Source organism: Urocampus carinirostris, chromosome 20 (genome assembly GCF_059441175.1).
Source record: "Urocampus carinirostris isolate Australia breed hairy pipefish chromosome 20, RoL_Ucar_1.0, whole genome shotgun sequence".
Taxonomy (NCBI): domain Eukaryota; kingdom Metazoa; phylum Chordata; class Actinopteri; order Syngnathiformes; family Syngnathidae; genus Urocampus; species Urocampus carinirostris.
In genome coordinates this window covers 28,995,376-29,133,778 of record NC_142368.1, presented here as the reverse complement: position 1 = coordinate 29,133,778, position 138,403 = coordinate 28,995,376, and the positions used below count along the sequence as shown (strand labels likewise).

Here is a 138,403-nt window from a genome sequence, read left to right as displayed (position 1 = left end):
ATATTCGAAATTATTAGTTGCTATGTTGCCTACAGTAACTGTTAGGTAACTCAATGACGGCTAACTCACTACATAAGAACTATACATAAAAAAAAAAAAAAGTACAATTAATATTTTATTACCGGTCTGTGATATCGATAACAAAATAGACTTTATAAGTATGAAAAAAATCAAATATGTCGCAACTGTGTCAAGATAAATATTTTTCCCAAGTTATTTTTGTTAATTTTAAAGATAGTTTTTGAGGAATAAAATAAATAAAATAAAATCATTCTATATTTAGGCCAATACAATTCCAAATTGGTATTCATTTCTGATAGTTCTGCTCATATTCCATATTTTTATTCATGTATTTTTTTAAAAGAAGCAAAATTAAATATTATGGCAGATAGACAACTTTGTATAAGGATCATGCTTTTTAAAAATATATTAAATAAGAACAATCAAGTTTAACATGGTCTCCGTGTGCCCTGCAACTGGCTGGCAACCGGTTCATCAGGGTGTCCCAAAGATAGCTGGAATAGGTTCCAGCAACCCCGTGACCCTAGTGAGTATAAGTCAGACATGGGACCAAGTCACACATGTGCAAGTCTCAAGTAAGTCTCAAGTCTTCACCTTCAAGTCCCAAGTAAGTCCCAAGTATTTTTTTCTTGGGCAAGTCAAGTCACAAGTCAAGTCCCGAGTCTTAGATTGCCAAGTCCAAGTCAAGTCACAAGTCATAAAAACAGCGACTCGAGTCGACTCGAGTCCAAGTCACTAAGTCTCAAGTCCCCATGTCTGGTATAAGTGGCTCAGAAAATGGAGTAATGGATAATTTAACATGTGCAAAATGAATTACTAGCCGTCATTATTAGCAAACAGGCTTATATATTGTGTCTTTAATTTTACATAATAAATAAATGGATTAAATCAAATACATTGAAAAATATTTTTCTTAATACTAGGAAAATTATATAAAAACATTAAGTGAAATAACGGTTGGTTGGTTCGATCCCTTAAAAACTAGGGTCATAGGGGCACTGTTTCATGTGGTGTGTCTTGGGCAAGTTCAGCCTGGTGGCGCCCATCCCTCTCCAGGCCAACATATGTTCCCACTTGGTCTTGAAGCAGAGACTGTTCGCGTGTTGGGCGAATGTGCTAATCCTTGAAATAAAATTAATTGATGGAGCGGATGAATAACAATTTTCATGACGATATTATGCTTTATTAATTCAAGAAAAATAAAAGTTAACTTAAGCAAAAATAATTTGCCATCTGCCATAAAATGCAAATTGGGTTATTTCGTGTATTTTCTTAGCAGAACCCAATCGCGTAACGTTACTCACTGTTTATTGGGGAGAAATGAGCGCGCAATCGATCCGGGGATCAGTGGTCGCGGAAGTAGATTGCTTGGTACGAGGAAGTGGTCAAAATCAAAGAGCTCGGGGCGAGAACAGCACAGGAGCAAAACACAGGCAAAAAAGGAAATTCACAGGGCTTGACAAAACAAGAGCAAAAATACAGGCAAAAACGGGGATTCACAGGGCTTGGCAAACAAGAGCAAAAACAGGGATTCACAGGCTTGGCATATTACAACAGAGTTTAGCAGGAGTTTCGCAGATGTTCCGACCCCAGGCAACTCACAGCAGTGTTCTCGTTTGCCCGCGTCCCTGCGTACTAGACGCATCATTTTTGCTGGGGACGCATAGTGTAAAATCAATGTGCGTCCCCGGGACGGAACTTTTTTGACACAAAATTGTCATTTTTTTCCCCTATTACATTTTTTGTAACAAAGATTTACCGCACTCCAAACTTTTCGTCAGGCAGATCCGCCATTGTTGTTTTGGTCTCGCAGTTCGAGTCTTCATCTGCACACCGATCTCGGCAAACTAGATCTCCTTGCTTCAAGATTACGTCATTGTGGTGGTGGTTGTCGTCGATTTAAGGTGAAAATCAACACAAAATTGGTAATTTCTTTAGTGTCAGTAATAAGTCGAAACATAATGCAGAAAATGATAACAACGGCAATAATTCCGGCAAGAAAAAACGGCGGAGAAATTCTTTGGAAGATTGCTAGGAAAACACGAGTGTTTAAGCGAACGACTCGACAAAAGAAAAAAAACAAAATAATACTCCCAAGCAAGATAAGGACTTTTTCTGGTTACGCTATGAAGAGGATGATAATGGATTGGACCTTTAGAAGGCGTTACAACTGTGGCGTGACAACAAACCACAAAGAATATATGAACTGAAAAATCTGAAGTGATAACTGCTTTGTATTACCAATTAACTGTGATGATTAAAACTGAATGAATATATAGATTTATATTATACATTTGTCGCCAATTTACAATTTCAACCTCGATAACACAAAATTTTGGGGACCCATCGATCTCTTTTGGGACGCATAGATTTTTGAGCATGCGAGTCCCAGTGACCCATCACTTTTCAGAGGTAAAATGAACAATGGTCACAGACAGCGTTTAGGTAGTCAGGAAGCAATCTGTCAACGCGTTTCAGCTGGTGTCCATGGACGGGGCCAATTGGGCACCGTGGCAACCGTGACAGAACCTGGCGCCACACGGCGGGGACCAATTGGGCGCCATGGCAACGGCTCCAGAAGTCCCAACAAAAACAAAATACGTTGCACTCCAGAATGGGCTGATGCCCCCGAGGAGGGTGGCCCCACTTCAGCCTCCGAAGGCATGGCAAAAGCAGGAACAGAGAGAGGCTGGGCCGGCAGACGGACGAGTCGAGCTGGCAGACGGGAGAGTCGGAAGAGTTGGAAGAGTCAGACTGGCGAGCAGAAGGGTTGGACTGGCGAGCAGAAGAGCCGGACTGGCAAGCAGAAGAGTCGGACTGGCGAACAGGAGAGTCGGACTGGCGATCAGAAGAGTCAGGCAAGCAGACAAGCGTTGAAGGCCGGCCGACAGGCGCGGCGTTAAGAGCAAAAAACACAGGCAAAAACGGGGAGTAACAGGCTTGGTATCTCACAACAGAGTTTAGCAGTAGTTTTGCAGACGCTCCGACCCCAGGCGACTCACAGACAGCGTTTAAGTAGTCAGGAAGCAATCTGTCAACGCGTTTCAGCTGGTGCCCATGAGCGGGGCCAATTAGGCGCCGTGGCAACCGTCACAAAACCTGGCACCACACGGCGGGGACCAATTGAGCGCCATGGCAACCGTGACAGTAAGACACTCATAAATAACCAAATAAAGGGAAACTTTTTATATCACCGTATTTTCTGGACTATATCCATCCATTATCTGCACAGCGTATCCTCCGTAGGGTCTTGGGGGTGCTGAAGCCCATCCCAGCTGTCTTGATGCAGTGGGCAGGGGACACCATGAAATGGTTGCCAACTCGTCGCAGAGCACACAAACACAGAAAACCCACTAGGTCATTCACACCTAGGGACAATTAACATGACATGCATGTTTTTGGAATGTGGGAGGAAACCGGAGTGCCCGGAGGAAACCCACGCAAGCACGGGGAGAAGATGCAAACTCCGCACAGTAAGGCTGGTAGCTGAATTTGATCCCACAACCTCAAAACTGTGTTACGGACGCGCTAACCACTTAGCTGCCGTGCCACCCAAGGTGCACGTTAAAACCCTGAATATGCCAGGAATTTGGAAGAGCACATTATAGACTAGGAAAATGGTTAATACAATCGGAAATCCATCATTACATCTAAATCCCTTGACATTTATAAAGGATTCTACTCATTTTTGTTGTAAAACAAGATTTCCTGATGTTTACACTGGAGAATTTACAAACCATTGAATAATTCTGAAAAAAACACCATCCTCACTGCTCAACAGTTTAAGGATATTTTATTGTGTCTATACCAAGCTACATCAACACTTTTTTACAAAATGGCTGACATTTCAACAAAAAACTATTTTGACAAAAATGTCCTGATTAAATTTAGAGAACACTTTCTGGTGCCCCCCACTTAATGGTGCTAATTTAGCACATGGTGCTAATTTCCTTGATTATGTGTCAATTGATTTTTAACTGTCATTCAAACTGCCAGTTCCACTGACTCTGCAAGATGGTGGGCCGTTCTAAAGTGACTGAAAGCCTCTGGTATGAGGTTGTCCGGATGAAAACGAAAGGCATAACCCTATAAACAATAGCAAGACAAGTTTATCGGTCCCAATCTGTGATTTCAAGAATATTGAATCTGACAAAACTACAAACTCTTTCAAGTCGCCTATGAGAGCTGGACATCCACGAAAGACAAGTGCAAAAGAGGACAGGTTGCTGCGGGAGGATGACAATGGGTAATTGTTTCCACACTGTAGCCGGAATTGCTCGCCAGTTCAGTACACATGATAAGTATCTGTTTTTCTGTTTAAAGGGATTTTGACTGAAGGCCTACACTGCAGTGATCAAACTTCTCATTTACAAAAATAAAAAATGAAAAAAATAAAAAAACTAGACTGAGTTTTGCTGAGGAGCATGTTGTGTGGACAGAAAATGTGTCCAGAGTTCACTTCAGTGATTAAAGTAATTTTAATTTATTTGAGTTTGATAAGGATCTCAATTGATAGAAACCTTTGGAAAATCCTAGGTGACAAAGCAAGAAAGACACTACAAACACCAAACTGTGGAGGAGGCTGGAAAAAGAATAGACCAAAATCACCAGGGCAGTGTGAGAGGCTAGTGCTATCCTGTGGTTGCAAATGTGCTGATATCATTCACAACAGGGATCTGTAGTCAAGTCAAGTCAAGTCATTTTTATTTGTATAGCCCTAAATCACGACGAGTCTCAAAGGGCTTCACAGATTGTTACACTATATTACACAAACTATTTTCAACCGACAAGAGGAGTAGGTTATTCGTATGCAATGGAGTAGAAGTGAGTTTTAAGTTTAGATTTAAACATTTCCACTGAGGTTGCAGATCGAATCTCAGGGGGAAGAGCATTCCACAGCACCGGTGCCCGGATGGAGAACGCTCTCGAACCAGCAGAAGACTTCTTTGCTCTCGGGATCATCAGAAGACCAGCACTCTCAGATCGTAGGCTTCGGACCGGGACATAGTGGCAGATCAGATCTGAAAGATAAGAGGGAGCAAGTCCATGTATGATTTTGTATAATACTAAGAGAACTTTGAAGTCACATCTTTGGCTAACTGGGAGCCAATGCAGGTTAGCCAAAATCGGTGTTATGTGATCGTACTTTTTTGTCCTAGTTAAAAGCCTCGCTGCGGCATTTTGTACTAGCTGAAGAGACTTGATTCTGGACTTCGGGAGACCGGAGAGTAGTGCATTGCAGTAATCGAGACGGGAGGTAACAAATGCATGAATTATTGTTTCCGCATCAGACTGAGACAGTATTGAACGGATTTTAGCAATGTTGCGAAGATGGAAGAAGGCAGTTCTAGTAATTTGCTTTACATGCATCTCAAAGGATAGATCAGGGTCAAATATGACACCTAAATTTTTAACTGAGTCACTCTGTGTGATGTGACATTTGTCAATGTTCACAGCAGTTTTTGAGAATAAGTCCCGGCATTTAGAAGGACCAATGACTAACATTTCGGTCTTTTCAGAGTTAAGACGCAAGAAATTGAGTGACATCCACTCTTTTATCTCAGTGAGACAGGCCTCCAAATTTCCACAGTTTAGTGTGGAAGATTCCTCCAACGGAAGATATAGTTGAGTGTCGTCTGCGTAGCAGTGGAAGCTGATATTGTACTTGCGAATAATATCACCTAATGGGATTAGGATTTGAACCACGAGAGGACGGCTCCTGAGAGACCAATCCATTTTTCCAACCGTTCTAGTAGGATATTGTGGCGCACTGTGTCAAAAGCAGCACTAAGATCCAGCAGCAGCAAAAGTGATGAAGCGCCAGAATCCATTGACATTAGGAGATCATTTGTTACCTTGATCAGAGCTGTCTCAGTAGAGTGGTTAGCCCTGAATCCTGATTGCATGGATTCAAAAAGGTTATTCTCCGATATGAAAGCATTCAGATGCTGTGCCACTACTCTTTCGAGTACTTTAGAGAGGAAAGGTAGGTTTGACACAGGTCTGTAATTACTTAATATTTCTGGATCTGTACACTTCTTACTATCTGCTGACTGTTGTAACAGTCTCCATTTAAACTCCATTATTACCCAACACCAGAAGAGTGTCAGAACCAGAACAGATACAGGACCCAATCGCGTGCCGTTCTCACACAAGCCTTTTATTTTACGGAAAATGGGGAGTCATGCACGTTAGGAAGCTGGTCTGGCGTGGAAGGACAGGAAGCCAGGATAAAAAAAAAAAAATGATCAGGATATCGAAAATAAACAGGAGAAACTAGACTGAAACAAAACTGGAACCCGAAATTAAACAGGACAAAAATGAGCGGGAACAATACCGGACAGGAAACAGGAAAACAGGACCAAGTCAGAACCCACGACTTGTGGGTCAGAAGTTCGTTTGACGGGCTGACAAAACAGCGAGAGAGCGCTGACCTTAATATAGAAAGAAATCCAATCCCTCAATGAGCCGCAGCTGGTGTCCCACAGGCGGTGCCAATTGGGCACCATGCAACCGTGACACACACGGGCGGGGCCAATTGGGCACCATGGCAACCGTGACACACTCGGGCGTGGCCAATTGGGCGCATGGCGACCATGACAAAGAGCTCTTTTAGTGTTTGTAAACAAGTGTGACATTGCCTAGCTGGGCACACATTGTTGCGGCGGAATGGCAGAATTCATGTCAGTTTACAGCATCACATCAACACAAAAAGATTGTAGATCGTAGCTAAGAACAGCACAAAAAAGCACAAAATAAGTGCTAGCAGCAAGATAGCAACTTTATTTTAGTCATCGAAGCCAACCCCAAAAAAATCTTTTGATTGCCGCTGGGTTACTTCCCTTGCAGGTACTGGAAAAAAACAAAAATCGGCCTTCAAAGCGCTTGAAAAGTGCTTGAATTTGGTCCAAAAAAGGTGTTCAAACCCTGATAATGAGATCAGTGTTTCCTGTAGCTTTTGTTTTAGTTTTCGTAGAATAATGACCTTATCTAATTGGACTTTATGTATTGTAAAAAAGACCGACCAAGCCTATGTTTTTGTAGAACTATTATAGTCTTTGGCTAGTGTGAGCTTCTTTTTAGAGCTTTCCCACTTGTAGTATTACTAATAACCCTGCAGTGCTCAAGGCTATGATGTACGTAGATATAATCAGATACAATCAGATATGCTAAATTAATCCTAGCGTGTGTGTGATGCACTTCCATTCTGGGAGAAGGTCACGAGTAAATTGGCTTCCCACCTCAGGCGGGATAACAATATTTGCTATTCCTAAAGAGGCCATCTTACACTCCCTCAAAGATGAAGCCTTTTCGGTCCAAATATCCAGCTAACGTTGATGATATCTCTTGTGTTGCAAAACAATCACATTTGTGGTAGTTTTAAAGGCAGTCATCATTTGCTATACAATATTTACTCGTTCCTAGTTAACCACAGCCATGATTCAGCCCTTCCTTTAAAAGGTTTCAAGCATGCACTCCTTAGGCCAGGTCAGGCCCGCCAAGTGTTTTGATCCGGCCCGCAAGACAACGCAAAGCGAAGCGTAATAGGAGCACGAGCTGCAAATTTAAATATGTCCACTCTATGTCGCCAAAGCCAGGCGCCACTCGCAAAGTAAATGTCGCTGTATTTCTCTCTCTCTCGCTCTCTCTCTTTCTTTGATTTTTTTTCTCTCTATTTTTTCATCTCCCTGTCTTTTTCTCTTCTCTCCTTTGTTCCCTCTCACTCTTTCTCCTTTTCTTGGTTTTACCATCTCTCTTTCTCACTCTCATTCCCTCTCTTTTTCTTTTTTGTCACTTACTCTCTCTTTCTGCCTATCTCTTTTTCACCCACTCCTCTGTCTTTTTTTCTATTTCTCTCTCTTTCACTCTTTTTTCTATTTCTCTCTCTCTCTCTTGCGTTTTCTTTTTTCTCACTTTCTCCTACTTTCTCACGCTCACTCTTTTTCATTTTCTCTTTGTCTTTTAACTCTCACTCTTTGTCTCTTTCACCTTTTTCTCACTTCCTCCTTCTCTCTCACTCCTTTTTCTTTCTCTCGTTGTCTCTTTAACTCTATCTCTTTCTCTCTCTCTCTCTCTCTCTCTCTCTTGATCTCTTATTTGCTAATTTTTTTGGTCTTTATTTCTTTCTCTCTTTGTCTCTTTTCCCTTTCTCTCATTCTTTTTCTCTCTTTTTGTGTATGTTTGTTTCTCTGTCTCTCTTTCTCTACTTCTTTCTCTTTCTTTTTTGTCTGTCTTTATCTCTTTGCTCTATCTTTTCTCTTGCTCTCTCCTTTTATCCTTTTCCCTCTAATGTGCTCTCTCTCTCTCTCTCTCTCTCTCTCTCTCTCTGTGTTTCTCTCTCTTTCTGTCTTTTTTCTCTCTTTCTCTTAAAATTACTAGTCTTGCCCCCATGAGATTTTCTTTCTAGCATGTGCCCCCCTCCTAAAATGAATTTGACACCCCTGCCTTAGAGCAAATGAAATGCCAACGTGATTGAATAATATGGAGAAGTCCAGCAAAAATCTGGGTGGAATAGTCTCGTGGTTAGTTCAAAGATATTTATGTAACCAGTTTACCCCTCTAAAAACCTTTGCAACTAGGCATTTTACTATGGCCAATTTTCAGGCACTGTGACAGAGTCGTAAATATTTGACTTCTCTTTCCAAAAGTCAATCAATCAATGTACACACATTCATTGGCTAACAAATGTGTCAATTAACATATGAATCGGTCAGTACTGGCTGATGATGAATAGAGCCAAAGTTATGTGTGTGTTTTTTTTTAAATATTGGTAGCCCCTTAAATAGTATTGCAGGCTAAAGACTTGCATTTGGTTGATAGAAGTGTCAATGGAAAGGTTTACTATCGGCCATATCGGAATTTATCTGACGAGTCTGCTTATTTGTGACATTGTGAAAACACGACTATTCCTTGGGGGTGTCAGAACGTTAAGGGGTTAAACAGTTTTAATTGTTCTTCATAAAGTCTTTCTGGTGTTGAGGATATTCTTTAAAAATGGTCAAACAAAAAAGAAAAACCTGGAGGACCGGACAGGCTACGCTGGGTTAGAAAATTTTGGCCAAGTTTAGGTGTTGTGGTACGGTGACTGTCGATGGCGCCATTTCTGTATGTTACAGCTCAGGAAAGAGACATTATTGTGCATGAGCATCTCTCAACAGAGATTCTAAAATGTAAGACGACTCACCTTGTTGGAAAAATGTGTCTCTTTCTCTCTCCCTTTCTCTCTCCTTTTCTCTTTCTCGCCCTCTTGCTCTCTCTCTCCCTCACTCGCTGGTAGTCTAATTATCCCTAGTTTTGGTACCACTCACTCATCCCTTGCTTTTTACACAATGTAGCTTGAATGGTTGATTGCGAAACTAGTAACTCGAGTGTGACTAATCAACCCATGTTTCACGTGACAATTAAAAGTCTTTGGACGGGTTTCTTGGGCTCAGATGGTGGGATTGGAAGACGGCATACAGCGACAGGCTGTTGGATGCTTGTGTAACAGAGTTGAAATTTGATTGTTTTGAATGTTTTTTTGAATTCTCACAAAATCTGTGTTTTTGTTGTATTACTGTTAATATTCCGGTACCTCATTCAGTTGTTAAGTCATGGGCGTCTGCGACTGTTTTTTTCGTTTGGCACTTTATGGGCTTCAGCGCTTGCCGTAGCTTAAGTGATTTTTGTAAGCGTTGAAGGTAAGCTGTGCCCAATATCAGTTGGATAAAAAAATGCATATTTTGCTAGACATTTGAGCTGCTTTCGAAATTATTTTTGTATATAAAGATATATAAGTTGTTCTAAATGATGTGTATTAAAAAAGCACTAAATAAGAAGTTAATACAGCTTGAAATGAAAATGCAACATGTTTTGATGCAAACACGCCACGAGGTGCGGCCTGTTGAGTGATGACCCGTTCTTTTGTATCTTCAATATTTTAGATAATTGCAGTCGAGAACAGAGACCCCTGACTTTTGTATTGTTTTATTTACTGAATGCAGGTACGTGGGAAAGTTATGTTCATTGTTATTATCGAAGTTTCATTATTAATGTGCTCGCATGTTGTCTGCTTGCCGTTGCTTAAGTGATTTTTGTAAGCGTTGAAGATAATTGCAGTCGAGAACAGAGACCCCTGACTTTTGTATTGTTTTATTTACTGAATGCAGACAATAAACCAGAGATTGTGAAACCTTGTGTCTTGCATGAACGAGGGTCGCTACACTGGTGCCGTGACTACGCAACTGGATCATTTCGATCAGCCTCTGAGCAGATCCCGGCGTTGCTGCATATTCTTCTTGTGTCCACTAGAGGGTACTGTTGTACTGCATTGGCGCTTTGATTTTGTTTTATGTATTTGTGCCACTGTGCATTTGCTATCAATACGTAAATTATTAGTTAATTTCTGGTTTTTATTTTTCTTGTTTTATTTTCTATTCTTTGTATTATCGAAAGTATAATGGCTGAAGGATATAGTAGTCAAAATGACGATTTTCAGGGCTTTTCTATTGGCAGGGGTGTCCATTTTAATGGTTTGAATGCAAACACACTTACTAGTGGGTATGGAAGTAAAAGTGTAGGTGGTCTCCAAGAACATGTTAGTGATGGGAGGGACAGGGGGTGTGGTATGAGCCCAAACTGGTCTCCAAGTGAACAGTTCTTGAGGGAGAGTGCACAGACTTCAACCCAAATGAGTGATAATATTGCCCTGCAACACCTGACTGACATGGTAGGCCGAATTGGAGAGCAGATAGGCAACTCAGTATTGGCTAGTCTGCTCTCTTCTGGTTTCATTGATCGCACACATGCACATGACACACCAATGACTGGAAAAGCAGCGACTGTTATGACTAAAGACGACCCTAGACCACATAACACAACGCAGGAAAACACTACACCGGTAATTGTCCATGTCAAGACTAAACGTGAAATGGTGATTTTCAGGGGAAATGGTTCTGACAAGTGTTCAATTCAAGAATGGATCACCATGACTAAAGCCCAGCTTCGGAAACAGTCCTATACAACAGCTGAGAAAGCAGATGAGATACTAAGCAGGCTTTTAGGGAGGGCAAGAGACGTTGTCAGAGTAGCTCTCAGGAGTGATGAGGCACTTGATGTGAGGCAAGACCCAGATATCATTTATGACATTCTAATACGATACTTTAGTCATTCCTCGTCAACTCTCCCGTTGCAAGATTTTTACACCACGCTACCCACGCCAAAGGAAAATCCAGTTGACTACTGGATCAGACTAAACAAAGCAGCAGACACTGCTGATGAGGGTTTGCGTCGCTTGGGCAGAAAAATGGAAAACCTTGGCGGGGAAGTGGCACAAATGTTTGCAAAGTACTGTCCTGATCCACAGCTATCAAACATTTTCAGATGCAAGCCTGTTAATGAGTGGACCTCTAAGGACGTTCAACTCAGGATAGATGAGTATCAAAGGGAATCAGGGGCGTCAACTAGGTCTTGCAGTGTCCCTCCACTGAAGAATTACCCGACTGCAGTGCTTGACAGTGAATCTCCTTGTTGTTCCTACTCTGGCTCTATAGAGACGGGTCTCCAGTCCATCTGTCCCACCCATGTTAACCCCGATCCATATACACATTTTTCGTGTGTTCGACAGCATGCCCAGCGCCCACAGCATGTCTCACCGCCTGTCCGTGTCCCATCACAGCATGTCCCACCACAGCATGTCTCACCACAGTATGTCCCACAGCCTGCTCAGAAAGATGACAGTGATGTCCTTGGCCGAATGATGAGCATGCTAGAGAGAGTTTTGTCAAGAGTGGAGCCACTGAATCCTGAGCGTATTCAGAGGCGCTTAAGTCCTTTCAACTCTCCTCCATGTAAGGTGTGTGGTGGCGCTGATCACTCCACTTTATATCATTGCAAATTGAATAATCTGTGTTTCAAGTGCCTAGCCCCTGGTCACTCTAAGCAGCATTGCCCCGACAAAGTTTCTCCCCAAATCAGTTCAGTTTCGGGAAACTAGCTGACCTGTATTCAGAGGGAGGCCGTACAGGTCAAAATGAGTTCTCCCACCCATTTGATCTCAATTTCAATTCAGTTTTTAATTCTGACACGTTCACACAATCTCAGTTGCCTAATATTGTTTATCAAAACACACATACTGTAGGGGGCCGCGACAGTTTGTTTTATGTACCAGTTAGAGTGGGGAGCAGTATGACTTTGGGGGGGATGTTGGATAGTGGCTCCATGGCCTGTACCGTGAGTGAGACTGCTCTGCGTAAGATGCTCTCTGTTGGAGCAGTACGTACAGAAGACGAATTTTCCATCAACGTGACACTCATTGGTGTTGGGGGTCGACGAGTGTGCCCAAAGTCAGCTTTCAACATCGAAATGGAAATCAATAATTGTAAAATGATTGTGCCAACAATTGTTGTTGAGGGGCAACCTGATGACCTAATCATTGGAACTAATGTTATCAGAAACATATTGCATGAGTCAAAGAAGTTTGGTGCGTACTGGACAGCAATCTCTGCTCCATCATCCACTAATGCTGAAACTGAGCAATTTCTTTCATTGCTAGCTGGCTTGCATAGATGGAGTGGTGGTGAAATGCCCGAGAAGATAGGCACAGTGCTCTGCAATTCAGCCACATGCCTTGAGCCTGGCCGTGAGTACCTCTTGTGGGGGAAGCTGTCAAAAACTGCTCGAGTATCTCCTGGGAGCGCAGCGATGACAGAACCTACGTCGGCACGATCTGCCCCCAAGGGTCTAATGGTCGCCAGAATCGTCACACCTCTTGGGCAGATGGATGGGTTCCACTGAAAGTCATGAATGTCACAGAATATCCGCTGTTTTTGAGACGCAATGCAAAGCTGGCTGACTTGGTGCCTTGTGTTGCTTTGGAGGATCTAGACCTGGTCAGTGGCCATCAGAGTACTTCCGTTGTGCAATTGCCCCCTGTCTGCTCTGATGTAAGTAATGCTGAGGAGAAGCTACAGTCTATTGGCCTGGGTGAACTAGATGTTGGCTGTTGTGATGCATCGTCTGAGTGTAAAGACAAGTTGTCAGAGCTGATCATTCACTACCAAGACATCTTCTCGCGTAATCACCTTGACTGCGGAAAGGCGAAGGACTTTGTTCACAGAATCCATCTGGTTGACCAAAAGCCGTTCAGACTCCCTTTTAGACGTGTGCCACCGAGTCAGTATCAAAAATTACGCCAAGTTTTGAATGAAATGGAAGAGAAAGAGATCATTCGAAAGTCGACAAGTGAATATGCTTCACCTTTAGTTCTCATCTGGAAGAAGAATGGTGATATGCGTGTGTGCACTGACTTTAGGTGGTTGAACAAGAGGACTCTGAAAGACGCTCATCCTCTGCCACATCAGGCTGATTGCTTAGCAGCACTTGGTGGCAACTCCTTCTTCAGTACAATGGACTTGACGTCTGGGTTTTACAACATGCCTTTACACGAAGATGATAGGAAGTACTCAGCGTTCACTACGCCTATGGGGCTTTATGAGTACAACAGGTTGCCACAGGGGCTCTGTAATAGCCCAGGGAGTTTCATGAGGATGATGACATCCATTTTCGGGGACCAAAACTATTTAAGTCTGCTATGCTACTTGGACGACATTTTAGTTTTTGCCCCTGATGAAAGTTCTGCACTCAGACGTCTTGAAATGGTGTTCAGCAGACTCCGTGCCCACAATCTGAAACTGGCCCCCAGGAAATGTCACTTTTTAAGGAAATCTGTAAAATTCTTGGGGCACATTATTGATGAACATGGAGTGTCAACCGATCCAGAAAAAGTTGAAAGTATAAGCAAAATGACTGTGACGGACTTGATGGAGTCGGATGGAGCGACACCTTCTGTGAAACGTGTACGGTCTTTCTTGGGCATGTTAAATTTTTATCAACACTTCATTCCGGGGTATTCAACACTCGCAAAGCCCTTGTTTTATCTGCTGGCTGGCCAGAAACAGAAGAAAGGCAGAAAGCCCAAATGCACTGTAGTGGGCCGCAAACTGAAATCAGGTGACTGGACTGCTGACCACGACCAGGCATTTACAGACCTCAAAAAGGCCCTTATCCATTCTGTGGTTTTGGCTCATCCAGACTTTAGTCGTCCATTTTTGCTGTCGACTGACGCCTCACTGGATGGCCTTGGAGCCGTTTTGTCCCAGGTACGTGAAGGTGACACAGTGGCTAGGCCAATTGCGTTCGCTAGCAAGTCTTTGACCCGGTCACAGAAGAACTACCCAGCTCACCGTTTGGAATTTCTTGCACTGAAGTGGGCTGTGTGTGAGAAGTTTAGCCATTGGTTGAAAGGCCATGAGTTTACCGTCTGGACTGACAATAATCCACTTACACACATTATGACTAAACCCAAATTGGACTGTTGTGAGCAAAGATGGGTGTCAAAGCTGGCCAGTTACAATTTTGAAATCAAATATGTGCCTGGTCCCAAAAACACGGTTGCTGACGCTCTCAGCCGTGTCCCTTTTTGTCAGAATGTTGGCCACAGACTAGTCAGTGAACCTCTTCATGATCTCACTGCGGAAGCTGCGGTTTTGTCTTATACGACCAGTCAACAGGCTTCTTCACACTATGGCTAGACAAGATGTCACCAGACACCTACAGTGTAATGTTTAGACTATGCGTAACACAGTAGTTCGGGCTCTTGGGGCATGACATTTTTTCCCTTTAAAATTCTTCTGAAATAACTTGGTTTTGGAGAGAATGTTTTGTGCTCATTTATGTCTTGTATATGTCTTGGGTGAATGTGGAATGTGTAAGGCATTCTATAGCCGGTGGCTGGTTCAGAGAATTTTCTCTGGCCACTGCATCCTTAAAGGATACTTCTCAAGTCGGTTCTAATATGTGTGACCCAATGACTACTGTTATATATTGATTTTGATTTTATAACCAAGTGTGAGATTTTGTCCAGAATTCGGTGGAGGTGGGTGTAACAGAGTTGAAATTTGATTGTTTTGAATGTTTTTTTGAATTCTCACAAAATCTGTGTTTTTGTTGTATTACTGTTAATATTCCGGTACCTCATTCAGTTGTTAAGTCATGGGCGTCTGCGACTGTTTTTTTCGTTTGGCACTTTATGGGCTTCAGCGCTTGCCGTAGCTTAAGTGATTTTTGTAAGCGTTGAAGGTAAGCTGTGCCCAATATCAGTTGGATAAAAAAATGCATATTTTGCTAGACATTTGAGCTGCTTTCGAAATTATTTTTGTATATAAAGATATATAAGTTGTTCTAAATGATGTGTATTAAAAAAGCACTAAATAAGAAGTTAATACAGCTTGAAATGAAAATGCAACATGTTTTGATGCAAACACGCCACGAGGTGCGGCCTGTTGAGTGATGACCCGTTCTTTTGTATCTTCAATATTTTAGATAATTGCAGTCGAGAACAGAGACCCCTGACTTTTGTATTGTTTTATTTACTGAATGCAGGTACGTGGGAAAGTTATGTTCATTGTTATTATCGAAGTTTCATTATTAATGTGCTCGCATGTTGTCTGCTTGCCGTTGCTTAAGTGATTTTTGTAAGCGTTGAAGATAATTGCAGTCGAGAACAGAGACCCCTGACTTTTGTATTGTTTTATTTACTGAATGCAGGCAATAAACCAGAGATTGTGAAACCTTGTGTCGTGCATGAACGAGGGTCGCTACACTTGGCAGTGTCCTACTATAGGACCCATCTGTCCCTATTCGAGACAAGACACCAAACGTTACATAAAATCCAAATTCAAGGCTATTCAAGCCTTCTCTGCAGGCATTAAAAGTGACACTAAGTGCTCCTTGTCAAAACCAGGAAGTGATTTTGCTTCTTAGGGGGCATATATACCATATATACCACATAAGTCCATGTAATTAGGTTTCTTTTATATCCACATAACATTTTTCCGTAATAGGTTTTGTCAATTTTATAAACAGGGTTCGTTTGGGTGCTTCAAATTGTCAACCAAATGTGTTATTTCCCATTTAATGCCCCTTTATTCTAATCAGCAAAAACAGCTATTTATTTGAGGGAAAGCCTTAGTAAATAATTTCAAACTATTCCAACAATTAATTTTCCAAACTTCGCTAATTGGTTTAATTGGTAGTTTCTAATCTATTCTCAAATATAATTTTCAACTTGAAACAGTTTTACTCTGAAACAAATGTTTTGTTCCCATCTCTAACATTTAAAGAGATTTTTCTTGTCATGCTCTCTGTCTCCCTCCTGCCGAGGGCCTTTTTAAAATTCAAAGTTCAAAAAGGTCACTGATTTCCCAGAAATGCAAAAAAATGTTCAGTGGTAGTCAGTAGATTTGTGTTCGCTTGCGCTGTTAACCATCTTGCGAAGATTAAAACATAACATGTAACAACAAATCTTTTCTCGATAAGTCTAATGAGGGCTTGCACAAATGTCCACCTCACTAGACTTCAGACTTCATCATCCTACTCTTCTCAGTGGACTCAACGATAACCGAATCACAAGATTCTAAGTCAATTTGATAAAGTCTACACAATTTCCCTTCAAAAATTGTTAATCTATTTTGTTTGTAAATAACAAATTGGGCTGATTGCACTGTTTCAGTCACTGAATTGCTTGTCTATCATCTTCATTAGAATTAACTCACTAATTTAAGTATCGAATAGTAAAATAAAACGCTTTTGATTTCACTATTATTATGATTCGCTATTCTTTTTTAATCATACACATTGCCTTTAGGCATTACTTTGTAAAAAATGTTTCTTCCCTTTTCATCTTTAATTCCCTTTTTAAATCTTAATTTCATGTTTACTTTGAAGTGCTGTGTCTAATCTTGTTCCATGCAATGTATTCCTTAAAAATTTCAATGGAAGATATTTACTTATATGTTCACCATATTAGCATTCTAAAATTCTTGTTGCTAGGTTCTGATTGCACAACTTTAGAAATGTAAATGCTTAGTGTTTTTGTTAACCTAATTAAAATCAATTGTATTTTCCTATTATTTATTTTTCTTCGTAAACGCATTGACGGTTCTGAATCTGGCAAAAATGTAAACTCCTATAATATGGTGTGTTCATTATGTGAAGCAAAACAAACAGGTTAGATGGAGAGCGTATTCAGAATACAAAAATGCAAAAAAAATTGCAAAAATATCCCTTTAAGTCGATTACAAAGGACATAATCACTTTATTTGGTAGAAGCTTTATGCTTATAAACATTTCTCCTTTTTATTTTGTCTCTTAAAATAAAATGAAATTATTCCAACCAGTCCATATTGACTTTATACCAACTTCCTCTATGTAGTTATACAGTGCATCCGTAAAGTTTTCACAGCGCTTCACTTTTTCCACATTTTGTTATGTTACAGCCTCATTCCAAATTGTATTAATTTAATCTCTTATCTCAAAATTCTACACAAAATACTCCATTATGACAATGTGAAAAAGTTTTTTTTTTACTTTTTTTGAATTTATTAAAAATAGAAAACTAAGAAATCACATTTACATAAGTATTCACAGCCTTTGCCATGAAGTTCAAAATTGAGCTCAGGTGCATCTTTTTCACTGATCATCCTTGAGATCTTTCTACAGCTTAATTGGAATCCACCTGCAGTAAATTCAGTTGATTGGACATGATTTGGAAAGGCACACACCTGTCTATATAAGGTCCCACTGTTGAGTGTGCATGTCAGAGCACAAACACCAAGCATGAAGTCAAAAGAACTGTCTGTAGACCTGCGAGACAGGATTGTCTTGAGGCACAAATATGGGGAAGGATACAGAAAAATTTCTGCTGCTTTGAAGGTCCCAATGAGCACAGTGGAAGACATTTGGAACCACCAGGACTCTTCCTAGAGCTGGCCGGCCTTCCAAACTGAGCGATCGGGGAAGAAGGGCCTTAGTCAGGGAGGTGACCAAGAACCCGATGGTCACTCTGTCAGAGCTCCAGCGTTCCTCTGTGGAGAGTGGGGAGCCTTCCAGAAGGACAACCATCTCTGCAGCAATCCACCAATCAGGCCTGTATGGTAGAGTGGCCAGACGAAAGCCACTCCTTAGTAAAAGGAACATGGAAGCCCGTCTGGAATTTGCCAAAAAGCACCTGAATGACTCTCAGACCATGAGAAACCAAATTCTCTGGCCTGATGAGACAAAGATTGAACTCTTTGGTGTGAATGCCAGGCGCCATGTTTGGAGGAAACCAGGCACCGCTCATCACCAGGCCAATACCATCCCTACAGTGAAACATGGTGGTGGCAGCATCATGCTGTGGGGATGTTTTTCAGCAGCAGGAACTGGCAGACTAGTCAAGATAGAAGGAAAAATGAATGCAGCAATATATAGAGATATCCTGGATGAAAGCCTGCTCCAGAGCGCTCTTGACCTCAGGCTGGGGCAAAGGTTCATTTTTCAGCAGGACAACGACCCAAAGCACACAGCCAAGATCTCAAAAGATTAGCTTCAGAACTACTCCGTGAATGTCCTGGAGTGGCCCAGCCAGAGTCCAGACTTGAATCTGATCGAACATCTCTGGAGAGATCTGAAAATGGCTGTGCACAAACGTCTCCCATCCAACCTTATTGAGCTTGGGACTTATTGCAAAGAAGAATGGGCAAAACCACCTAAAGATAGGTGTGCTAAACTTGTGGCATCATATTCAAAAAGACTTGAGGCTGTAATTGCTGCCAAAGGTGGATCAACAAAGTATTAAGCAAAGGCTGTAAATACTTATGTAAATGTGATTTCTTAGTTTTCTATTTTTAATAAAATAAAAAAAAGGAAAAAAAAAACTTTTTCACATTGTCATAATGGAGTATTTTGTGTAGAATTTTGAGATAAGAGATTAAATTAATACAATTTGGAATGAGGCTGTAACATAACAAAATGTGGAAAAAGTGAAGCGCTGTGAATACTTTACGGATGCACTGTAAATCATCAATTGTGGACAATTTGGATCAGTGGGCGGGTTTATCACCATAATTTATCAAGTTTCCTCATATATGTAAATATTTTGTCATTATCATGACTCTAATTTGACTTCAAGTCTGACGTACAGTCTTAAATGTCTTTTGTGTTCCAGTTTTGATGACGGACTGTGACGTGTGCCTCATTGTTCATGTGACGACCACTCGTAATCCACTGCTTGAATGTTGCTTGCCCCATCACAAGATTTTTTTGTAAAATGTGTAAATTTCAAAAAATAAAATGACTCGATTGTCTTGTTAATTTTGTCAGCCGTGTCCCCCATCACAGCAGACAGTTTTTTGTCCATCTTTGTTTAGATGTGCCACCTTCTGGGAGTTCTGTCTGACCTTTAGAGAGTCCATTGACTTTCAAAAATGTCTTCCCGTATTTTTATGTGCAAATTAGAATCCTGATAAATCAATCATGCTTACATATTGCGAGGTACTGGTAAATCAGCTTGGCTATTCAAAAGCCCAAATCTTTGCTCTAGGTTAAATGACTATGTAGAAATTATTTTAGCTTAATCAGTTTTATCCATTTATTTTCCATGTCATTATATTCTTAAATTCTCATGATATGTCTCAAGATCAATTAATCTGCAATTTTCAAATTCATATTATCTTTCTTAGGATCAATTAATATGTTCCTCGTTGTCAAGTCAAGTCATTTTTATTTGTATAGCCCTTAATCACAATAAGTCTCTAAGGGCTTCACAGATTAGTACACTATGTTACACAGACTATTTTTCAGCCGACAAGAAGAGTAGGTTATTATTCATATGCAATGGAGTAGAAGTGAGTTTTAAGTTTAGATTTAAATATGTATTCTGTGTAGCACTATTTAGTTACTCTAAATAACACGCTACAGTGGGCATTCGCACGTCACACTGGGTATTTGTATATTGTATTCATTTGGCTTTATTATTGTACTGTTCTCAGCTCAGGGATGCTGCTGGAAATGTGAATTTCCCTTAGGGGATGAATAAAGTATCTATCTATCTATCTATCTATCTATCTATCTATCTATCTATCTATCTATCTATCTATCTATCTATCTATCTATCTATCTATCTATCTATCTATCTATCTATCTATCTATCTATCTATCTATCTATCTATCTATCTATCTATCTATCTATCTATCTATCTATCTATCTATCTATCTATCTATCTATCTATCTATCTATCTATCTATCTATCTATCTATCTATCTATCTATCTATCTATCTATCTATCTATCTATCTATCTATCTATCTATCTATCTAAACATTTCCACTGAGGTTGCAGATCGGATCTCAGGGGGAAGAGCATTCCACAGCACCGGTGCCCGGATGGAGAACGCTCTAGAACCAGCAGAACACTTCTTTGCTCTCGGGATCACCAGAAGACCGGCACTCTCAGATCGTAGGCTTCGGACCGGGACATAGGGGCAGATCAGATCTGAAAGATAAGAGGGAGCAAGTCCATGTATGATTTTGTACAATACTAAGAGAACCTTGAAGTCACATCTTTGGCTAACTGGGAGCCAGTGCAAGTTAGCCAAAATCGGTGTTATGTGATCGTACTTTTTGGTCCTAGTTAAAAGCCTCGCTGCGGCATTTTGTACTAGCTGAAGAGACTTGATTCTGGGAAGTCTTTCCACAGGATGGGCATATCCTCTTTTTTTAATTTAACCAAAATATATAAATCAACATTTGTTATGTATTTGTTTAAGTTTGTCAATCGTACCACGCTCCAACTCGAAGATTTACGTTATGAGTCATCACGCACACACACACATACACTCTGGCTGCTTCCCTCATGCGTGAGGAGACGAACAAGCCCATCTCACGCATCCCGCTCCTATGCACAATAAGGCAGACTATCCTTTCACTCGAATGTCTAAAACCATGCAAGCGCAAGAAAGACTTACAAACTCTACACAGGGTGGGTTGCAGTCGTTCCTGAACCCGTGACCTCAGAACTGTGCCACGGACGCGCTAACTACTCAGCCGCCTTGTCACCTGCAAATGTTCAACCAAGTGAAATCCTGCCCATAAAAAATCAACAATGCTAAAGCTGAGAGTGCAAATTTGCTATCAAAATCGAAAATGCCCCAAAATGCCAAAATTTAAATTTAGAGTGACACATAATTGTCACTAATGAATTGCCTTATCGACTCAGATTTCATCATCGGTACTATTGTACTGTTTTTTGAAAAAGAAAGCACATATCATTTAGTGAATGAAACAGAACAGCCATGTTAGTAATAATTTTCAACCTTTAGGTTCTGTGTTAATATTCTGTTATTTTGAATTCATAGATCAAAATTCACTCTATCAGTCATTCACTGAGAAGGCACTCAGTCCTTAATTTATCAATTTACAACTGAAGTAAAAAGTAAAATTTTTGGACCGCTGAAATATTTTTGAGACCCCATTTGGGCCGCACTCCTTATCTTGATTACAATCAAAATTTTTCTTTTTTTTATTCCTCATCGTATGATTCAATATATATATATATATATATATATATATATATATATATATATATATATATTTTATATACTATTACATACACTTCTAATCAGTGCAACTTTTGCAGTCACTCAAACAGTGACTGAAGCCTTCAACCAGGAGATGTTGTCAGGTGGTGTCCAACCGTCACTGGGCGTTTCGACCCTTAACCACAACGCCCTTGAGTTGGCGGGCCGGCAGTGATGGACAGTCACTGCCCATCTTCTCCTGGTCCACAGCTAAACTCCTCTCTCCTACTCCAGAGCCAGCAAGAGGCTCTCTCCGCGGCTTCCCCCACCCTTTTGGCAGCTGCCTTCTTCTCCCTTCCTCTTATTCCCAGAGCTGTTAATGTGTCCCATACAGACTGTGCTGGGAAGCCTCTGCCCCCGACCTCCACTGGGAATAGCCAGGTCTGCCATCCCTTGTCACTGCACTGTTGGACCAGTTCTTGATATTTGGCCTTTTTCCTTTCATGGGCTTCGCTGCATCCTTCTTCCCACGGTACAGTTAGCTCAATCAGGAAGATTTTTTGAGCCTCTTCTGACCAAGTCACGATGTCTGGCCTCAAGGAAGTTGGGACTACCTGGGGAAAGTGTAATTTCCTTCCCAGGTCTACCCTCATCTCCCACGCTGGTGCTGTTTGCAGGAGGCTCTTTTTGGTCTTCTTGGGGGATGCTGGTTTCTCCCCTTTCCTGACGAACTAGATGGAATGTATTGGACTGGGTTGAGCTTGGTGCTTCTTCCGCCTTTCCTGCTCCAAGATGTAAGCCAGTGATCCGAGGACCTTGTCATGGCGCCAGCAGTATCTGCCTTGGCTAAGAGCAATCAGGCATCCTGCCAGAATATGCGCCAGTGTCCTCCCACCACATAGCCTGCACTTTTGGTCCTCCCTCAACCCCCACCTGTACAGGTTGGTTGGTGTTGGAAGGGTGTCATACACTGACCGGAGCAAGAAAGATCCGAAACAGTTCCAACCTCCAGAGTTCTGGCGAGGTGATCCTTCGCTTTGGTAGGTCCCACTTCGTCCAGGCTCCTTGGACTCCAAGCTCCACCGCCCTGGACCACCTGCCTTCCTCCTCCAGTTGACGGACCTCGGCCTGCACCATGTCTCTCCTCTGCCTTGGATGAGCTTTTGACCATTGCTGGAAATGAGTATGCATGCATTTCCGATTACATCTTTCAACCTGAGCCTGCTTTCTGCCTGATGTACTTGGCTGTCTGCTGCCCATTTACTCCCCGATCTTGTAATCACGCCCGCGCCCCTAACCATCTCGTCACTGGAATCTTTGAGCATCATGACAGCCCTGCACTTGGCCACCTTGAACTCTTCAACTACCGAAGACAGGGGAAACTGCAGCTGTCCCGACCTGATGTAAAGCCCTAATGATGTGAAGCTTGGTGGAATCCCAAGCCACCTGCGGAGATGTTTATTTGCCCTCCTCTCAATTCCTTCGACCACCGTCATAGAGATTTCATAGATCGTTAGCAGCCACAGCAGTCTTAGTAGGAGACCATGCTGCAACAACCAAGTCTTGAACTTGCCTGGTAGGCCTGATCGCTCAATCCACTCATCAGCCTGCTCTACTGTCCTAAGAACGCTGCTCCTCTCGCCCAGAGATGAATCGTACCACTTTCCGAGGGATTTTATTGAGTTATCTTTGATTGATGGTATGTTTTCGCCTTAGATTCGAGGTTGAAACCTGCTTGCGACCTTCCCACTCCTGAACACCGTGCTTCTCGACTTTCTAGACTTGTATTTCATCCGAGCCCAGGTTGCTACCTCGTCAAGTGCCTTCAGGATCCATCTTGCTTGCACATGGGTTACTCCTGTAATTGTGAGGTCGTCCATAAAGCATCTCAACGGAGGTTGAAATATGCCAGACCTCGTCATCGGCCCTCTGGTTTCCTTCACCGTTGCAGTGATGAGTAGATTCATGCCCAAACCAAACAGGATGGGGGAGATGGTGTAACCCGTGACGATCCCCTTCTCCAAGTCTTGCCACTGGGTAGTAAACTGCGACCCTACTGAGGATAAGCGGTTAAGCTAATGAGATGAGATTATATATATATATATATATATATATATATATATATATATATATATATATATATAGATACATACATACACATTATATATTTATACATACACACACACTCATATACACAAATATACATACATGCATACATACATATTTTATAATTTTATATATATATATATATATATATATATATATATATATATATATATATAACATATAAATATGTTTTTATCTGGAGTACTGAGGGTTTAGAGCTAATAGCTAAAGTTTCTATCCCTCACTGTATGACAGTTCCACATTCTGATCCCCACCTCATTACAGATTGTCATATCCTCGGGATCTACTGTCCTCTGAATACTTCGAATGAAAGCTAATCAAATTAGTTTATAGTACTGTAGAAGTACTGCTGATGTAGTGGTAGTATGTATGATTTTCATTATTGTGATCCTGGGCGACGCACGTCTTAACTTTTATATTTCTGTGGTGCAGTGGTTAGCTCATTCGTCTAACACTTGAAAGGTCTTTGGTCTAAGATCGGGTGGAAACACATGTTAGCCTAAAGAGCTTGTACTTGCACACACCACAGAAAATGGAGACCCTACAACTAGTTGTTCAGGGATACAAACAACTTTCTGGAAACACATTTACAATTGGGGAGTACCTTTTTCTTTTTTTACATTTTATGGTTGATTAACAATTAAGATTTGCTTTCCCTCCTCAAAAATTTACACATTTTATGTAGGTTATATTTTTTTCATGTACAAGTGATAAGTTAGATGGAATAAGTCGTAAATACAAAATCTTTTTTACCACTGCATGTTCTTCTACAAAAATGTGATTTAATCTGTAATGTATTTTATCAACTAGATAACAGAAATAAAACAATAATTTTAGAGATAACACATTAAAGAAGCGCATTGTTTGTATTCCTTGAAAATGCTTAAATTTTGAGCAAAGTGCTTGTAAAAGGTTGAAATTCTTGCACTGTTTCTTAGGTTTGGTGTTGGGGTACGGTTAAGAATTAAACTTATTTCATGGTTCCAAAATAGGATTGGAGATAGGGTTAGAAATCAAGGTTTAGGCTCCTTATTACGGCACAAAAATGAATTTAGGTTTCTTAATTAGGGTTAGGGTTTACAACGTAAGTTAGGTGTAGGTTTAGGGTTAGGAACCAGGGTTTGAGCTCCAAACCAGGGGTCAGCAACCTTTTCGGCGTGGAGTGCCAAATTTCAAATTTCCTTGTAAATCAGTGTGCCACACCAAGATCAACGGCTCGCACAACATTTTTTTATATCCGAAATAGCTGTAATTTTACACCAGTCCGAATATACAACATGGATATACATTGAAATAGTATAACTGACCAATTTATCTTCCACTATTCTTGTTCATTGATAAAATAAAAAAATAATGTGAGCAACATGTGGAGAGACCTGTAGGCATCCATGACTTCAACCTTTTACCACAAGAATCCACCGGAATCAACCATTCTTCATCAACAATGAACTACAATCAAAAACAACTGATGTGGACAGCTACCATACCATTCATCAATGAAATCTTATTGCAGAAAATATCAAAACTTGAAATAACAGCAACAAGGCAGAAGGCTACTTGAAAATAACTGCAACAGAAATAACAGCTGATTTGGTCCCAGATATAAATGGTTTTCCATGCTTTGCTATGTATGCAGTGAGCAATGTTCTTCAGTGCTGGTGTTTTTCGCAATGACAAAGGTTTTTAGGTTCTGTGTTTGTCTGCTGCACCTGGACACAGCGCATTTTAATGTCTGCGCCTTGAATTCATGTTTCGTCTCGTAATGAATTCATTTGAAAAAAATAATCATTATTATTTCGCTGTGAACTGGTTGCCAGCCAGTCGGAAGGCACACAGGGACAGACAGTTCGCTCTCTCATTCAAACCTAGGGACAATTTGGACCGGCCAATTAACCTGACATGGATGTTTTTGGAATGTGGGAGGAAACCGGAGTGCCCGGAGGAAACCCACGTAAGCACGGGGAGAACATGAAAACTCCACACAGGTGGTCCGATCACATGACCTCAGAACTGTGCCGCACACTCGCTTACCACTGCGCCGCCGTAAATAGATAGAGTAAATGACCCCCCCCCCCCCAAAAAAAAAACACTTTTTTAGCTAGCTATCTGGCTACCTTTCAGTTTTTTTTTACATGTTTACCTTCCTGGCTAACTATCAAGCTACATTGTCAGATGTAACAAGCTATCGAGCTAGCCTTTTACATTTTTGCATGATAACTATCTAATGTTTTACATTTTTTGCTCTTTTTAAGCCAAATTGTGGGCTCATTTCTAGCTATCTATCTAGCTTAGTTTTAGCTTTTATCCGGCTATTTACCCTTTTAGCTAGTTTCCTAGCTCCGTATTAGTTTTTTTCTGACCTTTTTTATCTTTCTAGCTAACTATCATGCTACCTTTATAGCAACCTATCTAGCTAGTTTTTCCACACATTTTTTGTATGCCATTAGCTAACATTTAATTTGTTTGTTATCTATCAAGCTAATTTTGGGCTCGATTGTAGCTAGCTATCTAGCATTTTTTTTAATAGATTTCTATCTGGCTATTAACAAACTTCTTTACTCTTTTAGTCAGCTATTTGGATCCTTATTATTAGCTTAGCTTTTAGCTTTTCTATCCCACTATTTAGATGCTTTTACTCTTTTAGCTATCTATAGCTATCTCCCTAATTTTTTGTCTCCTTTCTAGCTAGCTATCTAGCTTTGTTTTTATCCTGCTATTTAGATGGCTATTTACTCTTTTAGATAGCTAGGTAGCTCCGTGTTAGTTTTTCTTACCTGTTTACTTTTCTAGCTAACTATCAAGCAACCACTTTATCTAGATAGCTTTTTACATTTTTGCATGCTATCTAGTCAGCATCTTACCGTAGATGGTAGATATCAAGCTACATTTTGACTCCTACCTAGCTAGTTATTTGACTTTTAGAATTTAGCTTTATTTTTTGCTGCCTATCAGACTATTTAAATGGCTTTTTACCGTTTTAGATAGCTATGTAGCTCACTTTAGTTTTTACATATTTGCCTTTGTAGTTACCTATTTTTTTCAGCTATTTGGAAAGCTATATAGCTAGCTTGGAACATTTTTTGCATGTTATTTAGCTAGATTTTGGGATGCTTTCTAGCTAGCGATCAAGGTTCCTTTTTAGATTTCTATTGGACTATTAAGGTGGCCTTTTGCTCTTTTAGATAGCTATCTTGCTCCTTTTTTCGTTTTTTAGCTGCTTACATTTCTAGCTAGCTACAAGCTACTTTTGTAGCTATTTAGTGAGCCATCTAGCCAAGTCACTATGTTAGCAATTCTATCAAGCTGGGTTCACTTTGCGCGATTCAGTAACAAAAAGTAGCTCCCTGCTTGAAACAGGTTGGGGACCCCTGACCTATATAATTTGAAAACGTTTAACGCCATCCATAAACGTAACATTTCAGTCCTCATATTTCCGAGCTGCTAGTGAAAGCAGAGCGTCTTCCTGCTACGTCATCGTAATCGTTGATTGGCTCCCCGTGACATCATCACTGCACGTCCGTGCAGCTGGGGTCGGCTTGGATCCACACTTTAAAACTGACAGTCACCCTTTTATCGTTCCCCTTCATAAGATGCTAGGTTCTTAGCTTGGCCTTTAAAGTCACTATCTTTGATTTTTGCATTTCGGAGATGGAATATGAGCTTGCTCTGTCCACTCCACGCATCGGCCCGGTATTGCAGTACCTCCGGGAACGGTGCATTCGCAATGATCGCAGCAAGGCTTTAGGGCTAGGACCTTAGCTTGGCCTTTTGGCTGAGAGTAAGTGTCCCGGCTCCTTGGCTTTGTAGCGTATTATGAACTGACCGATAACGGATAATGGATAATGAATAACGAAGATAGATCAATAACCCTTAACCTCCATCCCCCCCCCCCACCCCTCTTCATAAGAAGCCGCCCACTGTAGGGCGGGACCTCACCGTACCCATAGGACGAATTTAATATTCATCACGTCGCGAATTGCCTCCAATCGCGTCAGTCCTGCTGCGCTATGGCTGGAGGTAGGCTGTCGGACTGAATGTTATTTTCCACTGACGGGGGGGGTCAGAAAATGTTCCCTCTGAATGGGTGCACCTCTGTCGTCGAGCAGAAATTGTGAATTACTGGAGCGAAGACATCAACGCACACACAGCGGTAAGCAGAAATTTGAATTGTGGTACTTTTAAATTAAGGGAATGCATATGCAAGGTAGATATTTTTATGTTTTTAGGCTATAAAGTTTTCAACATCGCAGACAGGGTTGGGTAGGGTTACTTTAACTTCATTACTTTCAATTACTTTTGATTACTCCAATACCACATATGTTAATAAAAGACAAAAGAAACAATATATGAATAAAATTATGACTCACACGTGGTAAGCTTTCTCTCCTGGCTTTGATCTCTTTGATCGCCGGCAAAACTAACATAAATGTGACAGAAACAAAATGAAAATAAATCCAAACAGCTTGCCAACATCATGTTTGCCGTTCCATGTATTCCGTTCCTCCCCAAGCCTGCACAAAATGTAGTAATTTTATTCATATTTAGTTTCTTTTGTCTTTTTTTAGCATATTTGGTATTGGAGTAATCTAAAAGTAATTGAAAGTAATCAAGTTAAAGTAACCCTACCCAACCCTGATTGCAGATGTGGTTTTAATGATTTAATTTTGATGTCTGCGCGCCATTGGCGTAACCAGCCTGTTATTGGGGGTGCTCAACGTCCCCAGATTCAACCCAAGCACCCCCAGAAAGAATAGCATTTTTAAAACACTCTTTCCCTTAATAAATGAAACTATAGACTTAAATGTGATGAAACATGTCAGATACTTTTCTATAAAGTAAAACAAAACAAAAATATGCAAAAATAAAGTAAAATACATAAAAATGCAGGGTTGGAAATACTCAACTGTCCTTAAAATGGTTCAGTCAATTTTATTTCTTACTCTATTTTTGATATTTTTTAAAATTATTTTTATAGAATTTCAGCAGTAACGTTTTTGGAGTATTTCTGTATTTTTGTTGTATTACTGTAGTTTTATTTTTATAGTATTTTTTAGTGTAGTATTATATTGACATCCCGAACGAGCTTCAAAGGGACTCGGGTTCGCCCTGCTTTCCCGCTCCACCGAAGAAAAAGAAAAATCGAAGACCAAGACGGCGCAAAGACAGAAAACGGAAGCGGGATGTCGTGCAGGGAAGCATGTGAAGTTGAAGGAGCAAGGACATGAATATCTGTCTAATCCAACCATTATTTCTTCGTCGATTCTGCGAGTCAACCGACGCCTGAAGCCCAACACACGAACGGCGACATCTTGTGACGATCTCTACAAAGACTACAGCTAAGTTAAATGATTCAAAGCTAAAATTTGGTCTTTTGAATGTTAGATCGCTTGCTCCTAAAGCTTTACTTGTAGATATTATTTGCGATTGTAAACTTAACTGTTTCGGTCTTTGTGAGACTTGGTTACGCCCGGATGAGTTTTTACACTAAATAATGCTTCGCCACCAGACTACATTAGCAGCCATGTAGCGCGTTCTTTGAAAAAGGGTGGCGGTGTCACGCTCATTTCGGAAAAAATGCTCAAATTTACTCCTCGTACCTCTAATAATTACAAGTCGTTCGAGGCTCTTGTTATGAGGTCCTCTCTCTTGTCAATTGATGTAATAACTATCTATCGCGCACCAGGATCATACACAACTTTCTTAGACGAATTTGCTGAACTTTTGTCTGAACTAGTAACCTATGCAGACAAAATTATAATTATGGGGGACTTTAACATTCATACGAACTCCCCACTCAGTTCACTCACTGTTGCGTTTCAGTCTCTAATTGATGCATTTGGTTTTAATGAACTGGTTGATTTGCCAACCCATAAAGATGGAAACACGCTCGACTTGGTTCTGACTCGAGGAGTTTCAACCTCAAACATGACGGTGTTACCGTGTACTACAGTTATCTTGGATCATTATTTAGTTACATTTGAGGTGCTAGCTAAATGTAGTACCAAAAAAACTGAAGGATTCAATGGACGCAATATAAGCACGGGCACAGTTTCTGAGCTCTCCGATATTCTTCCAGGAGCAGTTGCGGCCTTTCCTTCCTACGTAGGCTCTATCAAATCACTCATAAATAAATTTAATGCTACCCTGGCTAGTGCCCTGGATTCAGTAGCGCCCATCCGGCTTAAATTACGACCTTAAATATGCACGCCTTGGTTTAATGATGAAACTAGATCCCTTAAACGAGAATGCAGGAAATCTGAAAGAAAATGGTGCGCTACCAAGCTTGAGGTTTTCCATCAAATCTGGTGTGATAGTTTGTTGAAGTATAAAGCGGCCCTTGCCTCTGCAAAATCAGCCTACCTTTCGAAGGTGATTGCGTCACAAAAGAACAATCCCAAAGTCCTTTTCGACACTGTAGCATCGCTTACAGGGCAACAGACTATCCCAGATAGCTCCACTCATTCTGCCCACGACATAATGGTCTTCTTTACTAAGAAGATTCAAAGCATACAGGAAGAAATCGCTAAAAGACAGTATTAATTCAACACATACTAAAGCACTGAAATCTATAGATGCACGACATGGTGGCTGTCCAGGGATTTTGTCCCGTTTTAGTGAACTGTCACTCGATAATCTTAAACGGATGGTGAATACGGCCAAACCGACAACTTGCCAGTTTGACCCGCTTCCAGGTTCACTTATTAAAGGTCTCTTTGGCGTTCTTGCACCTTCAGTTCTAAATATTTTAAACATATCACTCTCCTCAGGTGTAGTTCCAGTGGCTTTTAAGTCCGCCGTCATTAAACCCCCACTGAAACGACCCAACCCTAATCCAGAAAACTTATGTAATTATAGACCTGTGTCAAACCTACCATTTCTTTCTCAAATACTTGAAAAAGTAATGGCACAGCAGCTGAATGATTTCATGTCTCTTTGAATCAATGCAATCAGGATTCAGGGCTAACCACTCTACTGAGATAGCTCTGATTAAGGTAACCAATGATCTCCTACGGGCAATGGACTCTGGCGCATCATCACTTTTGCTGCTGCTGGACCTTAGTGCTGCATTTGACACAGTGGACCATAATATCTTGCTAGAACGGTTGGAAAAATGGATTGGTCTCTCAGGAAATGTCCTCTTATGGTTCAGATCCTACCTCTCAGATAGGACACACTGTGTTAAATATGGCGAATTGACATCTGAGCCCTTTAGAAGCCCTGGATGACTGCTGAGATACGCAAACAACTAAAAGTACGGAACCTTGTCTTTAAATCTGGTGACAAGGAGGCGCTGAGATCAGCGAGGGCTAACCTGAACCGTGCTATCAGACTAGCAAAGCGAACGCACAGTCAAAAAATCCAGGAACGTTTCCTCAATACAACCAACACCAGGGATATGTGGAAAGGCATTCAGGCCATTACCAAATACAAGCCAACCACCGCCCCAGTGCAGGACACTAGCATGGACTTTCTGAATGACCTCAACAAATTCTTTGGAAGGTTCGAGGCACAAAACGGCACCACTGCAGCGAAAGCGGTTCCAAATCAGGACGAAAGAGCACTCCACCTGGACTCAACCGACGTGAAAAAGACCCTGAGAGGGGTCAACACAAGGAAGGCTCCAGGCCCGGACAACATTCCGGGGCTGGTACTTAGGGAGTGCGCCGATCAGCTGGCTTGTGTACTAACAGACATTTTCAACACCTCGCTAGACCAAGCCAAAGTACCATCATGCTTCAAAATTGCCAACATCATCCCTGTGCCAAAGAAACCCCAGATCTTATCATTCAACGATTACCGGCCCGTTGCACTGACTCCTATCATAATGAAGTGCTTTGAGAGACTGGTTAAAGAGCACATCACCTCCAGTCTCCCCTCCTCATTCGACCCCTTTCAGTTTGCTTACCGGACAAACCGCTTCCCCAGGGATGCCATCTCCTCTGCGCTTCACCTGAGCCTGACACACCTAGAGGAGAAGAACACCCATGTGCGGATGCTGTTCCTGGACTTCAGTTCAGCATTCAACACCATCATCCCACAACATCTGGTAGACAAAATGAGACTCCTGGGTTTCAACACCCCCCTGCGGAACTGGCTGCTGGACTTCCTCAGTGACAGACCCCAATCAGTGCGGATAGGTCAGAACATCTCAGATGTCATCTACCTCAGCACGGGCTCCCCCCAAGGCTGTGTCCTGAGCCCCTTGCTGTTCACCTTGATGACACACGACTGCGTCCCTAGGTCCGCCACAAACCACATCGTGAAGTATGCTGACGACACAACAGTGGTGGGCCTCATCAGGGACGACAACGACCTGGCCTACAGAGAGGAGGTGGAGCAGTTGGTGGGCTGGTGCAGGGACAACAGCCTGGTCCTGAATGTTGACAAAACTAAAGAGATCATTGTCGACTTTAGGAAAAACCAGCCCAAACATGCCCCACTTTGCATCAACAACAAGGCTGTGGAGGTTGTCAGCAGTATGAAGTTCCTAGGGGTGCACATTACAAACAAACTCACCTGGTCCGTGAACACTGCATCACTGGTTAAGAGGGCACAGCAGCGCCTGTACTTCCTGCGGAGGATGAGGAGAGCCCACCTGCCCCCACCCTCCCTCATCACATTCTACAGGGGCACCATAGAGAGTATCCTGACCAACTGTATCTCTGTGTGGTGTGGAGGCTGCAGCGCTTCCGACTGGGGTAGTGTGAGGAGGGTAACGAGGACAGCAGAGAAAATAATCGGGACTACACTTCCCTCCATTCAGGACATTGGCCAGAAGCGCTGCCTATCCCATGCTAAGAACATTATCGGGGACCCCTCTCACCCCCATCATGGACTGTTCACTCTGATAGCCTCTGGGAAGAGGTACTGCAGTGTGCGGTGCAGGACCACCAGGTTCCGCAGTAGTCTAGTCCCCCTGGCCATTAGACTGTTAAATGGTCAATCTAACATATAGTTAACCTAAATCTTAACGGCTGCTAATCTGACTTTTTGCACTACTGGCAGTTCTTTATAGCTTGCCACTCCTTGCACATTTGCTCTCTGCACTATTGTACTTACAGCGTTATTGTTACAGTGTTAATGTTACTGTTTACCTGACTTGTTAACCTGAATGCCCATTTTGCACATCTGGTTAGCTACTCCTCTTGCACTATCGGCACTATGGTAAAATACCATACGTAGCCATAATACAATACAACTTTTACTTATATCTGTACGTTCGAGGAAACTGTGCGGGTCAGATGTATCGACATTTCGTTCTGTATACACGTGTACTAGAATGACAATAAAGTAGATCTGAATCTGAATCTGAATTTAGTGTTACCTGTGTGTTGTGTATGTAGTCGGGTTGCAGTCGGATTCAGAGACAGGCACGGACGGTACAGTCATAGAGTGTTTACTCAACTTCTTCTTCGGTAGTTCTCTAGCACAAGTACAAGGCCGCGCATAAGTATACAGTGACACCGCAGGAAGGGGAGTGTATTACACGACACCACATATTCCCTTTTTGTTAGCATAGGACACAACAGTAGCATTAATCTAAAATACGCAATAACTCTTCGGTAAGTATGAGCTTGTAGAAAACATACATTTCAATATTCATTACCAGATTAGAGGTAAATATTTATCAGAGGTAAGCAATAACGTAAGGAACTATACTGTCAATATCGGTAAGCAAAGTGTGTAAACCTTGTAAACTTAAGCAGACTGTACAAACATGACAATTTTTTTTAACAATGAACATTCATCATGTCTTTTTTTTTTTTTTTTTTTTTTTTTTTTTTTTTTCATCATCACATCTTTTCTGTATTTTTTTTTTTTTTTTTTTTTTTTAAGTCACATAATCTTGAAGCCATGCAGGAGCATGTCGTATTCTCGGTGCACTAGGAGAGGGATGTGGTGAGGGCACAGTTTCAGTTTCAGGTGGCTCAGCAACTTGGTCGCTTGGCAGGAGGCAAGCATCATTATCAGGAGGCTGTGGCGCTGAAACAGCAGCACAGGTGGAAGCATGGGCAAGGTGGAAAGCATTCCACACCTTTCCATCAGACAGCAGATAAGTGGCTGGACCCTTTTGAGCTACCACTGTCAGTGGCTTGGTGAACCTTGAGTGTCCTTTCGCAATGATTCCAGGTTTGTGGATGCGAACCGCAGAGCCAATCTGGAAGCTGGGTGATTTTGCACCGCGACGTTTGTCGGTGTATCGTTTGGACTTCCGTTGTTTGTTTTGTATGTTTTGTAGCATGTTGCCTTTGTCAGCAGTGGGACGCATGGAGTGAAGACCTGTGATGTGAAGCTTTGTATTCAGTGGTCTACCATGCAACAGTTCAGCGGGGGATACTGAAGTCACAGCATGTGGTGTGGCTCTGTAAGTCTGTAAAAACTCAGTGAAGAAGGCTTTCAGTGGTTTACCTTCGATGTTGGCTGTTTGTAGACAGTCCTTGAAGACTCTGTTGAAACGCTCAATTTCACCGTTGGCTTGGGGGTAGTACACAGAGCTGCGACGGTGTGTGATGTTCCTGTCACTAAGGAATGCTTCAAACTCGGTCGACACGAACTGAGGGCCATTGTCAGTAACAATTTCCTGTGGATTACCTTCTCTGCTAAACACAATGGAAAGAAAAGTCATAACAGAGGCAGAAGTAACATTTGAGCAGAAGGCAACCTCAGGCCATCGGCTGTAATAGTCAATGAGGGTGATGGCGAAGCGGCAATCAGCAGGCGCAGAGTGAATAGGACCAACAATGTCCACAGCAACTTTTTCCCAGGCAGCAGTTGGGGTAGGCACAGGCTGTAATGGTGCAGTACGCGTGGTTGCGGTTTTGTCATGCTGCAAGCAGGTGGTGCATGATTTGATGGCGAGCTCAACGTGAGAATCCATTCCAGGCCACCAGTACAAGTCTCTCAGTCTTTGTTTTGTGCGAACTATCCCTTGGTGTGTAGCATGAGCAAGTTGGATCATTTTTCCCTGTAGCTGTTGTGGTATCACAACACGATGAGTGCCACGCACAATGACACTGTTCTGCAAGGCAAGCTCATTTTGCACACGGAAGTATGGCACGATGAGGGGGTCAAGGCCTTTTGCAGTACGAGGCCATCCCTTCTGCATGTACTGTCGCACCTTCTGTAGCACTGGACATTCCTCACATGCACTGGAGAGCTCATCAGCAGTGACTGCAGCAAAATCAGGAGACACAGCAGCCACCATCTCCATGATGCCATCATTTTCCAGTTTCGTCAGCTCCTCCGACACCTTGTCATGCACGGCATATGGGAGTCTGCGTAGCTTTTGCTGGACTGGAGGGACGTCTGCACTCACTTTAAATTTGTGTAGAAAACCTGTAGCAACGCCTAGAGCATTTGTAGTGTTGACAGAGTGACTCATCTCCGATGCAGCAGGTGTTGTAATCTGCCCATCTTGTATCTGGAGGCGAAGTGCAGTGAACAGGTCCATTCCCAGTAGTGGAGTACCGTCAGGAACTATGTAGAAGTCAGTATGTGCACTCTGGTTGCAGTATGTAGCAGTAAGTTGAAGACAGCCCAACACTGGAATTGGCTTCTTCATGTAGGTCACCAGACGCACAGTAGGCTTTGAGAGAGGCAAGTGCATGAATGACTGTCTGTAAATTCTCTCTGGCAGAATTGAAACTGCTGAACCAGTGTCCACAAGCAGGTCAGTAGTAATTGACTGTTCATCATTCGCATGGAGAGCAACTGTACACGTAAGGCGCTTTGGGACTGCAGCTGTAGGGGCTACATGACACACAGTAAGTTCTGGGACAGTAACTTCTCTTACTGATCGAGTAGGAATTGCGCTGCGGCACACTTTACTAAAATGTCCAATTTTTCCACATTGGTTGCATTTTGCGTTTTTAGCAGGGCATTTGGGGTCATTTGCTAGATGAGAGTTGGATCCACAACGGTAGCAGGTTTTGTGTTGATTCCTTTTATCTCTCGAGCGCTGTGTATGTGTACTGCTCTTATTCCTTTTATCTCTTTGTTGCACAAACTTCACAGGAGTGTCGGACACGTGCACATGAGTAATAGCATTAGCTTCTGAAATAGCAGATTCGACTTGTGTAGCAATAGCGATCGCTTTGTCAAGCTTTAAGTCCGTTTCCAGCAGCAAGCGCTCTCTGATTCTCGAAGAGGACATCTTCTCAATGAATTGATCCCTGATCATATCATCAGCAAACGTGCCAAAGTCACAGTTAGCAATTAATTCCCTCAATGCGGCAATGAACTGAGCAGTGGTCTCGCCCGGTCTCTGAGCACGCTGACGGAACTTGGTACGCTGAGCAACGACATTAATCTTCGGTACAAAGAAAATTTCTAGCGCATCACAGGCGGATTTGTAAGAAGTGCCAGTGTCAGGAAGGGAAAGAAAAATTCTCTGCCCTTCTGTGCCTAAACAGTGCAGCAGTAGTGCGCGCTTTCGTTTGTCCGGCATTTCGTTAGCAGTCAATGCTAGCAGGTAATTTTCGAACATCTGAATCCACGTGGAGTACAACATCGTAGGCTCACCCGGGGTTTCAAGCAAAGCAGGGGGTTGTGAAATTCCGATCCAAGTCATCCTCGTCGCCAATATGTTGTGTATGTAGTCGGGTTGCAGTCGGATTCAGAGACAGGCACGGACGGTACAGTCATAGAGTGTTTACTCAACTTCTTCTTCGGTAGTTCTCTAGCACAAGTACAAGGCCGCGCATAAGTATACAGTGACACCGCAGGAAGGGGAGTGTATTACACGACACCGTGGTGTTCCGCAGGGTTCAGTGCTTGGCCCCCTTCTCTTCAGCATTTATATGCTTCCACTAGGTGATATTATTCGCAAGTATAATATCAGTTTCCATTGCTACGCAGATGACACTCAACTATCTCCCGATGGAGGAATCTGCCACACTAAACTGTGGAAATTTGGAGGCCTGCCTCACCGAGATAAAGTCAAGTCAAGTCATTTTTATTTGTATAGCCCTAAATCACGAAGAGTCTCAAAGGGCTTCACAGATTGTTACACTATATTACACAAACTATTTTCAACCGACAAGAGGAGTAGGTTATTCGTATTCAATGGAGTAGAAGTGAGTTTTAAGTTTAGATTTAAACATTTCAGACATGGGGACTTGAGACTTAGTGACTTGGACTCGAGTCGACTCGAGTCGCTGTTTTTATGACTTGTGACTTGACTTGGACTTGGCAATCTAAGACTCGGGACTTGACTTGACTTGAGCCACGATGACTTGAATGACTTGCGTGTTCATATATATATATATATTTCATTATTTAAATAATGTTGACAATTACAGTACGGGATGCGGGCTGAGAAACGCTCTCATGTCACGCCCACTCTGCCCATGCGCCACACACCTCCACGGCAACCACCTGAAGTCAGCATGTCTGCTCCGAGGGTAGTAACTTTTGGCTTCAAAAACTTCTGTGAAGAAGGTAAACGGCGAACAGCGCAGTGCAAATTTTGCAACGGGAAAATTTCGGACAGCCAGACCACCACCTCAAATTTCATCCGACATTTGAAGAGCCATTCTGCCCAGTAAGTGTTTGTCAGTGTTAATATCTGTTTGTCAATGTGTTAATATCTGGTGAGTTGGATGTTGGCTAATGTCTGTGAATATTGTCATTCACCCAGGTCATTTTATCCATACAGTTTAGTTGTAGGCAACTGGACTTCTAATTTGAGCTTGAGGAACTTCCATGAGGAACATCTACAGCTCAATCTCTAAAAAGTCCAGTTGCTTACTCTTTGGTTGTTAGCTAAGAGTGAGCGGCAGGGCGATTTAGCCGCTGCACAGGGGGGTTTCAGTTTATCATTGTGACATTCTTATGCAGAGACGAGAGGTTATCGTAACCTGCGTCAATGATGCTTCATTCATTTACTTTTATAAACATTGCAGTATGTTTGAGTAAAACGAATGCATTTGTGCTCATAGTGCCTCGTCTATCCTACAACGGGTAACGCAAAAGACAAGCCAGGCATATTGAGCTAGGAGCTACGGATAAACGGGCTGTCTAATTGAGAAAATAGGGTAGGCTAAGCGGTGAAGTTGAGAAGGACACGTGCACTGTACATGATCAAAAATCAGGGATGTGATTTGACCAAAGTGAAATTATCTGAAAATTAGGCGGGGGTCTGGGGGCCGCGGGCACCCAGCTAGGTCCAGGGCAGTGCCCTGGTGGGGGGAGAAGTGGGGCGAAGCCCCCCGGAGGTCATGGGTTTTCCGTGTTTTTAAGTACTTTCAATGCACTCAGATGACAAAGAAATAGACAAAACAACAGCATACATTTTCAATGTATTTTGAACTATCCCATATAAAATTACAGTTTAAGTCAACTCAAAATCAGTCACATTAAAAAACATTGGACTGCCTTTGCTATTAAAAACTATCACTGAGAATATCATCATATCTAACTCATGTGATTACTAAGTTAACACATAAATCATGTTGAAGAGTTCAAATTTCATGAACAAATAATTGTATCATGACCAAATGAAAAGTAACTCATATTAGAACATACCATAAATGTCTTTGTTATAGAAGAAGATGTTATCTATAAATGAAAGTACTGTAGTGGGTTGTACATAATTCACCCACGGAACCATTGTTTAGTTAGCGAGTTCCTAGGGGGACTCTTAATTCGGCCGGTTCTAGCCACTCTCGTGTTTGTTTTGTTATCGCCAGTTTAAATGTCATTAAAGCAGCTTTCGTTGGCACCTTTGTTTGACACTCCGCTTACGACTCCCGTCTCTGCTCGCTACATTGGATCACGTCGGGGTCACCAACATTTGTAGATAATTCCTTCTCTAACCAGTCCGATCGAAACTTGTTTTTTTACGATCTTAGCAATTTCTTTAACTCGCGGAGCATCTTTGCGTTCGATCTCGGACATCTTTCTTTAAACACTCGGCAAAAACGTGTGAGAAATGAACAATGGCATACTCCTACGCCTTTATAAGGAGCGCGTTTATTGGTCAACACGGAGACTTCAACCAATCGCAAGTACGTTTCATTTCAGTTACGGAAACACTAAAATGGAACGCTGTCGAGACGAAATCGTTTTTTTTACCATTTAAAAGAATCGGAAATTTTAAAATTTTATTTTTGGAGCGAAAGCGGAATTCCGCGAATTAGCGGAAAAATCACATCCCTGAAAAATGTGTCTTTGCCTTAATGTTATAGTCTCAATCTGCATATAATTTGGAAGTGTTGGCAAAAGGGCACCTTCCACGATTGGGGAGAGTGTGGGGTTGGCGGCAGCTGCAGGGGGATCCGCTCTTTTTCACAGGCATGCTGATCGTACATAGTCAAGTCAAAGTCAGTTTTATTTGCCAGTTCCTTCAAATGTACTTGACATAAAACGGAATCGAAATTACGTTCCACACTGTCCTATGCGTAGACATTGACAACAATAAAGTGCAATAAAAGTGCAACAATAAAGCCTGGCTATCGCGACTATTAATAAACTGTGATAAACGTGTGATAAACTCATCACACGAGTTTAGTCTGGCCAACCATCCGAGAGGCTGCGTTGATCAAATGCCTCTGTGTACTACTGGACTATGCTACAACCAATCAGACTACAACGTCATCACGCTAAAACCGCCTCAATCGTGCAGGCTAGATCAAAAGTTATGCCAGTAGTCTCCAAATCAAATAGTGACAATAATGTTAATCCAATCTTATAATTAAGACCACTAAGTCGACAATTATGGAAGTTTTTTTTGTAGTTTTTTTTTAGTAACTTTTTAGTATAAAAATAAATATTAGCTCATTATTTTCTTTAAAAATTTTGATTTCATGGTTGGAAATGTTAAATAAATTGTTTTATTTATTAACTATCACATGGTTAAGATATACCAGCTTTATGAGCATAAAAAAGTAAAAAAATGTGGTAAAAGCTTCAGTTACAGTTGATTTGATATTAAGTAATATCATCCAGAAGATAGATAAAAAAAAATACAGAAAGTTTCAAACAACTGTTTTTTTAACCATATGTCATGATTTCATGTCTGCCCAACCATACAGGACATCTCATTCTTGTTTTTGCATCTGCTTCACAGATATGCAGAGTATGAAAGGACAAGAAACGCCTGCACTGATACTACACAGCCTGCAATATCACAGTTCATCCAGTCTCGTCCTCTGGAAGCATATTCAGCAAATCATCCCAAACAGAAGTCCATAACCAATGCTATTGTTACAGATCTTGTGATTGGATGTAGCATGCCCCTTTCAATGACGGAAAATAAACATTTCAGGCACTTCATGTCTGTGGTCGACTCCAAATACCAGCCTATCTGCCGCAGAACAATAACTTCAACAATAGAATCACTTGTTGCAGACATGCAAGAAAAGATCAAAGTGATTCTTGCTGGTGTAGACCATGTGTCGGTTACCATAGACATTTGGTCAGATAGGAGGATGCGCGGCTTTTTGGGAGTCACTGGCCATGTCTTAACAACCTCAGAAGGAGTCATGCTGAAGTCATACCTGCTGGCATGCAGCAGATTCAAGGGATCTCACACAGGAGAGCGCATTGCTGAAGCCTTTGATTCCCTGTGTGAGGATTATGGCATTCGGAAAAAACTCGACTTCATAATCTGTGATAATGCTGCGAATATGAAGCGAGCATTTTCAGTCTGTTTTCCGAAGGATCAAGATGACGAAGTAACCGATGATGACAATCTGGATGATGAAGAATTGTGGGAAGACCTCTCCAGAGGTGACTGGGAGACTGTGGACCGCACAATCAACAGAGGAAGCCCTAAACGTCAGCAATGCTTTGCGCATACTCTGCAGTTAGCTGTTGGTGATGGTCTCAAGGATGCACGGATCATGAACAGTTCCTTTGCAAAATGCTCCAAGCTTAGCTCTCTCTTGCATACATCCAGCACCTTTAAAGATGCGTTTGAGGAGAAGTTTGATCAGCGAGGGATACCCGCTGCTGTAAACACACGGTGGAATTCAACTTTCCGACAAGTCAAGGCAGTGCTCTCATTCAGTCACCAGGACTTGTGCAGTGTTGTTCAGAACACGGGACACAGTGAGCTGGTCTTCTCAATTAGGGAGTGGAACTTGATGAAGGAACTTTGTGATGTGCTACAGCCATTTGCAGAGGCCACTGATCTTACTCAGGGAGAGAAGATTGTGACGATTAGCTCTGTCCTCCCCTGTGTATTGTCTCTTAACCACCACTTGGAAAGACTCAAGCCGCAAGTGCGCTTCCTGGGAAGCATGATCCATAGCCTGCAATTCTCTTTGAAGAAACGGTTCCGGGGAATCTTCGTTAATGTGAAGATGTTGTCAGCTGCATCAGGGGAAGAGCTGCCATTTGCAGACCCAGTCTACATCAGGTCAGCTGTCCTGGACCCGGCTTTCTCCATGATGTGGCTTCAGCATGATGTGCTTGTCACCGATGATGTCAAGAATAACATTGTTGACATGGTAAAAGGTCAGTGGATTTTTTTTTTTTAACGTGATGTACACTTAGGCGTGTCACCATTATCAAATTATGGAAATGTAATTCAAAACAGTTATATGAGTATTATAATCCATTTTAGAGATGATTTTGCAAGCGTATCAAACTGTGGATGTTCAATTTTGAATAATGCTCATGAGATCTTACGCTTGCCCTTTTTTTTCTTTGTTTTAATTAGATCTGATTCTACGTGAGGTGCAACCTCACACAACATCCCAGAGTCCTGAATTCCTAGAGGAGGAAAGCGAAAGCCAGCAAGAAGACAGCACTGGCCTATTCTCAGGCTACAAAAAACGCCGCAAGCAGGACCCAACCACCAACCCAGAGACACAACTAAATAACTATTTTTCTCTTTGTTGTGGGCAGCCTTGTCTGTCCTTCTGGGACGCAAACAGGGCTGTCCTCCCTGCCCTTTTTCCTGTTGCAATGAAAGCTTTGTCAGTGCCAGCCTCAAGTTCCCCAGTGGAAAGAGTCTTCAGCCATGGTGGAATCATTATGAGACCCCATCGAGCTCGGCTTGCAGATAAGACCCTGTCTAATCTTCTATTTTGCAAATGCAATACCTTGTAAAAAGGGAATGACTGATGGATATACAGTGACTGAGTGAGTGAGTTAATTTGTGTCATTGTGAGTGACTGAGTGAGTGAGTGAGTGAGTGAGTGAGTGAGTGAGTGAGTGAGTGAGTGAGTGAGTGAGTGAGTGAGTGAGAGTGTGTGAGTGTGTGTGAGTGTGTGAGTGAGAGAGAGAGGAGAAATGTAACAAAGTTTAATAATAATAAGCTATTTGTTTTAGCTGTTATTTGTTTCCTCATAAAAAGGGATTGACTTATGGATATACTGTTTGAGTGAGTGACAGAAAGCGTGTGAGAGAGAAATCTGCAAAGAAAAGAGCAAGAGAAATGTGACAGTTTAATCCTCTGTAAGTTAGTATTTGTTTTAGCTGTTATTGTTACTTTGTAAAAGTAAAAAAAAAGTAAAAGTTTGGGTTTCGATCTACAGATCACTTTTTCTGTCAATAAATACCAAATACTGACGATATCACTGTTTGTTTGAGTCTATGATGTATTTTACTGAACATGAGTATTTAGGATACAAATATTTTATTACAGGTTAGGCACATTAGCCAAGGATGATTACTTGATTTCTTATATATTGCCTTTCACTTTATTAAGATCAGATTCTGAAGCTAAAATTACAACAGTACGCCAAAGGTGACTTGACTTGGACTTGACTTGACCTATTACAGGACTTGACTTGACTTGACTTGACACAGCCTGTGACTTGACTTGACTTGACTTGCCCAAGAAAAAAATACTTGGGACTTACTTGAGACTTGCACATGTGTGACTTGGTCCCATGTCTGAAACATTTCCACTGAGGTTGCAGATCGAATCTCAGGGGGAAGAGCATTCCACAGCACCGGTGCCCGGATGGAGAACGCTCTCGAACCAGCAGAAGACTTCTTTGCTCTCGGGATCATCAGAAGACCAGCACTCTCAGATCGTAGGCTTCGGACCGGGACATAGTGGCAGATCAGATCTGAAAGATAAGAGGGAGCAAGTCCATGTATGATTTTGTACAATACTAAGAGAACTTTGAAGTCACATATTTGGCTAACTGGGAGCCAATGCAGGTTAGCCAAAATCGGTGTTATGTGATCGTACTTTTTTGTCCTAGTTAAAAGCCTCGCTGCGGCATTTTGTACTAGCTGAAGAGACTTGATTCTGGACTTCGGGAGACCGGAGAGTAATGCATTGCAGTAATCGAGACGGGAGGTAACAAATGCATGAATTATTGTTTCCGCATCAGACTGAGACAGTATTGAACGGATTTTAGCAATGTTGCGAAGATGGAAGAAGGCAGTTCTAGTAATTTGCTTTACATGCATCTCAAAGGATAGATCAGGGTCAAATATGACACCTAAATTTTTAACTGAGTCACTCTGTGTGATGTGACATTTGTCAATGTTCACAGCAGTTTTTGAGAAAAAGTCCCGGCATTTAGAAGGACCAATGACTAACATTTCGGTCTTTTCAGAGTTAAGACGCAAGAAATTGAGTGACATCCACTCTTTTATCTCAGTGAGACAGGCCTCCAAATTTCCACAGTTTAGTGTGGAAGATTCCTCCAACGGAAGATATAGTTGAGTGTCGTCTGCGTAGCAGTGGAAGCTGATATTGTACTTGCGAATAATATCACCTAATGGAAGCATGTAAATGTTGAAAAGTAGGGGGCCGAGCACTGAACCCTGCGGAACACCGCAGGTAACATTAAAGGGCTCAGATGTCGTTTCACCATATTTAACACAGTGCGTCCTATCTGAGAGGTAGGATTTGAACCACGAGAGGACGGCTCCTGAGAGACCAATCCATTTTTCCAACCGTTCTAGTAGGATATTATGGCGCACTGTGTCAAAAGCAGCACTAAGATCCAGCAGCAGAGAAGCGCCAGAATCCATTGACATTAGGAGATCATTTGTTACCTTGATCAGAGCTGTCTCAGTAGAGTGGTTAGCCCTGAATCCTGATTGCATGGATTCAAAAAGGTTATTCTCCGATATGAAAGCATTCAGCTGCTGTGCCACTACTCTTTCGAGTACTTTAGAGAGGAAAGGTAGGTTTGACACAGGTCTGTAATTACTTAATATTTCTGGATCAAGGTTGGGTCGTTTCAGTGTGGGTTTAATAACGGCGGACTTAAAAGCTGCTGGAACTACACCTGAGGAGAGTGATGTATTTATAATATTTAGAACTGAAGGCCCAAGGACGCTAAAAAGACTTTTAATAAGTGAACCTGGGAGCGGGTCGAACTGGCAAGTTGTCGGTTTGGCCGCATTCACCACTTGTTTGAGATCATCAAGTGACAGTTCACTAAAACCGGCCATTTTCCCAGGGCAGCCACCCTGTCGTGCATCTGTAAATTTCAGTCCTTTAATACGTGTGGTACTAACAATATCTTTTGCAATTTCTTCCTGTATGCATTGAATCTTCTTAGTGAAGAAGACCATTAAGTCCTGAGCAGAGTGTGTCGAACTGTCTGCGATAGGCTGTTGCCTTGTAAGCGATGCTACAGTGTCAAAAAGGGCTTTGGGGTTGTTCTTTTGAGACGCAATCACCTTCGAAAGGTAGGCCGATTTTGCAGAGGCAAGGGCCGCTTTATACTTTAACAAGCTGTCACACCAGGTTTGATGGAAAACCTCAAGCTTGGTAGCGCGCCATTTTCTCTCCCATTTCCTGCATTCTTTTTTAAGGGTTCTAGTTTCATCAGTAAACCAAGGTGTGCGTCTTTTAGGACGTGATTTTAGTTTTATGGGCGCTATTGAATCCAGCACACTAGTCAGGGTGGTATTGAACTCATTCATGAGTGAGTCAATCGAGCCATTGTATTTAGGAAAGGATGCAACTGCTCCAGGAAGGAGTTCAAAGAGCTCAGAAACTGTGCCAGTGCTTATATTGCGTCCGCTAAATCCCTCAGCTTTATTATCTCTACATTTAGTTAGCACCTCAAATGTCACTAAATAATGATCAGAGATAACAGTAGTACACGGTAGCACCATAATGTTTGAGGTTAAAACTCCTCGAGTCAGAATCAAGTCTAGCGTGTTCCCATTTTTATGGGTTGGCAAGTCAACCAGTTGAGTAAAACCAAATGCATCAATTAGAGAACTAAACGCAATAGTAAGTGAACTGTGTGGGGAGTTCATATGAATGTTAAAGTCTCCCATAATTATAATTTTGTCTGCATAGGTTACTAGTTCAGACAAAAGTTCAGCAAATTCGTCTAAGAAAGTTGTGTATGGCCCAGGTGCACGATAGATAGTTATTACATCAATTGACAATTGAGGGGACCGCATCACAAGAGCCTCAAACGTTTTGTAATTATTAGAGGTACGTGTATTAAATTTGAGCGATTTTTCAGAGATTAGCGCAACACCACCACCCCTTTTCAGCGTGCGTGCTATATGACTACTCTCGTAGTCTGGGGGAGAGGCATAATTTAGCGCTAAGTGCTCATCCGGGCGTAACCACGTTTCACAAAGACCCATACAGTTAAGTTTATAATCACGAATAATGTTATCAACAAGTAAAGCTTTTGGAGCAAGCGATCTAATATTTAACAGACCAAATTTCAGCTTTGCTGAATCATTTGACTTAGCTGAACTCTTTGTAGTCTTTGTCGAGATCTTCAAAAGCTCCCGGCGTTGTGGCCGTTCGTGAGCGCTGAGTTTAAAGCGTCGGTTGTCCGGCGAGGAATGAATGGTGGAATTAGTTACATCCTCGCGTCCATCCTCGCGTCCATCTTGCTGCTTGGACTTCACACGCTTCACACATCTACCTGCACGGCAACCACGCTTCTGTTTCCTTTCTTTACGGCGCCGCCGCCGTCGTTTATTAAAAGGAATAGCTGTCCACAAGGATGCCGGGTCTCTTTGAAGTTCGCTCGGTATATCATAGGCGGTATAAAAAGTGCCCGAAAAATCGAAATTTAGACGCCCACCCAACCGAATAAGTTCGTCCCTACTGTAAGTGTTTTTGGCCACACATGTGTCCAAAAGTGAAAGCAAAAAAGACAAGAGAACGGCAATAAATAGAAGATTAGCTGGAGAGCTACGAGCCGCAAGCATGTATCCATGCGCAGCCGCCATCTTGAAAAAATCTAAAGAGTGGATGTCACTCAATTCCTGCCTCTTAACTCTGAAAAGACTGAAATGTTAGGTATTGGTCCATCTAAGTCCCGTGACTTATTCTCTAAAACTGCTGTGAACATCGACAATTGCCACATCACACAGAGCGACTCACTTAAAAATTTAGGTGTCATATTTGACCCCGATCTGTCCTTTCAAACACATGTGAAGAAAATTACTAGAACTGCTTTCTTCCATCTTTGTAACATTGCTAAAATTCGTCCTATACTTCCTCAGTCGGATGCGGAAATCATAATTCAAGCGTTTGTTACCTCCCGTCTCGATTACTGTAATGCACTACTTTCCGGTCTTCCGATGACCAGACTCAAGAGTCTTCAGCTGGTACAAAATGCTGCAGCGAGGCTTTTAACTAGGACAAAAAAGTACGATCACACCACCCCATTTTTGGCTAACCTGCATTGGCTGCCTCTTAGCCTAAGATGTGATTTTAAGGTTCTCCTATTACTATACAAAATCATACATGGACTTTCCCCCTCATATCTTTCAGATCTGATTTCCCCCTATGTCCCGGCCCGAAGCCTTCGTTCTGAGAGCGCCGGTCTCCTGGTGATCCCAAGAGCCAAGAAGTGTTCCGCTGGTTCGAGAGCGTTCTCCATCCGGGCACCGGTGTTGTGGAATGCTCTTCCCCCTGAGATTCGATCTGCTGCCTCAGTGGACATGTTTAAGTCCAAGCTTAAAACTCACTTCTACTCTATAGCATATTAATAACCTAAAATTCTTATATGTAATAACTTGTGAAGCCCTTTGAGACTATTTGTGATTAAGGGCTATACAAATAAAAATGACTTGACTATTGTTGGTTTATTCAACCAATAATCTTCACATAAAAATAAACGAAAATTGTCTCGTTGTCTCGGCTCAGTGAGAATTTAAAAATGTAACAACATTCAACATTCAGAATATAAAACGAAAAACAGAAATTACAATTTGCAATTATTAAAGATTCGGACAGCACTTGGGTAAAAACTGTTTGTAAACCTTTTAGTACCCTTGAATGACTTCAAGCGTCTACGGCTCCGTAAAAGATGAAAATGATCATTACCAGGATGACTCTCATCCTTAAGAATATTTGAGGTACGTTTCAAAACTCTATCATTATATATAGATTCCAGGGATGGCAGACCGGCGCCCACAATCTTTTCCGCTGTGCGGATTACAGAATTGAACTTCGACCAAACCAAACAATAATAGAATTTGCTAAAACACTTTCAATAATCGCACGATAAAAATTGACAAGGATTTCCAGATGAACATCGTAGGAGTTCAACTTCCTTGCAGTATTTCTGCAATTGTATTTTTTTATTATTTCCATAGTTGAATTTTTTTAGTATATCTTTAGTATTTGTTAGTACTTCTGTCGTAATATTTATGTGGCAGTATGTTTGTATTATAGTATCACTGAAGTTTCTTATCATTTCATAGTATTTCTGTAGAAGTATTTTCCTCGTGTTGCTGACCCAGGAACACGCTCCGTCCACCCAAAGAAAACTGGATATAGTGGTGGGAGCAATCTGAAAAAAAAGAAAAGAAAAAAAAAAAGACGAAAAAAAGAAGAGAGAATAAAAATAAAACATAATAAAAGATTAAATCATAATAAAGCAAGAAAAAAGAAGTAGATGGCTGGGAAAAAATAAACAAAACAATGAAAGACAAAAAGGAACAATAGAAAAGGAGGGAAAAAAGGACAGAAAAAGAGGAAAAAGCCAAAAAAGAAAATGAAAAAAGAAGCTAGGGACAAAAGAAACAAAAAAGCGAAGGACAAATGGAAGGCGAGCGAAAAAAGAAGAAAATAAGCATAAAAAAGCAAAAAAATAAAATAAATGAAAAAAAAAAAGTTAACAAAAAAGAAAAATAAATTAAAATTTGTAGAGGGTGAACAAAAAAGGACAAAAAGCGGGAAAAATAAAGCGTGCCTTTGTTCAGTATATGACAAATAATAAATATAATGTAATATTCGGTATTTTTAAAAAAGTCAATTTTTCTACTTAATAACATTTTTTTTCCCTCTGCGGTGAACTTTTAACTCATTCATAATTTTTTCATATCATGCAAATTTAAACTGGAATCCCTGCCTGACACAAGAAAATGCCTAGTAAAAATATTCACTTTTCGGTGTAACAAATAAACTAAAAAATAAAAGAATAAATTATACATGAAAAAAAGGCTCGTGTCTTTTTCGCTGCCCCAAAAAATTGAGGGGTAATAAATTGTGTCCATCACCCCCAATAGCCTCCCACTAAATGCTACTAATCTAGCACACGGTGCTAATTTCCTTGATTATATGTCAACCCCCATTTAACTAGCATTCTAACTGCCCATTTCACTTTCAAGATGGTGGGCCATCTAAAGGGACTGAAAGCCTATGGCAGCAGGATGTCCAGATGAAAACGAAAGGGATGACACTATTATCCATACAAGTTGATTATTCCAAATCTATGATTTCAAGAATTTTGAATCTTCACAAAACTACAAACTCGTTCAAGTCGCCCAAGAAGGCTGGTCATCCACGGAAGACAAATGCAAGAGAGAACAGGTCACTGCCGAGGATGTCAATGGGTAATCACTTCCACACTGCAGCTGGAATCGCTCACCAGTTCAGTGCTGAATATGGTTAGGACCTGTCTCACCATACAGTGTCTCGCCATCTAAGAGCATTGGACTGAAGGCCCAAGTAGCAGTGACCAAACTTTGCATGAGTAAAAAAAATCAAACGCTTGACTGTGCTTGGCTGAGAAGCATGTTGTGTGGACAGAGGAGAACTGGTCCAGAGCTCACTTCAGTGATGAACGCAAATTTAATTTATTTGGGTCTGATGGGAATCATTATGTTTGACTACATATCGGAGACACATTAAACCCAAAGTGTATACAAAAAAGACAGTTAAAAGTGGAGGAGGAAGTGTCATGGTTTGGGGCAAGTTTTCAACAGCAGGAGTTGGTCTCTTGTACAGCTGCATCGCCGAATTAATTCAAATGTGTATCAGAACCTTGTTTATCCGCACAGCAGTCTTTATGCAAGACAATGCTCCATGTCACACAAGAAAACAGGTAAAGAATTTTCTTTAAGTTGAAAACATTGAATTAATGGCATGTCCTGCCCAGAGTTCTGATCTCAACCTAATAGAGACCCTCTGGAAAATCCTTGGTGACAAAGGTATGGTTAAGAAAGCCACTACAATCACCAAACTGTGGAGGAGGCTGGATGAAGAATGGACATAAAACACCAGAGCAGTGTGTGAGAGTAGTGCTATTCTGTGGCTGCAGATGTGCTGAAGTCATTCTAAGCAGAGGCATGTACACTTCTTACTAATTGCTGATTCTAGTAACCTTCAGAATTTTTGGTCAGTGTGTTCTCTGATTTTGAGCAGTGCATTTCCTGATAAAAAAACTTAGTTTTTTGTGAAATGCTTTTAGTCATTTTGTGAAAAAAAAGTGTTGTAGTACCATCACATAGACAAGATAAAATGTAATTTAACAGTAAAGATGGTATTATTTCAAGATTCAATTTTTTCTTGTTCTCTAATTTCAACTAATGGTATGTCGGCATTTACATGATGCTGTTACGCAAACCTAGCAGACCAGCATTGTATATGACATCGACCAATAGCAGGCATAGAGCGAGGGCGAAAAACAAATAAGGGATGAATGCCATATCTCGTGGGGGAGGGTTTATTGTAATTGTTTTGATACAAATTTTAAAAAGCTGTAATTTTGCCTTGTTTAATATTATCTACTATTTGTCTGTTTTTTTTTTTTTGCGTCAGAGCAGCGTGTTGTGTTCTCTGTCAAAGTTTAGCCCGCTGCCTCCCCATGCCTCCATCTCCCCTCGACGACAGAATTGTGGTGGCCCTGCCCAGGCCGATCCAACCTCAGGAACCACGATTGCAACAGGACACCGCCTACCTGGACTCCATCGCCTCGGACCAAGGCAAGGGGGAGGAAGAGGACCCGGTCGGCCGCAGCAAGGACGTATATGTCCTCATCCAATGGTTCCACACCCTCCTTGTACTGCGGATGTAGCAGTGCCAGCTGCTGCTCGGTCACCACCTACCAAAAGAATAACCCTGGCCTCAGCCAAGGACTGGTGAGCTGCTGCAGCCCTGACCTCAGCTATGCCGTCGAAGCTCCGTCTACCGCCGCCGTGAGGGTCATCAGCCCCGATGAGTTAGCAAGACGGATGGCACGCTGCCCCGTGGGTCACTCCATGGGACCCCTGCCCGTCATCATGGACTGCCGGGCCTTCCCCGAGTACAACAAGAGCCACATCCGAGGGGCCATTCACATCAACTGCTCGGATAAAATCAACCAGCGGCGCCTGCAGGAGGGAAAGATCACGGCGCTAGACCTCATCTCTTGCCGGGAGGGAAAGGATGCGTTCGACGGCGTCGCCTCCAAAGAAATGGTGGTTTACGACAACAGTACCTCAGAGCCTGGCTGGTTGGCGCCTTCGCACCCGTTACATGTGGTGCTGGACTCACTCTGTAGGTGGGGCAAGGACCCTGTCGTTCTCAAAGGTGGGTTTTCCTGGCATATTATTAGGTAGGAACTTCGCTACACAATATACAGGGTCGGTACGGGTGCTTGAAATGTTTGAAAATGCTTGAATTTTAATGTGTGTTCAAGATCAGGAAAATGCTTGAATTTTGGGTGAAGTGCTTGAAAATGCTTAAAATTGTTACCATACCCAAGTTTCTTGGCAGTCTGACTCTTATCGACCATGCAATGAATTAATTCATTTTCAAAAAAGTGTGTGATAATTACGTTGACACGCCTGCTTTGGTGACATGTCATTATAGGGTTGTCATCTGAAGAATCTCCACCCCCTACTGGTTGCACCGAAGAGGACAGCTCTATTTAGAAAAAAACGGCTCTTTTGGCCCGGCTAAATGAGAATATCCGGCTCTTTTAGCTTCTTAACAGCTCCTCATACTTTTTGTTTTACTAATGATATACTATTAATTATAATACACAAAAGTCAGGTCAAGTCATATTTATTTGTGTAGCCCTTTATCACAAAAAGTCTTAAGGGCTTCACATACTACATACTATACAACTAAAACCCCAATATGTACCAAATTATTTAGCAATAAAATAATATGTTTTGCTTGGATCCCTGAAAAAAACATGAAATATAAATCAAAATATTTTCAGATCCACCCCCAAAAAATTAAAAATGCAGAACCATTTTAGCTTTTTACACACTGAATGAATTTAAAGTCAAACAGCAACAAAAAATCCCCGAATATGCAAAAATAATAATGCAGTGCTTGGCAGTCAGTGTGTTGACCTCATAGCATTTTCTTTTGACTCGCGGGATCTCGTGCAAAAGTGCTGCTTCCAGTGGCTTCACCTTTTCACAGCGTTCATTTCCATTTTAGCTTGTCATAGTTAGCGTGTTTCATCTGGCAATGCCTTTTGACCTGGGGCCATCTACAGCCCTTCAGGATGACAGTCTGAGGCCCCTGCCTTAATAAGAAAGTGTGTTTTTTGTTGTTGTTTTGTTTTGTCATTCTTTTGAAGATGAGTGTTAAAAATCACTAGAAGAATGAAAATTGCACAGCTATAGGTTCATGTATTTTCATGAATTATTTAAATCAATTGTTCTTTCTTTTTTTAAAGAGTGACATTTTTTAAACCATCTGGAGGAACTAAATACAACGCACGATCCCTTTTAGTGCAGCCCTAGCTGATTATGGATTAATTTATTACTGTTGGATTTACTTTCTTATGATGTATTTTTTTGTGTGTATAGTAACTGAAAAAATAATATTTGAAAACAGTGGAATGTTTTTTTCTGATTGTTTTTTAATTCTTTTATTTTTTGTAAAACTCGATTTGGCCCAATCTCATCCAGACCCTAGCTCTGGCGACCCACAGGTAAATTGAGTTTGAGATCCCTGCTCTTGATATTATGTATTTTTTAAAACAACCACAGTTATTTGGCGATTTATGCAGACACAGTAGTTTCGGATTTCGGTGAAAAAGATACTTCAATTTCCACTTGTCCTGGAAGAGGCGTCCCTTACAATCGCGATTTTGGAAACGATGTGGGATAGAATTGTCTCAGAAAACTAAGGGCAAAAGGCTACTGCCATCATCTGGTGAAATTTTGATTTTTTTTTTTCTTTTTGTCCAAATGTATTTTATACTTTGGTCAGCATTACTGGGGGGCACATATTATTAATTTTGGCTACAGCGTTATGCTCAATTCCAATTTTATGGTAAAATCCCATTGTTTTTTTGAGATCGTTCATATTTCCAATAAATGTGACTTGTATGCGACTTAATTTCCCTGTCTGAACGCATGTCAGAAGAAGACACGTGACATCACATGCAATGTGCACATTTGAACAGCGGAGTGTTGTCCTCACAAATATTGTTTAAATCCCCTATTGAATGCTTTCCGTGTGGTGGGATTTGAAGGTAAGTGTTGTTAACCACCACTAGAAAATACTATTGCTTTAAAAATGAAATAATGAATGAAGTAACCTTGTGTGAATGTTGGCTGTTCTGTGAGTTACAAAAAAACTAGTCTTCATCTTCCATGAATGTGTTAATTTTGGACTTGCCTGGAAAAATACATCAATGGATTCCATTTTACAATGTTATTACCATGTTACCCTGAGTTAGCCGTGCTTTAGTGCCACTACAAACTGAGATGAAACGGTGCAAAAGTTGCGTAACAAGGATCGGTGTTTGCCTGTTAAACTCTGACTTTTATTGCTGTGGTCGGCTGACTTGGCCCAGGCAAGTTGGTTGTTTAATGGCGCGGAACGCTGCATCAAACCACTTTCTTTGAGCTTCCCCGCTGACGAGCATGCACGCTTTCTACCTTTTATATCAGTGTAGAGCAGGGGCTGGCAACTTATGACGCGCATGCCAGCTGTGGCACGCAAGGGGCTATCTAGTGGCACGCAAGTGCACGGCAAAATAATAATTATTCTTTTTAAAAAAAAAAGAAGTGAATTTTTACCTGAAATTCAGTCGTGCACCGTGTTGTTTAGAGGCTTTACGGTAGCGCCGCTCCTCCTCTGCTCCGTGTGTGAGCGTGTGTCTGCGCGGCGCCCAGTAGAGGAGGAGAGATCCGTGTTTTAACCCAGCCAACGAAACACAGGCGCGCGATAAATTTATGAATCACGACAGCTCCTCCAGCAAAAAAAAATCTTGTCATTTTTAGCCAGTGTGGACAGATGACTGGGGCTTCGTGCAAGAAAAAAAAACGTGCTGTTTGTGCATTATGCCTCGGGAGCATTGTGTGTTAGAACCAGAATAGATACAGGACCCAATCACGTGACGTTCTCACACAAGCCTTTATTTTACGGGAGATGCACGTTCGGTAGCCAGCATGCAAATGGACGAGTCAGGCAGGCAGACGGACGAGTCAGGCAGGCAGACGGACGAGTCAGGCAGGCAGACGTGCAGGCCGACCGTAAAGCGATGACCCAGGCAGGCAGACGGATGACCCTGGCAGGCAGACGTGCAGGCCGACAAACAAGCCAGGCTGGAAGACTTATAGGCAGACAAACGAGGCAGGCTGGAAGACCTGCAGGCAGACGGACGAGCCAGGCTGGAAGATGTGCAGGCAGACGGACGGGCCAGGCAGGCACACGGGCAGGCAGGCACACGGGCAGGCCGACGGACGATTCAGGCAAGTCGGCCAGCCGAAGGGCGAGTCAGGCCAGCCGAAGGGCGAGTCAGGCCAGCCGAAGGGCGAGTCAGGCCAGCCGAAGGGCGAGTCAGGCCAGCCGAAGGGCGAGTCAGGCCAGCCGAAGGGCGAGTCAGGCCAGCCAACGGCCGCGGCAGAGTGGCTGACGTGCGCGGCAGAAAGGCCGACGGGGACCTCTGACAGATCGGCGCCAAATTTCCCCAAAAACCCCATTTGAGGCACAGCAATTGCCATGGCGGGCGAGTCCGTGGGCCAAATGGGCAGGAAACACGACAGCACGGCAGGAAGAGAGCCCCCGGGAGGCGGGGCCGTTGCCGACAGCCGACGTGACAGGAGCTCAGTAAGCTTATCTAATTTCTCCTGCCGATGCCGCACGATCTGTTCAATTTTCTGGAACAGCAGCTGAAAGACGGTGACGTCACTTGACCGCTCTCCCCAATTCGCGCTTGTGTGAGTATTCGCTGGGTCCATTTTGTGGTCAGCCCGTACTGTCAGAACCAGAACAGATACAGGACCCAATCGCGTGACCTTCTCACACAAGCCTTTATTTTATGGGACATGGGGTGTCATGCACGTTAGGTAGCCGGTCTGGCGTGAAAAGACCGGAAGCCAGAGACTGACATGACCTATACCAATTGCCCGAGTTGATGACGGACAGATGGGGTCAATACCGGACAGGAAGTGACAGACAGGATAGATAACGGATCAGGATATTGAAAATCAACAGGAGACACTAGACGGGAACGAAAACTGGAGAATTTAATAAACAGGACAAAAACAGACGGAAACTAAACTGGAACCCGAAATTAAACAGGACAACAATAAACGGGAACAATACCGGACTGGAGATATCACAGGAAAAAGGGGGCCGATTCAGAACCCACGTCTTGTGGGGCAGAAGTTCGTTTGACGGGCTGATCCTGAAGCAAGAGAGTGCTGAGCTTTAAATAAACAGAAAGTCAATCTCTCAACGAGCCGCAGCTGGCACCACACTGGTGGGGCCAATTGGGCACCATGGCAACCGTGACACACACGGGCGGGGCCAATTGGGCACCACGGCAACCGTGACACACATGGGCGCGGCCAATTGGCAGCCATGGCAATCATGACATTGTGCCTCGCACATAAAGTGTTAAACATGATTACAAGACAAAACATAAACATGAATTCAAGCACGAGTCTGACAAGGCGGAGGCATTAAAACGCGTTGTTTCCAGGTGTGGCAAACAAACTGCTACACACACCACCACTGAAGCAAGGTATCACATTGCTCATTGCATCACTCACCACAGAAAACCATTTACTGATGGTGAATATATTAAAGAAGTGAGTGTGCGTTTCAAGTTTTGATATTTTCTGCAATAAGATTTCACTGACTGTCCATATCACTTGTTTATTGATTGTAGTTCATTGTTGATGAAAAATGGTTTATTCTTGTGGTAAATAGTTGACTTCATGGATGTCTAGAGGCCTTTCCACATGTTGCTCACATTCAGTTTTTAGTTTATTGATGAACACGAATAGTGGAAGAAAAATTGGTCAGTTATACGATTTCAATGTATATCCATGTTGTATTCTTGGACTGGTGATAAATGACAGCTCTGTTGGATATAAAAAAATTGTTGTGCGAGTTAATCTTGTTGTGGCACACTGATTTACAAGAGCCTTTGAAAGTGTCCCTCCACACCGAAAAGGTTGCTGACCCCTGGTGTAGAGAAACAGCTGTTGCCAGGGTAGGCCGTGACTACTGTTGGGTACGTTACTTTAAAGAAGTAATTGGTTATAGTTCTTCTCTACTTATTCCAAAAAGTAACTGAGTTATTAACTGAATTACTCTAGAGTAAAAGTGTCTCGTTACCAAGGAAAGTCCCAAATTCCTTTACTCTAAAAATAAGTTCTTATATCTCAAATAATTAGACATTTACAAATCAGTTGAACAGACAGTAATCGAACCTTTTAATATTTATTGTGCCTCGCCAGTAAAAAAATTCCTACACTTTAAGTGCAACAAATATAAACAGTAAACAATGTAATACAATAACAATCAGCAGTTATTCCTGGAGATCACTTAAAAAAATATATTGTATTAATATTTTTTGACTAAGGCATTAAAATATAGAGAGACAAGTGTGTTTTACTTTAATTATCGCCTGCACCGTTAGACTACATGAGAGAAGCGGCTCTTCTGGTTTGCCTCACTAAAAAAGCAGTCTATTTTGGCTTCCAAACAGCTCTCCAGATTGTTTTTGTTGCTTTCATCCTTTTGTCGGCTGCACAATACAGAACTGCATTTAATCACACTTTTTAGTGGCAGTACAATATTGGCAATAAGATTGACTTGATATAATTGTAAATTATTTGAATGAAACAAGACCGATCAGAGACACCCAAAACATTTTTTTCTTCTTTATTTTTTCCCTCTATTTTCTTTCTTTTTTTTCTTCTTTTATTTCTTTTTCTCTATTTTTTTCTGGACTTTTTCTTCTTTTTCACTGTTTTTTTCTGCTTTAACAAACAATTTTTTCCTATTTTCCCCCCTCATTTTATTAATTTCCCCCCTAACTTTTTACTTTATTTTTCTTGTTTCTTTTTTTTTTTCCCCTGAGCTTTTTACTTTTTTTTTCAAAAGCAACATAAAAAAGAGCCAGCTATTTTTAGTGAGCTGAACCGAAAAAGCTGGTTCTCAAAAACGGAACTGACTTTAATCAACTTCGTGCAACTTCAACATTGACTTAAAATATTGAAATTAAAACACACCGCCAAGGGAATCCGTGTTGTTTTTACCTGCATGCATTGTAATTTTGGCCGAAATTGCTACTGACAATTTTGAGCCTTGATTTCTATGCGCTGGATAGATTTTCTTGTGCGTGGTGGTCTGGGCAGTGTGCAATTGCGCACGCATGCACTTTAGAGGTAACACTGGTCCCAGGTCGTGTTTATGAAGAAGAATGGTTCATTAGTGGAAGGTGAGGTAAAAAAATTAGTCAACTTGGATGTAATGCGGTTGTCTCCAGTGCGGGTGCTGAAAGTGGCGCCGGTGTAGCCGTAGGAAGCATTTGTATGCCTGCGAAAAAAGAACGAGGCAGGCGCAAATAGTCCGCCCCATAAATCAGCCGTCGCCTGATGAGACTCTAAACATGCACTTAACATGAAAGGCTGTTCTCATTAAAAAATACGAGTTGTGATAGAAAATGCACGTAGTTCTTACTCTATCCTTGTTCAATATTTACAAGGGTTATAATACTCAAGTATGAACGGATACCAAGCATCGATATTCAGAATACTTATGTTGCAAAGCAGGGGTGTCAAATTAAGTTTAGCTCTGGTGCCACACAGTAGAAAAAAAAACATTCCCACTGGGGCTGGGTTTGTAGATTAAAAAAGAGAGAGGCAGAGAGAAAAATAAGGAGAGACTAACATAAGAGAAAAAATAAAGCGAGACAGCGAAAGAAAAAGAAAAAAAGACAGCAAGAGAGAAAGAGAGGGAGAATGAGAGAACGAAAGACAGAGAAAAAAGTGTGTAAACATAAGCAGACTGTATGAGGATCACATCATAAACAAACACGACAATTTTTTAAACAATGAACATTCATCATGTCTTTTTAAAAAAAAATTTTTTAACCACATCTTTTCGGTATCTTTTTTTTTAAAGTCACGTAATCATGAAGCCATGCAGGAGCATGTCGTATTCTCGGTGCACTAGGAGAGGGATGTGGTGAGGGCACAGTTTCAGGTTCAGGTGGCTCAGCACCTTGGTTGCTTGGCAGGAGACAAGCATCAGCATCAGCAGGCTGTGGCGCTGAAGCAGCAACACAGGTGGAAGAATGGGCAAGGTGGAAAGCATTCCACACCTTTCCATCAGACAGCAGATAAGTGGCTGGACCCTTTTGGGGTACCACTGTCAGTGGCTTGGTGAACTTTGAGTGTCCTTTGGCAATGATTCCAGGTTTGCGGATGTGAACCGCAGAGCCAATCTGGAAGCTGGGTGATTTTGCACCGCGACGTTTGTCGGTGTATTGTTTTGACTTCCGTTGTTTGTTTTGTATGTTTTGTAGCATGTTGCCTTTGTCAGCAGTGGGACGCATGGAGTGAAGACCTGTGATGTGAAGCTTTGTATTCAGTGGTCTACCATGCAACAGTTCAGCGGGGGACACTGAAGTCACGGCATGTGGTGTGGCTCTGTAAGTGTGTAAAAACTCAGTGAAGAAGGCTTTCAGTGGTTTACCTTCAATGTTGGCTGTTTGTAGACAGTCCTTGAAGACTCTGTTGAAACGCTCAATTTCACCGTTGGCCTGTGGGTAGTACACAGAGCTGCAACGGTGTGTGATGTCCCTGTCACTAAGGAATGCTTCAAACTCGGTCGACACTAACTGAGGGCCATTGTCAGTAACAATTTCCTGTGGATTACATTCTCTGCTAAACACAATGGAAAGAAAAGTCATAACAGAGGCAGGAGTAACATTTGAGCAGAAAGCAATCTCAGGCCATCGGCTGTAATAGTCAATGAGGGTGATGGCGAAGCGGCAATCAGCAGGCGCAGAGTGAATAGGACCAACAATGTCCACAGCAACCTTTTCCCAGGCAGCAGTTGGGGTAGGCACAGGCTGTAACGGGGCAGTACGTGTGGTTGCTGTTTTGTCATGCTGCAAGCAGGTGGTGACAAGCAATCTGCAGTAACATTCTCATGTCCCGGTTTGTATTCGATTGTGTAGTTAAAACACAGCAGTTGAGCAGACCAGCGAGCTATTCTCAGGCCTGCACGTCCAAGGCCTTTGGTTGTGAGTAGAGTGGTCAAAGGGCTATGATCAGTCCGTAAAGTGAACTGACGGCCTCAGAGATAAGTATGCCACTTTTCAGTCGCCCAGAAGCATGCCAAAGCCTCTTTTTCGACTGTTGAGTAATTTCGCTCGCATGCAGTCAGCGTCCTGGAAGCAAATGCAATGGTCTGTTCTATGTCACCTTTCATTTGTGTCAACGCAGCACCGATGCCATAGTCTGACGCAGCTGTTGTCACGACAGTTGGCAGGGAAGGGTCGAACAAGGCGAGTGCAGAGCTAGTAGTGATGATCTCCTTCACTTTGGAAAAGTTCGCTTGCGCCTCTTCAGACAAGTGGAATGTAGCAGACTGTCTGAGTAGAGCACGGAGAGGTTTCACAAGCATGGCGTAGTTGGGGATGAACTTTGAGTACCACGCAGTCAGGTCTAGGAAAGATCGCAGAGATTGAGCGTCGTGTGGAGGGGGAGCTTCAACCACAGCCCGTACATGGCCAGGATCTGGATGTAGACCAGAGGCAGAGATGAGATGCCCAAGGAAGGACAACTCTGTTTTTCTGAAGTGGCATTTTGCAGCATTGAGCTTCAGCCCACTCTCCTGTAAACGATTAAGGACGGTGTTCAATCTGGCGTCATGTATTTCAGGCGTCTCCCCACTGACAATGATGTCGTCCAAATAGCAGTGCACGCCCTTTTGACCAGCCAGGATCTGAGACATCATGCGTTGAAAGGCACTGGGTGCTGATGCCAGGCCGAAAGGCACCCGTGTGAAGCGAAACAGTCCATCTTGTGTTATAAACGCTGTAAGATCTCTGCTGCTTGGATGTAGCTGCACTTGGTGGTATGCATTTTGTAGGTCATCGTGGAAAACATTGTAGCACCACGGAGCTCAGTGAACACCTCCTCAATGTGTGGCAGCGGGTGACTGTCTATCACCACAGCCTTGTTTGGTTCACGTAAGTCCACACACACACGAATGCCACCTGTTTTCTTGCTCGCAACACCCAGGCAGACGCGTCGACTCTCTCGGTGATGCCATCAGTTTCCAGTTTCGTCAGCTCCTCCCACACCTTGTCACGCACGGCATATGGGAGTCTGCGTAGCTTTTGCTGGACTGAAGGAACATCAGCACGCACTTTAACTTTGCGTATAAAACCTGTAGCAACGCCTAAAGCATTTGTAGTGTTGACAGTGTGACTGCCCATCTTGTATGTGGAGGCGAAGTGCAGTGAACAGGTCCATTCCCAGTATTGGAGTACCGTCAGGAACTATGTAGAAATCAGTATGTGCACTCTGGTTGCAGTATGTAGCAGTAAGTTGAAGACAGCCCAACACTGGAATTGGTTTCTTCATGTAGGTCACCTGCTTTATGGCTCAGAAACATGGCCCCTGAACGACACCCTGGCCACAAGAATCGATGGTTTTGATAGCAGGGCTCTCAGAACCATCGAGAACATCAGGTGGCCCCAGCGAGTCTCCAATAAAGAGCTCAGAGCCCGCACGTGCCAGCCCCAAGCATCTTCCTTGGTCGCACAACGCCGCACCCGCTGGTTTGGCCATGTCCTTCGTCTACCACCAGACCATCCGACACGAGCCATTCTCCAGTTTGACCCAAAGGCCGCAGGCTGGAGACGACCACGAGGGAAACCCCGCACTCGATGGCTCGACGTCGTTGCGGGCGACCTCCAACAACACGGAGTTGCCGTAGAGGATGCAGAACAGCTGGCACAAGACCGCCAGCATTGGAAAAACCTGGTTCATCTGGTCGGCTCAACGCACAGGGACGGGACCCCCCGACCTTCGCTGGAGCAATAAGTAAGTAAGTATGTAGGTCACCAGGCGTACAGTAGGCTTTGAAAGAGGCGCGTGCATGAATGAATGTCTGTAAATTCTCTCTAGCAGAATTGAGACTTCTGAACCAGTGTCCACAAGCAGGTCAGTAGTAATTGACTCTTCATCATTCGCATGGAGAGCAACTGTACATGTAAGGCGCTTTGGGACTGCAGCTGTAGGGGCTACATGACACACAGTAAGGACTGGGACAGTAACTTCTCTCACTGATCGAGTAGGATTTTCGCTGCGGCACACTTTACCAAAATGTCCCATTTTTCCACATTGGTTGCATTTTGCATTTTTAGCAGGGCATTTGGGGTCATTTGCTAGATGAGAGTTGGAGCCACAACGGTAGCAGGTTTTGTGTTGATTCCTTTTATCTGTCGAGCGCTGTGTATGCGTACTGCTCCGATTCCTTTTATCACTTTGTTGCACGAGCTTCACAGGGACGTCGGGCACGTGCACAGGAGCAATAGCATTAACTTCTGTCGTAGCGGATTCGATTTGTGTAGCAATAGTGATCGCTTTGTCAAGTTTTAAGTCCGTTTCCAACAGCAAGCGTTCTCTGATCCTCGAAGAGGACATCTTCTCAATGAATTGATCCCTAATCATATCATCAGTAAACGTGCCAAAGTCACAGTTAGTAATTAAGTCCCTCAATGCGGCAATGAACTGAGCAGTGGTCTCGCCCGGTCTCTGAGCACGCTGACAGAACTTGCTACGCTCAGCCGCGACATTCATCTTCGGTACAAAGAAAGTTTTTAGCGCATCACAGGTGGATTTGTAAGAAGTGCCAGTGTCGGGAAGGGAAAGAAAAAATATCTGCCCTTCTGTGCCTAAACAGTGCAGCAGTAGTGCGCGTTTTCGTTTGTCCAGCATGTCGTTTGCAGTCAATGCTAGCGGGTAATTGTCGAACATTTGAATCATCTGGTGTACAACATCGTAGGCTCACCCGGGATTTCAAGCAAAGCAGGGGGTTGTGAGATTCCAATACAAGTCATCCTCGTCGCCAATATGTTGTGCATGTAGTAGGGTTGTAGTAGGATTCGTAGTAGATTCAAGACAGGCATGGACGGTACATTCATTGGGTGTTTACTTAACTTCTTCCTCGGTAGTTCTCAAGCACAAGTACAAGGCTGCACATTGGTATACAGCGACACTGCAGGAAGGGGAGTGTATTACACAACACCACAATAGGAAACAGACAAACTACAACATGCAATGTTTTATTTCTTCTTTACTTTTCCAATTGTTTCAATCCGGAACAGTTTTGGTCCCCTTTGAAAGGTAACCCACTGAAGTTTTGTCCCAAATTGAAATGAAAAAAAAAACTGAAATAAGTGCTACTAACCTTGAGTAATTATAGTTGGTACACACAGGAATAGAAGGTTTTTATTCTCAACCGAATATTGAGTTTAGCATAGGCATCTTGGCTGGAAAACAGGTGAGACAGTAGATTGGAGCCTCAACTGGTACCTTGTCAAATTTGATCACAATCTGAAAAGACATAATTGTATTTCACACATTTTTCCAAGGTTAGGTCAAGGCGTTTCCAAAAGTAGCCATTTGGAGAGGACCAGATTTGATTACTAAAACCTCTGCAACTTTGTATTTTACTTTGGGATTTTTTTTTTAGAAATTTTGAAAGAGTTGTAAATGTTTGATTGTCCTTCCAGACGTCAATAAATGATTGTGTACACTTAGTGCATAAAAATGAATTACGAGTGGCTTATGCATGTTTATTCTGGGGTCTGATTTGAATACACTTCTTTATTTCCATTTTTTTTTATTACAACAGGATGTACAATTATGATTGAACATGCATTAAATACACTTCTGAAATCTGTGTAACCCTCCTACAGAACTTCATTTACTAGCCAATGTGTCAATTATCATTTGATTTGGTTACTACTGGCCAAAGATAATTGAAGCTAAAAGAGGTGATCACCGTGTAATCAAAACAGGCTCTATAGACCAATGTGGGCTGTGAACTGTGAAAAGGCCTGTAATTTGGCCAAGAGTGATGTCAATCAAAAGTTCAGAGGCTAACGACCATTTTGGAAAACATTCACAAGTCGACACTGGCTAAAAATAACGAGATTTTTTTGCTGGAGGACCTGTCGTGATTCATTCATTTATCGCGCGCCTGTTGATTTGTAAACAGGAATTATGTGGCGAAACAGCCAGCTTGCAACAAGGAATGTCCAATGATGCAGAAATGCTTTTAGGCGGATTTTTTTTTTACATGTGTCGGCATTATCGTCTGTTTTGGAGTATTTTATACAGTTTAATTCATTGGACTTTCGTGAATGTGACCACACCACATTTATGGAGACTCGTATCATAAGCTGACGCCCAAGATACGTTATAGCTGTAAATACGTTATAGCTATAGTGAGCTATGCCTGCTGTATAGTTTTTGCGTATGTGGTGCAGACTGACGGGGATGTTTTTGTAATGAGTTTTTTGAACATTTGAAATAGTCAAGATTTCTTGAATCCCAAGTTTTAAAGCTTTCCATTGATATGTGGCATGGCACATTTCAGGGAGTGGTGACATTGTGAAGACACAACTTTGTTTATCAACAGCCCGACAGGCCGCGGGCAGGTCGGTTGAACGTTAAAGGGTTAAGCATTTGATTTTTACATAATGAGCCTCACTTAGACGGTACTGACATAATTTTCCACCTTTTAGCCGTTATGGGTACCTAAAAAACCAAAACCTCACAAAAAGCTGTTAAAAAAATGATAAGAAAAGTGGTCACTTTAAGTCTTCTTAGTTTTTATTCTTCCTTGTACTGTTTAGCACTCTTTTTTTTTGCACTAAACAAGGGGTCTCCAACCTTTTTTAGCCTGAGAGATACTATTTACTAATAAGCGCAACGGGCACCTAGTTTGATGGCTTCCAAAATAGCTAAAATGGCTTCCTAGCTAGAAAGCCTCCTAAATGCTAAAAAGGTGGCTTGGTAGTTAGCTAGAAAAGTAGGTAAAAAACAGGTAAAAATACTAAAAGGGAGTTAGCATGCCAAAAAAGTAAAAATGCATTCAAATAACCATAAAAATAAAGTTGGATAGCTAGAAATGAGGCTAAAATTTAGCTTGGTAACTAGCTAAATTTGTGTGTGTGTTTTTCGCTACCTTATTCCTTTTTTCATTTTCTCAGTTTTTGTATGTGTTTGTCTTGCTGTCGGCCACCCCTCTCGAGGGATATGACCAGGGTAGATAGATAGAACTAGCAAAAAAGTTAAAATTTCAGCTAGAAAACATGCAAACAATTTAAAAAGCTAGCTAGATATCTTACTAAATAACTAAAAAGGTAGAAAGATAGATAGTTTCAAAGCTAAAAACGTAGCTAGATAGCTAGTAAAAAACTTAACTTTTTTGCTCACTTGCTTTATATAACCCATAAATTTGAATTTAGTTGTTGTATTTCCTTTAAAATAAATCAATAAAAGATGAATCAATACATTTGTGTAATACAATCTCATTCATTCATCCATCCATTTTCTGCACTGCTTATCTCCACTAAGAGTGCTGGAGTCCATCCCAGCCATCTTTGGGCAGTGGGCCGGGGATACCCGAACCAGTTCCTAGCAGACATACAGCCATTGACACGCTCATTTTCATCTAGTGACAATTTGGACCGGCCAATTAACCTTACATGCATGTTTTTAGAACGAGGGAGGAAACCTGAGTGCCCGGAGGAAACTCACGCAAGCACGGGAGAACATGGAATCTTCACACGAGGAGGCTGCGGTAGCTGGAATAAGACCCTGGACCACCACATCGTGGGGCTGGGCGCTAACCACCCAACTGCCGTGACGCCCTAAATTCTCATTGTACTCTTTTGATTTATTGCTTAAAAATAATTGTCAATACTTGAATGGATTTTTTTTTTTGTCTATGAAGCTGATGAACTGGATTTCCTTTCATTGAATTTTTAAAATAACAACTTATCATGTTGTTACTATATTGTTTTTATCAGGTAGATTTAAAAAATAGGGTCAAATAGACACAGTCAACCATTATAAAACAAATTTACCACAAGAACACAATGAGCAAGCACTGGTGAGCTATTTTCAGAACAGGTCGCGGACACCTCAACTGTCTTTAGTGGGCGCCACGTTGGAGACCCCTGCACTACACAATACAGTGAAATCTAGAGGTCAAATCATGCACACAGTCCCTTTTAATCCTCATTCCACCGTTTACATTGGCAGGAGGCTTTAGCTGCTTCAGGAGGAACCACGAGAACCTGTGTGAACACTCGCTGCACCTCCCTGAGGGGCCAAAAGCGGGGCCGGCAGGGACTGGCCCCTGGGGGCCATTACCCCAGCTGGCAGGGCCCTCCACCCTGGATATCGAAAAAGCAGACGTGACACAAGTCTTACCGTTCCTATACCTTGGCAACGAACGTGATGCCCAGGACATGGAGCTGCTGCGGCACCTGAATGTGGGTTACATTCTCAACGTCACAACCCATCTAGTGCTTTTCCACTACCACACAGGATTCTTCGTCTACAAGCGTCTGCCTGCCACCGACAGCAACAAGCAGAACCTTCGCCAGTTCTTTGAGGAGGCCTTTGAGTTCATTGGTAGGATAAACTTGCAATTATCTACTTTACACTATTTCTAATATTTATTGAATTATCTTTCCTCCATTTTCATACAAAAAAACTTGATAAAGGTGCAGAAAATGACCCCTTCATTCAGGTTCCGTACGGGTGCTTGAAATCCTTAAAAATGTGTGAATTTTGGGTGAAGTGCTTCAAAATGCTTGAAATTAATGCCATTGCCAGGTTTCATGTCAGTGTGACTCTAGACCAGGTGTTGACAACCCTATGCTTGACTGCAGATGAGGGGCTGGGGGTGGAGGTGTCTCTGGCGTCAACAGGCTCTGGAAGACCGTCTTTATGCGGGAGACGTGGAACGTCGGATGGACCCTCATGGTGCTGGGCAGGCGAAGCCGAACCGCCGATGGACTGAGTGCACGCTCCACGGCAAACGGTCCTAGGAACCGAGGAGCCAGCTTGCGAGATTCCACCTGGAGGGGAAGGTCCTTGGTGAACAGCCAAACCCTCTGGCCCACCCGGTAGACAGGAGCAAGGGTCTTTGAGTGGTTGTCCCAGACGGAGTACATGCCGACAGCCGAAGCAGGGCAGCACGAGCCCACGGCCAGGTGCGGCTGCAGTGGCGAGCGTTGGCAAGAACCGAAGGACAGGAGGCCTCTCTCTCCTGGTTGGGAAACAGCAGCGGTTGATAGCTGTAGATGCACTGGAAGGGAGACATGCCGGTGGACGAACTGACCAGCGATTTGTGGGCATATTTTACCCTCACCAGCTGTGAGCTCTGAGCCCAGGAAAGAGGTTCCCCGGAGACCACGCAGTGTTGGGCCGTCTACAGCTCCTGGTTGACGCGCTCAGACTGGCCATTCCTGGACATATTCCCGAGTGTCCTTCACCAAGGCGGGCCACCAGAAGTGTCGAGAGAGGAGGCTGCTAGTGCGGGCAGCCCCCGGGTGGCAGTTCAGGCGGGAGTCATGCCCACCTTGGAGGACCTCACATCAGAGACGCTCCAGTACGAATAGGCGACCTTCGGGGCAGGTGCTGGGTCCCGGTTGGTCCTGAAGCGCCCTCCTCACATGGTCCTCAACGTCCCATGTAAGCGCAGCCACCACACGGGAAGCGGGATGGATGGATGCTGGGCCCTGGGGAAGACTGCCCCTCTTCTGGAACTGGCGGGGTACGGCATCAGGTTTAAAGTTGCGGGAACCCAGGCGGTAGGAGAGGGTAAAGTTGAACCTGGCAAAAATAGAGACCAACGTGACTGTCTGGGGTTCAGGCGCTTAGCCGAACGGATGTATTCGAGATTCTTGTGGTCCGTTCAAACCATGAATGGAACCATCGCCGCCACCAGCCAGTGTCGCCATTCCTCCAGGGCAAGCTTGACGGCCAATAGCTCCCGGTCCCCAACGTCGTAGTTGCACTCAGCAGGTGAGAGACGTCTTGAGAAGAAGGCACTGGGATGTATCTTGTTGTCCTCAGTCGACCTCCGGGACAAAAACAGCTACAACTTCCACGTCCAAAGCATCCACCTCTACGATGAGCCGGCGGTCGGAGGATGGTTGCCGAGGAGAGGTGGGCTTTGAGGGCGGAGAAGGCGTTGTTGGCCGCCAGAGACCACCAGAGACCACTGGAACGCCTCTTTGAGGCCGGTGAGTGCCTTGAGCGGAGCTGCCATCGAGCTGTAGTGCCGGATGAACCGACCGTAAAAATTGGCAAACCCAAGGAACTGCTGGAGCTTCTTTCAGCAGTCAGGGACGGGCCAGGCGGTGAACTCTGACACCTTGGCTGGATCCATCTTGATGCTACCATCAGTCACAATATACTCCAGGAAGGACACCGTCTTGGCATGAAACTCGGACTTCTCGGCCTTGACGAAGAGTTTTCCAGGAAACGGCAAAGAGCGTGTGTTCCTCCAGGGACTTGGAAAAGCTCAAGATGTCGTCGAGGTACACAAAAACAAAGCGGTTCAACATATCACGCAGCACCTCATTAATTAGTCTTTGGAAGACGACAGGTGCCTTGGTAAGGCCAAAGGGCATAACCAGGTACTCATAGTGACCTGTAGGGGTGTTAAACACCGTCTTCCACTCGTCGCCCTCCCGGATTTGCACCACATGATAGGCGTTGCAGAGATCAAGCTTGGTGAAGACTGTCGCCCCGTGGAGCAGCTCAAAGGCGTTTGCTGGGGCCATTTCAGGTCAGTCCGTACTGTCAGGACTGGAACGGGCAGTGGACCCAAATGCATAACGTTTCACAGAATGCTTTATTAGGAAATCAAAGAAGTCAGGCAAGAGGAAAAAAACAACAGCGATACAGTGCTCGCTGGGCAGGAGGAGCCTGAAGCCCTCGCAAAAGAAGCGTGGTCAGATATCGGAAGCCAGTCGAGCAGCTCGGACAGGAGAACGGAGCGTGGTCGGAGATCGGTAGCAAGTCGGGCAGCTGGGACGGGAGAATGGAGCGTGGTCGGAGATCGGGAGCAAGTTGGGCAGCCGGGACGGAAGACGGCCACAAAAGCTTCAATGCTACCGCAATTACCCGTCCGGCAGCGCACCACGTACAGAAAAGGCCTGTGAGTTAAAGGCGACTTTGGGCAAGCAGCAGTTTTTTTTCTTTACAAGGCTGGTAAAAAAACTCTCTAAAAAGCACACACAATTTTTGATAATGAGGAAGAACGCATTTACAGATTGGAGGTTCTTAAAGAGGCAAACAAACAACTGACAATGTTGTTGGTGGCAACAGTTTAGTGCCAAGGCAAAAATGGGGTTAAAATATTAATAAAACTGTTGGAAATGTATTACTAAGTTTAAAAGATATGTTTTGTTTTAAGGGCCGCACAGTCAGTGATTAGTAGAAATGTGATAATTTATCTGTAATTAATGGAATTTATTTTTGTTCCTACATAATTTATCATTTGTTCAAGGTTGCAGAAATTGGAACTGATGACAGCGTCTTGAAAAATTAAACGTGATTTCCTGCAAAATGTTGTGATTTTTTTTTTTTTTGTTTCCTTTTGAGCATTTGTAATTGAAATAATTGGAAAGGAGAAAGAAATAAAATAAAGAAGCAATAAAATATTGCATGTTGAAGTTTATCTGTGTTCTACCTTGTTAAATCATTCTGAATAATCATTAATCATTAAAAATGAGTTCTCATGTAAAGTATTAGTATATGTTTTATATATATATATATATATATATATATATATATATATATATATATATATATATATATATATATATATACATATAATACATATAATGTATGTATGTATGTATGTATATACAAACGTACATATATCAGAATCGGTATTAACTGAAAAAAGTCCATATTTTTCGGGCAGTGGTCAGTGTCATTGAAAATGAAGGTGCCGAACTTAAGGTCTGGGGGGCAAATATGGAACAGCTACATTCTTATATTCAGCCCGTAGTCAACTTTTATAATTCTTGTTCAAATGTCAGTATGTCCAATACGATTTTTTAAATCCGACACTAAAGTAGTTACTGACTGATTTCTGACACTGATATGACACTGATTAGAAAATAATTACAGGTAATTTCTAACAAAGACTTGTTTAGCAAAATATACTTGTAGTTCCTGATTTTTTACTGACACTGATACCTCTATTACAAAAAAACGACAATGATTATTCTAAAGAAAGACTTCCTTGGTCAAATATACTTGGTGTTGTTACTGATTTAAGACTGGGTGGAAACATGTTGTGGAGAGGGATGGGTGCCACCAGGTTGTACTTGACCAAGACACACTACAGGAAATAGTGCCCCTATTACCCTTAAAATAAAATGCACAGTTGTGGCAATGATCCATTATCGTTGGTCAACCATTGCTTAGAGCAGGGGCTGGCAGAGCTCATTTCATTTCAGTTTGGAACGCCAAGGCGTTTGTCTATGGTGACCTTTAAAGGAACTGCACTGTTTTGGCCATGATCCATTATCCCGGTTCACCATTGCTGAGAGCTGGTCAGTGAGAACATATTTGTGTCTTAAGTGGTGGCTCTTTTCTTTGCTCCTTCTGCCTAAAATTAACACCACCCATGTGGCCAGAATCCATTTTCCCCAGTCAACTATTGCTGTGAACAGGATCCTGCTGAAGGCATGTTTAAAAGAGTGGAGGGGGTTAGTTCTCAAATTTTCGCACATCATGAGGGTTTCTGGTCCCTATTAACTTTGATCCACGAGGGATTACTTATTATTCAGGGTTTGTACGAGTGCTTAAAATAATTAAAGATGCTTTAATTTTAGGTTTGTGTCTTTTCAATTTCAGGAAGTGCTTGAAAATGCTTGAAAATGTTGCAAATGCCATGTTTCATAGATCTTAGATAGGAACACCTCAAAATAGCACAGTGTGTGCTAGTTGCAACATAGCAACTTCATTTAAGTCATCAATGCCAATAACAACAACAACAAAAACGTTCTTTTGATCAGGCTGGATTTTTTGGTTTGAAGGTACTGGAAAAATTGAAAGATTGGTTTTTAAAGTGCTTGAAAAGTGCTTGAATTAAGCCATGAAAAAAAGGTGTTCAAACCCGGGATATTCTATTTACAGAGGAAGCCCACCAAGCCGGCAGGGGCCTCCTGATCCAATGCCAGGCGGGTGTTTCTCGCTCGGCCACCATCGTCATCGCCTACCTGATGAAGCACACTTGGATGACCATGACAGATGCTTACAAATTTGTCAAAACACGGAGGCCCATCATCTCCCCCAACCTCAACTTCATGGGCCAGCTTCTAGAATTCCAGGATGACCTCAACAACGGGATCACGCCTCGGATCCTCACACCCAAGCTGGATGGTGTGGAGACCCTCGTCTGAACCAACGGTGGAATGTGAGCTAATTGATTTTTTTCTTTTTCTTTTTTTTTATTGTTCTGCAAAGTGATGACAAATTCCTCGGTGGCGATGTTGACGGATTGCACCCACTTGGAAGCGTTCCACTTGAGACTATTCACTCCACAAGAAGACATAAAATAACAAGTAAAGACAAACGGCTGGTGTGTTAATGTTCTATTTTTTTTTTCAAGGGTGACGGTTACGCGCCTACTGCGGCTTACTGTGCAATAATTTCTGAATGGAATGAACATCAAAATTAGAGAATAACTTAAAAAAAGATTGAATAATTTTGAAATACAACTTTCTTCACCACTTAATAGCTAACGTTTTGTTGTGTCAATACCATATACTACAATACAATACAAAATGGATAGGCATTTCAACAAAAAAACTGTATTTTTCCAAAAATATAGAACATTTTTTAGTGCCCCCACTCAATGGTGCTGATTTAGCACATGATGCTAATTTATTTAATTATGTGTTAACCCCTATTTAACTCGCATTCACTGACTTTGCAAGATGATGGGCCGTTCTAAGGTTACTGAAAGCCTCCTGTATCAGGCTGTTCTAATGAAAATTAAGCAAGACTAGTGGATCGTTCCAAATCTGCAATTTCAAGAATCATCCATCTTTACAAAACTAAAAACTCATTCAAGTCGCCCAAGATGGCCGATCGTCCATGGAAGACAAATGCAAGAGAGGACAGGCCACTGCGATAATAACGTGTAATCGTTTTGGAGAGAACGTCGTTGGGCTTTGCCCCAAAACATAAACAGAGCAGGAATATGGCAAAGAAAGGGAACGTGTTTAATCAACAACATTCATCAGCACTCATGCACGTTCCAATTTCGTCTAACAGAGACGGTGGCATTTATACTGTGTTCAACAGCATCGGTCAGCGATGACGTGGTGTTTTTTCCCAGACTTGTCTTGGCCCAGCCAACTTTCCTGTGTAAACACCGTTTCGCAAGATCCAGCTCTTCCCCATCAAGCGACCCACAGTGTTCTTTTTCGATGACGACATTGTTTTTCTCAACCTTGGCTCCCTCCCTCAGCCAACTTCGGAATTTCCTGTGTTTTTTCCTCGTCAAGCCAACCCGCGTTTAATCCACAACAATTCTCCCCTCGGGAGTTTATCTCCCAAACAGGTAAACAAAAACAATCGAAAAATAAATCTAAAATATCTATCTATCTATCTACCTTGGTCATATCCCTCAAGAGGGGTGACCGACAGCAAGACACACACATACAATAACAAAGAAAATAAAAGGGAAAAAAATAGCATAAAAAAACACACAAAAGTTTTTGGACCATGGCCAACCCAATTGCCCAAAAACCCAAACAAGTTAGGCACCTGGGCACCCAAGTTGGTCATGCTTTCGTCCCTCCAGATGAAGCGGGACACCAGAAAGCGGCCATGTCACTCGGGTCAGGGTGACACAACACACTCTTTTGTTCAACAGCAGGGCCCGACAGCTTTCACTGGTTTACCCAGGCCGCATCATACGGGTGCCCAGCCCATCCTTAAGAACACGTCCACAATCCCACTATCCGTTCACAACACCTCTCCACTCCTTTCTATTACTAACAAGAGCTCTAGCTTCCATTATATTTAGACCTCTTTCCTGCAGTGCACTCATAACACCATCCATCCACGTCAATCGCGGCCTTCCTCTTGGTCTCCTTCCATTGACTTCTGCGCTGTAGATCCTCTTCAACATTCGCTCCTCATCCATCCTCTCCATGTGTCCAAACCAACCGAGTACTCTCTTATCAACACGCTTGCTCAGTTCCACAACTACTCCAGTTCTGTCTCTCACAATTTCATTTCTCAGTCTATCCAATCTTGTCACTCCTAAAATAGTCCTCTAATCTAAAATATAATACAGAGTAAAGGTAAAGTATACTAAATCAAAGCTATACTTGTAATTCACGGACATAATGACCCGAATTGTACTTTTCATTGCTGGCGCGTCAGCCGGCTGTAATTAATTTAACCTTTGTTGTTAACGCTTTGCTTACAAAAAATCTCCGACACTTCAAACATTGACTTGAACATTTAAAACCATGCACTAATTCCCCTCTTCTTTTTTTGTAAATACTGGAATTATATATTGCAAAATATTGATGGTTGATTGATACATGATAGAGGTACATGCATTGATTAACTGATAAGCGGTAACATAGGTAATAACAGTGCAAAATTACGATAGTAGTTGTTGATACATGTCAGTATGATTACATGATTGAATATGACTATAGTATATGTTCATGTTGGCATTTGGCGTTGACACCTCCCCTTGAAAATTTTGAAGACAGTCAGAGACAATTCCAGCAGGCATCAAGCTCAGCTTTTTGTGCAGCCGAAAATCCAGATGCGACGTTGCATCCTGACCATCTTAACCGACAGCTTCCTCCCCGGTGGTGTGACATACCAACAAGAGAATCACAATTAGAAGACAATGAAGTTGTAGTAATTTTTCCTAGGGCTATAGTGTATTACGTGTCTGATGAGAATACTGTTGGATATTGTAACATATGAAATTAGTCCGGATCATCATTCTTGTTGATTTTCCATGGTAAATTCCAATACTGACTTTATTTATTTCCATACATTTGTTTCCTTTTATTCTGTTTATTTTTTTTTTCTCGTTTTTTGTGGATGGTCCACTATCTTGTATGGGTTTTCCTGATCGTGGACGTTTTCAGATAACCTGTGACAAAGGGTCAATGCAATTCATAGTGATGCATTCAGTTGAGCCATCTGATCTTCCTCGTTAACAAATAAGCTTGGATATTCAATCAGTAACTGCGCTAATTGAGCTTCCGCCACTTTATTCGCAGCCAATACTGTCATTTGTTCTCCAAAAGTCTTAAGCATTCCTCTTTTCAGAATAGGTATGATCAAAAACACAGAAAACACATAACTATTACGACTGTAAATACAATTATTCCTCCTCTTGCCAATTGACCCCCCTAATATCCAAGCTTAGATGTGAACCAATCAAATGAGATGCTATTCTTCTCAGTATTTACTGTTAGTTCATTGCTTAACTCACAAATCTTTGACATAGCTTTTGTGAAACTCCCTGATTCAGCTGTATTTAGAGGTATATGAGTACAGTATTCTTCTTTAATCATATGGCACACGACTCCTTTACTGGCTAAGAGAAAATCAAGGGCCTGATGATTTTACCTGAACATCTTAGATGTTTCATGTACCGGTAATTGTTCTCCCAGTGCGCTAAAGGCCTCGTTAGTGTAATTAATAAAATGTTGTTGGTTGTAATAAATATAGTTAATCCATTCCGCATTTTTATTCGGAGTTATCCAGATGAATATTGATTCTAAGCCAGATTTAATTTCAATCCTAGCTTCAAACACTTCCGGAATTCCACTAGGTTGCCCAATGGCATCTACATACACTCATTCATCTGGGACATATGCTCTGTTAACTCAGGCGTTTCCGGGAGTTTTTAATACTTCGTTAACCTCTATTATATGGACAGGTACTTTCATTCTCACAAGCGTACACAACCCAGTTCTGTGGAAGCCCGTTGCGTTAGATATCATCCCCACACATCCAGTAACTCTCCACGATTGCAATTGATTGATCCCTGAAAAAATGCATTTCCGGAATTGTCATTGTTAAGTTTCATGATTGATCATGTACACCTGGATTCTCATACCATATTGGTGTGTCTGGAAATACAGGTGCCATTTTTGCGTGCGAAAACCAGGATATCACCCAAGTTGTCTTACAATTTACTGTCGTATTTCCTACCTCGTGTCCAACTAGTCCTTTTATCTTATACCTACCACTTACATAACATTCATACTCTGCGGTTCGATCCACTCTGTACCTTGTGGAATGGTTGTTTTGGTCTGTCGTCCAATGAAATTCAGCACACAACTTATACCTAACTTTTTCAGGTGTATTTTGTACCCTCAAAAAATAATGTCCTCCTTTTTGACCAAAAAGTATTCTACATTTTATAGTACACATTGGTAATAAAGATTGTTTTTTATTACTAGGGTTTTTTGAAACAACTTTTCCTTCTTTGCATAACTGCCGCTGTTCTTCTGCACGTGTTTTAAAACCATGCTTTTCTGGAATTACAATCGGAACTCCTGGCGGTGCAATGGAGCACGCTATACATTCTTCATCCGTTATTTTTTTTTAGGTATAACATAACCTTCTATACTATGTATTGTATTTTGCATTCTCCCATCCAAGTTCTTCCACTGGGTTATAATTTTTTGGTGTACCGTAAATTCCGGACTATAAGGTGCACCTGATTATAAGCAGCAACCCCCACATTTCGGGAGGAAAACCGATTTAGTACATACACAAGCCGCACCGGTATATTAGCCGCATGCACCCACAATAAGAAAAAAGAGTTCTTTTTGATTGAACAATTTTAATGGGGGGAATTTGTATAGATCTATTGTTTCTTTAACATTTATCCATTATCCATTATCATTCGTATCATAATACACATCAAAGCCACTGGACCGAGCTAAATGTTTCCAGCAAAGAGGCTGGGACAGGGTCCTAGCCTGATCGCCACATACCAACACAGTTCATAACCCACAACCGGCAGATTGAAAGGGAAATGATACCGGTGGTTATCATTTGATGCAGACCTGCAAAGTCCGGGTACCCGTTGAAAGTAATCCATGGAAAAAAAGTGTATATTTCCAAAGGTAAGGTTGGGAAAAATATATATCCACCTTTGTCTGCCGTGTCCACAAACACTCACCTTACCGGTCCCACTTCCCATAATTCCCTGCGTCTGTTACGCCCCTTCTTTTTAATTGGTCAGTGCAAGACAGAATAAGTGTCCAAAATAAATACATTACAAAAATATACAGTTGCAAATACATATTATACATGGTTACACATATTTACAAAGAAAGACGGTACACCGAGAGAGTTTTCAAAGCTTTAATAATAATAATACAACTTTCATCCCAAACCGTGCCTGTGAAAGGTAACACCACGCTACTCATAACACGCTCGCAGCGCTCATACCGTAGCTATTAAAAAAAGCCGTATCGCAATTATGAATTTCATGGTAAACAATATGTTGGCATGTGACCGAAAGTGGTTAGGACTCAACATACGTGGTAACACAAGGCTACAGTGCAGGCCTGTGATTCTAGGATTATAAATACAATCATGGAACATGATCATTGATTTTTGCAATCCAGAGATGGACTAAGAGCTTGCTCTGTCCACTCCACGCATCGGCCCGGTATTGCAGTACCTCCGGGAACGGTGCATTCGCAATGATCGCAGCAAGGCTTTAGGGCTAGGACCTTAGCTTGGCCTTTTGGCTGAGAGTAAGTGTACTGGCTCCTAGGCTTTGTAGCGTATTATGAACTGACCGATAACGGATAATGGATAATGAATAACGAAGATAGATCAATAACCCTTAAAAACCCCAAACCCCCCCTCGTCTTTCACCTCATAATTGTCGGCATCAAGGGCGTCTTCCTCATAATCGTAACGAACCCCTGTCCTCTGTCATACGGACAATTCGATCATAGACTAAGAGGATGCAGTTTACCTCGGCGCATAATGCCACCGGTCTAAATTTTACTTTTTGTACTCGAGTGCCGCTGGTGGTCGTTAGAAAAATTACATAAATTGGCCGCTTCACTGAATAAGCCGCAGGGCTGAACATTTGGGAAAAAAGTAGCGGCTTATAGTCCGGAATTTACGGTTACTCTACCAACGCCTTGATAGCTGTCATTATTGTCAAATCCACCATCCGTGAAATATTCCTTGTATGCAAAATCTTTTTGAGTGTGGACTTCAATTGGCTGTCTTGTTGTAAGGCTAGAGGTAACACCTTCTATTACTTGTGGCTGCTGTGGCTGTTGAACATCTGTAACATTTTCCTGTATTTTACTGCTAGTTTTGTCACCTCACTCGTCTGTGTCGCCACTTTAGGTGCTGGAGTGAACCACCATTTGGTCCACCATTTGTTTGCGTGTTGCTTATTAACTGTTTCTTTATTTGTTTTTTGGTATTCAGTCGGCACTCCAAGTGGTTGTACGTCTCTTTTGTCGAACTAATCCCATAATACTTGGGATCTTAGTAGTTACCATTTGATCTCTTATGTCATACCCAATGCGATTTTTATTCTCCAAATTTTGAAATGTTTTGGCATGTTGTACATTATTGTCACTCTTAACCGAGGTGCTGTCTTTGATACGTCAAGGTCTGCAACTGCATTGTTCTCTTGTATTACTGCATCATTTTCTCTTCTGTGAGCTTGGCACTTGATAATGGCTAATTTTGATGGTAACATCATTGTAGACAGTAGTTCCGTGATTTGTTGATGATGTTGAATTGGGCTCCTATCTGACCTTTTGAATCCTCTCTGCTTCCAAACAGTTTCAAAGTGATGGCAAACCCCATGTGCATGCGCTGAGTCGGTGAATATGTTTGCAACTTTTCCTCTTGCTAATTTACACAGGGCTGTTCACATTTTTCCGCTTTCTGTGTCACATACTGTTCTGCTTCTTGACTGATGACTCCATATCCAGCATGGTTACTTTGGTAATCTCGGTAACATGATCCATCAATTAAGTATGTCAGGTCTGCATTTAGTAGGGGAGTGGACTCCAGGTCCGGTCGCGACTTGGTGTACTTCATTGTGTCTTCTTGTGCTTCACCCTCAAAGTCAAATGGAATGGCGTTAGCCGGATTTCCTGTGTTGCATCTTTTTAATGTAATGTCTGGATATGTCAGCAATGGCATGAACAGCAGGCAACTTGCCTTGATTCATCAGTTCTGAGATTTTGTGGTGAGTGTTTATTATAGCTGGATAGCCCAAAGTTACCATTGTGGCTTTCTCATATGCATATTGAACGTCAGCCAAGCCTTAGCAACATGGCGGCCAACCTTGTACCACATTATCAAGTTTGGGGCTGTAGTAGGCAATTGTTTTTGTCTGCCACTGCACGTCTCTTGCATTAACACAGCAGATGCATACATACTACAGGTATATCGATTTGCTACATACAGCAGAAATGGTTTTGCGTAGTCTGGTGTTGCCAGCGATGGCGCTCTTTGCATTTCTTGCTTGATTTTTTCAAAAGCGTCCATAGCTGTGTCTGTCCATTGTAGTTCTGCCTTCAGCATTGTTCCACCTGCTTCTTTTATCAAGTCCCTCAATGGATTGGTTTTCCTTGCATAGTCCTCAATCCACTCAGAGCTGTATCCAGTCATTCCAAGGAAAGTCATCATTTGTCCAACTGTCTGAGGTTTTGGAGCTTTGCTGACTCCCTCGAGCTGTTCCGGTGTCATTGCAACGCTACCTTGTGAAATGAGTCGTCCTAAATATTCCACTTGCGGTTGACAGTATTGTAATTTGGTTTGTGAAGCTTTGTGTCCTGTTTTTGCTAATATTTGAATGACTCTGATTGTATCTCTATGGCATTCCTCGAGTGTTGCTGAGCAGATTAGTAGGTCGTCAACATATTGTATCAGTGTACTGTCGATGTCTTGGCCTTCCAGGTCATTACGTAGTACTAGTTTGAACATATGAGGACTATGTTTGAAGCCTTGGGGCAACCGTGTGTAACTGTACAGCTTATTTCGGTATGTGAATGCAAAGAGATACATTGAGTCTTCAGGTAACGGAATTCTGAAGAATGCTGAACAAAGATCAATTACTGTTAAGTACTTTGCGTTTGGCGGCACATTTGTAAGGATGGTGTTTGGATTTGGAACATCAGCTGGCCAATCCTGGACAACCTCATTTACTGCTCTCAAATCGTGCACCAGTCTGTATTTAGATTTGTCTGATTTGAGTACTGGAAAGACCTGAGTGTTGCATGGACTTTGCATCTCAATTAGTACTCCAGCCTTGAGCAGTCCATCCATGGTCTTCTGTATTCCTGCTTCCGCCTCTGGCTCCAGCGGGTATTGTGGTCGAAACGGCAGTTTCGTTTCCGGTTTCTGTTATATCTCAGTGGGATTGACTGACTTTACCAATTTAACGTTGGTGTTGTGGTTTGACCATACTTCATTTGGAACATGTTCCGGCATTTCTTGTTTCAACACTTCTTCTTGTTTTTCTTCATCTTGAACAGCTTGTGTCGCCTCTGTTATGGCAATTACCCAAGGTTTCGCATTCATTTTTATTTCGCATTTTATTCTCACCATATCACCTTCGTCTGAAATCGCCATTTCTGGGTCCTCAGTTTCAATCCATTGTATGTTTTTTGCTACTTTTACCATGGGACCTAGCTCTTTAGATCTTAATCCTTTGTTGACAACTAGTGTGATATGTGGTTCTGATTCCGGCACTCCGAACCACTGTGAGGGGAAGTCGTTTGTTTTGATCTTTAGAGCTGCACCTTATTTTTGGTCTCGAGTTCCACTGTAATTTGCTTTGTTAGCTCACCCCATTTGTCCTCATAGACTATACTACACAATGGGTCATAGTACATAGTGCAATGATAATCTGTTTTCGGCTTGTATGGCTCTGGAATCTGTATTTTAATGAAAGGTTCCCAGGTTTTCATAATTTAATCAACGGCCTCTTGTAGATCCCCTAGCCAATAGACCTTTGCGCATTGCTTTGTTATAACATTTGATTTTTGAGTCCAATCCTATCCAGATACACCCCATCTGGAGTGCACCACAGTTTGACCCCAAGTTTACTCAAAGCGTCTCTTCCCAGTAAATTTACTGGTGTTTCATCTGACACCAGAATGGGCAGCATCAGCTGTTCTGAATTCTGTGGAACTTTCAAAGGAGTTAATTCATGAATACTTGACAAAACTTCCCAGCAAATTTTCAGCCGGCCCTGACAAAATTCCAAATTTCTTGCTTAAAAATCTAGCTGACTTTTTATGTGAACCATTATTTTACCTGTTCCCTAGATCTTTTGAGGATTCACAGCTGCTTGAGGACTGGCTTAGTGCTATTGCCATACCTATTTTTAAAGGAGGGAGCACAACAAGTGCAGCCAACTATAGACCAGTTAGCTTGACTAGCTGCGTCTGTAAAGTGTATGAGAAAATTATCTCAGATGCCATATGGAAATTTATACAGGAGCACAATCTTTTTACGTTTAAGCAACATGGGTTTAGGTCCGGACATTCTACCATGACTAACTTGATAGCTCATTTGAATAATATTACCAGTATGTTTTTGTTCACAATATGGCTGGTCATGTTGTTTACTTAGACTTTTGCAAGGTTTTTGATAAAGTGTCTCATGTCAAGCTTTTACAAAAACTGAAATGCTATGGTATTAGTGGAAAACTGCTTGATTGGATAACTGCATATTTGTCAAATCGTAAACAATGCGTAAAAATTGATGATGTTCTTTCAGCGTGGTCGGAAGTTTGTAGTGGGGTACCGCAGGGCTCAGTACTAGGACCATTATTATTTCTGTTTTTTGTGAACGACCTACCTTAGGCCATTCAAAGTAGTGACATCTCAATTTTTGCCGATGATGCTAAACTGTCGGCTTTCTTACCAAAAACCAGGTTGCAGGAACAATTGATTCTCTCCAAAATGACATTAAATCAGTTTTTCTTTGGTCCGAACAGTGGCAACTGCAACTGTCATCTCATAAATGCTTAGCACAGTCGTTTTTTCATGGTTCTGTTCCGCTGTATAACATTAATGATCATGATTTGCATGTTGTTACTGAACATATAAGGATCTGGGTGTCACTCTTTCTTCAAACCTAAAGTTTATCACGCATATCGCCAAAATTACCAACAAAGCCAATAACATATCATCAAACATTTACAGACACTTTTACAACAAGAACCCAGCATTCTTAGTTCGAATGTTTTGCGTTTATGTTAGACCCGGGTTAGAATATAATAGCGTTGTGTGGAACCCTTACTTACTCAAGGACATTAACCTACTGGAAGGAGTTTAACGTCGGTATACGAAGCGCATACCTGGGATGCACAACTTGTCATATCCGGAAAGACTACAAAGACTGAACTTGGACTTTTTGGAGCTCCGCAGAATTCGATTTAATTTTTGTGTTCAAAGTACTACATGGAATGATCGATGTGCCTTTTGATCAATTTTTTGAGTTCTGTCGTGTTGATGGTTTACGTGGTCACAGATATAAGTTACGGGTGCCTAGACCTACCAGCAACTTACACGGAAAGTTTATTTCTTTCAGGATACCAAAAATTTGGAATTTTTTGCCTGACCGGGTTATTAGTGCAAATACGGTGCAAACCTTTAAGTAAAGGTTGGCAGAAATAGATCTGTCAAATTTCCTTAGGGGAGGGGGCGTAAGGTGACCATATTTGGCCATGCTCACTCTCAGCATTAGTTTTTTCTTTGTGTCATGTTTTGATTAATGTATCCAACAATACCTTCAATAAACATTTCATTTCATTATTTCACCCTCTTCAGTTGAGATTTTTACTGGGGCTGTCATTGGAACGGTTTGTTTTGATCCTGAGAATCCTACTGTTCTTATGTATTTGACGGACATGGGGAGGTTTGAGGCATAATCTGAACTCACGCAGGCATATATAACTCAGGTGTCAACTAGCTTTGGGATTTTGTTGCCTTCAACTTTGACTTGGATTATTGGTTCCCAGCCAGTTTCCCCTGCATGAATTGTACATTGGGCTTCTCCCATATGATTCTCTGGGCCCCCCTAATGCCGTTACCTTGGACCTGCACCTGAAGATCCTCCTTCTTGCCTTGACGAGCCCCCCCTTCGTTCTCTCCATCCCCCTGGACCGGGCGTTGAACAGTTTTGTGCCAAGTGACCAGGTCCATTACATTTACAGCATGACATTGCTTGGCCTGTAGGAGCTTGTCCGTTTCGTCTTGGGACACCTCGACCCCAGGAACGTGTTTGGCCTTGCATTGCTCTGTAGGGTTGCCGGCCAAATGGCTGTTGCTGATAGACATTAACAACCGGTGGTGGTTGCCGGTTTGATGGAGCAATAGGCGGAGCTGTCATGCTTGTTTGGGTGGGTTGGTCCAGTACAGGTGCTTGAGTTTTCAGTTTTATTTTACTTTGAAGGTCAGAGAGTTGCATCTGAGTGAGTTTTTGTTGTTCGGCTTTTTCTAAATCCTGCTGCCTTTGTTGATCTTTCCTGAATTTTTCAATGGCGTGGACAACATGGTCGCGGAACTCTCTGTATGACATTGAGGTTAACCGTACGACATCCTCTAGCTTACTCTGAACTTGTATTGGCAGGGCCCTAATGATGGCATTGCAAAACAGAGTTGAAAGTAGAGGGCTGTTCTCTACTTCTTCTTCTGTCTCCTGCTTCCATCGTTTGAGCTGCCTGCTGATGTATGAAGCTGGATTCTCGGTTTCTCCGAGAGTTTCAACTTTTAGTGCCTTTGGGTCGATTTTGGCTGGGTATTCGTCTCGTTGTGCTCTCCACAGTACCGCATGGTAGGCGTTGAACTCAGTCCCATTGGCCATCACATCGATCATCCACCCATTGTTGTGGCTCAGGAGATTCTTCATCGTTGAAGCACCTACACTTTGTGCCAATACTGACTTGATATTGCCGACGGCCAGCAGTTTACCAATAGTCTCTTCCTCAAACCATCAAATCCACTTCCCAGCACCTCTATGTATGTCTGGCAATCGGGAGATCAGTCTAGCAAGGTCAAGTGTCTGCCATGAGATATATTGACCTTTATTTCCCTTGATTAGAATGGGAAACTGACCTGGGTCTGTATATCTATCCAGCGGCCTGATATTTGGTCTATATCTTAGGTCAAAAATTCTAGTTGTACCCGTTGAACGTCCAGGTTTCTCACTGCCACTTCCTGCCTTGTTATTCCTAGTGTCAAGACTGTCCAGGTCCTCTTGTAATTCCTGGATTGTGGCTCGAATGGCTCCTTGTTGCTCTCGGACACCTTCGGTTCCCATGTCAATCCAAAACTATTCACCTGACTTTCCTTAAACTGTTTCATTGCATTCTGAATAGCTCTAAATATATAGAGATATCCTGGATGAAAACCTGCTCCAGAGCGCTGGGGCGAAGGTTCATTTTTCAGCAGGACAACGACCCAAAGCACACAGCCAATATCTCAAAAGATTGGCTTCAGAACCACTCTGTGAATGTTCTGGAGTGGCCCAGCCAGAGTCCAGACTTGAATCCGATCGAACATCTCTGGAGAGATCTGAAAATGGCTGTGCACAAACGTATCCCATCCAACCTGATTGAACTTGAGACTTATTGCAAAGAAGAATGGGCAAAACTGCCTAAAGATAGGTGTGCTAAACTTGTGGGATCATATTCAAAAAGACTTGAGGCTGTATTTGCTGCCAAAGGTGGATCAACAAAGTATTAAGCAAAGGCTGTGAATACTTATTTAAATGTGATTTCTTAGTTTTCTATTTTTAATGAATTCAAAAAAAGTAAAAAAAAAAACTTTTTCACATTGTCATAATTGAGTATTTTGTGTAGAATTTTGAGATAAGAGATTAAATTAATAGAATTTGGAATGAGGCTGTAACATAACAAAATCTGGAAAAAGTGAAGCGCTGTGAATACTTTCCGGATGCACCGTAGTAGATACAAAATTTATTAAAAATCTAAATTATTATGCTTGACATATTGCAATCTAAGTTTGCAAAAATTCAACAATGATAATATATCCTGATTTTCCTCTTTGTCTATATATTAAAAATGTTTTATATATTCCAACATTTGCAATGTACATTTTCAAAATTAGAAAAAAAAAAAAAGAAATGAAATGAGATGATCTGCATTTATATAGCACTTTTCAAGTCAATGACTTCCCAAAGCGCTTTACATTGTGCTTCACATTTCCCAATAGCAGCCGTGACGTGTGCAGCCATGTAAGGTGCTAACCTGCTTATTCGGGGTAATTGGGGGTTCAATGTCTTACCCAAGGACACTTCGACATGTAACACGGACGAGCCGGGATTCGAACTGGGATCCCTTAATCCTAAAACGATCGCTCTACCTCCTGAGCTACTGCCGCCACAAATACTGCTAATATAAATGAAAATCAGGCAAAACTAAAGGATAAAAATATAAAGTAAATGCAAATATGTAGAAAATATCAATTATTTTGCTTGACATGAAAGTCAGCAAAAATGTAAAATAATAAACATTTACATATGATGAAAATAAGGAAAAATAATAATAATTAATTTTATTACAAATTGTCATTATTTTATGCATCATTTTTACCTGACTTTTTGCACAGCAATATTAAAAGATATTCTAAAATCGAGCAAATCATACATATAATCAGACAAAACTAAAGAATGAGAAAAAAGTAATTCAATTATTATAAATTATTTTTAATTAACTTTCTGTGTTTTTACTTGACTAATTTAATTTACAAAATGAGAAAAATAATTGAAAACATGAATAAATGATAGACAAACAAAAGAATAAAAGAATATAGTAAATAACAATACATTAGATCAAAGCGGCGCTGCCACGAGCGGCTGCCTTTTCCAGCAGCTGCCCAATTGTTTTATTGTCTGCTCCTATCTTCGGTGTTTTTTCTTCCCGTTTTGACAACTACACTATGGATTACTTCTATCCTATGGACATGGGTTTTAACGCACAAGAAATGCATGTATTTCAACTCCTTGCCCTGAGGAATTCTCGTGCCGGCGTGATGAAGGGGCCCATGGTGGGCGTCGACAGCCAGAATAAACGGCGCATCAAAATCTGGGTGGGCCAGAGTGACACCTGTCACGAGGTCGTGCTTCAGTGTTTCAAAGGCGTTCTGGCATGCATCGGACCAATCTGCAGGCGTCAGCTTTAGATTGGGTTGGCTCAACGACCACTGTGCTGCCCGCTGATGCCCCGGCCAACTCAGGTAACTTGCCCCAAATAACGTACTCGGTCCGTGGATTCAGCGTCACGCAACTCATGATCTTTACTGTCCCTACCTTGTCTGGAATGCAATCACCTCTCCATCTCTCTGTGTTGGAAAGCATTGACAGGAATTGACTGTGGTTATCGGACAGACCGTTGTCAGGAGTGGAAACTAATCTCCAATAGCCATCAGTACTTTTCAATTGAGTCAAAATATATTTGATGGCATTGCTGCCAAGGATCATCTGTTCTGTCTGGCCTGGCACCACCATTACTGGTATTATCATTTGGCACCCGTAAACTGTGACGTGAATGTCGTACATATCTCTGGGAGAAACTTGGTGTCCACCGCAGCTGTACAAGCCATCGACCTGCTGTCCAACAGCGCTCTGAAAGTGGGGCCTTCTTGCACAAGTACAGGTGTGTAAAACAGTTCGTCAGTCTCCGCTATTCTCTGAAACCCCTGAAAGATCTGCTTCTTCGATGGAGGTATCTTGTTGCTATACAACTCATAAATTGATTTATTGTCTTGCATGTCAGGCTTCACATTAGTGGTGGGAGGTATACTCAGTTGATCTGCACTGTTCTCCCCTAAGCGCAGATCAGTTAGTTTCCCTGAGGCAGCGGGACAACTTTCGTCACTGGACAATCACGTCGAGAATGCCCTGGGGCATGGCAGTGAAAGCAAAGGTTTTTGTCTCGGCAATGAGAGAGAGCACTGTGTTCGACTTCTTTGCAAATGATACATGGCTTGGCAGTGAAACCATTTATTCTGGCTCCAGGTCGCCTGGTTGGAGCTCCCCCTCTCTCTTGAAACTGGTTTGAGGTAACACGTATCAGAACTTTCTCCAACATACTAATAACGTCCGTTAGAGAGACATACTGTACTGTGGGCTCGAAGTCTGAGGTGGCTCGTGCACGAGGGTTGGACCATGGTTCACCTCAGCTTTGTGTACGGCAATTTCCGCTCTATTTGCAGGTTGTTGTAGGGAATCTGCTTTGTAGCTCTTCTCAGCGTGGTATTCATTCAGCACCTCTAGTACCTCACATGCTGACCACTTTTCGATGGTTTTTGATCTGTACGTGAGTGCCAGTTCCTTGCATGGGCAGTTCCTAATAAACATGCGAGTAACCTCTATTTCAGGGTTGTCAAATGTTTTGCCCTGCTCTCTCAAGCACTCAGAGGCAAGGTCAGCTGCTCTGTTTAGTCTCAGCCAGTAGTCATAGGGGTCTTCCTGGTCTTTGGGCAAAGTTGAATAAAAGTCAGCTAAAGGGACAGCAGAGTACTTGGTACAGCTAAAGTATTTCCTGAGAAGACTATAAATCATGTCAGGGCGGGTATAGACGTCTATATTACTGTTTCTAATGCTAAACCTAACTACATCTTTAGCTTTTCCTCTCAAATGTATAAGGATTTCCTCTGCTTGCTCTTCAAGTCTCACATCACTCCTTTTTATAAATGTCCTCATTAGATCTTCCCACTCATGTATTGTTATTGAGTCTGAGCCATCCCCAATAAATGACGGCGGTTCCTTAACCTTTCTCTGCGTAACCACCCGACTCAATCTGTTTGCTACATCTTGTGTGGCAGCAGCGTTAGGAGCTACGCTACAAGCACCCTCGGGCATCATGTTAATCTGTTAATAAACAACGGGGTAGACTGCTGGAAGTGTGAATTTCCCTACGGGGATGAATAAAGTATATATCTATCTATCTATCTATCTATCTAAATTAAAGAAAGGTTTTAAGATTATTATGAATTATTCTAACTAGAATTTTTGCACTTTAAATTTGCAAAATTAGAAACACTTAAAATGTAGCAAAACATGTGATTTTTAGTTAAAAAATAAAAAAATACAGTAAAACAATGACTAAATATATTAAAAAGAAAGATAACATAATAATCTGCTAACAGATCCAGAAATATTACTGTAAAAATATCAGTCAACAGAACAATAGCATTTTGCTTTTTTTTCCTATAACTTTTTAAAATTTGATTTTCACGTTGTAAAAAAAAGCAAACAAGCATAATATTTGTTGATTCAAGCAAAAACATTTGATATTTCTTATTTAATAGTCAAATATGAAAAAATATACTATGAAATTTAACAATTTGGCCAATCCAGCAGATCAGTAATAGTTTTGCTTATTTTAAGTTAAAAAAAAAATATATTAAAAAAAAAAAATATATATATATATATATATATATATATATATATATATATATATATATATATATATATATATATATATATATATATATAAGTGGAAAATATGTTATCAAATGAGCAAATGTATATACAATCTGCTAGATAAGATAACTTTGCCTATTTCACAAATGTTTGGTTTATTTTATTTATGATGAAAATAAACAAGATTTAATAACTTAAAAATGTATTCAAAGTGATCAATATTTTCTGCAAATAAGTTGAGAATATTTTCTGTGCAGTGATGTGATTCATACTTTTTAAGACTTATACAGAACAATATTATTCGTCAGACCAATACTTTTTTGCTAATTTTGCTACTTAAGACTGCTCCAAAAAAAGTGAAGTGACAATACTTTGAATTCGCTGACATCAAAAACTCACTCAACTCTCACTCTGAAATATTTTTGTGCTCTCAATTTGTGTGAGAAATGTGCTTTATATTAGTGACTCTATGTTCCTTTTTTACAAATGTGGTTTTCAACAGTTGTCCTCTGCATACTTGTCAAGTTGGGCTATGAAAAAAAACATTTTTTCCCCATGCTAGGCTGTAGCTTGAGCAAATGTCAAAAGGTCACACTAAAATTTGGCCTGGGGGTTCATTCATTGGAGGTTGTTGCATCACCTCTACTGAACAGGGTTATCGACGACATACTAATTTACCGTAACGGATGAACATCACTGCCTACTTTTCTCCTCTTTATTTTTTGCCAAGCTAACTGTAATTTGTATCCTCGTGGCTGCGCGCGAATGTATGTCCCGGCTCTAGGCTGTGATTCTCGGCCTTTTGGCTAAGATCAAGTGTAGTCCGGCTGTTGTTTTTGGACTGGAGATGGAATAAGAGCTTGCTCTGTCCATTCCACGCATCGGCCCGGTATTGCAGTACCTCCGGGAACGGTGCATTCGCAATGATTGCAGCAAGGCTTTAGGGCTAGGACCTTAGCTTAGCCTTTTGGCTGAGAGTAAGTGTCCCGGCTCCTAGGCTTTGTAGCGTATTATGAACTGACCGATAACGGATAATGGATAATGAATAACGAAGATAGAACAATAACCCTTAAAAACCCCAAAACCCCGTAAAGTTGAATGTCCTTGTTGAATGTTTTTCTGCACAGCAGGGGTCACCAACCTTTTTATAGCAGAGTATGTTATTTTTGGGTGAAAAAAGAAATCGCCATCTTAAAATTGATGATATCGGTAATAAATTAAATCGCGATCTCCTGAAAAATTTGAGTTGAACAAATTAAATCCTGATCTCTTTAAATCCGCTAGATATTTGAAAAGATAAATCATGATACCTTGAAATTAGCTATATTGGTGAAAAAAAGATATCCCGATTGTTTGAATACATCGAGGTCAGTGTAAACGACATCCCTTTCTTTTGAAATAATCAAGCTCAGTCATATAGGAATCTTAATCTCTTAGAATCAGCAAGATGGGTGATGAAATAAAACTTGATCTCTTGAAAATTTTGAGATTGTTGAAAATAGAAATTCTGATCTCTTGATGGTATTTGTATATTGTATTCTTTTGGCTTTATTATTGTACTGTTCTCAGCTCAGGGATGGTGCTGGAAATGTGAATTTCCCTTAGGGGATGAATAAAGTATCTATCTATCTATCTATCTATTAATGAAAAAGAGTAAAATCAGATGGTTTGGTAAAAAATAATCGTGATCACTTAAATTCAGATAGATTGTTAAAAAAAGAAATCCAAATCTGTTGAAATCAGAATTTTTTTCTTAAACTGAATGGTACTGAATGACAATAAAGGCATATTCTATTCTATTCTACTTCCTTGTCACTTATTAGCACGAACCAGTTTTACATGCATTTCTTGAATAACGAGTTGTCATGTTATTACCATTTTTTAACTATGGTAGAACTATGAATTACCATGTTGTATGATTAGAATTGGGGTTAAAATAGGCTCAGTATCAACATTTTTGACCTCTGCTATACAGCCTAAAAATATGCTTTACCCCTTGTCTTCATGATCTATGGTACTACACATTAGCAGAGGTGATGCGACGACCTCCAATGAATGAACCCCCTAGGCCAAATTTTAGTGTCACCTTTTGACCCCTTATTCTCAGTAGGGTCGCAGGGGTGCTGGAGCCCATCCCAGCTATCTTCGAGCAGTGGGCAGGGGACACCCTGAACTGGTTGCCAGCCAGTCGCAGGGCACACAGGGACAGACAATTCGCTCGCTCATTCACAGCTAGGGACAATTTGGACCGGCCAATTAACACAACATGCATGTTTTTGGAATGTGGGAGGAAACCGGAGTGCCCGGAGGAAACCCACGCAAGCATGGGGAGAACATGAAAACTCCACACAGGGGGTTTGATCTCACGACCCCAGAACTGTGCCGCACACGCGCTAACCACTGCGGCGCCGGGCTGCCGTCAGTCATTTAGTTTTAAGTAAAAAAAAATTGATAGATTTGCGAAAACCTGCTAAAACGGCTGTAATTTATTGGTTTATTAAATAATAACCATGAGTAATTATACACAATTGAAAAAAAAAATAGTACTATTTTTTTTTTTTTTTTAGATAAAAAATGTGTATTGATCTATAAACAAATCATATTTAAACACAAAAGTTGAATATTAGCACTGTAGAAAGGTATAGATTAAGTTTTTAATAAATAAATTAATGTATTGCTAAATAATTGTTTTAAATACTATGAGCCCTTTAAAGTTTTAATATGAACACTATCCAATAGCTGATCAGTTCATTTTTTAGAAGAAACCCACAATCTGCCACTGTTGTGCTTGGGGCTAACTTAAACTCCTGGGCTTTTTTTAGGCCGATACCAAAAATGCATTTAAACCTCATTACAAATAAATGAAATGAAAATGAAATGACCTTTTCAAAATGTAATTTAGAGACTCTTTATTAGCATATAACCGGAAATAAAAGTGGCAAAAGTTTATGACATCTGACATCATATAAAATGCACTACCCCCCAAAAATAAAGACTTTTCAAAAGTATTAATCATTTTCAGACAGAAAAACGGTTACCAAGCCACACATGTTGCCAGAATATGACTCATTTTCTCCTGAACTGTGAGTCAGAGTGAGGTTACAAAAAATAAATTGTAAATTCAAATGAAAGGTGAGAAAATTCTCCCACCGTGGTCCGCTGCATGTCGTAAGAGGCGACTAAAGTGGAGGCAGCGAGGGGACTGGGGATTCTCTCCTCTCTATCTCTACTCCCAAAGAGACAGCAAGGCAAATAAAGGGGGGCGGGAGACCGAAAGGTCCCGCAAACCCTAGTTATAGGGTCGCTGAATGTAAGAGGATGTGGAAGTAAAGTGACTGAGTGGAAGAAAGAGGAGATCGTAAGGGTGATGTCTAAAAGGAAGGTTGATGTGTTAGCCTTGAGTGAAACAAAGATGAAACAAAAGGGTGGATTACAGATTGGAGGTGTGTATGGTAGAAAGTCTGCAGTTACGGGTGGACATGCTAAAGAATGAGTGGCTGTGCTTGTGAGTGAGAAAGCAAAGGAAAAACTGGTGAAGTGGAAAGAGATATATTCGAGATTGATGTGGGTGCGGTTAAAGTAGGGTGTAGAAGTATGGATGGTTATAAATGCATATGGACCTGGTTCAGAAAGAAGTGCTGAGGAGAGAGAGGAGTTCTGGAAGGATTTGTCCGAATGTGTGGCAAGTGCCAAAGAACGGTGACCTGAATGCTAGAATGGGTGAAGGAGTTGAGTTGGGTTGAAAATGTGATTGGTAGATATAGAGTGCCAGGAAGAAATGAGAGTGGGAAGAAATTGATTGATTTATGTGTGGAAAATGAGTTGGTGATTGCAAATACATTGTTTAAAAAGAGGGACGTGAATAAATATACCTTTGTCAGAGGTGATGGTGGTGAGATGGTGGACAGAGCACTGATGGATTATGTAGTGGTTAGGAAAGGGATGTTAAGTAAATTGTTGGATGTGCATGTTTACAGAGGTGAAATAAGTGGTATGTCTGATCATTTTTATGTGGAAGGAAAACTGAGAATAGATGGATCGTGGAGGGCTAGTTAAAAGGAGAGTGTGAGGGAAGAGGTGAAAATGTCAGAGTTGAATAAGGCAGAAAAGGAAAGAGTTAAAAGAGAGGATAGGATAAAAGCATGAAGAGAAGTGGAGGATGTGGAAATGTAATGGTAGTGGTTTAATGAGGCTGTGTTGAGGAGTGCAAAAGAAGTGTGTGGAATGAGAGAAGTTGGTCGAGGTATTAGGAAAGGAAGTGAATGGTGGAATGATGAGGTCTCAGAGGCTGTGACAGAGAAGAGACGTGCCTTTGAGCAGTGGCTGCAAGAAAAGAGTGGTGATGCGTATGAAAGGTATAAAGTGAAGAAAAGGTTGGTAAAAGCGGTCGTGGAAGCAACGAAAAGGAAAGCAAATGATGAATGGTGTCGAAAGATAGTGAACTTTGAGGAAAGGAGAAAAGTGTTCTGGAAAGAAGTGAAAAGAGTAAGGAAGAGCGAGTCTGGAAAGGAAGAGAAAGTAAAAGATAAGGACGGTAGGTTGCTGGTTAGCGGTAGTGCTGGCAGGATGAGATGGGCCAGAGTATTTTGAGGAGTTGCTAAATCCATTTTTGTGTACATGGATGGCGTGGTGAGAGAGGTGAATGCAACAGTATTTGGCAGAGGTGTAGAGATGATGGAAAACAGTGGAACGGTGTGGCAGGCAATCAGTTGTTGTCTGTAGATGACACAGCGCTTGTGGCTGATTATGAGGAAACATTGAGAAGGTTGGTAAAGGAGTTTGGAAGAGTATGTGATAGACGTAAGTTATGTGTGAATGTTGGCAAGAGTAAGGTGATGAAGTGTTCACATGATGGAGTGGGCATGGTGTTGGAAATAAGGTTGCATAGACAGGTGCTGGAAGAAGTTGAAAGCTTTAGGTACTTGGGTTGTGATGTGGCTGCAGTTGGTGGAATGGAGTGCGAGGTATTGCACAGAGTGAATCAAGGAAGCAAGGGTTTGGGTGGTCTGAGTAGAGTGATGAGCAACAAGAGTATGAATATGGATGTTAAGAGGGGACTGTATGAGAGTGTGATTGTGCCGACTGTGTTGTGTGGTGCGGAGACTTGGAGCCTGAATGCAGATTTGAGAAGGAAATTATTTTTTTTAGATGAGGTGTTTGAGGAGTATGCTAGGAGTGACAAGATTCGATAGATGAGAAATAAAATTGTGAGGGACAGAACTGTAGTAGTAGTGGATCTGAGCAAGCGTGTGGATAAGAAAATACTTTGGACCCATGGAGGCAGGCAGGCAGGCGCCCACACAAAAAATGTAAACTTCACTGCCTTTATCTGTTCACGCTTGGCTATATATATATATATATATATATATATATATATATTAGGGTGGAACTTATTTTCAAAGTTGCAAAAAGTCACCGTCTTAACCCCCAATTGGATTCCATTACACAAAAGATTAAATGCTGTGGAGTTTAGTCTAAATAGAATACATTTTAGAGGTAGCTCAATTGCTGAGAGGTTTGGTGTTTTCTATCAATTTTCTTAAATGGGAGTTTTAGAGATCCTGGGATAAGCCACGGATGTGTAAGTATATATCTCAAACAATTATTACCCACAAGTCACTACTCAGCAAGATCAGTCTAATTTAACTAGTATAATTTCCCTTGAGCTACTTTTGAAGACAAGGCCAGCAGACCTTCTTTGTCCTCCCAGAAGTGATTGACATTCATAGATCATTATCAGGTAAATATTCAGTACATTCAAACATTTCTCACATACATGATCTTCCTGATCAAAGCTTGCACAAAATACATTTGTTTCACCATGATACAGTTTTATATTACATCTGAATGAATAATCAAGGAACATAAAGGCGAGCCTTTTTAATCATCCATATTGCAGGCGGTCTTCCCATGAACAACATGGTTTCACCTAGATCACATATGTCAGAGTCAAGGCCCGCGGGCCACATTAGGCCCGCGAGAGGGTTTTACCTGGCCCGCGTGACGATATCAATATATTATTAGATCCGGCCCGCAGGCCGCTGCAAGCCAGCAGCCCGCAGTACGCATGAATACTACATTTCCCACAATGCAACGGGGACGCGCCGAGCGGGAGCAAAGCGGGAGGCGGTTTGATTTATTCAGCAGTCGATCAGCAGCAGTCATTAGCATAACAGCAAAAATTAGCCCACAGATACCCATCAACAATGGCTAAACGGAAGGTGGACACTGAAAACCGGGGCTTTCAAACAAGGTGGGAGTTGGAGTACATGTTCACGGAGGTAGCTGGAAAACCTGTGTGTCTGCTATGTGGAGAAAGTGTGGCGGTGATGAAAGAGTATAATATTAGACGGCATCATGAAACAAATCACACGCCTCAGACAAGTAATGTAGAGTTGTAGTAATACAGTACTGTATATAAATGTATGTAAATACAGTAATAATACAGTAATGTTTCCTGTGCAATTACACATTTGAAGTTTTTACTCCGTTCAAGTTTAAAAGTTAAATATGCACATAAAGAAGGTCTTGTTTTTTGTTGTTCCCCTCGAGAATTTTAAAGCTTTATTGTCTATGTTGACTATGTTGTTTTTGTTTGCCGACTCTGTCCCGGGAGTGTTTCTTGTTTTTCGGCTTTTCATGGAAAATAGATCTTGATGTGGACAACAGTCTTTTGATAAAATTGTCTCCTATTTAGCAGAGAAAATGACTTTTGATTGTTATTATTTGTTAATCAGTAATTCCTTTTTTTCACACTAACCCAGAGAAAGCACAGAAAGGAAAGTCAATGTACATTTGAGCAGGACAGATGAGGTCCAGTGTGTTGATTGCTATTGGTTTTAAGTAACAAGAGATTTTTGCACTTTATTTTATTTTGAGGCAATATTTCTTTTTAATAATTTCAGATGATTGAATGATAGAAAATGGTTATGAGTTGTTGTTATGAGATATGTTATGAATTTTTTATATAAAAGACATTTGTATTTTGTGCCTGCTGAAATTAAAAATGACTGACAGAGTCATAAGAAAATATTGCTTTATTTATCCAATCATATTGTAATATATTTGTTGTGTTTTCAGTAGGTTAAATCTTGGTTTCAGTAAAGATTGGACAGTCCGGCCCTCGGTTTGTAGCCAAATGTTTTATTTGGCCCTCCGTCCATTTTACTTTGACACCCCTGACCTAGATCAAAGAAAAAAGTGTATCTGCTTGGTACTTATGTGTCTGAACTAACTGGAAGCAAGCTACCATCAGTTCGCATGGCTCTTGATTTCTTTCTTTATCAACACTTGGAATTGCACAAGCCCATCAGAGCGTCTTCCGCAGTGACAGTGACAGAAATATCACCTGCTGGTATGGAGGTGCAGGCAGATCCCCCCCGTGGCTGTGCTCCAAATGGCTGCAGATACCATACAATCTGCGAGCGGCGGGCCTAGGACGCAGCCATAAAGAAGACTCGTCTGCACCCACCCAGAGGGGGGAGCCGGAGCTACACTGTGGGAGTCCCGGCAGCAACGGCCTGGGTTGTGGAACCCAGAAGGGAGAGGACCCACGCAGAAGGGAGAGGACCCACACAGAGGACTGGAAGAATGCTGCTTGGGAGGGTGGGATGGCAGAGCTATGCCCTTGCACAATAGTATTGCCTTTTACACGCTGGTTAACTACTGTTAAAAGAAAATAACTCTGAAATTGTTTAATTGATGTTGAAAATGTCAGGAAAAAATGTTAAAACGTCATATCGTCACGTCATATTGTCAGATATAAAAAATTGTGAATATGCTTGATGGCTGTGTTTTGCTGCTGTTGGTGTCAGTGGATTTGTTCAGACCGAGGACAATCGACTTTGGCCTGGACGGATCTATTGACACTAACAAAGATGTTGTATAATGAAATTGTGAATATGTTTGATTTTCGAGAAGGTTTGTTCAAACCTCACTTTGTGTTTGCTGTTAAAAACGTAATATTTAGAACTGAAGGCCCAAGGACGCTAAAAAGACTTTTAATAAGTGAACCTGGGAGCGGGTCGAACTGGCAAGTTGTCGGTTTGGCCGCATTCACCACTTGTTTGAGATCATCAAGTGACAGTTCACTAAAACCGGCCATTTTCCCAGGGCAGCCACCCTGTCGTGCATCTGTAAATTTCAGTCCTTTAATACGTGTGGTACTAACAATATCTTTTGCAATTTCTTCCTGTAAGACAAAAAGCTTTTTTTGGCTCAAAGAGCAAATTGAAGAAAGGGTTCACTGACAGGTGTTGACAAAATATTTGCAGTGAAAGAAAAAAGACTTGAAAAAAAACAAGAAAAGACCTTGAAATGACACCTAGAATCTGAAGCTGAACAAAGAATTGCGAATGTGTCAGTTCAATTATGTTGTAGCAGTAGTAGTTCAGAAGATGCTAAACCAGGAAAAAGTCATGACATATCAGGTGTTGGTATCTCAAAGAGGAAGAGAGGCATGAAAAATGTTGTAACGTGAAAGCCTGGATCATGGAAGCTCTTGCTGTAAGTGCCCCGCTCACTGATTTGCAGCCTTTAAAGTCTTTGGTGGAATATTCAAACATAAATGCTGCAATATCTAACGCTGCCCTTCAGAAATGTTCCAATCAACCGTGGTAGGTAACACCAGAAACGGTTACACTTGCTTTGTTTGACAATCAAGTCAGTGCATCAACGAAACAACTCATGGTGGCTGCAATGAAAAATAAGGACAACATAGATGAAACTGCTGAACAGTATTATCAAAAGAGGATATCTGTAGATTTAGACACTGTCACGAGCAAATGTCTAGAAGACTTTGTCCTCTAGATCTAGCACTTTCTTCAAAATCATGGACCTTCCTGTTGGCTATCCTAATGTTGAACCACAGGAATGGGAATCACGGGATGACTTTAAACAACCTTTGGAAACTGTTCAGGCAATCAGTGTGGTCAATGATCTTGCAGAACGAGGTGTGGCGCTGATTCAGGAATACTGTGGTCATATCACAAAAGATGAAACTGATCTGCAGCATCTGCTGCAAATTGCTGAAAAACACTGCAAAACCTTTCCTGACAGTTGACTCTAATGGAGGACTATTTTTTTCTCATTGTTTGTATTATGTACCTAAGCCATCATTATTTTTGTGTGTGTAATCGGCTTAATGGGCGCTAATCCAAATTTATACAGTGATTGAGCTACCTGTAAACATCAACTTACATGACTTAAACTTCTGCTGTGTAGGTTTTGGTGGAAGTGGAAAATTTGTGTGCGGTAAGATAAAAGAATACATGAAAAAAAAAAATTGGTCTTATCAGCTCCACCCTAATCGTGCACTCATAACACCATCCATCCACATCGTGCTCATATATATATATATATATATATATATATATATATATATATATATATATATATATATATATATATATATATGAACACGATGTGTGAGTTCTCAGCTATCATGAGCCAGAACATCATAACACTCTTTTGGTTCCCAATCAGCTCTAACACTGTGCCAATCACCTTTTAGGGCTGTCATCCAGACCTGCTGGACTCCTACCCCATTTAAGTGGTAAGACCTTCTGACACAAATTCCTCCACATCGACTTTATGGGATGTAACACCTTCTATGGCCTTTTTAACATCCTCCTCAGTCCATGTGCGGTGCATTAAGATAGTTTGTGAATCGCCAGCAATGTTCAGATTTGCCACTTTTATCATTGAGAAGGAATCTTGTATGTCTTCTTCCGTTGGAGGTGATTTTACTGCCCCAGGGGAAACACTTTAGCCATTGTTTTTGAAAAGGTCACTCTTAAGTTTCCTTTTCCGTGTGTATTAATGCCATTGTTCACAGTATCTGTGGGTGATGGCGGGAGAGGAACGCTAGGAAGGGGCGGTGGTTGCACTCACTCTTCCGTTTTCTCTTTTTTCTTTAATTCCTATCGGTCCTGCCTCATTTGCCAATGAGTCATATGAAACATAACTTTGTTCTCCTCATGCCTTTCATGCCCTTTACCTGTTTCATGACTTTTATACTCTCTCCTCTTGTGTGCCATTGTATCCTCATATCCATCCTTACTCATTTTCTTTTCCTTATTTTTTCACTTGTTTTTTATTTTATCTTGCAAGTCAAGTATTTTTGTGTAATTAAGCTGGCCAGCGAAATCATATTTAGTTACCTACAAATTTATGTATTTTATTTTGGACGGACATTGGTTTTTCTACAAACTTCCAGTCCTAACATGGCGATTGTTGCTTTGGATCTTTTTTATAAGATTTTTTATTGTTTGATTTTGTGTTTGATGTCCCCATGGTGGAAGACAGCTTGGGGTGACTCTGCTGACTCCCGGTTCCCGAACAGGCAGACAATACATCTGTCTCAGGTAATTTCCAAACACCCACAAGTGGCGAGGAATTCTTGCTTATGCTTCCCAGACAGTTGTCAGTCAATAGACCTGTTCAAATGAGGTTGAGAACCTTCACTCACACATTTTTCACATTCACAACAGACGGAGTTTAAACGCACACGAGCGACACAGTTGCCCCTTTTTCAGTTTTAAAGACTCCTACTCTGTCTTGTTTGCGTGACATTGACTTAGTATTCTCACAGATTTATTTTATTCCTCAGTTTTATAGACTCCTTCTGTCTGTTGCAGAGCATGTGTTTGAGTAGGGAGCTAGACAAGTGTGAGTGGCTCCCTGTGTGAGAAACCGGTGTGTGATTTTGCCATGGCTGTTTAATGAGTACATGGATGGTGTGGTGAGAGAGGTGAATGCAAGAGTATTTGGCAAAGGTGTAGAGATGATGGATAACAGTGGAACGGTGTGGCAGGTAAGTAAGTTGTTGTTTGCAGATGACAGCGCTTGTGGCTGACTCTGAGAAAAAATTAAGAAGGTTTGTCCTGGAGTTAGGAACAGTGTGTGATTGGCGTAAGTTATGTGTGAATGTTGGCAAGAGTAAGGTGATGAAGTGTTCACGGGACGGAGTGGGCATGGCGTTGGAAGTAAGGTTGAATGGGCAGGTGCTGGAAGAAGTTGAAAGCTTTATGTACTTGGGTTATGATGTGGCCGCAGTTGGTGGAATGGAGTGCAAGGTATTGCACAGAGTGAATCAAGGAATCAAGGTTTTGGGTGCTCTTAGGAGAGGGATGAGTAACAATAAGTATTATTCTGGATGTTAAGAGAGAAGTGTATGAGAGTGTGATTGTGCCGACTGTGTTGTATGCTGCAGAGACGTGAAGCCTGAACGCAGATTGGAGAAGGAAATTAAATGTTTTTGAGAAGTATTTGAGGAGTATGTCAGGAGTGACAAGATTTAATGGATTGAGAAATGAAATTGTCAGAGACAGAGTAGTAGTGGAACTGAGCAAGCGTGTGGATAAGAGAGTACTCAGTTGGTTTGGACACATGAGAGGCTGGATGAAGAGTGAATGTTGAAGAGGATCTACAGAGCAGAAGTAAATGGAAGGAGACAAAGAGAGAGGCCACAATTGACGTGGATGAATGGTGTTATTAGTCCACTGGGAATGTAGTGGAAGTTAGAGTTCTTGTTGGTGATAGGAATGAGTGGAGAGGTGTTGTGAAAGAATAGTGGTATGTTTGGACGCGTTCTAAGGAATGGGCAGGGCACCTGTATGATGCAGCAGGGATAAACCAGTGAAAGCTGTCCGGCCCTGCTGTTGAACAGAAGAGGGTGTTGTGTCACCCTGACCCGCGTGACACGGGCGCTTTCTTCTGTCTGTGGAGGGACGAAAGCATGACCAACTTGGGTGCCGAGGTGCTTAACTTGTTTGGGTGTTTGGGCATTTGGGTTAAACATGGTAAGAAAAAAAATATACAAAAAAGAAAATAAATGTATGTGGGTTTTTTGCTACTTTTTCCCTTTTTTATTTTCTCTGTTTTTGTGTTAAGTTTGTCTTGCTATCGGTCACCCCTTTCGAGGGATATGACCAGGGTAGATAGATGGATATGTAGATTTCTACACACACAAAAATACATTCGCCAAACTCGAAGACTCCCTGTTTATTTTCAAAGCTCACAATGAGAAATGACAAAAACGACAGTGCTCAAGTGGGTACCATCAGAGTAGCCGTTGTCTTAGTCGTCAGACCAGAAAACAAGTTAGCGCAATTAATGCAAAGAAGGTGAAGAAGGCCTCTGGTATTTTTCGTACCACTCTTTAGTGTAAAAAATAAATCCTTTAGTCCAGTGCAAAAATAGTCATAATGTGCGCGTACCAAGAAAAAAACAAATAAACAATATAAATATCTATCTATATCTATATCTATCTTTATCTCACCGAGATAAAAGAGTGGATGTCACTCAATTGCCCGCGTCTTAACTCTGAAAAGACTGAAATGTTAGTTATTGGTCCATCTAAGTCCCGTGACTTATTCTCTAAAACTGCTGTGAACATCAACAATTGCCACATCACACAGAGCGAACTAGAACCGCTTTCTTACATCTTCGTAACATTGCTAAAATTCGTCCTATACTTTCTCAGTCGGATGCGGAAATCATAATTCAAGCGTTTGTTACCTCCCGTCTCGATTACTGCAATGCACTACTTTCCGGTCTTCCGATGACCAGACTCAAGAGTCTTCAGCTGGTACAAAATGCTGCAGCGAGGCTTTTAACTAGGACAAAAAAGTACGATCACATCACCCCAATTTTGGCTAACCTGCATTGGCTCCCTGTTAGCCTAAGATGCGATTTTAAGGTTCTCCTATTACTATACAAAATCATACATGGACTTTCCCCCTCATATCTTTCAGATCTGATTTCCCCTTATGTCCCGGCCCGAAGCCTTTGTTCTGAGAGCGCCGGTCTCCTGGTGATCCCAAGAGCCAAGAAGTGTTCCGCTGGTTCGAGAGCGTTCTCCATCTGGGCACCGATGTTGTGGAATGCTCTTCCCCCTGAGATCCGATCTGCTGCCTCAGTGGACATGTTTAAGTCTAAGCTTAAAACTCACTTCTACTCTATAGCATATGAATAACCTAAACTTTTTATTTGTAATAACTTGTGAAGCCCTTTGAGACTATTTGTGATTAAGAGCTATACAAATAAAAATGACTTGACTATATATATATATATATATGTATATATATATATATATATATATACACTGTATATATATATATATATATATACACTATATATATATATATATATATATATATATATATATATATATATATATAGAGAGAGAGAGAGAGAGAGAGAGAGAGAGAGAGAGAGTGTAAGAGTAGAAATATTGTAGAAAAACCAATGTCCGTCCAAAATAAAATACCTAAATTTGTAGGTATCCTCCTTGATCTGCTACCTTATCGTGGTGGAGGAGTTTGTGTGTCCCAATGATCATAGGAGCTATGTTGTTGGGGGCTTTAAGCCCCTGGTAGGGTCACCCATGGCAAACAGGTCCTAGGTGAGTGGCCAGACAAAATGCAGATCAGAAGACCCCTAATGATGAGACAAAACTTTGGTCCTCGATTTCCCTCGCCCGGACGCGGGTTACCGGGGCCCCTTTCTGGAGCCAGGCCTGGAGGTGGGGTCCGCTGGCAAGCGCCTGGTGGCCGGACCCTTACCCACGGGGGCCGGTCGGGCACAGCCCGAAGGGACGACGTGGGACCCTCTTCCCATGGGCTCACCACCTGTAGGAGGGGCCAAAGGGGTCGGGTGCGCAGAGAGCTGGGTAGCAGCCAAGGGAGGGGTCCTTGGCGCGACGATCCCCGGCTACAGAAACTGGCTTTTGGGACATGGAACGTTACCTCTCTGGCAGGGAAGGAGCCCGAGTTGGTGCGTGAGGTTGAGAAATTCCGACTAGATATAGTTGGACTCACCTCTACGCACGGCTTGGGCTCTGGTACCAGTCCTCTCGAGAGGGGTTGGACTCTCTTCCACTCTGGAGTTGCCCGTGGTGAGAGGCGCAGAGCCGGTGTGGGCATTATAATTGCTCCACGGCTCAGCGCCTGTACGTTGGGGTTCACCCCGGTAGACGAGAGGGTAGCCTCCCTCCGCCTTCGGGTGGGGGGACGGGTCCTGACTGTTGTTTGTGCTTATGCACCAAATAGCAGTTCGGAGTACCCACCCTTCTTGGGGTCCTTAGAGGGTGTGCTTGAGAGCGCGCCCCCTGGAGACTCCCTCGTACTGCTGGGAGACTTCAACGCTCACGTGGGCAATGACAGTGAGACCTGGAGGGGCGTGATTGGGAAGAACGGCCCCCCTGACCTGAACCCGAGTGGTGTTTCGTTATTGGACTTCTGTGCTCATCATGGTCTGTCAATAATGAACACCATGTTCAGACATAAGGGTGTCCATATGTGCACTTGGCACCAGGACACCCTAGGCCGTAGTTCGATGATCGACTTTGTCATCGTTTCGTCGGACCTGCGGCCGCATGTTCTGGACACTTGGGTGAAGAGAGGGGCGGAGCTGTCAACTGATCACCACCTGGTGGTGAGTTGGCTTCGATGGTGGGGGAAGATGCCGGCCCGACCCGGCAGACCCAAGCGTGTTGTGAGGGTCTGTTGGGATCGGCTGGCAGAATCTCCTGTCAGAAGAAGTTTCAATTCACACCTCCGGCAGAACTTCGCCCATGTCCCGAGGGAGGCGGGGGACATTGAGTCCGAGTGGACCATGTTCCGCGCCTCCATTGTCGAGGCGGCTGATCGGAGCTGTGGTCGTAAGGTAGTCGGTGCCTGCCGCGGCGGCAACCCTCAGACCCGTTGGTGGTCACCGGCGGTGAGGGATGCCGTCAAGCTGAAGAAGGAGTCAAGTCAAGTCAAGTCAAATTTATTTATATAGCCCTTAATCACAAAAATGTCTCAAAGGACTGCACAGGATTACAGTTACAAAATTACACAATTACCTGATCTTAAACCAGCATGCGGGCAAGGAAAACTCAATAACCTCAGTCTGAGGAGAAAAGAGAAACCTTGAGAAAGGACCTCACATGTGGTAATCCCCCTTCCAGGATTGACCAGGGTGAATTACAATTAGCATTAAGTCAAGTCAAGTCAAGTCATTTTTATTTGTATAGCCCTTAATCACAATAAGTCTCTAAGGGCTTCACAGATTAGTACACTATGTTACACAGACTATTTTTCAGCCGACAAGAAGAGTAGGTTATTATTCATATGCAATGGAGTAGAAGTGAGTTTTAAGTTTAGATTTAAACATTTCCACTGAGGTTGCAGATCGGATCTCAGGGGGAAGAGCATTCCACAGCACCGGTGCCCGAATGGAGAACGCTCTCGAACCAGCAGAACACTTCTTTCCTCTCGGGATTACCAGAAGACCGGCACTCTCAGATCGTAGGCTTCGGACCGGGACATAGGGGCAGATCAGATCTGAAAGATAAGAGGGAGCAAGTCCATGTATGATTTTGTACAATACTAAGAGAACCTTGAAGTCACATCTTTGGCTAACTGGGAGCCAGTGCAAGTTAGCCAAAATCGGTGTTATGTGATCGTACTTTTTGGTCCTAGTTAAAAGCCTCGCTGCGGCATTTTGTACTAGCTGAAGAGACTTGATTCTGGACTTCGGGAGACCGGAGAGTAGTGCATTACAGTAATCGAGACGGGAGGTAACAAATGCATGAATTATAGTTTCCGCATCAGACTGAGACAGTATTGAACGGATTTTGGCAATTTTACGAAGATGGAAGAAAGCGGTTCTAGTAATTTTCTTTACATGCATCTCAAAGGTAAGATCAGGGTCAAATATGACACCTAAATTTTTAACTGAGTCACTCTGTGTGATGTGACATTTGTCAATGTTCACAGCAGTTTTTGAGAATAAGTCACGGCATTTAGATGGACCAATGACTAACATTTCGGTCTTTTCAGAGTTAAGACGCAAGAAATTGAGTGACATCCACTCTTTTATCTCAGTGAGGCAGGCCTCCAAATTTCCACAGTTTAGTGTGGAAGATTCCTCCAACGGAAGATATAGTTGAGTGTCGTCTGCGTAGCAGTGGAAGCTGATATTGTACTTGCGAATAATGTCACCTAATGGAAGCATGTAAATGTTGAAAAGAAGGGGGCCAAGCACTGAACCCTGCGGAACACCGCAGGTAACATTAAAGGGCTCAGATGTCATTTCACCATATTTAACACAGTGCGTCCTATCTGAGAGGTAGGATCTGAACCACGAGAGGACGGTTCCTGAGAGACCAATCCATTTTTCCAACCTTTCTAGTAGGATATTGTGGTGCACTGTGTCAAAAGCAGCACTAAGATCCAGCAGCAGCAAAAGTGATGAAGCGCCAGAATCCATTGACATTAGGAGATCATTTGTTACCTTGATCAGAACTGTCTCAGTAGAGTGGTTAGCCCTGAATCCTGATTGCATGGATTCAAAAAGGTTATTCTCGGATATGAAAGCATTCAGCTGCTGTGCCACTACTTTTTCGAGTACTTTAGAGAGGAAAGGTAGGTTTGACACAGGTCTGTAATTACTTAATATTTCTGGATCAAGGTTGGGTCGTTTCAGTGTGGGTTTAATAACGGCGGACTTAAAAGCTGCTGGAACTACACCTGAGGAGAGTGATATGTTTATAATATTTAGAACTGAAGGTCCAAGGACGCCAAAAAGACTTTTAATAAGTGAACCTGGGAGCGGGTCGAACTGGCAAGTTGTCGGTTTGGCCGCATTTACCACCTGTTTGAGATCATCAAGTGACAGTTCACTAAAACCGGCCATTTTCCCAAGGCAGCCACCCTGTCGTGCATCTGTAAATTTCAGTCCTTTAATATGTGTGGTATTAATAATTTCTTTAGCAATTTCTTCCTGTATGCATTGAATCTTCTTAGTAAAGAAGACCATTAAGTCCTGAGCAGAGTGTGTCGAACTATCTGCGATAGTCTGTTGCCTTGTAAGCGATGCTACAGTGTCAAAAAGGGCTTTGGGGTTGTTCTTTTGAGACGCAATCACCTTCGAAAGGTAGGCTGATTTTGCAGAGGCAAGGGCCGCTTTATACTTTAACAAGCTGTCACACCAGGTTTGATGGAAAACCTCAAGCTTGGTAGCGCGCCATTTTCTTTCCAATTTCCTGCATTCTTGTTTAAGGGTTCTAGTTTCATCAGTAAACCAAGGCGTGCGTCTTTTAGGACGTGATTTTAGTTTTATGGGCGCTATTGAATCCAGCACACTAGTCAGGGTGGTATTGAACTCATTCATGAGTGAGTCAATCGAGCCATTGTATGTAGGAAAGGACGCAACTGCTCCAGGAAGGAGTTCAAAGAGCTCAGAAACTGTGCCAGTGCTTATATTGCGTCCGCTAAATACTTCAGCTTTTTTAACACTACTCTTAGCTAGCACCTCAAATGTAACTAGATAATGATCCGAGATAACGGTAGTACACGGTATGACCATAATGTTTGAGGTTAAAACTCCTCGAGTCAGAATCAAGTCTAGCGTGTTCCCATTTTTATGGGTTGGCAAATCAACCAGTTGATTAAAGCCAAATGCATCAATTAGAGACCTAAACGCAATAGTAAGTGAATTGAGTGGGGAGTTCATATGAATGTTAAAGTCTCCCATAATTATAATTTTGTCTGCATAGGTTACTAGTTCAGACAAAAGTTCAGCAAATTCGTCTAAGAAAGTTGTGTATGGCCCAGGTGCACGATAGATATTTATTACATAAATTGACAATAGAGAGGACCGCATCACAAGAGCCTCAAACCCCTTGTAATTATTAGAGGTACGTGGATTAAATTTGAGCGATTTTTCAGAAATTAGCGCAACACCACCACCCCTTTTCAACGTGCGTGCTATATGGCTACTCTCGTAGTCTGGGGGAGAAGCATAATTTAGCGCTAAGTACTCGTCCGGGCGTAACCAAGTTTCACACAGACCCATACAGTTAATTTTATAATCACGAATAATGTTATCAACAAGTAAAGCTTTTGGAGCAAGCGATCTAATATTTAACAGACCAAATTTCAGCTTTGCTGAATCATTTGACTTAGCTGAACTCTTTGTAGTCTTTGTCGAAATCTTCAAAAGCTGCCGCTCTTGTGGCTTTTCGTGTGGGTTGTCCGGCGAGGGATGAATGGTGGAATTAGTTACATCCTCGCGTCCTTCCTCGCGTCCATCTTGCTGCTTAGACTTCGCACGCTTCACACATCTACCTGCACGGCAACCACGCTTCTGTCTTCTGTCCTTACGGCGCCGTTGACGTCGTTTATTAAGCGGAATAGCCGTCCACAAGGATGCCGGGTCTCTTTGAAGTTCGCTCGGTATATCATAGGCGGTATAAAAAGTGCCCGAAAAGTCGAAATTTAGACGCCCACCCAACCGAATAAGTTCGTCCCTACTGTAAGTATTTTTGGCCACACATGTGTCCAAAAGTGAAAGCAAAAAAGACAAGAGAACGGCAATAAATAGAAGATTAGCTGGAGAACGAGCCGCAAGCATGTATCCATGCGCCGCCATGTTGGATTCTCAAGGAGAAATAAAAGACATTACTGTACACATAATAGTAAACATAAGGTAAGATGTTGAAAATGTCCGGAAAGTGCATGACATCAACGACGCCCCCAGCCTGCAAACCAGTCCAGAAAGTCTATGACGGCCACGACGCTGCCTACCGTCTCTGCCAGCTGGTAAATGCTATCGGGCCTTCCTTGCCTGTGGGACTCTGTAAGCAGCCGGCTGGTCCACCATCCGACGTCTTAGGGGGGGAAGCGGTGTGCCATCGACACTGTGTATAGTGCCGATGGGGCGCTGCTGACCTCGACCCGGGACGTTGTGAATCGGTGGGCGGAATACTTCGAAGACTTCAATCCCACCGGCACGTCTTCCTCTGGGGAAGCAGAGCCTGAGGACTCTGGGTTGGGCTCTCGTATCACTGGGGTTGAAGTCACCGAGGTTGTCAAAAAACTCCTCGGTGGCAGGGCCCCGGGGGTCGATGAGATCCGCCCGGACTTCATTATGGCTCTGGATGTTGTGGGCGTGTCATGGTTGACGCGCCTCTGCAACATCGCGTGGACATCGGGGACAGTGCCTCTGGACTGGCAGACTGGGGTGGTGGTTCCCGTCTTTAAGAAGGGGGACCGGAGAATGTGTTCCAACTACAGGGGAATCACACTTCTCAGCCTCCCTGGTAAGGTCTATTCAGGGGTACTGGAGAGGAGGGTCCGCCAGGAAGTCGAATCTCGGATTCAGGAGGAACAGTGTGGTTTTCGTCCTGGCCGTGGAACACTGGATCAGCTCTATACACTCTTCAGGGTCTTTGAGGGTGCATGGGAGTTTGCCTGTCCGGTCTACATGTGTTTTGTGGACTTGGAGAAGGCATTCGACCGTGTTCCTCGGGAGGCCCTGTGGGGGGTGATTCGGGAGTATGGGGTACCGCACAGTCTTATCCGGGCTGTGCGGTCCCTGTATGCCCGCTGCCAGAGTCTGGTCCACATTGCCGGCAGCAAGTCGGATTCGTTCCCGGTGAGGGTTGGGCTCCGCTAGGGCTGCCCTTTGTCACCGATTCTGTTCATAACTTTTATGGACAGAATTTCTAGGCGCAGCCTTGGCGGGGATGGAGTCCGGTTTGGGGGCCTCAGCATTGCGTCACTGCTTTTTGCAGATGACGTGGTGCTGTTGGCTTCCTCAGGCCGTGATCTTCAGCTCTCGCTGGAGCGATTCGCAGCCGAGTGTGAAGCGGCCGGGATGGGGATCAGCACCTCCAAGTCCGAGGCCATGGTTCTCAGTCGGAAAAGGGTGGTATGCTCCCTCCGGGTCGGGGAGGAGGTCTTGCCCCAAGTGGAGGAGTTCGAGTATCTTGGGGTCTTGTTCACGAGTGAGGGTAGGATGGAACGGGAGATCGACAGACGGGTCGGTGCAGCGTCTGCCGTCATTCGGACCCTGTATCGGTCTGTCGTGGTGAAGAGGGACCTGAGCCGAAAGGCAAAGCTCTCGAGCTACCGGTCGATCTACGTTCCTACCCTCACCTATGGTCATGAACTTTGGGTCATGGCTGAAAGAACTCGATCCCGGATACAAGTGGCCGAAATGAGTTTCCTCCGCAGGGTGGCTGGGTTCTCCCTTAGAGATAAGGTGAGAAGCTCAGTCATCCGGGAGGGACTCGGTGTAGACCCACTGCTCCTCTGCGTTGAGAGGAGCCAGTTGAGGTGGCTCGGGCATCTAATAAGGATGCCTCCTGGATGCCTCCCTCGGGAGGTGTTCCGGGCATGTCCCACCGGCAGGAGGCCCCGGGGGCGGCCCAGGACACGTTGGAGAGACTATGTCTCTCGGCTGGCTTGGGAACGCCTCGGGGTCCCGTCGGATGAGCTGGAGGAGGTGGCTGGGGATAGGCACGTCTGGGCTTCCCTTTTAACGCTGCTGCCCCCGCGACCCGACCTCGGATAAGCGGAAGACAATGGATGGATGGATGGATATATATATATATATATATATATATATATATATATATATATATATATATATATATATATATATATATAAACACACTGCTCCACTATCACAACCTCATCTGGTCTTCCTCTCACTCTCTTGATCTTCCATACAGCGGACAACAAACTGATACCACTCGAATTGCTATATTCATACTTATCACTTTTACTCAAGTCAAGTCACATTTATTTATATAGCCCTTAATCACAAAAATGTCTCAAAGGACTGCACAGGATTACAATTACAAAATTACACAATTACCTGATCTTAAACCAGCATGCGGGCAAGGAACAACTCAAAAACCTCAGCGTGAGGAGAAAAGAGAAATTTGTACCACATGTGTTTTAGATAAGAGGATGGAGCCCTTTAAAAATCCTTGTGATTAAGGGCTATACAAATAAATATTACTTGAATTGACTTGACTTGACTTGAAGGACAAAGCAAGACAAAATCAAACGACAGGAAAAGACTAGGCAAGGCCAGACTTAACAAGAAAGGAAAGGACAAAACAGGAGAAAACAAGACAGGAGAAAACAAAACAAGACTAAACAAGAGAAGAAAAGACTTGAAAGAAAACCAAGAAAAGACAAGGTAAGGCAAGATAAGACAAAACAAGACAGAAAATAAAAATAAAAAACAAGACAGGACAAGACAATACAGAACACAAGAAAAATACTAATAGTGCTAAAGTGTAAATTCTATAATTAGGATAAAAAAGCACAGCAAAATTGGATGATTTAAAATTGGTAAACGGAAAATGTTCATGTTTAAATGTGACAGGGAGACTTTAGACTAAGACAAGAACGTTTATTTTGTAAGGGTTATTGTTCTGTCTTCTTTATTCATTATCCATTATCCGTTATCGGTCAGTTCATAATACGCTGCAAAGCCTACTCTTACTCTCAGCCAAAAGGCCAAGCTAAGGTCCTAGCCTTAAAGCCTTGATCATGGCTGCGAACATATTCCATCTGTTCAATTCTATAACCACAGCCTCAAGTGATGAGAACCGCTTCACCTTAACCACCAGGTCACCAGTTCATGGGAAGACCGTCTGCAATATGGATGAACATTGATTAGAAAGTCTCGCCATTATGTTCCTTGACTATTCATGCAGATGTAATATCAAACTGTATCATGGTGTGAAAAATGTATTTTGTGCAAGCTGTGATCAGGGAGATTATGTAAGTGAAAAATGTTTGAATGTACTGAATATTTACCTGATGCTGAACTTTGAATGACAATCACTTCTTGGAGGTCTGCTGACCTTGTCTTCAAAAGTAGGTCAAGGAAAATTATACTAGTTGAATTAGACTGATCTTGCTGAGCAATGACTTGTGGGTAATAATTATTTTAGATATGAACTTACATATCTGTGGCTTATACCAGCATCTCTAGATCTCCCATTTAAGAAAACTGATAGAAAACGCCAGACTTCTCAGCGATTGAGCTACCTTTAAAATTTATTCTATTTAGAACAAACTGCACAGCAATTGTTCTTTTGTGTAATGGAATACAATTAGGGGGTAAGACAGTGACTTTTTGAAACTTTGAAAATAAGCTCCACCCTAATCAGGATGAGTCAGCAGACGAGCACCTTGACCTGAAGCATGTGATAATCTGCATCCCCCAGCCAGCTGAGATGGGAAGCTGTGTCATTGATGTCGACTTCTTGAACAATTTTACATATTGTGTTTTTTTATTGATATAACTATGCTTTGTGTAGTTACCCAATGCAATGTTCATTGCAGCCTTGTCATCATAAGGTTTCTTATTTTCCTCATGTTGATGTTTTGAGTTTTTCCCTCCCCACATGTCGGTTTCAGATCAGAGGATGGTGTCATTGTGAGCCGTGCAGTCCTTTGAGAAATTTTGTGATTAAAGGCCTCACAAAAAAAAAAAAATATACGTTATTACTTTAAGTTCTTTGAGTTCGGATAATAATTACTATCACAAAAAATTGAAACAATGAACCAGGCTGATTGAAATAGAACACATAATTTATTAACACAGAGAATCATGGAGAAAAAAAAAAAAGGGGGGGGGGGCAAGATCATGGGAGTTTTCGACCGCTGAAAGCCCGGAAGTTACTAGCACAAAAAGAAAGTTTTTGCTATAATGCTAGTCGATTTGGGTAGATTCCCTTGTACAGAAAACCCTTGATCCCAAGAACCAGCAAACATGGAGTTAAATCTGAAGCCGTCACCTTACTTGTCGTTGTGGAGGGATTTGGTCTCTTGCTGCGTATGGTCACAACATATGGCCCTTGCTGAACTCAAGACCGCAGTGCGGGCCCGTACGGCCGCGCTAAGCGACCTTCGTGTGAGACGAACAAGCCAGGGAGGCTGGAGAAAAAAGAGCGGCTATCGCTCAGACAATTGTTTCTATATGGACCAGAGACGCTTGACCAGATAGTGCCTCTTGGGGCGTGGTATTAAATATCTTACATTACAGTATCAGATGACAGTGTCTGAAATTGCTAAACTTGTTAGAAAACCAAAGAAGTGTGAAATTTGCGTAGTGTTCTGTACTTGAGAATGTCGTACGGTGATAACATTATTTTATTAATACATAGCCTTGGGGGCAGCACGGCGGCGCAGTGGTTAGCGCGTGTGCGGCACAGTTCTAAGGTCTTGGGAACCTCCCGTGTGGGTTCAAATCCAGCTACCGGACCTACTGTGCGGAGTTTGTATGTTCTCCCCGTGCTTGCGTGGGTTTCCTCCGGGCACTCCAGTTTCCTCCCACATTCCAAAGACATGCATTTCAGGTGGATTGGCCGGTCCAAATTGTCCCTAGGTGTGAATGGGCGAGTGAGTTGTCTGTCCCTATGTGCCCTGCGACTGGCTGGCAACCAGTTCAGGGTGCACCCTGCCCACTGCCCGATGATTGCTGGGATGGGCTCCAGCGTCCCCGCGACCCTACTGAGGATGAGCGGTGCAGCTAATGAGATGAGATGAGACATAGCCTTGGATATTTTAATTACATTCAAAACTTCATGTTATCAGATTTCTTTATGATACATGATAAATTGGAACTGTCCAAAAAGGGAACACAGTCATTCCATCCATTCCAATGTTCTGAGTCATTTGAACTGGGCAACTGTGACTGTTCAGTTTTTGTTTGAGGTAAAGGAGAAAAAAAATACATGTGAAAAAAGTGGAATGTGGTCAACATTTTTGTGCTGGGCTTGATGTAAACCATGCAGTTACCAATTTATTTCCTATTACAGACGCTCCCCTACTTACGAAGATTCAAGCTACGAACAACAGTACATGCGAACATTTTTTTGGGGATGTCGAAAAATATCTGGACATGACTGTAAGTTAGATTTTGTATTTTGTGCACCTTTATCCGAGTAGAGGCCAGTGCTGTCGTGCTTCTTTCCGCCGTGCGGCGCTGTGAGAGGTCGCCCAGCATCCATCCCGAAGAAGAAATCCGGCTTCTTCTTCCTGCTTTGTGTGCATCTAAATAAAGTACAGAGCCAGGCAGATACGAGCCTGACTGAAAATCAGTACCTGAAACTGACTCAGAAAGAAGCGAGATGACATCCGATGAGTTAAAGGACAGAGTCTTGAATGAGGTTGCAGTTGCATGGATAAAATATTGTCCCTTAGCTCCACGACTAAGGCTTAATATACTGAGCCAATGTTATCAAAATAATGACACCAAAGATATTTTGGATATATCCTTTTCTTTTCCGGGTTTTAGTTTTGTTGACTGTGTTGATGGTCTACTAGTGATCCCAAAAGTCAAGAAAAGAACCACAGGTTCGAGAGCGTGCTCCATCCGGGCCCCGATGTTGTGGAATGCTCTTCCCCCTGAGCTTTGATATGCAACCTCCGTGGAACTGTAGGCTTAAAACACACTTCTATTCTATAGCTTATGAATGACCTATATTTCCTGTTGATGATATCTGTGTATTAAATGTTATTACAACATCCATTATAGCCTGGTCATTCTGTAAGAGAAAATACCTAATTTGCAGTCCCTACTAATTTTCCTCATGTTGAGGTTTTTGAGTTTTTTCTTGCCCTCATGCAGGTTTTAGATCAGGGGGTGGTGTAACAATAGTCTGTGGTTTGCAATGATCTGTAGTCTGTGCAGCCCTTTGAGACTCCGTGTGATTAAGGGCTATACAAAAAATCATGACCTGACTTGACAAGAAGAACTAGAAAATAACAAACAAAAATGTCCTTTTTAAGTGTTCATGATAATTGTGTCCATTGATCACATACCTGTGCCCAGTTCAAAATGCCAGGTGGTGAGACGAATGCCAGACCCTAACAACAAAACTAACATTTTGTGGATTATTTTGGTTGGTTACCTAATACAGAACTGTTTTAAGCTCACTTCTTTTGTAGAAGTATAAGGATGGCAAAAAGATTGACTGTGACATTCAAATAATTTGCAAATTATGTGAATGTAAGAGCAATGAAAGAGACCCCCCCAAAAATCGGGCCTTTTTATGCTGGATTTTTTTCTTTTTCATTATTTTAAACCTTTTTTCTTGAAGTCAATCAAGTTTATTGCCTGGAGGAAACCCCTTGCAAGCATGCTGAGAACATGCGAACTCCACACAGGAAGGCTCGATCCCATGACCTCATGTCAAGTCAATTCATGTTTATTTGAGTAGCCCTTCTGTGTAGCTGCACAGACCACAGATTATTGCAGACCACAGACTGTTATTACACCATCCCCTGATCTAAAACCTACATGAGGGTAAGGAAAAATTCAAAAACCTCAACATGAGGAAAATGAAGAGCATTCCACAGCGCCGGGGCCCGGATGTGGTTCTCTTTTTGGCTCTTGAGATCACTAGTGGACCGGAGAGTAGTTGCTGTGCCACAATCATTTCAAGTACTTTAGAAAGTGGTAAGTTTGACACAGATCTATAATTATATAACCTTTCTGGATCAAGGTTGGGTCGTTTCAGTGTTGGTTTAATAACAGCGGACTTAAAAGCCGCTGAAACTACACCTGAGGAGAGTGATATGTTAATAATATTTGGAACTGAAGATCCAAAACCGGAAGTGGGTCAAACAGGCCGTTTGGCCGTATACACCACCTGTTAAATATTATCAATTGACAGATCACTAAATTGGGAAAAAAATCCCTGGACAGCCACCATGTCGCGCATCTATAAATTTCAGACCTTTGATATGTGACGTATTTACATGGTCTTTTAAAATCTCTTCCCGTATGTGTTGAATCTTATTTTTCAAGAATACTATAAAGTCATGGGCTAAATGGGTAGAACTATCTGCCTCGTTAGCGATGCTACTATGTCAAAAAGGATTTTGGGGTTATTCTTTTGTTCTGCAATCACCTTCAAAAATAGTCTGATTTTACAGAGGCAAGGGCTGCTTTATACTTTAACATAACGTTTGATGGAAAACTTCAAGCTTGGTAGTGCGCCATTTTCATTCAGATTTCCTCCTCCAGTCTTGTTTAAGCAATCTAGTTTCATCAGTAAACCAAGGCGTGCGTCTTTTACGTCGTATTTTAAGCCATAGGGGCGCCACGGAGTCCAGGACACTAACCAGAGTAGCATTAAACTAATTTATGAGTGAGTCAATACAACCTTTTGTCACGACCGGAACAAACAGTGGACCCAATCTAACATTTCACACAAAACCACTCGTCAGAGGCCCCAGTTTCATCCCAGAGGAGCGTGGCTCAGCATCAGCAGACAGAGGCGTGGTAAGAGCTGGACCAAGAGGTGACCCCGGTGGAGAATAGGCTGTTCGGGGTGTTGTTGATGGAAATCCCTGATGAGGGTACGGTCCAAAATCTGCCTGGTGGGAATCAAAGACCTCTTCTTTGGACCGTAATCCTCACAGTCCAACAGACATTGTAGACACCGTCCCCGCCCCCTGGAGCAGAGAAGACGTCGCAGGGTGTAGACGGATGTGACCGCCGTCCAGTAGACGAGGAACTGGAGGCAGAGGCGCATCCGGCATCAAAAGATCGGGATGGTGCTGGGCAGGGACTGAGCACCCAAGGTTGGGAACCTTGGACAGATCGGGCGGTAAAGGAATGGGCCCGGACCGGACGGCAGTGCGTAGGCAGGTCTGGTAGAATTCAACCCCCACTCAAGAACCCCTGCTGCCATTTGAGGTGTGGGTTGTGCTGAACCACCAGGGATGACCCAAGACGAGAGGCTAGCTATGAGAGAGGAGGAGGTGGAACCGGATATTCTCTAGATGATTTCCAGAAAGCCTCACCTTCACCGGCTCAGTAACGTGTGTCACTTTGCCCAGCAGGTGACTGTCCAGAGCTCAGGCAGGAACTGGGGTTAAAGGGGTAAGAGCTTTATCCCCATTCTCCGACTAAGGCCGTGTCCAGGATGTTGGCTTCAGCGCCAAAGTCATGGAGGGTGGACAGGCACTGTTTGGAACAGGCAATATGAAGGAGGGCTTGGAGTACTGGTTTTCCGATTTGGAGGTCTGGGTGTGGGCTCAGTCGGACTCCTCCAAACGTCCGGTGAGCTCTACTTTTTAATGGGCATGATGAGACCCGGTGTCCTTGCCCACCACAGTATGGACAAAGGCCGCCGGCGCTCCCCCACCGACAAGGAGGCACGACCCACCTTCCAAGCCTCCGGTGGATCTTGTTGGATTGCGGGGGGTGGCTGGGATGGAGAGGTGGTGCCAACCCCTCCGGACAAACAGGAAACTGGAGGACTCTGGTGACCTCTTTCACTGCATCACACCTGGACCCGACGATCGATGCAGGCCGTCAGAGCAATTGCATCATCGAGATTGCCAGGCTGTGGAGGTCATCTCCTGGGCAAGCAGATGGAATGAGGAGCACACCCCTGCTTAAACTCTGCCGTTCCCTAGACAGATGATTGATGGTGTACGCCACCCTTGCCGCCTTGGTGGCGAAGGGCTGCAAAACAAATAGCAGTCGGTAAGTCTAAGCAGGACGGCCGCTGAACTTCCCCGGAAAGCTGACTCGAGGCCCAGCGAAACCCATCGTGGTTGAATCTGTGGGCTGGATGGGCGGGGAATCCCCCGGTGGGCGGGGCCGATGACGGCAGCTGACGGGTATGGAGTTCCGTCAGTGTAGCCAGTTGTTGGTGTTGGTACTGAAGAACCTGCTGTTGCTGTTAAACATGCTTAAGAAGGGCGGAGACGTCACCCGACATCCGTCGCCCCCCTCTCCCTCAGTTCATTGCAAACGCTGCAGGGCGGAGGGAGCCTCCGTCTCTTCCCGATCAGCGCTAGTGCAAACATTCACCGGGTCCATTTCTGGGTCAGTTCTTACTGTCACGATCGGAACAAACAGTGGACCCAAATGCTTAACGTTTGACATAATACTTTATTGAAGGATCGGGGGAATCAGGGAGAGAGGAAAAAACAGCAATCTGATGCTCGCTGGACAGGTGGAACAGGAAGCCCCCGCGGTCAGTGACAGGTGGCGAGGCGGACAGCCGGGGCTGGACAGCAGAGCGTGATCGTGGATCGCAAGTCAGCAAACCGGATACGATCGGGAAGCCAGGGGCAGGGGACCGTTAGCAGGAATCAGGGGAAGGAATCAGGCAAGAGGACAAGGTGGGCTGGGAGGTCGGGTGATGCTGGAACAGGTGGGAATTAAACTGGGATCCAGAATCAAAAGTGCTTGCCTTGCATTAGCTAATGTACGCTGACGGACTGACCAAGAGTAACCGGAGAGGAAGGACTTAAATAGCAAAAGGGATAATTATTACACAAGTGGCAGCTGAAGGAGTGAGCGCAGGTGAGGATAATCACAGAGCAACTGACAGGATTGTGACACCTTTATATAAAGAAAACGACGCAACTGCTCCTGAAAGAAGATCAGAGAGCTCAGAAACTATACCAGTGCAAATATTGCGGCTGCTAAATCCTTTAGTTTGTTTAATAGTACATTACTCAGAACCTCAAATGTAGCTAAATAATGATCAGAAATAACGGTAGTGCAAGGTAACACCATCACATTTGAGGTTGAAACTCCTCGAGTCAGAACCAAGTCTAGTGTGATTCCATCTTTATGAGTTGGCAAATCAATCATATGATTAAAACCAAATGTGTCAATTAGAGACCGAAACGCAATAGTAGGTGAACCAAGTGGGGAGTTTATACGAATGTTAAAGTCCCCCACGATTATTGATTTGTCTGCATAGGTTACTAGGTCAGACATCAGTTCAGAGAATTAATCTAAGAAAACTGGGTATAATCCTGGTGCGTGATAAATAGTTAATACAAAAAAATGACATAAAAGAGGGCCGCATGACAAGAGCCTCAAACGCCTTATAATCATTAGAGGCAGGGGGAGTAGGTTTGAGTATTTTTACAGAAATAAGTGCAACACCGCCAGCATTCTTCAAAGAGCGTGTTACATGATAGCACACGGAGTCAGGAGGAATAGCCTCATTTAACGGTAAAAACGTATCTGGTCTCAACCAAGTTCCTCACTGAGAAATGAAATGATCTGCATTTATATAGCGCTTTTCAAGTCAATGACTTCCCAAAGCGCTTTACAATGTGCTCCACATTTCCCAATAGCGGCCTTGCAGCCATGTAAGGCGCTAACCTGCTTATTGGGGGTATTAGGGGTTCAGTGTCTTACCCAAGGACACTTCGACATGTAACACGGACGAGCCGGGATTCGAACTGGGATCCCTTGATCCCAAGACGAGCGCTCTACGTCCTGAGCTACTGCCGCCCCCTGAGCAATCAGGTTAAGTTTGCAATCACGAATAAGATCATCAACAGGTAGAACTTCAGGAGCTAGAAATCTAATATTTGAAAAACAAAATTTTAGCTCTGCGTCTGTCTAATTTGCCAAGAGACTGTGGCTGTCTTTATTTGGAGAGGCAGTGCCAGACGAAAATGCTGTCTACAAAAAGCTAACTGGAAACAAATGCTGTGAAAAGGTGAAGCAGCTTGAAGTTGTTTTACCGGCACAGCAGCTCCTTTTCACGAGACCCTGCAAGTGAAGTGAAAATGCTACAAAGGCGAGCTACGAGGTAGCGACACTGACCGAGCATTATCGTCCCTATTGAATACATTTTACAAATCCTCTTGTGGCTGATATAACAAAATCTAATGGATATACTTATTACATAGGTCAGATATCGATAATTATAATAATTACAATAATCACATATTTTATACACTAATCTTCATAATACCCATCCCACAACGTCGTAATGCCACTAGTTACCAAACATGACTGCGGCACCAATGATAATAACAACAATAAAAAGAAAAATGATATTTATGATAACAGTTATGATATAATAATAGCAACAATAACAACAAAGTTAACCATAGTTTTAAACGCAGTATTTCCAATCCCACTCATATCTCATTTTCTTCATTCCTGTATTACGCCAGTAATGTTTTTTGTATTTAAATTTAAACACATGAATAGTTAGACATTGTTTGATCTCATCTTGTGAATTATTCCAAAGTTTGACTCAACACACAGACACACACTTTTACTGGTTGTTGTCAGCTTTGGGATTTTGAATTTACTACAGCCCCTCAAGTTATAATTTCCCGCTTTCCGAAATAATAACTTTTGGATGTTTTCTGGCACCATGTTATTGTTCACCTTAAATAACAGTTGTGAAGTGAAACATTTTATTAAATCATCCAATCTTAATAATTTGGACTGCCTGAATAAAATATTAGTGTGATCCCGATATCCCACCCTGTGTATGGTTCTTATTGCACTTTTTGAAGGATAAAAAGGGGCTATAGTGAACTTTTGTAATTATTGCCCCAGACTTCTGCACAATATGTTAAGTATGGCAGAACTAGAGAACAATATAATAAATATAATACATTATAGTTTAAAAGGAATTTGGCTTTATTAATCATTGAAATGCTTTTAGATACCTTAGTTTGTATGTGTCTTATGTGTGTTTTCCAACTTAATTTATTGTCTACTGTATTATGACCCCTAAAAACTTAATTTCTGGTCGAATGTCTATTGCAGTACCATCCATTTTTACTTCTAAATCTTGATTTGCCTTGCAATTACCAAAGAATATTACTTTGGTTTTATTTAAATTTAAAGATACTTTATTTATATCCATCCATACTTTTAGGTTAATTAATTCACGATTAATGCAGGTTACCAGATCAATATGGTTATCATTTGAATAGAAAATATTACTAATTTTATGTCGTGATTGCCAATTTGGAGCACCTGCGGCGGCTTGATTGGCGCCAACAGCCCGTACAGCTGATTGGTGGTCACTCCCTTTTAAAACCCCTGGCTTCCTCTCAGTGATTGTCGGATCGTTGCGAACTGTTATATTCCACTCAGTGAGCATTCCCGTCTGACTACGTTTCTGCTAAACCTTTTTCCTGCCTGATCTTCGTTATTGACCCGTTTCTGGACCTAATTACGCCCGTACTGCCTGCCTCCTGTTACCTGACCTGTTTTGCCTCGTTACCTGCCTGCCTCCTGCCTACGACCCCGATTACGAACTTGACATCGCCTTTGATCTCCAGCCATGGCCAAATGACTTACTATTCCCGCCTATCTTCGTCTGACACGGAAGTGTCACTCCCGCCTCGCTCGCTCCTGTTTTCCGTCAGTCCTTGGATCAGGCAAGCAAGCATTACTCTCCCTCTCTTTTCAAATAAAAACTGAGAAACGTACGCTATTGAGTCCTGTGTCCGTTCTGGTCTGTGACATTTTAATAGATTTGAAACATTAAAAATATAATTTATATATAAATTAAATAACCCAGGATAGAACCCTGTGGTACTCCACAACAGATGTCCAAGTATTCAGATGACAACTCTCCTATTTTCACATATTGCTTCCTTCCCGTCAAATAACTTTCAATCCATTGCAAATTGTGGTGCTGGAGCCCATCCCAGCCATCTCCGGCCAGTGGGTAGGGGACACTCTGAACTGGTTGTGATAACATGATAACATGTTATTTTATAAATTCAGATAAATACATTTCAGCTCATGGGCTAAATGGACTGGAAAAAAATCTATTCAAGCATTGTTAATTTTATTAATTAATTATTTATTCCGTTTAATAAACACATTTATTTATTTGTCTTAATTTGATTCATTTGAAAGGAAATACAATAAACTAGATTCCAATTTATGGGTTTTATAAAGCGAATGAGCAAATAATGTGCAGTTTTTTGGGGGGCTAGCTCGCTGGCTACACTTACTTTTGTAGCTAAATATCTTGTATTTCTTAGTGATAAACATATTAGAGTTGTCATAAAAATATTAAAAACATGAAAGAGAAGAAATTTAAAAAATAAATATAACAAAAATCTTGTCACCAAAATGTTGCTACAAACAAAGAATCACCCACAAATAACCGAGGGTTTGGGTTAATGGGTGAAAATGGAATGATCCACTTCTTTATGCCTTTTTTCCTTTTTTTTTTACAGAAACAAGCTTCTCAAATGGGTTGTTTTTCTTTAGTTTTGAAAATGCTTTGCAGTTTTTAGAAATGAGTTAAAAATGTATCATTTGTTTTTATTTTTTATTTTACATGGAAAAAAACATCCAAAAATCAGTTATTTTGTCCTACAATACATCATATTGTTAGAATATTTTTCAAAATGGCATCTTTCAAAGTCGAGTAATTTAAAAAAGGCAATAATTACATCACCAGTAAAAAATGTTTCTTTTTTTTAACAGCAGCCCCACTTTGCAATTGGATAAAAAATCCCCCAAATTGTAAAAAAACATTTCGTTTATTTTTTCTAAGGCAAGTTCCAAAAATCGTGTTTGTTTTTGTTTTTACTTTTTGCATATTTATTGAGAGTCACTAAAGACATGGTACAGTACTTTTTGTTCTTGTTTTGTGAATGAAATGTAAGTGTTTTGCATTTATTTATCTGTTTATGTATGGCGTTACGGCAGCTGAGTGGTTAGCACGTCCGTGAGACAGTTCTGAGGTCATGGATTCAAATACAGCTACCAGCCTTCCTTTTTGGAGTTTGCATGTTCTCCCGTTGCTTGCGTGGGTTTCCTCCGGGGACTCCACCTTCCTCCCGCATTCCAAAAACATGCATGTCAGGTTAATTGGCCTGTCCAAAACTGTCCCCAGGTGTGAATGTGCGAGTGAGTTGTCTGTATATGTGTGCCATGCGACTGGCTGGCGACCAGTTCTGGATGTCACCTGCCCACTGGCCGAAAATAGCTGGGATGGGCTTCAGCACCGCCGCAACCATACTGAAGGAAGCGTATGTATGTATTTGGTTATTTTGGAGTAAATTTGAATGCAACCGTGCAAAATAAGGGATTCTTGTGGGCAAAATAGTTTAATACTCTAGTTCCATTTACGTTTTGTCTTGTATATCCCCCAGTTAACTGCAGCCTCAGTTAATGACATTTACAAGCAGAACAAAGTTTTTCTTGATACTTTTAAAAATAATGATAATGACACTAAGAATATTCTAGCTAGAAATCGATTCATATGTTTCAGAAAATGACTGGCTTTTCAATTACTTTAAAACAAAGTTGTATGACTTATGGGAAATCATTGTAAATACATTGACATATAAAACATTTAAAACCTGTTGTGGTCCCGGTCAATATATGTTTTGTTGAAAAAAGACTGCAAAAAAAAAGAAAAATATAATACGACAAAAAGCTTTGCAAACAATTCATACAGTAGATCCAACAGCGCCTGTTGTCAGCCAATCAGAACGCGAGGCAGACAACATGGCACTTCTTGTAAAGAGTTTTTATGGAGCTGTCGTCATTTTGTGGGGCAATTGAGCACATTCCAACCAGGTGGATAATTACTACTGGGTCATGTAGAATTTGAATGAAATATCAAGAAAAAAAACTGATTCATAACATTGAATTACAAAGGTAATTGAACTTTATGTATCTTATCAAATTATTTCAGAAAAAAAATATTTTATAATTTTATATCCTACACCTCCCTGAAGAAGTTGACTAGGTTGCACTGAAGACACATTACAATTGAGTATGTGTCACCAAAAAGATGGCCAAAATACCAAATAATATTTAAAATTCATTCAATTTATGGTTAAATGATTGTAAACCCTTAATGTGAATAATTAAAGTAATTTTAATAAACATTTGGAAAATTTGAGGGAAAATTCAGGGTAGGAGAAAGAGGCAGACAAAAAATGTTAATATAAACAGAGAATCACCCACAAAATACTGAAAAAGCATTTAATGCAACTTGTTTTTGGAAAATTTGACAGTCTAAAGAGGGACAGAACAGGACAGTGGGATGATACAAAGTGCAATAAAAGTGTCATTTTTCACGTCCTCAATAAACCGCTTGTAACGTTGAGATGAGCCATGGCCTATTATGGACCTCCATCAATAAACAGAAAGACTAACTCAGAGTCTCGACTAGCGCGGACTTTGTCAACACAGGACCGGGGCAAATTTGTTATTTGGGAACAACACGCATTTTGACACTTAGCGAGCTAACTCAAAGTTTTGGGCCCCGGGAGGTGGACTGGTGAAAATGACGGAGGTTAAGGGAAAGCTCATGACCTTGACAAAGGCCGTTACCTCATGGTGCGAGAACAATGGTTGATTGTCGTTCAAACAGAGGCTGCTGGAGTGTTTTTTTTTCTTCTCTGCTTAACATTCGATTCTCCTTTCTGAAAGGTGTGATTGTCTTTGGAACCTACGGTTAAGCTAGCATTCATATGTACTATGTAATTTAACTGTGTTTCTTAACTGGTGGGTATCTTCCACGGGTCTGAGCAATCTCACGATATCTGTGTGCATCGCTTGGAATAATGGTGAGCAGCATCAATCAAATCATTAGCAAACATGTCCAAAACCTGACATCAAATGAAGTTACATTCTGCTTCAAATAGAGTAGTATGTATGTTTGTATTATTCTTATTATATATATATATATATATATATATATATATATATATATATATATATATATATATAAAATATATATATATATATATATATATATATATATATATATATATATATATATATATATATAATGTTTTATATTACATTATGTGTTTTTATATTATTTTATATTTATTTATTTGTATCTACCTGTCTCTGTCTGTCTTTATTATTATTTTTATATTACTTATTGTTATTTTATTTTATTGTTTCTCATATTATTATTTAATATATTATTGTATGTAGTTTATTATTGTTTTTATTTTGATTTATTATCATTTTAATTTTATCGTATTATTTTTTTTATATTATGGATTTTTATATTATTTTAGTTTATTTGACTCATTTCTTTCTATTTGTCTGTCTAAAGAGGACAGTTCATTTTCCAAGTCAATTATAAAATAGTAAGGCGACAGTGTCATCTAGCGGTAAATTTAGGTAACACAACATATTGAAAGGAGAATTTTGGCATTCCAATTACATCTTTTAATTCTAAATTCCGAATATGTCCATTTTCCACAAGATAGCAGTACAAAAACACTAAAGAGCTTTTTTTATTCATATTTTTTCATAAAGTGTTAAAACCTCAGATCAGCTTGAGTGGCCGCGGAAGTGAAGGCGGGAAATGTCCTCCATACCGCAGAACATAATTATGCTGCCAATTTCTCCTGCTGCCGTATTCACAATTGTGCTCCACGTCAAATCTGTAATTTTAATTATTTGCAATTCAACCTACATTGTTGGGTCTGCCTCCGTCCATTCAGAGGCAATGTGCTCAAAAAAGCTAGGAAAAAAGAAACATAGGAAACAAACAAAACATAAGAGAAAAAAGAAGAAAATAAATAAAGAAAAAATAAGTAAAACACTAGGAAAAAAGACACAAAAGAATAAAAGAAAAAAGGGAAAAAGAAAAAGAAAAAAAATACAAAAAAGCAAGTAAGAATTATGAAAAGAGGAGAAAAAACAAGAAAAATGTAGAAAAATGCCACAAAAGAAGATAAAATTAAAAATGAATTTGGAGAAAAGCATAAGAAAAAAAGAAGTAAAATGCTAGTAGGAAAATAAACAAAAGAAGAAAAAACAAAAAAGAAACAATAAAGAAGAAAAGCAGGAAAAAACTGGTTTTGAGGGTTTATTTGTTCAGTATATCACTACTAATAATGCAACATTCTGTACAAAATAAATTAATAGGTGAAAGAAGCGACAATACTAAATTATAAACAATAATAAGCAAACATGGGGGTGGGATAATGTTAATAGTGCACCCCTATTGTTATAACTGAGGACAGTTTCTAAGCTCTAGGTTGTAAATCATGCCACTAGTTACCAAACATCACTGCGGCACCAATGATAATAACAACAATAAAAAGAAAAATGATATTTATAATAACAGTTATCATATAATAATAGCAACAATAACAACAAAGTTAACCATAGTTTTAAACGCGGTATTTCCAATCTCACTCATATTCCATTTTCTTCATCCCTGTATTTCGCCAGTAATGTTTTTTTGTATTTAAATTTGAACACATGAATAGTTGGACATTGTTTGATCTCATCTTGTAAATGATTCCAAAGTTTGACTCCACACACAAACATACTTTTCCTGGTTGTGCTCAGCTTTGGGATTTTGAATTTACTACAGCCCCTCAAGTTATAATTTCCCGCTTTCCGAAATAATAATTTTGGGATGTTTTTGGCACCATGTTTTTGTTCGCCTTAAATAACAGTTGTGAAGTGAAAAATTTTATTAAACCATCCAATCTTAATAATTTGGACTGCCTGAATAAAATATTTTTATGATCCCGATATCCTACCCTGTGTATGGTTCTTATTGCACGTTTTTGAAGGATAAATAGGGGCTGTAGTGAACTTTTGTAATTATTGCCCCAGACTTCTGCACAATATGTTAAGTATGGCAGAACTAGAGAACAATATAATAAATACAATACATTATAGTTTAAAAATAATTTGGCTTTATTAATTATTTAAATGCTTTTAGATACCTTAGTTTGTATGTGTCTGATGTGTGTTTTCCAACTTAATTTATTGTCTATTATGACCCCTAAAAACTTAATATCTGATACAATGTCTATTGCAGCACCATCCATTTTTACTTCTAAATCTTGATTTGCCTTGTGATTACCAAAGAATATTACTTTGGTTTTATTTCAATTTAAAGATTATTTATATCTATCCATACTTTTAGGTTAATTAATTCACGATTAATGCGGGTTACCAAATCAATAGTTTATCATTTGAGTAGAAAATGTTAGTGTCATTACTAAATTTAATAGTTTTGAATCATTAAAAATATCATTAATACATAAATTAAATAACTTTGGACCCAGGACAGAACCCTGTGGTACTCCACAACAGATGTCCAAGTATTCAGATGACAACCCTCCCATTTTTACATATTGCTTCCTTCCCTTCAAATATCTTTGAATCCATTTTTAAGTCAATAAATATCTCGACTGCGTATCTCATTTTTTCTATGCTATGGTCGATTTCTTCTACTGCATCAATAATAGCCATTGTTGCTGATCTGTTTGCTCTAAAACCATATTGACTTTCATTAATCAATTTATGTTTATCTACAAATTATTCTAGTCTATTATTGTAAAGTTTCTCTAATATTTTAGAGAACTGAGGAAGCAGAGGTACCGGGCTATAGTTTGTAAAAATGTTTTTGTTTCCACTATTGTAAATTGGTATAACTTTTGCTATTTTCATTTGATTTGGAAATTTGCCTGTTAGAAATGATAGATTACATATGTAGGTCAATGGTTTCACAATGCTATTTATAACTTGCTTAACTAGTACCACATCGATATCAAAACAATCCATAGACGTTTTGTTTTTACAGTTGTTAACCACGTCTAAGATCTGATTCCGTAACCCAAGATAAAAACATGGTCTCGGAGTTCATTTTTTATCAGTGACTCAAATTGCTTACCACTGCACTCTGGTATATTTGCAGCTCGCTCTGGTCCAACATTTACAAAATAACTATTGAAATTCTCCACAACTTGATTTAAATTATAATTTTCACTGTCATATAAATAATAAGATAGTTTGGATATGTATTACTTACATTCTTTCTTTTTATTATAGTATTCAGTATATCCCAAATACCTTTAATATTACTTTTGTTATTATGCAATAAATCGGTCTAGTATAATTTCTTGCTCGCTCTTATTATTCTTGTCAATTTATTTTTATACGTTTTATATCGGGATTGGGCTTCAGTTCTTAGTTTAATACATTTTCTATATAAGGTGTTTTTTTTTCTTACGAGCATTATATAAACCCTTAGTTATCCATGGATGCGTTACAGATTTATTCTTAATATTAGTTTCTCTCATTGGACAGTTTTTGTTATACTTGTTGGTGAATATTTCCAAAAATATGTCAAACGCACGATCCAAATCATCTGTACCATATATAGCATTATAGTTTTGATTAACTAATTTCTCATAGAGTGATATAATAGTCTCTTCAGTTCTAACTCGTTTGTAAACATATTCCATAGTTGATTCTTGTCTAGTAACCTTTTCATCATACACTGTAAATACTGGTAGGTGATCAGAAATATCTCAAACCAGACTGACGTTTGTAAATTCAATATTATTTGTAAATATATTGTCAATGAGTGTTGCACTGTGTGAAGTAATCCTACTAGGCCTTAATATAGTTGGGTACAAACTCATACTGTACATTATATTAATATAGTCATCAATGTTTTTATGTTTCTTTCGATTCATTAGATCTATGTTGAAATCTCCACAGATGTTTTTTGTCTTCGGAGATGAGGCTGTGGCTTTCGGCCTTCTCGGTCGCCATTGTCCCCAGGCAACCTAGGCTGGCGAGGGCTACCGTCTCGCTAACATCCCAAGTTCCTGTGTCAACAATGTTCTTTATTGTTTAGTTTGATTGAATTTTCCTTGCCATGTAAATAATTCGTAGCTTTTTATAATCAAACAACGTGCATTATTTGTGGGTGTGTTTATTTTCTTTTTCTTTTGGACTAATCAATCATTATTACAATGAACTGCAAAATTAATCATTTAAAGTTAAGAATACAGTATGTTTAGATTATTGCTTCCTTCATGGCAAAAACTATAGAGACAAAGTGGCTATTTTGGCAACTAATTCGTGTGGGAAATTGTGAGCACTACCTGTTGGCCTAAATGGTAACCACCAAATTGGATTCTGGATCAAATAAATGTAATTTAAAGCTATTTTACACCAAGTAGTTATCGATGACCATTAAGTCCAATTATTTCATTTTGATCATTTGAGCATGAATAAGGACAATGCAGCCTCATGTGAGAAAACGACTAGCCTTTTTCAATCAGTCAAATCAAAGGCAAGGTTAGGGGTTGGCATAAAAGCGCAGGCTGTACGTTAACACACAGAGAGATTTAGACAACATTCATTATTCAGTTTTATAGATTGTTGGGGGGTGGGGGTTGGGGGTAGTGTTCGCGAGTGATTGTTCAGGGATACGGCGGCTCTGTGACTTGTGTGAGAAAGGAAGTTGGAGCGAGATCAATACATCCTCTTTGTTGCTTTCCAGCGACGCGTGACGTGCAAGCAGGGGGAAAGCAGGATACTTTGCTTGTTATGGATTTGACATGAACTTGGCCCCCTTCCCCTGCCCCTGTGATGAATGTATTATTTAATCTTCCGGTCTTTGTTAAGCGATTCTCTCGTCGTGTGTAGATAAAACAACATCTCCGCTTTGACCTTTAGTTTGCCAGGATAATAATAGACATTAATATAGGAGCGAGAGTCGTTGCATGGAAAAGGGCCTTTATTTCAACTGGCGAGATCAAACAGCTGCTGCAGAAAAACCCTGAGCGGGTTGGCGGGGAGTGTAAGAGAGTCCCAGAAGTTCTAGTTTTTGTGCAAGATGCTCTCAGGAGAAATTAAAATGTGGCAAGCGCGACACAAGTGTCGCTTGTGAGTTCCAAACAAGAGACACTCCTAAACATGCATGGCAGCAGTAATTTGGGAATTTTTGTTTCTGCTAAATGTTCAGTGTTGGGAAAGTTATTTAAAAAAATAATATTGTAATAGTTACTACTTCTTACAACAAGTAACTGAGCTCGTAACAAATTGCTCTATAATAAAACTAACTAGTTACCAGGGGAAGTAACTATTTCCGTGACTTTAAAAGGAAGTTTTTGTATGTCAAATATTTTTAAATTTTCTGAGCTGTATTCGAGTCAATAGAATAAAGCAGAACAGACAGGTACTTGTGTTATAGAACCTCGTACTATTTACCAGTAACAGACTTATCTTACACTTGAAGTCCAACAAAAATAAACTTTAAACAATATCATAAAATAACAACCAGCAGTAAACAATATAAAGTGAGTTGAATAAATTAAATCAAACTCTCACAACATGAGACAACTGGTCAAGAAGACATTGACAACTGAACTTTCTTCACAACAAAATTTGATAGTAAAACAATTTGAAGTAGCACAGACTCAGGTCAGACATCCGGTCCAGTAGACATATGCTATTGTACTTTAATTTTTCACAACAAAACTAAACAGTTCAACAGTAAAATTCAGAACAAAGTGTGTTTGACACGGCAATGTAAATCTTACAACCTGAGACAAATTAAACATCCTGTACCTTCATCGTGTGGTAAGCCAACCAGACTCTTCATCCCTTTCGAACCCATGACTGTGGAGCAGAAGTTTCTTAAAGCTTGCGTCATACAGCTTGTTCCTCAACACAAAAGACACTCGAACTAAAGGTTAACAACGAACCAGAAAAAACCTTTTGCTCCTTCAGGTCAGACACCTGCGTCACAATACAAGAATTGCTACCACCAAATTAATGCCTGCTAGATGCAAACCAACCCGACCCGGCCCGCAAGTATTGAAACCCGACGCGGACCAAACTATAATTAACTTGATTGAGAGGACTGGGCCCCAAGCAAACCCGATGTTTAATATTTTTGTCGAGCTGCCGCCAGACCAATTAACTTGATTTTGCCAGGCCAGCCCAAAAACACCCAAAACTTCATATTTTATTTGTGAGGACCCGGGATGTTGAAGTTTCAACACTATTCTAATGAAAATTCCATGGCCTGCAACTTTTTTTAGGATCACTTTTGTTGAGATTTGTCAATTTCTATGGCGCTCTTACTCGTGGAATTGCGGTAAGGCGTTTTCTATTGGGTGACGTCATTACGTACACACTATATTTTCGTTGTGCTGTGTTGTTGATGGCCATGTTGAATCGGATGAAGACAAGTTCTTGTTTGCTTGCTGTTAAGAATAAATTCTTCAAGACTGAACCACAATGTCCTGCTTATCTTCGCACGCATGAGGAAACCGCACACTCTGTGACATCCTTAACAACTTTTATGACGTTGGATTTTGGGGAGGAAAAAAGCCCTTAGATTTCATAAGGTTAAAATTATATACATAATTTAATGAACATGATAAATGCATTTCAACAACAAAATAACGCTGGGACGCAGAACAAGAGGCCAGACGACTGGAGCGAAAGAGAGATCTTGATGCGCACTTGCCTAATCACGCGGAGAAATACCGCAGCTCACCAAGCTTTGAATAGATTTGTGCAGCTCAAATAAAAGAGACAAAATATTTGAAATTGTTGTTTCTATAGACTGAAAACGGAATATCTAAGGAAACGATAAAAGGGCAAGCGCACAAAATACATAATAAATAAAGAATAACTTCCATCCACCCATTATCTATACATTGCTCATCCTCAGAAGGGTCGCAAGGTTGCTGAAGCCCATTCCAGCTATCTACAGGCAGTGGGCAGGGGACACCCTGAACTGGTTCCCAGCCAGTCGCAGGACGTAAAGAATATCATTCTTCATTTAATTTTTTTTGCATCGAAACACACACAAACTTGCTTTAAGAAGCATTGAATTTTAAACAAAATAGTTAAGGAACCTTTCCAGGAACACGTTTTTAGAAAAAAAATCACACTGGACTTTAACCTGTAAAAATAAGATCAATAATTAAACCTTCAGACAACAATAAAAATGGCAATTTCAAAAGCAGGATATTAATTACGTTATTTAGGTCGTTGTAGAGAAACATGATTGTATCTACTGAGACAGGTTTTAGCGGCGCTCAACGCTGATCCAAGGTGTGCCCCGCTGCGCTAAAAACGCGCTCGCTGGTGGCAGGTATGCACTACACGGATCTCGCCAATTTGGCAAGCTTCGTGTACATGCCAAAGTTTATTCACCACTAGCCAATCAAATCTCGGTCATCATCCATGGCATATGCATTTGACTGGAGTAAAGATTCAACTCATCTGGAACAAGAGTGTCACCGTCATCGGAGTTTTCCAATCAGCAAAAAAAAAAAAATCTGTTTTTTTGTGCGAACATGCACATGGCCCTCTAGCATCTCTGTCAGTGACATCATTTTTAGTTTGTCAAAAGTGGACCAGAGAACAGTGCAACTTTGTGCAACACTTGTATTTTGCTTTTCTGATCCAATATTGTTGTGAATGCCTGCGGCGCACAAACGTTGAGGATTACGGTGTTGCTCTTTAGCTTCTCCTTTTAAGGGGCACACTAAATTCAGTGTCGTATATTCAGGTTTAAAATCTTACCTCTAATGTGTGCCACCCCAAAATAACGATAATGGACACTCCTACAATTTGGCTCCTACGGGCGCTATTCTCGAACATACAGGGGTGAAAAATCAACAGAAGGGTACGGAACAACCCCCGGACAAAACCACATAAGTGACTTAAATCATACATCATGACACACATCTTTCTTTGCGAGGTTGTCCGAATTAAAAATCACATGGAAAAGATAATTGAGTGGCGTCTGTGAGCCAAGATCTGGTGAACAGATTTCTGGGAAGGAAGTGCATGTCAGTACATATGTTTCTGCTTCTTTCTGCCCTCAATGATCCGTTATATTACGGAGGATCTGGAAGCTGTGCTTGAGCGCTCTCCAATGTCCCACCATTACTCATGCCTCAGCACCATGCCCCCCTCTTGACGCAACTTTGGAGTTAAGCTCATATTTTGTGTTCAAAGATGACTTAATGAAGAAGATTTTTAAATCATATATCCAGAGTTGTTCGCTTAATTTTTGGTCGTTGACGCTTCTATTTTCTAGTCATGGACACTTGCAATGCTATTTCTAGTTATAAAACGCTTCTGTTTCTTCTGATCAAACACTTGCAATGAAGAATGCCTACAGTATTTTCATAATCATTAAATGCTTGCAAAGCTATTTTTAATCATTAAATGCTTCTATCTTTAGTTATTAAGCGCTTGTTATGAAGAATGCTTCCACTCATAGTTATTCAACGTTTGCGGTCTAAAATGCTTGTATTTATAGTTAATAAAAAGGCTTGCAATACTATTTGCAGTTATGAAATACTTCAGTGTTTTTGTTATTAAACACTTGCAATGAAGAATGCTTCTATTTATAGTTATTAAACGCTTGATATTAAGAATGCATCTATTCATAGTTTTCAAACTTATCAAAGGCTTACAATGCTATTTATAACATTAATTTGGACAGCCCTTTAAGCGCTTGCGATGGAGAATGTAATTTTTGGAATAAAAAAGGCTTGGAATGGAAATTTTTCACGACAGAACCTCCCCTCAAGGGACGGCTCCAGAAACCCCCCCCCAAAAATTAATCCAAGACACGTCACAGGGAAACACAGGTAATCTAAGGGAACAAAAAGTCACAGGCAAGTCCCAAGTAACCCCAAAAAATACGTCACCGATTATCCAAAAATGTGCGTCCAGTAGTCCTCCGACGTGTCACAGAACGTCCACAGATACAACACCGGCGATTCCCAGGAACGGATAAACAATCCACCGGTTAACAGAAAAAAAAATCCACAGGTGAAGAGAAAAAAACATTACAGCACAGTACCTCTCAGAATTCCTCTGAATGAACGGACACCTCATCGTCAGCATCCGAAGGGGCGGCAGGGGGTGGGTCCGCAGGTGGAAGGGTCGCGGTATCGGACCCACGAGGACGACCACGGCGCGGCGCTGGTTGGTCTGGATGTAGTCGATGGAACTTCGCCACGAGAGATCGGTCCAGGATCTGCCGGGTCGACCAATTACTGGAAAACCCTGACCCCTGCGTCGGGAGCGGAGCAGGCGACGGACAGTATGCACCCTCATAGACCTTGGTTGGCGGATACGAACTGCTGAGGGGGTTGATAATCTTTTCTATGGGGAACGGGCCTAGAAATCGAGGAGCCAGTTTCCTCGACTCAACCCTCAGTGGCAGATCAGCGGATGAAAGCCAAACACTCTGGCCCACATGGTAGTTCGGAGCAGGATTCTTCCGTCGATTAGCCCCGACTAAATGAGACTTGCCTGCCCGGAGGAGTGCGGCCCGGGCACGAGCCCAGGTTAGTCGACAGCGGCGTGCGTTAGCTGTAGCTGACGGGCAGGAGGTTTCCACTTCCTGGCTAAGGAACATAGGAGGTTGGTAGCCATATACGCACTGGAAGGGGACATTCCCGTGGAGGAGCTAACCAGGGAATTGTGGGCATACTCCACCCATGCCTATTGCCGAGCCCAAGACAACGGTTTACGAGAGACCATACAGCAGAGTGCTGTCTCCAGATCCTGGTTAACCCGCTCTGACTGACCGTTGGACTGAGGGTGGAACCCCGATGAGAGGCTGACTGAGGCTCCTAGCAGACGGCAGAACTCCTTCCAAAAAATGGACGAGAACTGGGGACCCCGGACAATGTCCTGAGGGATGCCATGGAGGCGGAATACGTGTTGCCGAACTGCCATCGCGGTTTCCTTGGCGGAGGGGAGCCTGGGTAGTGCCACCAAATGGACCATCTTGCTGAATCGGTCCACAATGGTAAGTACAGCCGTCCCCTCAGATACTGGCAATCCTGTCACAAAGTCCATGGCGATATGGGACAACGGCCGGCGGGGAACCGGCAGAGGATGTAATAGACCGGCCAGGCGTCGGTGAGAGGCTTTGTTCTCGGCACACACTTGACAGGCTGAGAGGTATCCTCATACATCTTTGGCCATGGAAGGTCACCAGAAACATCGGGACAAGAAACTGGGTCCGAGCCGACCCCGGGTGGCACGACAGGCGAGAATCGTGCCCTCATTGAAGGACCTCGGACCGTAAGAGTTCGGGGACGAATAGTCGACCCTCGGGACAGGAGCTGGGACCGGCTTGATCAGGTAGCGCCTCTCTGACTCGGGCTTCAATATCCCAGGAAACAGCCGCTACCATGTGGGAAGCCGGGAGAACCGTCACAGGGCCCTGAGGATGCTCGTTGGGCTTCTGGAATTGCCGGGATAGGGCGTCGGGCTTCACGTTGCGAGTCTGTAGGACAGGGTAAAATTGAAACGGGTAAAGAAAAGGGACCAACTTGATTGACGAGGTGGCGTGCGGGGTCAGGTACCTGGAGTATAGGAGCCGTAGAGAAATGGTTTTTAAGACAGTCAAAAGCCTCATTGGACGCGGGGGACCACCGGAACGGCTCCTTAGGGCTGGTGAGTACCGTTAGGTAGGCGTCGACCAGCGCCTTTTCATTCCAGTGACTTTGGGCTGCTAGCGTACGGAAGTCGATTGCGTAGTCGGCAATGGAACGTCTCCCCTGGCGAATGTTCATGATAGAACGGGCGGTGTCGGCCGACGAGGAACCAGAGTCAAAAACCTTGGTCATTTCTCGGGCCAGGAGACTAAATGAGGTGCATGCCATCGCCCCCTCGTTCATATGCGGCCGTTCCCCAGAGGCGGGCTCTTCCAGACAAATGATTTATTACATAAGCCACTTTCGCCGCTTCGGTCGCAAAACTGCGGGGCTGGAGGACGAATATCAGCCGACAATTTACAAGGAAAGGGCGGATCTGGGCGGGATCTCCACAGAATTTCTCCGGCGCACCCACTCTTAGTTCAACAATGCCGGACTGATTTCGGATTTCGTGGCCGGGTATTCGAGGAAGTGTTGCTTTGCCCTGATGATGTTGTTTGCTGTGAAAATGTGCCGGGAAACCAGTGTTGCTGATGCTGCTCGAACAAGTGCTGGTGTGGTTGTACTTGCTGAACCAAGGTGGATACGTCATGGGCTATTTGCTGTACCGCGCCTTCAGTGTGGAGTAGGCGCTGTAACGGCCCTTTTACTTTCAGTGAAGCAAACTCTGTCCGAAGGTTCAGTGAGGATCTCTGAATGATTCAATGTTGATGTAAATGACGAACGATGATAAATGGAATCCACCTGTGTGTCATCAAGTCTCTGTATGAATGCAACTGCACTGTGATAGTCTCAGGGGTCTGTTTAAAGCGCAGAGAGCATCATAAAGAACATGATACACACCAGGCTGGTCCAAGTTACTGTTATGGGGAAGTTAAAAAATGGATTTGGATACCAGAAGATTTCCCGAGCTTTAAACATCCCAAGCAGCACTGTGCAAGCTATAATATTGAAACGGAAGGAATATCAGACCACTGCAAATCTACCAAGATCGGGCCGTCCCCCTAAACTTTCAGCTCATACAAAGGGAAAACTGATCAGAGATGCAGCCAAGAGGCACATGATCACTCTGGATGAATTCCAGAGGTCTACAGCTGAGGCGGGAGAATCTGTCCATAGGACAACAAACAGTCGTATACTGCACAAATCTGGCCTTTATGGAAGAGTGGCAAGAAGGAAGCCATTTCTTAAAGATATTCAGAAAGTCGTTTAAAGTTTGCCATAAGCCACCTAGGAGACACACCAAACATGTGGAAGAATATGCTCTGGTCAGATAAGACCAAAATCAAACTTTTTGGCAACAATGCAAGATGTTATGTTTGGCGTAAAAGCAGCACAGCTCATCACCCTCAACACACCATCCCCACAGTCAAATATGGTGGTGGTGGCAGCATGAGACTGGGACGGAGATTTGTCTTCAAACAACACAATGATCCAAAACATAAAGCAAAAGCTACAATGGTATGGTTTACCAAAAACAAAACAAGTTGTAAGATTTGCCAAGTCAAAGTCCAGAGCTCAATCCAATTGAGAATCTGTGTTAAGAACTGAAAACTGCTGTTCAAACGCTTTCCCTCCAACCTCACTGAGCTCGAGTTTTTTTGCGAGGAGGAATGGGCAAAAGTATCAGTTTCTTGATGTGCAAAACTGATAGAGACATACCCCAAGTGACTTGCAGCTGTATTTGCAGCAAAAGGTGGTGCAACAAAGTATTAACTCAATGGGGCTGAATAATTTTGCACACCCACTTTTTTGTTTAAAAAGTTTAAAATATCCAATAAAGTGTGTTCCACTTCATGATTGTGTGCCACTTATTGTTGATGCTTCACAAGAAATTATAGTTTTGTACCTTTATATTTGAAGTCTGAAATGTGGCAAAAGGTCACAAAGTTCAAGGGGGCCAAATAGTTTTGCAAGCCACTGTAAGAGCCGTTTTTATGGTTGATGCCCAATTCATACTTTACTTTTCCTGTCCTTTTCCAACTGCCTGGCTGGTGGTTGTCAAGGTTAAAACTTGAAATTGTAGTAGGAAGAAACAAAGAACACACTGAGTTGGAAATTTAGTTTTTTATAGCCCCTTCCATCAGAGGTGCGTGCTTCCAGGACCGGCTCAAGGAGGAACATTCTCTTCTTTCAGATGGCTCATTCATTGGAAAACACTAGAAGGGAACTACACATCTAATTGGTTTATATAAACACAGGAAATGAAGCTGATTGGTTTAGACAGGAATCACATATTTAAATGCAGTGTATAATGTTGGTCGCTAGATGGCGTGCAAGTATGATAAATGAGCAAAAGGAATAGTGAACCTTTGTAAACACAATGGTCTCTGTGAGAAGAAAAGCAAGCTCTCGAGCGGCTTAGAATGTGGGAGTCAAGCCCATCTTGATTAACCTTTTAGCAGGCCTCATAGTCGCCTTCAAGTTGTAGCTTTTTAATAAGAGGCGCATCCCTTCTTGCCTGAGAACTTATTCTCCTGACCTTGACGGTGTTTGAGAAATGGTATAACCACACACATATTGACCATACTACAAAAAAGTTATAAGAGTAAAAAAGTGTAAGAGAATAAGAGTATATAAATATGAAAGAATATAAAAGGCACATTTAAACCATAATTTCCCCTTACAGTGGTGGTATGAAGAAGAAGGACAACTCGAGATGAGTCAGAGACCAGCTTCTTGACCTGAAGCATGTCGAGGTCTGTATCGACCAGCCGGCAGATATTGGAAGCTGCGTTGTTGCTGTCATGGAATTTTTAGACAATTTTACAGGCGGGATGTTTTGTTGCTGTCTGGGACTTTCTGGAATAATTTTAAAGCCTCGAGGCGTAGTTGCTGTCATGCAACTGGACTAATTCCTACATATTACCTATTGTTTTCTTTTATTTATGTTCACTATGTTTTGTGTACTGTTACCCAATGCTAAATCTATTGCACCCTGGTCATCATGGAAGGGGGATTACATTTTGTAAGGCCCATTCTCAAGGTTTATTTTCTTCGTTCTGAGGTTTTGAGTTTTTCGTTGTCTGCATGTTGGTTTAAGATCAGGGGATGGTGTAATTGTAACCTGTGCGGTCCTTTGAAACATTTTGAGATTAAGGGATATAAATATAAATGTGACTTGACTTGACTTGAGTCTCAAAGTTGACTGATTTGGGTCATATGCACATGACTTGACTTGAGTAGTGCTTTGACGTCACCGAATGAAAACAAAGAGTAACCATGGCGGGTCCCACTCAAAACAGATGGTGACCAGCTCGGTAGCCTAAATGGTAGGGCGCCCGCTCCGAGACTGGGAGGTCGCTGGTTCAAGCCTTGGCCGAGTCATGCCTAAGATTTACAACATTGGTACTCATTGCCTCCCTGTTTGGCATTAAGGGTTGGATTTGGGGGGCTTAGTCACCTAATGACTCCCAACACAGCAGTTGGGTCTAAAATGGCGGCGCCCTGTTTGGCTGCGGCTGCATCGGCTCGCTACAGTTTAACTGTATGGGTCAGGTGTATCGACATTTCGTTCTGTGTGCATGGTTACAAAGAATGACACTAAAAGTAAATTCTATTCTATTAAAAAAAAAAGTGAACAGCAATTGCATAGGGGCGGCTGTGGCTCAGGAGGTAGAGCGCTTGTCTTCGGATCAAGAGATCCCAGTTCGAATCCTGGCTCGTCCGTGTTACATGTCGAAGTGTCCTTGGGTAAGACACTGAACCCCCTAATACCACCAATAAGCAGGTTAGCGCCTTACATGGCTGCAAGGTCGCTATTGGGAAATGTGGAGCATATTGTAAAGCGCTTTGGGAAGTCATTGACTTGAAAAGCGCTATATAAATGCAGATAATTTCATTTCATTTCTCATTTCTCAATCGTTGGGGGACTTGTTGCTGTTTTTTCTGAGTTGCGTGCTTCGATCATCAAAAGCTGTCATCAGGTAAGCTTACTTGCCCCTCATGTACTGTTGTGCATTTCTCTTTGCTTTCACCTCCTTTTTGGTAGGTGATCGTGATTTTCCCTTTGTGATTTTTGCCGTATGTCTTTTAATTGCTAAAATATTGTCCAGCTCCCAGTTGGTGTCAGGGCTCCGAAAGCTTCCATTTTTATTTGGTCCAGGTTAGCATGTTAGGAGTGAGCTAGCTGGCTAGCCTGCAGTGGCCATAATATTTTTTCGGTTTGTGTTTGTTGCCGGGGCCGTTTCTTAGGTTCCCAGGCAGCCTGGTTGCTTACTGCTGATATTCGGTCAGCCAGCCTTCCGTTTTTCCACCGATCAGTCCCAGTTAGCCCTGTTTAGCATCCGGCTAGCCTGACGTGATCCCTTGGTGAATTTTTGTCTGCATTTTAGTTTGTTGCCTAGCCGTGGTTGTGTTTGTTGTTGATGGCTCCCGGTTATCGTGGCTGCTTACTGCAGGATCTTGGTCAACCAGCCTCCCGTTTTCCCGACGATCGGTCCCTGTTAACTTTTTTCAGTCGGTTGACCTGCCCTGTCCTGGCTGTTTTAGCCCCTGTGAGCTATCTGTGTTATTTTTGCCAGTTGTCCCCATTTTGGCTGCTTGCCATTTGTTGTTGCATTGCTGCAACCACCTGCAAAACAACGCCTAAGCAATCTCCACAAAAAAATACCAAAACTTGGTTTATAAAACCTCTTTGACCAAATAACACTTAAACCAATATGGTGACTGCTTTGCGAGGGTGCTGGTGTTCTTCACATGATGTCACAGCTCAGGAAGTCAAATACGAGACAGGCTGTCTTCAAATAGCATTATCTTGGAAAATCATTGGAATATACCAATAAAATATGTATAGATATTATGCAAAAATCATGTAGAATATTCTCCCATCTTATATTTTTTTTAAATTTTAGTGTCCCTTTAACAGTGGCTCTACTTTTTGTAACTTACGATACTTTGATAAAAACATATGGCTCCGAGGAGCACTTGAAAACAGGTTAGATTTTTACATCTTGAGGGTTTTTGCAAGCTCAAAATTCATTGCCCCCTCGGATGGGTCTGGCCTTGATGCGGCGAGGGGGCTTGCGTGTTCCAGTGACCCTGGAGAGCGATACCGTCGGGAGCTTGCTCCTGGTAGGGTCACCCATGGCGGGCCGGTCTCCGGGGTAGGTTCCAGACAAACAAAGACCCCAGCATGTCGGTACGCTGTGAGGTGGCAGCCCCACCAACCGACTATCCTGTGGAGGGCTAACAACTCACCCAGGAGAAACCCCCTTTGTTATGAAACTGACCAGAGAAAGAAGCCGGACTGACCAACATGGTAACGGACCCCAGCCTGCCCCCGACCAACGAGTACGGATCAATCTTCGTCGTAGGACCCGTGTCGCCACCTGGAATGTCCAGACACTCCTTCGCCCCGGAGCTGCCACCCTGCTGTCCCGAGAGCTCTGTCGCTATAACATCACCCTGGCAGGGCTCTGTGAAGTACGATGGCAAGGCAATGGTGAAACAACAGCTGGCAACCATTGCTACATCTGGAGTGGCCCCGAGAGTCGGACCGGCCTTTACGGTGTGGCTCTTGCCATTCCAAAAGCCCTCCGGAGGTCCCTCATCAGCTGGACACCAATAAGCGACAGACTACTGTCTGCTCGCTTCCTCCACCATCACGGCAAGATGACAGTGATCGTCGCCTACGCCCCCACCGCTGTCGCTGATGAGGATGCGAAGGACGCGTTCTTTGACCAACTCCACCAGGCTGTCGACCAAGCCCCACCACACGACGTCACCATCATCCTCACTGATGCCAACGCCACTCTATCCAGCAATGATCGGTCCCCCGGCTCACCTGTCGGCACCACCTTCGTTGACAGCACAACAAACGACAATGGCAACCGCCTCCTCCTCCTCTGCCACCAAAAAAACCTTTGTGTTGCTGACACCTGGTTTCCCCGGAAATGCATCCATCACTGGACGTGGTACAGCCCAGATGGCAGAACCAGGAAGGCATTGGACCACATCCTGATATCACGACGCTGGAAGTCGTTTGTAACCAACTGCCGGGTGTTCAGAGGAGCACAGCTTGGCAACACAGACCATCGTCTGCTGGTGGCCCAGCTCAAGCTAAAGCTCCGAGCCAACCAGCACAAGACTCTGCCTCGCCCCGACTCCTCCCGACTCAGCGACCCCAACATCGCCAGAGACTTCAGTTGCTCCATCCGCCGCACTCTCGATGCCCTGGCTCCTGACAAGCTGACAGACTGGGCGGCCTTCAAGGAAAGTGTCCTCCAGTCTGCTCACAATGTCCTCGGACGCCCGCGATCCTCCCCGAGAAAGCCCTGGATATCAAAGAGGACACTAAACATCATAGACCAGCGGCGTGAGGCCCGGCTCCGAGGCGACCTCACGGAGTATCGGAGACTGAACCGCCTGCGCAATGTGGCCATTGCTGAAGATAGGGAGAAGTTTTGGCAGGCAGAAGCCCAACAGCTTGAGTCCGCGGCCAACAACAACAACATGAGCCACGTATTCAGTCTACTACGCCAAGCCCGTAGCGGCCCACACTTAAAGACAGCCCTGGTAAAAGACTCAGACGGCAACCTCATCATGACAGAAGCCAACTGCCTCGCGCGCTGGAAGGAGCACTTTAGCCTCCTCTTGCAGCACAGCACCATCCCAGCTGATCCCACCCTCCAAGTGGCTGCAAACACAGCACCTCCTAGCAACACCTGCTGCACAGACCCTGTAACACCCGAGGAAGTGAGAGCTGCTCTGAAGAAGCTGAACACCAAGAAAGCCCCCGGCATCTGTGCCATTACCGGCGAGATGCTCAAGGCCGGCGGTGATGCCATGGTGGAGTGGCTAACCTGCCTATTCAACCAGGTGTGGGAATCGAAGCAGCTGCCCACGGACTGGACCAGAGGAGTCATCATGCCCTTCTGGAAATGCAAGGGTGACAGGCTTGTCTGTGGAAACCACAGAGGTATAACCTTACTCTCCATCCCAAGGTCTTTACCGGGATCTTGCTCAGCCGTGCCCTTCCAGCAATCAGAAGCTGCCGCCGTCCCCAGCAGGCTGGCTTTATGCCCAACCGCTCCACAACGGACCACATCTCTGCCGTCCGTTTGCTGATAGAGAAGACCCGTGAATTCCGTAAAGATCGCCATCTATATATCGGATTCATTGATCTGAAGGCCACCTTTGACACCGTCTGCCACTCTTCACTGTGGAACATCCTCCAAGCTCTCGGAGCACCACCCAAGATCATAGCCCTGTTCAAGCTGCTCTACAGCAACGCAGAGAGCTGTGTCCGTATCAACGGCATTGACTCCGACTGGTTTACTATCTCCAGCGGCGTTCGCCAAGGCTGCGTGGCTGCTCCCGACCTTTTTAATTGCATCATCGACCATCTGATGTTCAGGGTTAGTGAGCGCATCCCCGGAGTGTCTTTCGGCAACTACCACCTGACTGACCTGGAGTATGCTGACGACACCATCATGCTCAGCACTTCCTACAGCCAGCTGAGAGACGCTCTGGGCATTTACAGCGAAGAGGCAGCGCGGCTTGGCCTCCAAGTGAGTTGGACGAAAACCAAGTTCATGTATGTCGGTGATGGACCAGATCCACCTCCCATCCAAATTGGTAGCGACATCGTAGAGCCTGTCAAGAGATTTGTTTATCTGGGGTCCATGATGACAGACAATGGGGACCTAAAACCAGAGATTCTCCGCAGAAGAGCCCTGGCAGCATCTGCTCTGCAGTCTCTCTGGAAACCACTCTGGCGGCACCAGACCATCGCACGCAGGACGAAGCTCCGCATTTACAACCTCGCCGTACTCTCTATCCTGCTTTATGGCTCAGAAACATGGCCCCTGAACGACACCCTGGCCACAAGAATCGACGGTTTTGATAGCAGGGCTCTCAGAACTATCGAGAACATCAGGTGGCCCCAGCGAGTCTCCAATAAAGAGCTCAGAGCCCGCACGTGCCAGCCCCGAGCATCTTCCTTGGTCGCACAACGCCGCACCCGCTGGTTTGGCCATGTCCTTCGTCTACCACCAGACCATCCGACACGAGACATTCTCCAGTTTGACCCAAAGGCCGCAGGCTGGAGACGACCACGAGGGAAACCCCGCACTCGATGGCTCGACGTCGTTGCGGGCGACCTCCAACAACACGGAGTTGCTGTAGAGGATGCAGAACAACTGGCACAAGACCGCCAGCATTGGAAAAACCTGGTTCATCTGGTCGGCTC

At 42.2% G+C, this 138,403-nt stretch overlaps 2 protein-coding genes and 3 pseudogenes across 2 annotated transcripts; all 5 read left to right on the top strand.

Moving 5' to 3' along the window:
* The first annotated feature begins 27,107 nt into the window (after window positions 1–27,107).
* On the top strand, window positions 27,108–27,245 carry LOC148346816 (U2 spliceosomal RNA; annotated as a pseudogene).
* A 299-nt stretch (window positions 27,246–27,544) lies between these two features.
* dusp10 (dual specificity phosphatase 10) lies at window positions 27,545–69,375 on the top strand. The gene is given in 5 exon segments (XM_088324615.1): window positions 27,545–27,671; window positions 49,481–49,649; window positions 49,651–50,225; window positions 64,202–64,576; window positions 69,110–69,375. Coding segments are annotated over 5 exon segments (1,455 nt in total). The 5' UTR covers window positions 27,545–27,601.
* LOC148346815 (zinc finger BED domain-containing protein 4-like) lies at window positions 40,150–46,775 on the top strand. Its single transcript, XM_088325641.1, has 3 exons — window positions 40,150–40,981; window positions 41,187–41,445; window positions 46,718–46,775. The coding sequence occupies exons 1-3, from the start codon at window positions 40,150–40,152 to the stop codon at window positions 46,773–46,775; spliced, it is 1,149 nt and encodes a 382-aa protein (XP_088181767.1).
* A 5,213-nt stretch (window positions 69,376–74,588) lies between the features above and the next one.
* Window positions 74,589–74,678, top strand: LOC148346813 (U2 spliceosomal RNA; annotated as a pseudogene).
* An 11,534-nt stretch (window positions 74,679–86,212) lies between these two features.
* On the top strand, window positions 86,213–86,349 carry LOC148346812 (U2 spliceosomal RNA; annotated as a pseudogene).
* The last annotated feature ends 52,054 nt before the right edge of the window (window positions 86,350–138,403 follow it).

Excerpts from the sequence above, each read along its gene's own strand:
- LOC148346815 (XM_088325641.1), top strand. The coding sequence starts at position 40,150 with ATGAAGCGAGCATTTTCAGTCTGTTTTCCGAAGGATCAAGATGACGAA. Across the intron at positions 40,982-41,186 it reads CATTGTTGACATGGTAAAAG|ATCTGATTCTACGTGAGGTG; the intron begins GTCAGTGGATTT and ends TGTTTTAATTAG. Across the intron at positions 41,446-46,717 it reads CCTGTTGCAATGAAAGCTTT|CGTCTACGGCTCCGTAAAAG; the intron begins GTCAGTGCCAGC and ends AATGACTTCAAG.